General features: G+C 43.8%; 4 protein-coding genes, 1 long non-coding RNA gene, 2 other non-coding genes and 2 pseudogenes across 12 annotated transcripts in view; 3 read left to right on the top strand and 6 right to left on the bottom strand.

Moving 5' to 3' along the window:
- The first annotated feature begins 22,269 nt into the window (after nucleotides 1–22,269).
- On the top strand, nucleotides 22,270–29,857 carry Odaph (odontogenesis associated phosphoprotein). The gene is made up of 2 exons (XM_032916049.1): nucleotides 22,270–22,489; nucleotides 29,302–29,857. The coding sequence occupies exons 1-2, from the start codon at nucleotides 22,426–22,428 to the stop codon at nucleotides 29,625–29,627; spliced, it is 390 nt and encodes a 129-aa protein (XP_032771940.1). The 5' UTR covers nucleotides 22,270–22,425; the 3' UTR covers nucleotides 29,628–29,857.
- A 12,232-nt stretch (nucleotides 29,858–42,089) lies between these two features.
- Nucleotides 42,090–76,762, bottom strand: Cdkl2 (cyclin dependent kinase like 2). Of its 6 annotated transcripts, none has more exons than XM_032916030.1 (13): nucleotides 76,617–76,762; nucleotides 72,948–73,146; nucleotides 69,148–69,342; nucleotides 65,235–65,413; nucleotides 64,725–64,837; nucleotides 61,253–61,398; nucleotides 57,508–57,596; nucleotides 53,709–53,838; nucleotides 51,825–52,120; nucleotides 51,222–51,315; nucleotides 49,603–49,726; nucleotides 49,370–49,476; nucleotides 42,090–42,197 (listed from the first exon to the last, which is right to left on the bottom strand). In XM_032916030.1, exons 2-13 carry the CDS (start codon nucleotides 73,113–73,115, stop codon nucleotides 42,132–42,134), a joined length of 1,707 nt encoding a protein of 568 aa, XP_032771921.1. In that variant the 5' UTR covers nucleotides 73,116–73,146; nucleotides 76,617–76,762; the 3' UTR covers nucleotides 42,090–42,131. The 6 variants fall into 6 exon arrangements, with proteins under 6 accessions (XP_032771921.1, XP_032771917.1, XP_032771920.1 ...); XM_032916026.1 differs by having other exon boundaries at nucleotides 76,597–76,756; XM_032916029.1 differs by having other exon boundaries at nucleotides 76,593–76,756.
- Nucleotides 62,748–63,778, bottom strand: LOC116912121 (ribosome biogenesis protein NSA2 homolog). Its single transcript, XM_032916031.1, has one exon. The coding sequence runs from the start codon at nucleotides 63,689–63,691 to the stop codon at nucleotides 62,909–62,911; it is 783 nt and encodes a 260-aa protein (XP_032771922.1). The 5' UTR covers nucleotides 63,692–63,778; the 3' UTR covers nucleotides 62,748–62,908.
- LOC116912122 lies at nucleotides 63,869–64,508 on the bottom strand (annotated as a pseudogene).
- An 8,099-nt stretch (nucleotides 76,763–84,861) lies between the features above and the next one.
- G3bp2 (G3BP stress granule assembly factor 2) lies at nucleotides 84,862–115,380 on the bottom strand. Its single transcript, XM_032916493.1, has 12 exons — nucleotides 115,029–115,380; nucleotides 105,089–105,207; nucleotides 101,887–101,968; nucleotides 100,264–100,437; nucleotides 98,549–98,639; nucleotides 97,840–97,942; nucleotides 96,682–96,862; nucleotides 95,631–95,729; nucleotides 90,511–90,613; nucleotides 88,979–89,107; nucleotides 88,083–88,201; nucleotides 84,862–87,755 (listed from the first exon to the last, which is right to left on the bottom strand). The coding sequence occupies exons 2-12, from the start codon at nucleotides 105,181–105,183 to the stop codon at nucleotides 87,483–87,485; spliced, it is 1,449 nt and encodes a 482-aa protein (XP_032772384.1). The 5' UTR covers nucleotides 105,184–105,207; nucleotides 115,029–115,380; the 3' UTR covers nucleotides 84,862–87,482.
- Nucleotides 88,775–88,901, bottom strand: LOC116912967. The gene has a single exon (XR_004389533.1).
- Nucleotides 115,381–132,778: 17,398 nt separating the features above from the next.
- On the top strand, nucleotides 132,779–133,185 carry LOC116912647 (annotated as a pseudogene).
- Nucleotides 133,186–134,658: 1,473 nt separating this feature from the next.
- Nucleotides 134,659–134,763, top strand: LOC116913014. The gene has a single exon (XR_004389567.1). It is a non-coding gene; the product is annotated as a small nucleolar RNA U13 (small nucleolar RNA).
- Nucleotides 134,764–139,703: 4,940 nt separating this feature from the next.
- The window catches only part of LOC116912426, a 28,392-nt gene continuing 23,916 nt past the window's right edge, over nucleotides 139,704–144,179 (bottom strand). Inside the window, exon 2 of the long non-coding RNA XR_004389460.1 lies at nucleotides 139,704–140,362. This is a non-coding gene — a long non-coding RNA (uncharacterized LOC116912426). The remainder of the gene's footprint in view (nucleotides 140,363–144,179) is intronic.

Consider the following 144,179-nt stretch of genomic DNA (forward strand, 5'->3'; position numbering starts at 1 on the left):
TCCAGTGGCAGTAATTAATTGCTTAGAGAAATGGACATTCAAAAGAGCTGCTTTGAAACTTCTTACCAAATAGACAAAAGTCTTAGCTATTTACCAATTGAGCCAATATTAAAAATTAACTGAAGTTAAGAATCATAAATACTGTACATTAGAATAAAAAGTATTGGCCAGAGTCCCACCCCATGCTGAGCACAGGTCTGTGACTGAACCTTACTCAGAGACCTGTGCATAGTCACTAGAATATGAGTAGCAATTGTTTAATCGTTTTATTAAATCTTATTTTGTAACTGTTTCATATTATATCATGCTGATATGGTCAGTTGAAGATTTTTTGTTTAAATTGTTTAGTTTTCATGTGTGTTTAATCGCCTGCCTGTCATTTCATTTCCTTATAATGTATAATGTCAGTGGGTACTCTAACAGGAAGTGTTGGTGGGTTCTAAACCCCCAGCCTCTGGGTGAGTGCGGACATTAAAGTTGGTGATGGGTGACTGACAGGAAAGACTCCCCTCCCCTGGCTGCCTGTGACAGAGCAAGCCTGCAAGACTCTCTAGAGGGAGGGTCCAGATTCTCCCCATTACAGTGGCACGGGTCACTCAGCTGCTCAAGTCTCTGTCCTGTCTTTCACTGTGTCTAGTATCACTGAGAAGTTGGTAACTCACTACCCTTCTGGAGCAGAGTTACCAATAGAAGTCAGACTTAAAGTATAGCGTCCCTCCCACCTGCCACCTGAATGCCTAACACAGCCCCTACCTCAGTCCTCCGCTCAGAGTGCAGCCTAGGTCTCCCAGGGAAGAATAAAGTAAAGCTAAGCTACGTGGTGATGTGAATGCCTTTGATCCCAGTACTCCAGGGACTACAGCCACAGGAAGGTAGAGATAAAGGACAGCCAGGGCTACACAGAGAAATCTTGTCTTGAATAAAAAAAAAATGATGATGATGGTGGTGGTGGTGTCGGTGATGATGATGATGATGGTGGTGGTGGTGTCAGTGATGATGAGGATGATGATGATGACGACGTAAGCTAAATCATGGCCTATCTAGAAGTCCTCAGGCAACCAAAGCTGACCCAAGAGCTCTAGTTTCTAAACCTAACAGGTCTCTGGACCCCAAAACACTCTTGATTTCCAAAGAAGGTACGAAGGAGTCGATGTGGCATTTTCTTCCATATCAAGTTTAAATTTCTGAAAATAAACTTTGTTGCTAAAGGTAGCTATAATTATACATCTTTAATTTCAGAAAAGATGAAAATGTATTAAATACGGTTTTAGTTTTTAAAAGTAAAATTCTTAACAGAAATAATTGAGGAATGAAAGCTATTATTTATTTGAAAAATAAAAATTTTGTCTAATAATGTGTTGTGGTTTTTCATACCTCGCTTCAACAACATAACATGCTCTGGGAAAAATAAAAAGCACACATATCAGCCTGACTTTAAGCACAGTGTGAACCGACTTGCTATCTGGTATCTCTTAAAACTGGCAGCTCTTCGTGTCCCCAGTATTTGGGAAAGAACAGTGTTGCTAGATGTGAAAACCACCACCTTTGAACCCAGAAGAATGGCAGGCATTGTGCTTCCTGCCTCACAGCAGAGCATGCAAATGTAACAGCTTGTCTTTCACTTCAGGGATGTCCTGGCATGCCCCAGATTACCATGTCCTGAGTCTGACACACTTTTGTCCCACCCTTTATAGCACTTGCATTTCATGGATGCCTTGAAGAGAGCTCACTAGGTGCTTTGTTATAAAGGATGTGTCTTTAACTATGTGTTCGTGGCAGAGGGAATGCACAGGAGTGCAGGTGTCCATAGATCAAGAAGAGGGCGCTGGAGTCCCGAGAACGGAAGTTACAGGCACTTGTGAGCTGTCTCATTCCGGGAGAGCCGTATGTGCTCTTATCCACTACGCCGTATCTCAGCTTTCTCTTAAGGACTTTTTTGAGGTGTGGCTCACTATGTGGCCCATGCTGGCCTAGAACATGTGACTTTCCTGCCTCAGCCTTCTGAGTGCTAAGATTATGGGCATGCACTAGCATGTTACGTTTATATTTCTAGTGTATCTCATTGGATTCACCGCATCCGTATTTTTAATTTTGTTTAGAATGTACAGTGCAAGTCTTTTCATTATAACAGAAGCAGCAGTATCAGTAGCCTCCTTTTCTTCCGCCAACCTGAAGCGTGGGGCTGTGTCGGGTAAAGTATACCTATGTGACTAGGCCCCAATGAAACCTTGGATGCTTGAATTGCTTCCCTGCTCTGCAGTATTTCCTGTCCTGCTGTCACGGTTTGATTCCATGGGTTGTGCATCGTGTATGACGACATCAAGGAAGGACTTGCAAGCTTCCGATTCCTCCCAAGTTCCTGTCATGTGTATTTTTCTCCTTGCTGACTGTGCTTTTTGTCCTGCTTTTTTTCCTGTAATGGCTGCAAGGACAACTACATGCTGAGGTCTGTGAATCTTTCTAGTGAGTCACCAAACCTAGGGTTACCTGTGGAGACTTCAACCCAGGTGTTCCTCTGGAACTGTCTCTCGTAGTCTGGATAAAGGAAACTGGAGGAGAAGAGGAATAATAGACAGTACAACTATCCAGTCCGGCGATAATGTGTTCTCTCCTCTGGTACTGCTAGTCAGATGGCCTCTCAGACTTTTTAAAATGTCTTTCTTTGTTTTTAAGATTTATTATTTTATAAATATGAGTACACTGTAGCTGTCTTCAGACACACCAGAAGAGGGCATCAGATCCCATTACAGATGGTTGTGAGCCACCATGCGGTTGCTGGGATTTGAACTCAGGACCTCTGCAAGAGCAGTCAGTGCTCTTAACCACTGAGCCATCTCTCCGGCCCCAAGGCTATACTTCTTTATGCATTTTTTATGTATTCATGGAGTGTGTGTGTGAACACATGTCACAGCATGCATGTAGAGACTTTTGAGTCTGTTTTTTTTTTTTTCCCTTTCACAGAAGCTCTAGGGGTCAAACTCAGGCTGTCGTGCATGGCCGCAAGCATCCTTACTCTTTAAGCCCCTTATTTCTTAATTTGATTGCTACAAAAAGGTTCTTTGTTTTTCCTGTGTCCTATGATCATCAGAGGAATCCTCTCTAAACTTCATGCATCAATTACAATAAACACGAGTGGGCTGAAGCCAAGTGCAGTGGGGTGCACCTCATGCTGGCTGGTCTTATGTCAGCTAGGCACGGGCTAGTCATCTGAATGGAGAGAACCGCCACTGAGAAAATGCCTCCATATTGAGCTGTAGGCAGGCAAACTTGTAGGGCATTTTCTTAATTCGTGACTGATGTGGGAAGGCCCAGATGATTGTGTAAGGGTGGAGGTGGTACCCCTGAGCTGGTGGTCCTGGCTTCTACAGGAAAGCAGACTGAGCAAGCCTGAGCAGCACGCCTCCATGCATTAGCTCCTGCCTCCAGGCTAACTCTGATTTGAGCTCCCCCCATGGACTGTGATTCAGGATATGTAAGCCAAAAAACCCTTTCCTTCCCAAGTTGCTTTTGGTCATGGTGTTTCATCATAGCAAGATTTTTATTTTTTTTTTCTTTTTTTCGGAGCTGGGGACTGAACCCAGGGCCTTGCGCTTGCTAGGCAAGCGCTCTACCACTGAGCTAAATCCCCAACCCCAAGATTTTTTAACCCAAACTAAGACACACCCGAAGTCTCAGCTGTTCAGAAGGTTGAGACAGGCATTTCCCTTGTGCTCTCTAGAGTTCAAAGGCCAGCCTGGAACAAGACAGAACTGTCTCAAAAATAAATAAATCCCTAAGTGGTCTGAACTTCCTACTTAAATTAGAAGGCAGAGATTGTCAGATATGCCTTAAACGCAAATATCCATTTGTATGCTGAGTATGGGAACCACTTTATACAAATACAAAGAGGTTAAGGAACAACATATAAAAGGAAACACATTACGGAGAGTCTGTGGGGAACTAGGAGAGGAAAAAATGATCCAATGACACTGTGAAAATAATTTTTTCAATAGGTACACCATATTAACACCAATAAAACAAATTTGGAAAGGCAGACTTAAAAGCAAAGCATATAACTGGGAATAATAAGGTTCATAATAAGTCAAAACGTAACAGTCCTAGTATTCATGTACCCAATAACAAGGCTTCAAACCCAAAAAGGAAAGATTCAGAACTTCACAGAGACGTGGATAAATAGATACAAGAATTGTCCCCATGTGTGGAAAAAGCAGGAGTGGATGAAGTCCTGGAGGGAGAAGGGACCATGATCTCAAAGTCCCAGGGTTCACCAAAATCAGTGGGGACCCTGGGAGACAAAATAATGCTTCCACAAAACTACCCACATCCTAATCTCCAGAGCTTGTGAATACCATGTGCTCTTTTCAAGGCCAAAGGGACCCATTGTGGTTTGCCCTGAAGTTATCTGTGTTTTGATGTTAATTCCACTGTCCCAAGGACAGCTGCCTATTCTCTACTCAGGAATCAGGTGACTTCACCAGAACCTTCTCCCCGTGGAATTTGTAAAGTACAGGTGAGGGGCAGGTACAGGATAGAAGGAGGCCTGTCATTGGAGGAGAAGGAAGGGTGGGTGGGAGAGAAGTTTGAAGGGAGAGGAGGAGACTGGAACAGAAAGGAGAGAGGAGAGGGAGAGAGAGAAGCCGTGGCAGGACAATGGAGGCTGACGTTAGGATTCCACGCTGTACCTTTACAGGTTGTTACAAATGTTCTTAAGGGATGGATGGTACCGGGCTTTGTATGTTTAGGTGGGCAATTATATCTTACCAATTGGGTCAAAGATTATTGTGTTATTGTGTTGTGTTCTTTTATGTGACGGTTTGAGTGTAGGAAAGTGTTATTTATAAGTACACTGTCACTGTCTTCAGATACACCAGAAGAGGGCATCAGATCTCATTACAGATGGTTGTGAGCCACCATGTGGTTGCTGGGAATTGAACTCAGGACCTCTGGAAGAGCAGCCAGTGCTCTTAATCACTGAGCCATCTCTCCAGCCCAGAGTTTTATAATTCATGATTTCTCATCACTGCATTAATTTGATGAGTAACAATCAATAGAGTCATACTAAATTTGAGTGCTGGGGTCTCAATCATTTGACATATTCTCAGCAACATAGCATTTATCCACTAATAGTTACTGTAATATCATAGATACCGTATTAACAGTCCATAGCTATTGTAAAGGATACAAAGATGCTAAGATGAAATCCATAATCTATAAGGACACAGAGGTACCTAACACAAATACAGATGAGCAAGGACTGGCAAAGTTGAGGATGCTAAAACTAATGGAGTCTCGGAATTCAAAGAAAAAGAAGAAGAGGAGGAGGAAGAGGAGTGTGCCAATGTTGGCATTTTTTTTCTTTTCTTTTTTTTCGAGCTGGGGACCAAACCCAGGGCCTTGCGCTTGCTAAAACAGCGCTCTCACCCATGAGCTAAATCCCCAACCCCAATGTTGGCAATTTAAAGTTCACATTCTCATCAAAAAAAGCGGAAACCATTTGGTTTTACAGGTAAACCAAAAATCATGGATTCAAAATCCTGGGCAAGCCTACCACTTTATTACATAGATAGATAGATAGATAGATATAGATAGATAGATAATGATATGATAGATGAATAGATAGATGGATGGATGGATGGATGGATGGATGGATGGATGGATGGATGGATGGATGGATGGATGGGTGGGGATGGGTGGGTGGGTGGGTGGGTGTGGATGGATAGATAGATAGATAGATAGATAGATAGATAGATAGATAGATAGATAGATAGATAGATAGATCACATTTATGGTGTTGAGTTTCTCTGGGCATCTACAAAACAGACGATACAAGAGAAAGCTGTGTAAAGCCCAAACCATACAATACATTTTTCATGTAATGTTTTTCTCTTTTAAATTCTATCTCAGGGACTAGAGAGATGGCTCAGTGGTGAAGAGCACTGACTGCTCTTCCAGAGGCCCTGAGTTCAAGTCCCAGCTACCACATGGTGGCTCACAACCGTCTGAAATGAGATCAGATGCCCTCTTTTGGTGTGTCTGAAGACAGCGACAGTGTACTCACATACATGAAATAAATAAATCTTTTTTTTTTTTAAAGTTCTATCTCAGAAACATTGGGAAAGGGTCAGAACAAAAGAAAAAACAGCAAGAGGAGGAAACATATGCAGGGGCTGATAGCAGCATTGAGAGGTGAGAGCAGTCTTCAGAAACGTCATCAGAGAGATTGTACCTTAAACACAGCTTCCCTTTCTTGTAGCAAGTAAAAGTGAGCAAGGAATGTGGTCTCACTTAAAGAGAATCTCTTTTAAAGATTTATTTATTTTAAGTCTGACTGTAGAAGTGGGCATCAGATCTCATTACAGACGGTTGTGAGCCACCATGTGGTTGCTGGGAATTGAACTCAGGATCTCTGGAAAAACATCCAGTGCTCTTAACCACTGAGCCATCTCTCCAGCCTGAGAGTTATTATTTTATTTTTATGGAGAATCTCTTCTTCATCCTCCCACCCCAACTATCACATGCCGTTTAATTTATTTTGGATATAATTACTTCACTCATCCAATCTTATAAAACATAAATGCTGCTCAAAATGTGGCGCACAGACTGGCTTTCAAGTGAACTCTCACCAGAATGTAGATCGATTACGTCATGAAGAGCGGTTCAGTCACTGATGGATCATCTCGTGAATGGAGCAGTGTATAAATTGTCATTCTGGAAGAAGCGCCTTATCTCATTCTGAAATTGTCACAGCCCATAGTCTGGCTCCTTGGAGCACTCAAGAGTACTGAGTCACTTACTAAACAATCTTTGACCAACCAGACCTGTGGTTTGTGGTCAGTTGACAGCAGAGGAGTTCCCGACAGATCTGTGTCAGAGAACTCCCACAGATCCTTGTGGCCGACCATATGCACTTGAAAGGTGACATCACATCTGACTCAGCAGATTAAGGCCCTGTGCTTCATAAGCCAGGGTACTTTTATTAAAAAAAAAAAGGATGAGGTATATAGACTATACACAATGCCAACCACAGAAATCCATAATGAATACCTTGCAGAGACAGGCATAGAAATAAAATATACTCAACACACCGTTCAATGAAAATGAAGCCTACTTGTGACTATTTCAAAAGTAGATTTTTCTTAGTGCTATGAAGTGCTGCTGGGCTACCCAGCTGGAATGGCACAGTATAAGCCTCTCCCTAAATACACCTAGCTACCAGATCTTAACTCTCCGGTCTGCAACCATGAATTTAGTAAACCTCTTCTTTATGAAATTATCCAGTTCCGGGCATTCCGTTACAGTAACAGAAAACAGACTGAGAAAAGCATCCTAGAAACTAAAATCTAAACCATTTTATCTGTGAAGAAATGGGAGCTACTTGTCATCATTCCCTTCACTATGACCCCAGGGTGTGGCATCCAAGTCCTGAATTACAATTTCCAGTGACACCTGGGAATTTCAAGGAGCCTTCCCAAAGCTCTACCGGCTTAACTATTGAGATTTTTTTTTAAAAAACCAATGTCTGTGTGGGCGCGGCCATAGGTTTTACTTATCCTGTCTGTAACGAGTCACCTAACAGAACCCAACTCCCATGGAGAACGTTCAAACACAGCTTTTAGCCTGCTCAATGTCTTAGATGATCCAAAACAGGACCATAAAGTCTCAGTCATTGACAAGCATTGTCTGCTCTTACTCTGAGAGCCAATCACCATTTTGAAAACCTTTATGGGGTTGGGGATTTAGCTCAGTGGTAGAATGCTTGCCTAGCAAGCGCAAGGCCCTGGGTTCGGTCCCCAGCCCTGAAGGAAAAAAAAAAAAAAGAAAGAAAAGAAAAGAAAACCTTTATGTTTCTGCCCTTCCTGTCGTTCTGTCGTTCCCATCAGACGTCCATGTTCAAGAAGAAGTGCTTGTTTGAGAGAGATTTAATTTTCAGTCGAAATGACAGCTAACAGTTACAAGATGTCAATCTCTAATCCAACCTATCTACTCACTCACCTCACAGTAACCCTGTCAGATGGGGCCCGCCACCGCTCATTCAGATTCTATCGCTGAGACAATTGAACAGGATAAAACAGTAACCTGCCCCAGGCCTCACAGCGGGCAGAACAAAAACAACAAGAAAAATCTCATTCTTGTCAGCTCTGATCTACAATGTCCTATAGGCCAAACTTCATCCATTCCATTCAGAAACTCCTGAAGGGTCACTGTGAGAAGAGCTGTGTTGTCATCCTGGTGTGAGGAGGAGGAAAGCCCACAGTTACTCATTACCACAATCTGGATCTGTCTGAGCACTGGGTGATGTCACCTCACCACCTTACAGGCCAGGCAAGCATGCTTGTTTCTCCTACACGGTGTCTGTCTCCTGCCGTAGCTTCTCTGAGCACTCTGAAGGAATTCACAGAGTGATAAAATACCCACGATCTAAAAATACAGAAATACAAGACAGTCCAGCACCAGGACCTAGTATCCCTTCATTTGGTAACCAAGCAGCGCTCCTTTTCCATGTCTCCTGATGACTCCCAGCCCAAAGGCAAAAGGTGTGCTTCCTTTCCAGTCACTCACACAAAATACCAAGACTCTGTTTTGTGGTACTAAGGACTGAGCCCAGAGTCTTCTGCATGTTAGCCAAGCACTCTGCCACTGAGCTACACCCCAGTTTGTGTGTGTGCGTGTGTGTGTGTGTGTGTGTGTGTGTGTGTGTGTGTGTTTTAATTTTGAGACAGAGTCTCACTAAGTTGCCCAGGCTAGCCTTGAATTTATCCTGTAGCCTACACTAAGCCTGAACTTAAGATCCTCCTGTCTCAGCCTCCCGCGTAGCTGGTATTACATGCTCCTGCCAACAGGTCCGACTTTAGGACAATTTTTTTCCTGCCCTGGACTTGGCTTGAGTCTGGCACCTCAACTCCTCTGGCCACTAAAAATACTATGCTACGACTAGCGAGCATAGGTTACTCCAGAACTGTAGAGCCGGAAGAACAGGGAAACGATGCTTTCACACAAGGAGCCATGCGCTGGGCTGGGCAAACACAGGCGATGGCAGCGGAGGTACGAGCAGAGGTTTCCTGAGAGCCAGTGTGGGACCACTGCAGAGAGAAGGATCTTCGTTAGGAAACCTCTCCATGTACATTTTCTCCTCCAAATTAGAACAGCCGAAAGCATACCTGGGCCCAGCATAAGTACACAGAGTCATGTTATCACTGTAGTCGACCCAGACGTTAAGTGATATTCCTGATCTCATAGCAGAGCAGCTCTCCAACCCACCTCGGACCAAATTCACTCACGTTTGTGTGTTGATAGGCCCATGCTTTCAGTCTAGACAACCGCAGAGTGCTAGCCATGTGTAAACCATCAGGGGTCTCCTCCATGCTAGTTTCATGCTAGTTTCCTTAGAAGGTAAATCTTGAAAGAATGTCTCACCAGGCTACTTTTTATCATCATTGTCGACGTCATCGTCGTCGTCATCATCACTTTGGGGTTTTTTTTGGTTTTGTTTTTTTGTTTTGTTTTGTTTTGTTTTGTTTTGTTTTTTTGAGACAGTCTTATTATGTAACCCTGGCTGTCCTGAAACTCAAAACTATGCCTGCTTCTGCCGCCATAACTAGCTTACCCAGTCTCCCTGTGGAGGGTTATTCTGCCCGGTGAGGTAGGGCTTCGGTGCTTTTGACATTTCCCAGACAGAATTAAACAGATGTTTTACAGCATAACTTTTTTAAAGTGTATCATCATAGCTGAGCGATGGTGGCACACACCTTTCATCCCAGAACTCAGGAGGCAGAGGCAGCACAAGCTTTTGTGATCTCTCTGAGTTCCAGGCCAACCTGATCTACAGAGTGAATTCCAGGACAGCCAGGTCTACACAGAGAAACCCTGTCTCAAAGAACAAGCAAGTAAAACAGTGTATAATTATAAGGTTCCAAATAAAAAATAGTAATGTGCTCATCACCTACTATTAAATAGTTATGAAACATGGGTAATCTTTTTCCATCTAGAGCTCTGCCCCGCTCCCCTTTTTTGGCCATTTTGAAGCAAATCTCAGGTAGCATATACTCTATACATACATGTACTCTGTACATATTTGTATCTCTTTTTTTTTTTAAAGATATTTATTTATTTATTTAATGTATATATGAGTACACTGTGGCTGTCTTCAGATACACCAGAAGAGGGCATCAGATCCCATTACAGATGGTTGCGAGCCACCATGTGGTTGCTGGGAATTGAACTCAGGACCTCTGGGAGAGTAGTCAGTGCTCTTAACCACTGAGCCATCTCTACAGCCCCCCATACATGTATCTCTTAAAGGTAGAATCCTGCTTTGTTTCCTTTTAAGAATGCTGGGGTCTGGGAATTGCCACACAAACCACTCAGACACTGATCTCAGTCAGCTAGGGGTGGTTTATTGAATACCACACCCCAAGACTGATCGATTGGATACAATTCAGGCTTGGGAACTGAACCGTGACCCTGAGTTAAGGTCCTACAGGGCTTTTTAAGCTTGAGATCTACAAACACCTGTGCAAGTTATTCCACCAATCAGGATTTAAGGATAGAAAATTTCCTTAGGAATATGTCTTTGTTGTACATTTATCCTGCTCCCATTGGTTGGGGTATTCAACTGTAGCAGGGACTAATAGTCATGTCTTAACTTGCCGACCAGGATGCCAGTTACCCATGTACATGTTTCTTTCTTCCAACCAGGATGTCAGTTCCCAGGGAGGGAGGTCTTGGGAACTTAAACTTCACTTGACCACTACTCAAAATCAAAGTCTTATTCCAAATCGTTTCTTATATTGGTACGGGTGACTCTCTTATGTTGTGGTCCATCCCAGGGGCAGCTTATAGACACAAATACAATAAAAGCTTGTACAAAAGTGCAGGAAGTGTGGTTGGTTCAGGTCCTAGCTTCTTGTGGGTAACTCTACTAAACACATCTACTGACTTTCATCATGATACTTTTCTAATGGCACAGAACATAACAGAATATGTAATCAATTTTGACATTAACAAGTTTCCTAATAACAGCAGAGACATGTGAGAAAGTTTCCTTAAAATGGCAGGCGAGGAAGGTAACCATTACCAAGGCCTTAAGATTCCATCTATGTCTTCATATTTTACCCAAGCCTTAACACGCAATAAGCCATATATTATCACCACATTAAAAACTAGGTAGCAGTAGTCTCTTAACATCATCGAGCATCCAGTGTTCATGTTTCCCAGTTGGCTTCATTTTTTTTTTTTTTAACCAGAAATTGTTTGAAACAGACCCCAAATGAAGCCATGCATTGTAACTGGTCAATGAAACTTCTCGTGCCGTTCACTCTGTGGCTTCTGTTCTAGTTTCATTCCTGTTGCTGTGACAAAATATTCTGACCGAAAGAAACTTAGGGGACACAGAGTTTATCTAATGTACAATTCTGGATTGTAGTCCATCGTGGCAGAGGAGTCATGGTTGGAACTCAAGGCAGCTGGTCGCATCCCATTCAAGAGCAGAGAGAATTGCATTCATGCTCACTTGCTTTCCTGCCCTCAGCTCCACCCCGCCACTCTTACACTTTTCAGGACCCAAGAAATGACACTGCTCCCAGCAAGCTGTGTCATCCCATACCAATGAACTTAGTGAGACCATCTACCACGGTCATGCCTACAGTCCTACCCCAAAGTAGACAATTCCTCCCCGACTGTCTTAGAGTGTTATTCCTATGACGAGACACCATGACCTCTCATAAAGGAAAACATTTCATTAGGGCTGGCTTACAGGTTCAGAGGCCTATTAGCATCATAGCGGGAAGCATGGTGGTGTGCAGGCAGAGGTGGTGCTGAAGGAGCCAAGGGTTCTACATCTTGATCTGCAGGCAGCAGCAGAGAGAGAGCCAGTGAGCCTGTCTTGAGCATCTGTACCTCAAAGCCCATGCCCATGACACACTTCCTTCAACCAGGCCACACCTCCTAATGTCACTCCCACTGAAACCCCCTACCCACGGCAGCCATTCTTCTTCAAACCACCGCCCTGACCCTCACTTCCCAGGTGATTCTAGGTTCTGTCAAGTTGACACTTAAAGCTGGCCACACAGGGTCCTTTCTCATAAAAACAAGTCAACAAATCTTTGTGGCCTAGTTACAAGGACGAGTTTAAAGGATACTTTGGTGGGCCTTTAATCCAAATTGAGAGCCAGTGTATCAAAGGAACCAAGCAGGATGATGAAAGGCCAGAACTGTGGAGTCAAATTGCTTGAGTTTGTTACACTCTCTGTGCCTCCATTTTTTCATCTTTAAAATGGGGGTGACAACTACACTTACCTCAGTGAGACATTTAATAAAGAAGGGGCTTTGTGCATGTCGAATGCTTAGACTACAGTAAACAAAACAGAGATGAGAAAACAGAGATAACGGGACTGACTGGCCCAAGGTCTCACAGGTAACAGGTGACATGGCCTGAGCTAGAACCTTGATGTATCCCATTGGTTTAATACTTAATGGTCAGGTTGTTATTGCCATTCTCTTGTTAGATCTCTGAGGTGACTTCGGGAAGTTTCTACAGTCCTCAGTCTCTCACTCTGCAGAATGGGAGAACTGGAGTTGTAGCAAAGATGACCATCTGAAAGCCAGGAATTAAGTGCTCCATTTTTAACACAACCTAATGCTTGTCTTTCTTTTTTTTTTTTTCCCCGGAGCTGGGGACCAAACCCAGGGCCTTGCGCTTCCTAGGCAAGCGCTCTACCACTGAGCTAAATCCCCAACCCCTGAGCTTGTCTTTCTACTCTGGCAGCTTCACCTGCTAGTCTGTCCATCGTACCATGTCAGCTATGTAGGCAGTTTGTTCAGTAAACAAAAGTAATCACCTGTTTATTTGCTGCTATGTGCAGAACTGGAGAGTTCTTGTCATTAAACAATTGAGACGGGCACCATCTGTTCCCAGACCTGGAATCTTGTGACGATGATGAAGTGGCCACCAGCATGCTAGCGCCCATCACCCCCTTGGTCAATCATGGGCTCCTAGATCAGCTCACATCACAAATAAAGTCACCTCTTTCGCCTCAACACCTTGTCTCTCGATTTCATTGGCCTGTAGAGCCAAGTAACTCTTCGTAACAGCTGCAGGGGATGAGGCCCTGACAGGCCTTCTAGGGAAGTCAGAGCTTCCGTCAGCACCAACCACAGGGCCTCTATATCCCCTCAAAGACCATCGCTCCAGCCATGCCAGCGCCTCCTCACCTTGACTCACAGGTATCCACCACTCCCATGCTCCCTGGCACCACCGTCCTGATCTCACAGCAGCTTCTAGCATTACTCACCAGGCCCTGATCTTGGTGCAGGGTGGGTCACCTTTGCAGCTCTACAGAGTGGGCCTCTCTGCAGGGTGAAGTAGATCTGTCCTCAGAGGATCTGAGTCCTCAAAGGCCCCCAAAGCTACAGGAGGACAGAGCAGTTAGGTCCTTCTGAACATCTCCCACCCGACCCCACCAACGTTCTAGAGTCCATCTCAATTCATGTTCATCTTGGGTATCAACAATAAACTACATGTCCCAGAGCGGTGGTTCAGTGGGCAAAGACACTTGCCATCCAGCCTGACTACCAGAGTCTGATTCGAGAATCCACATGGCAGAACAAGGGAATAATTCCCACAAGTTGCCTTCTAACCTCCACACAGTCAAATGCTTTTACACACACACACACACACACACACACACACACACACACACACACACACACACACACACATAGATAGATAGATAGATAGATAGATAGATAGATAGATAGATAGATAGATAGATGATAGATAGAAAAACATTTTAAGATTTTATTTTTAACAATTTTAATTATATGTATATATGTACGTTGGTGTGGGGGTATGTGTGTATGAATATAGGTACCCATAGAGCACAAAAACAATGTTGGATTCCCTGAGGTACAGAAGGTCGTGAGCTACCTGATAAAAGTGCTAGGAATAGAGCCCAGGTCCTCTGCAAGAGCACTGTGCACTCTCAACCCCTGAGCCATCTCACCAGCCCCATAAAAAAAATAAATAAATAAAGCTAAATAATCCTGTCAATTAAAAAACAAACAACCTGTTCACCAAATCCATGTGATAGTCAAACCAAGTGTCTTCAGGAATCTTTTGAGTTTCTCGAAATTCCAAACACATTTTTAAACTACCAGGGGAGAGGGAGAGAGTGAGAGGGGTGAAACAAGGAATTCACTGTGAGGTTCTCCCCAGAATGCAAGCCTGACCTCCTTGGAAGGGTGTGTACCCAAGGGGGATAGAGACAGCTTACGCCCTCACCCAATTCCTCTGAGGAAAGTGTGAGTTGTCCCTGACATGATGTCGCTGGCAAAGAAGCACGTGGTGGTAGCCTTTCTTATCCATAAATATCAGGTTTTATTTAGGAGCAAGTGATTTATCAAGCTCCTTCCTGTGTGCCTGCATATATTATATTATCGAGCTGTCACGTTATGTGAGCTCACTGAGACGCTGGCTCCACGGGAGTTATCCACCTGCTTCACACCCAAACATGTTTGTTTCTAAATGTGCTCTGAGGTCTGGAGATGGGCTGCCCTGCCTCACCTGTCCTAAGTAGGAGAAGATCAGAAAACAACAGAAAGTTAAACCTGGTGTCCTTGAGGGCCAGCAGAAGGTGAGCTATTTCCAATGGGTCTTAATAATATTTATCCCATAATATTGTGCCTACTGTGAGAAAGAAAAACTGCAAGTTTGGCCAAATCTTACTTGAGAACTCTAGCTGACAGCCTCGACTTCCTCTGTGAATTTTTGCTGGATGTTTCTAAGTCTCTGATTGCTGGGTTTTTTAAAACAAACAAACAAACAAACAAACCTAAAATATCAAAACTCAGAAGCCTCATCTGGGAACACTCTGTGTTGCCCCAGACTGTCGCTACTGGGAAACTCCAGCTGACTGCCTTAAAGTGAAGTCCCCAGTCAGTTTCTACTGGATTCTCTTTCTCTGTCTCTCTCTGTCTCTCTCTGTCTCTCTCTGTCTCTTTCGGTCCTCTCTCTCTCTCTCTCTCTCTCTCTCTCTCTCTCTCTCTGTGTGTGTGTGTGTGTGTGTGTGTGTGTTATTTAATAAACTAACTCATTCAAAATTAAAAATATTGTTATTGTAAATTATTCTCTGGACCAAGCAAAATCGTACCTATCCACTTAGCCTCAGAAACAGCATATATATACATGAACATAGAGGAACTGTACTATGTATGTTAGAGAACCAATAAAACATATATGTTAGGAAGTCTTAGTTTTAAGAAGTCACCTCATAAAATTTTAAGAGCATCTTGCGTGTAATAATTTTTTTAAAAAAACCCGCACTGTTGCTGGCTGTGCTCTGGCCCTGGCCATCTCCCTGCCCCCATAGCTAACCCCAGGCGTAGTCTGCCCAACTTCTCATGGCTCATGTGCCTTGGAACCTGCTCGCATCCTCCCATCCATCTGACCCCTGTGACTAACTGTCACAAATCCCCATAACGCAGTAAAATCAAAACTCTAGAGGCTTGTAATTTATTGTCAGATTTATATCAGTAAATTCTCAATCCACAAAATGCCCACACAAAGAACTCAGAACTGAAGTGATATCGATAGAAGCTGCCCACTTAGATTGGACAAACTGCCCACCTAGATTGGACAAACTGCCCTATATTATTCTATGCTCTTCTATGATATTCATAGCTACCAGTGGCTGTTTCAAGCCACATGGATCTGGTTCATCTTTTTCCTCCATCTTCTCTTGTCCCTCTGTCCTCTCTGTCCCATCTGTAAAACTCTCAGCCCGCCTTCTTTTTCTACTACCCAATCACAGGCCTTGCCTTATCTTTTGCCTGCCCTCACCTGCGTATAGACAGCCATCCACAAGAGCTGACAAGGTTGGAGTCCACAGGATAGTCTGGGAAGACTGGAGATCCAGAGAAAAGCCTGCAAAACAGTCATCATCTAAGGCAAATGCCCTCAGAAGAAGCCCCTCCCAATCAGAGAAGACCAGGCTTTTATTCTATGTAGACCTTCCACTGAGTGGAGGCCCACTCTCCTGGGGAAAGGCAAGCCTGTGTCACTCAGTCCACAGATTTGTGTAAACCTCATTCAAAGCATCCTTGTAATTTTTTTCAAAGTCTACTTTTAACGTAGATTCTTAAATGCTTTAACCTCCTTTCTAGCCCACCATCCACTAGACGTAGTGGGGAAAAAAAGTATACAGGGAAGTGGACTGTTTAGTAATGGTTCTTTGGAGCAGATTCCATCTGGGTTGTCTGGAAATCGGCAGTTCAGTTCACAGGTCAGCAGCAGCAGCTCCATCCACTCGCAAGCACTTGACAAATTTTCCAGTTTGGTAGAGTCCGGATAGCAGCAGTGGTGACACAACATAGCAGTGACAGCCAAGCCTCAGCCTCAGCACAAGTCAGCAGAAGGGACCTGGAGGGACACCAGGAGAAGTTCTTGGCTGTGCCTCTCTCAGCAAATTGAAGATCAGCAAAGAGTAGAGACCAACAAGCATTGCACAGATCTATAAGCAAGCAAGCCCAACCTCCCGCACAGTCCATTGGGCCTATTTATACCCACTCCAAACAGCATGTGTCCTCCATGGGTCTTGCCTCAGCACCTGTGTCTGCCTTAGCTGACATCATTCTGTCAATCAGCCCAGGTCTGAGAAAGCAGCAAGAAGCCTAGGAACAGCACCACAAGGTTTTGGTGCATTTCTCTCTCAACAAATGCAGCTCAATTACACAAAATAAGGTAGACCAATACATTCATTCATGTTGTTAGCAGGGGGAATGGGGGATGGGATCGAGGGCTTGTGAAGGAGAAACTGGGAAGGGGGATAACATTTGAAATGTAAATAAAATAACAAATAAAAAAATAAAGAATCCTTTATCACATGTCCTTTCATGTGTTTGCTCTAGCAGAACATTTTCTCCTGTGTCTCCTTCAGTGCAATGTTCCTTCAGGAGTCTGCCTTAGCCTTTTCACCTGGATCCACTTGTTTGCCCCAGCAAAACACCATCCAACACAACTGACTTTCCAAAGAACCCTTAAGTTTCCACTTCACATCCTCACAGTGACACCCCCAAACCATAGTTGATTACGTATCCAAACACTAAGACCCAGTCAAAATACATAAGACTAGCCATAACAGGGTGTGAGTAAGAGGAGAAAAGAGGTACAAAAATCCCCCTTGGCCAGATCTGACACACAGGACCCAACAGAGCACTGAAGACCCATACAGGACCCAACAGAGCACTGAAGACCCCCACACAGGACCCAACAGAGCACTGAAGACCCCCACACAGCTCCCAACAGAGCACTGAAGACCCCCACACAGGACCCAACAGAGCACTGAAGACCCACACAGCTCCCAACAGAGCACTGAAGACCCCCACACAGGACCCAACAGAGCACTGAAGACCCCCACACAGGACCCAACAGAGCACTGAAGACCCCCACACAGCTCCCAACAGAGCACTGAAGACCCACACACACGACCCAACAGAGCACTGAAGACCCCACACAGGGCCCAACAGAGCACTGAAGACCCCCACACAGCTCCCAACAGAGCACTGAAGACCCTCACACAGGGCCCAACAGAGCACTGAAGACCCCACACAGGACCCAACAGAGCACTGAAGCCCCCCACACCGGACCCTCACACAGGACCCAACAGTGCACTGAAGACCCCCACACAGGACCCAACAGAGCACTGAAGACCCCCACACAGGGCCCAACAGAGCACTGAAGACCCCCACACAGGACCCAACAGAGCACTGAAGACCCCCACACAGGACCCAACAGAGCACTGAAGACCCCCACACAGGACCCAACAGAGCACTGAAGACCCCCACACAGGACCCAACAGAGCACTGAAGACCCCCACACAGGACCCAACAGAGCACTGAAGACCCCCACACAGGGCCCAACAGAGCACTGAAGACCCTCACACAGGACCCAACAGAGCACTGAAGACCCCCACACAGGGCCCAACAGAGCACTGAAGACCCTCACACAGGACCCAACAGAGCACTGAAGACCCCACACAGGACCCAACAGAGCACAGAAGCCCCCCACACAGGACCCAACAGAGCACTGAAGCCCCTCACAGAGCTCCCAACAGAGCACAAAACACCCTCACACAGCTCCCAACAGAGCACTGAAGACCCCCACAGGACCCAACAGAGCACTGAAGACCCTCACACAGGACCCAACAGAGCACTGAAGACCCCCACACAGGACCCAACAGAGCACTGAAGACCCCCACACAGGGCCCAACAGAGCACTGAAGACCCTCACACAGGACCCAACAGAGCACTGAAGACCCCCACACAGGACCCAACAGAGCACTGAAGACCCCCACACAGCTCCCAACAGAGCACTGAAGACCCCCACACAGGACCCAACAGAGCACTGAAGACCCTTACACAGGACCCAACAGAGCACTGAAGACCCCCACACAGGACCCAACAGAGCACTGAAGACCCCCACACAGCTCCCAACAGAGCACTGAAGACCCCCACACAGAGCCCAACAGAGCCTGAAGACCCAACAGAGCACTGAAGACCCCACACAGGACCCAACAGAGCACTGAAGACCCCCACACAGGACCCAACAGAGCACTGAAGACCCCCACACAGCTCCCAACAGAGCACTGAAGACCCCCACACAGGACCCAACAGAGCACTGAAGACCCTCACACAGCTCCCAACAGAGCACTGAAGACCCTCACACAGGACCCAACAGAGCACCCAACAACAGAGCACTGAAGACCCCCACACAGCACCCAACAGAGCACTGAAGACCCCCACAGGACCCAACAGAGCACTGAAGACCCCCACACAGGGCTCAACAGAGCACTGAAGACCCCCACACAGGACCCAACAGAGCACTGAAGACCCCCACACAGCTCTCAACAGAGCACTGAAGACCCCCACACAGGACCCAACAGAGCACTGAAGACCCCCACACAGCTCCTCCACTGCTACCACCCTTTGGAGTGAGCATTGTTTCCACTAAAGACTGTTGTAGTTGCTTGTTATAACCAGACCATCTTGCCTCCAATCACCTGCTTTCCAGTTAGTAGCCAGAGTTACCTTTTTAACATAGAAGTAGGATCATGTTCCATCTCTCTGTGAAACCCTCCAGTCAATCCCTCTTTTACCCAATAGAGCAAGCCAGGCTCCCAGGCCTCCCTTACCTCTCCCTGATGACTCTATCCTGCCCAGCTACAGTAGCATCCATGCTGGCAGATAGTATGTGCAACCCTACTCCTGCTCCAGAGCCTTTACACTGGCTGTACCATCTGTCCAAGCATCCACATACATGACATGGAATCAAAATTCCAACCTCCCCATATTCCTTACATTGAACACTATCATTCTTTAGTAGCACATATTATAGAACATTTTAACATACTATAGCATGCTAAATACTTTATTCCTGTGTTATTTTACCACACTGGGTTATAAACTTTGGGGCAAGTATTTTTGTTCATATTCTGATCCTTTGGAACAGTGTCTGGCATGTAACATGGTAGCCTTTATTTGCAGTTAATTATTCAAGAGGCAGAATTATGGCTTGAGCCCATAAGTTCAAGGCCAGCCTGACCAAGGTAGTGAGACACTATTGCTCCAAAACAAAAATTGTTCTAGAACGTTGTCAAGGACTAAAATCAAGCCCCAGGAATTTACCACTTTCTCGTTTGTGTCCATCGCTCTAGGTTGACACTCTTTAAAGCCCAAGACTGTGAATAATTCTGTTCTCCTTAAAATGCTGATAGGACCACTGGTCAGAACAGTCTTTTGCGTGATTGGATGTTTTGGCAAATACAAGCTCCTGAGAGAACACATTCTGAATTGAAGATATGATAATTTAATAGAAAAAGAAAGAAACACAAGCACGCCCTTCACAGACTAGCACAATAGTTTGAGCTTTGTGCCAACGCCTCTCTCTATTCACTGTTCTCTGAGGGAGGTACTTACGACAGTTCAGGTTTCGAATGTCCCTAAATGCCCTTGTGTTAAAGAGCCTTGGTCTCCAGCCTGGCGCATCACTGACGGTAGTGGAACCTCTACCAGATGAAGACTGGTAGATGGAAGTTAGGTCACTGGGATGGTGCCCTTAAAGGGAATGCTGGGACCCTTAGCCCTTCCCCCTTGCCTTCCTGGTCACCATGAGATGAGCAGCTCGTGCCCCTACAATAATGATCTCACCAGAGTCCAAAAGCAGCAGAAATAGCTGACCAAGGACAAGAACTTCTAAACTATGAGCCAAAATAAATCTTTCTACCTTATAAATTGATTTTCAAGTATCTCATCCCAGTGACAGAACGCCAACTAATACAAATGCCACTTCAACCATCATGCCTCTGAACTGATAAAAGTACATATTGTTTTGCTTGAGACAGCAGGCCCAAACTATGTTGCTTAGGCTAGTCTAGAACTCATAGGCTCAAGCCTTCCTTCCACCTCAGCCTCTCAAATACTTGCAATAACAGGCTACTGCCACCATGCTGGCTAGAACCGATAATCAAATGGCAAGTGAGAAAAGAAAATTATATTAGGTTTGGGTTTTTTTTTTTCCTAACAAGAACCAGACTCTTAATACCCGTGACCACTTCCTATTACTCTCTGCAACTGAAAGAATCTTTTCAGGAGACTCGCCAAGCACAGATGTGTCAGGCTGTGGTGATTCGAATAAGAGTGGCCCCCATATGCTCATAAATTTGTATAGTTAGTCACCAGGGAGTAGAACTATTTAAAAGGATTAAAAGGATTAGGGAGAGTGGCCTTGTTGGAGGAAGTGTGTCACTGGGGGTGAGCTTTGAGGTTTCAAAAGCCCATGTGGAGCCCAGACATCTCTGCCTATCGACCAGTATGTAGTTCTCAGGTTCAGCTCCAGGGTCTACCTGCACACTGGCATACTTCCTGCCATGGTGGTAACGGAATAATCCTCTAAAACTATAAGCCAGCCCCCATTTAATGTTTTCTCTTGTAAGAGCTGCCTTAGTCTTAGTGTCTCTTCCCAGCAATGTAACAGTGACCAAGACACATGTTCATCTTACAAGCAAGTTGGTGACTTAGGCGAAGGTCTAGAAAGTAGGCTTACTAAGTTATGTTCCAAGCTTCTTCGCTTTTGTTTAAACAATGACCACAGTGGCCACAAGGAAAGACACTCTTCTAATCATGGCCCTTCCCTCATGGGCAGACACAGAGCAGAGCTAACAGCAGCCTTTTCAAACACCTGATCAGGAAATCTCTGTCCTCATGATTTGCTCCAGAAAGTCAAGCTATACAGTGAGGAGCTAAGGTAGTTCTTTTTTTTTTTTTTAAATATTTTATTTATTTATTATATATGAGTACATTGTAGCTGTCTTCAGACACACCAGAAGAGGGCATCAGATCTCATTACAGATGGTTGTGAGCCACCATGTGGTTGCTGGGATTTGAACTCAGGACCTCTGGAAGAGCAGGCAGTGCTCTTAACCACTGAGCCATCTCTCCAGCCCAAGGTAGTTCTTTTTGTGGGGGGTTTGAGTGACAATGGCTCTAATAGGCCCATATATTTGAATGTTTGATTTGAAGTTGGTAGAACTATTTGGGAAGAATTAGGAGGTGTGGCCTTGTTGGAGGAGGTGTGTCATTAAGGGTGGGGCTTTGAAGATTCAAACGCCCACACCACTTCACATTGTGTCTCTCTCTCCCTGTCTCAGGCCTGTGGAGGCCCCAGCACCATGACTGACTCTCTGCTACCATGCTTGCCCACCATGGTGGTCGTGGGCTCATCATCTGAAACTGTCAGCCCAAATAAACTCTTACTTTTAGAACAGTGGTTCTCAACCTTTGGATTGCGACCACCTTTAGGGGTTAAAAGACCCTTTCACAGGGGTCGCATATCAGATATCCTGCATATTTACGTGAGGATTCACAACAGTGGCAAAATTGCAGTTATGAAGCAGCAATGAAATAGTTACATTTGGGGGTCACCACATGAGGAGCTGCATTAGAGCCGCAGCATTAGGAAGGATGAGAACCACTGTTCTATAAGGTTAGAGCGCTTTGTCACAGCAGTAGAATAGTAACCAAGATACGTTCCCTTGCAGCGGGAGAGCCATGGGTACAAGTGAAGAAAAGGCAGTGAGGAGAAAAAGGCAGTGAGGTGGGGAGTGTTTGGAACTGACAGGACAGCGAAGGTAAGGTGGCTCTGTTCAGTCCAGAACGAAGAGAGGTGCATGACGTTTACCTGGCATTACCAGAAGCTTCAGGCTGACGAAGACTGTCTGGTATTTCCTTGAGAGTTTCTTACTCTCCCACCACAGGTCCAGGTGGTTGTGGTCCACTATGCAAATGCAAATTGTCTGACTCAGGCTGCTGGCTACTCGCTCAGTCTCCTTTAAAGCAGCCTTGGGTCCAGAGCAGTGAGAGCTCAGGGCAGAAGCCATGGCTCCTGGTTTCCACTTCTCCTGGTTACTGGTTAGCTGGCTGGTGGTAACTACGGCGAAAGGTAAGCGTCTGAGTTTTTACCTACTGTGTGTGTGTGTTATATAACTAATACCACACAGAAGAGCAAATGTGGCTTCCATGGTTACGGATTTCCACAGATTGGAAATGTTTACGTTTGCCCCCATCCGCCTGTGTGAATGAAATGAAAGGCTGGGTTTGCTCGCCTGGAGGCTTAGCGTTAGCTCTGTGATTTCAGGTTATACTTGAGCATTACCCATGATTCTGCATTGGTGCGGGGCTGGAGAGGACCACTGAGCTGTATGCAAACGCCTCCCATTAAAAGCACTACACCAGTGCTCTTGCTGTTACCATGGTTATCGAGCTAACAGCGTTAACTCGGAATTGCGATGCTGTCCGCTTCCTTCCGTCCCCAGCAGCCAGCTGTCCATGCTCAGTCTGTTTATTGAATCCTACCTGATGGGCTGAGTCTTGGCCCTACCAAGGTGAGCAGATTTCCAGAGGCTGAGGGAGAACCTCGCTCCTTTTCTCTTCTTCTCCCCACCACTGACCCTGCAGATGCTCTGAGCCTTAACATCGGATTCCAAGTCCCTACCCAAGGGAAGATGTAAAAGATCGGAGAGAAGGAAAGAGAGCCTGGGGGCCCTGGACCTAGCATTTGTTTCCACAGTTGACCTTAATTGCAGAACTAGACGCTGTTGAGTGAGGAGGGAACCAGAGTCAGACAGAGCCTCTCACCCCTCACATGCCCTGACCTAGGGAAGCTTTTCAAGGGGTTCAAGGAGACTCCATTCATCCTCCAGCGTTTTCCCTGCAGTCCTCACACAGTGTTTGAGACAGAATGAAGACAGGGAGAGGCATCAGAACCTGTTGTTAGATACCAAGAGACCCCCTAACCCAGCACAAAATACAGCCATCACAGGGCCACAGCTCCCAAGTTTCTAAGGCGAGGTTATGAAAATCTGCTGAAAGAGCGTCTACCTTCTTTCCAGTTTATGGGGCGCATGTGGTCACAGGGCAAATTTTGTTGCCATTTCATTTTGTCCTCTCAAGGCTTTGAAAATAGTTAAATAGGTTATAATGAGATTAGAGATTTTGATTATTTATATCTAGAAATATCCTTTGAGGCCCGGACACGGTGGTGCTTTGATCCTGGCACTAAGAAGCAGAAGCAGAAAGATATCTGTGAGTTCAGGGCCAGCCTAGTCTACGTAGCAAGTTCCAGGATGGACAGCCAGGGTTACATAGTGAGACAATGTCCCCCCTAGAAAAAACAGATAAAAATGTCGTTTGAAATGTGAGATTTGGTCTCTGAGCTTGGCAGCACAGGATCTAGGTCATCCCTCATTTCTACTTGTCCTGGGACTGACTGCCAACAGGATCACATGTGTCCCTATGCCCCTTCCCCTCCATGGCAACCATTGCTCCTTTCCTGCCTCACTCCTGTTCTGCAATTCCGCTTCTAGGAACAGCATTTGAGTGCGACTGTGATGTGACATTTACCAGTCTTTCTGGAGACCTGTTGTTGTGAAGTAGATTGTTTCCCTCTCTCACATCTTTATCGTCACAGCAATCTGTCCTTCACCGCCAGTGTTCGTTCCGCTCCTCTCTGTGTTGCACATCTGTCTGTCTGTGGTCTCTTTCCAGTCCCCGGGGGCAGGCACTGTGTGTTTGTCATCACGGCATTTAATTCAGCCCCTGACATGGGATGTGCACACCGGTGAACCAACATATAACATCCTGAAAGGGGGGGCTAGGGACCACTTTCCAGGCTCTAAACTCTTTATCTTTGAAGTGATGGATTCGACAAAAATAGCCAATCGTTTTCTGAGCCCACAGAATGAATTAGGTTATAGCTATTATGAGTCAGTTAACCACAGCGTTGGTTAAAGTCTGAATGGGAGTGGGAATTCTAAGACTCCAGGCGCTCAGTAAGGAAGAATGGCAGGCATAGACCCAAGCTCGCTGCTCTAAAACTCACTACAGCTCCCTACAGAACAGCTCTTGACTGCCCAAAAAACCGCAGAGTACAGGTAATTATAAAAAGATCTTCTCGTCATTGCCTCTTTTTTAAAAGAACGAGCTAGTTTGGGGGTATGTTATAAACTTCACGTCTAGACTATAATAAGCCCATTTAAAATTGATATCCAAACTTCAAACAATATTTTGGCCTGTGTTATACAATACTATAATTTTAAATATAAATTATTATTTAAAACATTCTAAGACAGGAATTAAATTCTTGCTGAGTACCACAAAAACACCAAGAACAACAACCAGGGTCTGCCTAGTCATTCAGTGACACAAAAAGTACTCAAGGATAATACTGCCGTCCAGGGAGTGATCCAGGAGCTGAGGACATCGGCAGTGGCCAACAGAGTCAATAATCCCTCATCATAGAGTCCCTAGACTTATAGAAATGATGTGCTCTAGTCCTATCCTTACCTTGACGCACAGGTCATATATAAAATAAAAACAGATAAACCTAAGAAATGAAGCTTGTGCTGCTAAAAGTCCTGCTACAACATTCACAGCCATAGCAATTAACAATAATGATCACTAACTCACTAAATGTGTACTGTGCAGAGGGAAACTTCCAGAACCATTTGTATCTTATTTTGCATCACTTCACAAGCCCATTGGATGGGCCATATTATTCTTGCAAATGAGGAAAAAGACCTTAGGGTTGAGGTGATATGCCCATAGTCACAATATTAGAAGCAGAACTCAGGGGTCCTGCCTCTGGAACATCACGTTGCCCTGCCTCTCCAGCTATTTTTTAAGTCAACACATGTGACCTACTTTGGTCTTATTAAGTTTTCAGGATGCCCGACTTTGATGTACAGTGCCTTTGCTGGTATGTCAGTGTGTGACGTATGGGAAATATGTGCTAATCTTTGCAATTATGGAAATGGGGCTTTCTCTCCGTCAATTTAATTCTTCCACGGGCACTGGAGTAGGGGAGTGTATACGATGGTGTGGTGGGTATTTCAGGAATGGTGACAGCATGGCTAAGTCGAGGCTGCTATGGAAGCCTCGCAAGTGGCCATCACCCAGCATCCAGGGAGGGAAGATCTCCCTAAGGAGGTCTGACTTGGGGACCACATGAGAGATCCAGGGTAAGAAGTAGGAAACGGAACTCTAGGCATCGGGAGCCAAAATTTAAATCCAGAAATATTAAGGACTTTTGCCAGATTAGCATTTTGGGGTAGTGGGGACATCACTGTTTAATTGTTTGAACGGGCACATAGTTTGCATCCCTCTTTAACAAAAGAAGAACCTAAAACGTTATTGGCAGACTGCCCTAGTTTTCACTCTGAAATGCAACATTGGGTAATCTTGGAGAGGTAGAATTCTTCAAATAAATCAAGATGGGAATTTTCAAGGCAGTCAGAGGAGAAAACAAAGGTAACGACATCAGGAAGTGGGTAGAAAGACAGTTGGGTGGGGTCGGCTGAGTGAGGGGAAGAAATCAGAAAGCATTGGTTCACATGGATTGGCTTGCCTCTGTAACATGTGACAGATTGCCAAACCAACCCCTAAGACTCCTACACTAAATTTTTACTTTACATGTAGGGTTTTGCCTGCACACCACCTATATGCCCGGTGCCCAAGAGGACTAGAAGAGGGTGTTAGATCCCCTGGAACTGGATTGATAGTTGTTGGACACTGTGTGTGTGTGTTGGGAATTGAACCTGAGTCCTCCAGATGAGTAGCCAGAGCCCCAGCCACGGATCTTACATTTTAGAACACTTGTGTTTCTAAGTCGTAACCCAATGTCATCATCATGGCGATTGGCTTGCTGGGATAATATCAAAACATATGTATATGGTCTTGTTTACTGTCCTGAGTGGGTGGTATAGGTAAGCTGTTTGTGGATTCCCAGAAGAGAGCACTAAGCTAAATAGCTCGTCCTGGTAGAAAAGCTGCTACATGCTCTAGCACCAACCACTATGGGACTTAGAAATCAGCCTCAGCAAAGTTTAGAACAGAGGCAGAAGGAACACCCATTCAGAGCCTGCCCCACATGTGGCCCATACATATACAGCCACCAAACTAGATAAGATGGATGAAGCAAAGAACTGCAGGCCGACAGGAACCGGATGTAGATCTCTCCTGAGAGACACAGCCAGAATACAGCAAATACAGAGGCAAATGCCAGCAGCAAACCACTGAACTGAGAACGGGACCCCCGTTGAAGGAATCAGAGAAAGGACTGGAAGAGCTTGAAGGGGCTCGAGACCCCATATGAACAACAATGCTAACCAACCAGAGCTTCCAGGGACTAAGCCACTACCCAAAGACTATACATGGACTGACCCTGGACTCTAACCTCATAGGTAGCAATGAATATCCTAGTAAGAGCACCAGTGGAAGGGAAGCCCTGGGTCCTGCTAAGACTGAACCCCCAGTGAACGTGATTGTTGGGGGGGGGTGGTAATGGGGGGGAGGATGGGAGGGAACCCCATATAGAAGGGGAGGAGGAGGGGCTAGGGGGATGTTGGCCCAGAAACTGGGAAGGGGAATAACAATTGAAATGTAAATAAGAAATACTCAAGTTAATAAAGATGGGGAAAAAAGAAAAGAAATCAGCCTCAGGCATCAAGAAATAAGATGAACCTAGGCAGCAGGTGGCGGTTGGTATGTTTATAAAGCGGGATAGTTCACCGGATGGCAGAGGCCTTGCTGAGCCTGTTCTGATAGTCAGCTGTCAGGATGGGACTTCTCAGCAAGGCTAACTTCTCTCCTAGTGGCTAGATTCTGGATGTGTAAAGTTTCCAAGTGAGGAAAGTTAGGAATTTATCAGAAAGAATGAATGCTGCGGGATTTAGTCATCTTCTACAAGTTGATGTTTCTTGACCTAATATTCAGTAGCCTGGATCGGTGTGGGAAAAATAGTTGCCCTTATAAAATGATTAACTTACGAGTATGACATTGTCTACAACTGCATACAGGCCTGATCACACCCACCCTTCTACCTTCTCTTACCAAACCCCACTATGAACGACCAACCCCTCCCAGATGCTCCCACAAATCTCCACCCCGCTTTCACGACTTTTGTTTTTGCTTTGTGCTTGTTTTGCCGGATTTAACCAAGGCCGTGGTGGACATGGGTGTGAAGGTCTCTACATCCCTATACACCTGTGAAGGTGGTTCCATCCCTGGAGACAATGACTTCCTCTCCAGCAGCCACTGACCAGGGCAATCTGACTAATTATACTAGCTCAATCAGAGAGTGCTAGATTCAGTAAGAGATCCTGCCTCAATAAATAAGGTACAGACAGATCAAGGCGTCGAGATACCCAACACCAATCTCTGGTCTCCACACGCGTGCTTACATAGTCACGCACGTACATGCACACATAGAAGGTGGCATGCATATACATACCATCTGGAGGAGGAGGAGGAAGAGAGCTGCTTACCACAGCATTACATGGAGAACGACCTCTCCATCAGAATTCAACTCGCCAAAAAAGTCACACATCAGCCACTGTCCCATAGCTCTTACTAACATCTCCCATGTGTCTTCATAGTAATTCCCAAGTAAGAATCTAATTCCTCAGTGACTAGCTAGTGCCCGTGTTGAGTGTCTATCAACAGTGCAATCCGACATAGCCAGGTGTCCAAAGCTGACATTTCTAAGAACTGCGAATTAAAAAGGAACTAAGGTCTCTGGCAGTTAGATAATCATACCCGGTGTAGCCAAGAGATTTAAGTCAACTGTCCAGGGAGGGGAAGACCTATGGTTTTGCTTGTTTGGTTGGTTGGTTTAGGTTGGGTTTGAGTTTGGTTTTGAACTCACCAGAACTCTCAGCTTCCTGGAGGATGTCCACGTTTCCACCATTCGCATCTGCCCAGTCTTCTCGTGTCTAGATTGATATGTTCTAGGTCAAAGACCTCTGCACAGCAGAACTTCACTTTTACAAGACCAACTCAGTTGGGTGACTCAGGCACGGGAAGAACTGACCCTTGGCTACGTCCAAACTTCTTCTCAAAACCAAGATGTGTGCACTGGCCTTCAGCATTATTTTCTTTTTTTCTTATTTTCTTAATAGTGAATAAATTCTGTTTGTTTCAGTGATTCTTAAATCATTTATGAAAATGCCCCTCAGCCTTAAAGGCTTCACCACATATGGCATGCACACATATGTGTATGTGTGTTACATATGTCCAATCTACTCAATGAGTACTGAGGTCAAGGTGTAGAACATTGCTAAAGATTTTCTCCGTTAATTCCTCCACAACATCACGTCGCGCTGACCCTCCATCTGATTTTTTTTCTTTTTTTCAGAGCTGGGGACCGAACTCAGGGCCTTGAGCTCGCTAAGCAAATGCTCTACCACTGAGCTAAATCCCCAACCCCTCTGATTTATTTTTTAACCTTCGCTCCATTTTGCTTATTCATGAGCTTCATATAAACGGATTTGTACAATGTATCCTCCTTGTGTCTGATTTCCTTTGTTTATTATAGCATGGATTTGTCTGGGTTTCTAGGTATTGGTTATTTTTGTTTTTCATTCCTTGGAACTATATCATTGTACTAATAACGAATATCGTGGTTTATTTAGCTATTCTCCTATTGGTGGGTATCTGGACTGTTCAGGCTTCTGTGACCGTGCTTGAACTAGTATTTTTTGATAAATATGTATTTATTTGATTTGGATCAGTTCCCCAGGCAGAAACGTAGATCATTAGCCATGTCCGTGCGTCATCTCCTTGGACTACTGAAGTTCAGTCATGCTTGGAAACGTCTCTGTTTTATTCTTATCTCTCTCCGACCCTTACCCTGAGGGATTGAACTCATTTGCTTCTGTTGCTAGGCCCATTTCCTTACCTACATTCTCATTCCCACAGGACAAGATGTAATGACCCCTCCTGGTGGCTCACAGAATAACGTGAACCCTACGGACTGCCAGATCATCACCCTCACCCCTCCTCCCACCACGAGGAATCAGCTAACAAGGGCCCAGCCTGTCACAAGGACACCCACGTTTTATTTTCCACCAAGGAGGCCCGGCTTCTACCCCAGGTTCCCTAACATACCTTTCTTCCCTCCAAACAACCGTCGCTTCCAGCTCTGGCCTGTCTACCCACCACGAGGTAGACTGATTCCTTGGAGATTCTTCCTTGGAAGAAGGCAGCTCCAAAGCAGCTCATCTGAGGAGAGCCTGGAGACATGAGCGACCCAAATGTGCTAAAGGGAAAGGATCAACACTACTGGAAAATTGTTTGTCTCTCTCTCCAACCTAAAATCACTGCCTTACAAGATTAAGTATCCTCAGTGACAGTGACTAGATTTTTTTTTATTTTTGGTCAACAATGAGGAGCTTGGATTACACATTTTTACTTACAAAATCTGGCGGTAACGGCATCAGTCTTATTCCACAGGATATTAGTGCAAACATAGTCTTTCAATTGGCTGTTCTAATCATTTCTATCCGTACTTACACATCAGCAGTATTAATTAACCCCCACTTCCAAATTACAGTGAAGGACATTTTAACGAGCCCATTACGGGCCAAATGCAGCCATTAATGGCACTCGTTGTGCTCAGTGGGAATCTTAGTGAGCAGATGGATCGACAGAGAACTTTGGAAGAGACTATAAAGATGAGAGCAGAAAGCCGCCTAGAGAAACTGGCCCTCGGTAATGCTCGACCTGTGCGTCGAAGCATCCAACATCCTAATCTACGTTTGATATTATTATTTGCTCATATTAATTTGACAAACACGTCACTGTTCCTCCTGTAATTTTCACATAGACACACAGCTTTAAAATTACCCGGACGTTAGTTGACTACAGCTCCACTATGGGTGCCCTGTGCTCTCGGGCGAAGGAGAAACAAGGCCTTGTCTGTTTGGTCTCTCTACAAAGCCCTATCTCTTGCGTTTGCCACTCACTTGCTGTGAAATGGGAACCTGGGTTCTGTGCACATGGCCAGTGACGTCTACTCGTTCTCAAGAATTACGTGCAAATGCTGCCTGCCGACGTCGCTGAGACAAAGAAAGGAAGAGAAATCAGAATAACACAAATGCATGACAATTCTGGGAATGGACAGCCAGGAAAAGAAGACAGATTGTCATGATTGCCTGTTTGTTCCCCCGTGTCAAACGATAAAGGAAAAAATTAAGTCATTGTAGCCGGTAGTGTAAGAACAAATACTTCCTTCAAATTTAGAGGCTTAAACGAAAGCCTATTTGAATCCTGAAAATATATTTTGAAATGAACGTTACACATTCTCTGTTCGTTTGGGGGGAAAAGACCACGCTTGGGCAAACACGAAGAAAGATAAAGATTTGGGTTTTAATCTCATTTCTCACAGCACCCCTATGTGCTTGGCAGTCTCACAGAACCACACTGTCTCAAGACAACCCTAGGTTTGATGGGGGCATTTTCTTTCCAAACATTAGAAAACTATTAAAAAATATTTAATAGTTCTGGGCCTGTGAGAAATGCCCTCGAAGGTCACAAGCTTGGTGACTTAAGTTTGAACACACAGAACTCACAGAAGGTAGCAGAGAGAACCAGCTACACCGTTGACTTCTGACCTCCTCACTCACACCGTGGCACACGTGCCTCCCCCACCCCCAATGGAGGCCTCTCACACATACTAATAAATACAAGTTTACGATTTAAGTCTAGCCCCTTACAAGGCCGTGATAGGTGGTGTGTAAACCTCAGATCACACAGTAATGGTGGACGGCAGGTTTGGTGTACCAGTCACTGTGTCTTGTGGAAGCTGGCTAATTCTTCAGGGTTTCACGGGAACTTTTTAGATCACTTGAGATAACACCGTCCCACTCCCTGTACCGGGTAAAGATGCCTCTAGGCTAGCACACACTTCAATGAAAACATTGAGCTTTTGTGACGTAAACACACTTCCATCATTCCTCCGGAGTCATAAATTTTGCTTCTAAAATATGGTGACTCCTGACAAGTGTGTTGAGACACGGGGGCCTTCAGCTCCCAATGCCTCCCAGGGAACTCGCTTCTCCAGGCCGTTCCGCTGTGCGTTCCTTTTAACATGCCGCTGGTTTTGAAGCAAAGGGGTCTCTCAGAGAGATAGGATCATTAGGATCACTCTTTAGTGTATTTTTGGCTTTGAGGTGTAAATGACCAGGTAAGCATAAAGCTCTAATTATGTCCCATACAGATAAGCTCGATTTAATCCTACAACGAACTCAAAATGAAGAACGTCCTCAAAATTAGCATCTTCAAAAATGCTGACGCCATGAAAGGAGAGGGTTAAAAGATGAACGTGCCATGCCGGGTAATGTAGTGTGTGATGCCTGGTGGATCCTGAAATGGGAAGGCTGGGGGGAGGGGATAGCCATAAATCACTCAGACGACTGGCAAACTTAGAATATGAACAATGTGTTCGGTAATGCTGTTATACCAGTTACGTTTCTGAATGTGCAATTCTGGAAGAGAATATCATGTTCTTAGAAAAGAGACTCTGGTGCATTGGATGGAGAATGAGAGTCTAAATTTAAAAATTCAATCTCAGATTATTCAAGGGAAAAATGGACTTGATAGATGAACAATAGGTAGGTGGGTAGGTGGGTGGGTGGGTGGGCAGCTGGGTAGCTGGGTAGCTGTTTGGGTAGGTAAGTGGGTAGGTGGGTAGGTAGGTGGGTGGGTAGGTAGGTAGGTGGGTAGGTAGGTAGGTAGGTAGGTAGGTAGGTAGGTAGGTGGGTGGGTGGGTGGGTGGGTGGGTAGGTAGGTGGGTAGGTGGGTGGGTGGGTAGGTAGGTAGGTGGGTGGTAGGGGTAGGGGGTGGGTGGGTGGGTGGGTGGGTAGGTTAGGTGGGAGGGTGGGTGGGTGGGTGGGTGGGTGAGTGGGTGGGTGGGTGGGTGGGTGGGTGGGTGGTGGGTGGGCGGGTAAGTGGGTGGGTGGGTGGCAGGGTAGCTGGGTAATAACAATGCTTTTACAATTGATATGCCTGAAAGTAAAGGCCATATAGAAATTCTTGCTATTCTTTTATAGTGTGACATCATTTCAAAATGATAATTTAGAAGGGTTCTTAAAAGCAACTTGGGCTGGAGAGATGGCTCAATGGTTAAGAGTACTGGCTGCGGGGGTTGGGGCTTTAGCTCAGCGGTAGAGCGCTTGCCCAGCAAGCGCAAGGCCCTGGGTTCGGTCCCCAGCTCCAAAAAAAAGAAAAAAAAAAAAAAAGAGTACTGACTGCTCTTACAGAGGTCTTCAGTTCAAATCCCAGCAACCACACCGGAAGAGGGCATCAGCTCCCATTACAGATGGTTTCGAGCCACCATGTGGTTGCTGGGAGTTGAACTCAGGTCCTCTGGAAGAGCAGTCAGTGCTCTTTAAACTGCTAAGCCATCTCTCCAGCCTACACTGCCAACTTCTTAATGATTCCCACATTGGTTGTAAGAGCTCTGAGCATCTAGACCAGTAGTTCTGAACCTTCCTAAAGGCACAACCCTTCAATGCAGCTCCTTGTGTTGTGGTGACCCCTAAGCACAAGATTGTTTCTACTTCACATCTGTAATTTTGCTACTGTTGTGTCATAAATGTTTGAAATACAAAATATCTCATATGCAACCCCTGTGAAAAGGTCACATGACCCCGCAAATGGGTCACGACCCACAGGTGGAGAACAGTAGGGGGCGTGAGATCATATCCACCCATAGCCACCAAGAACAGCCAGGCCCTTGGGTTGCATTTGAGCTCCATTGTTCGAGATGAACAGTAGACATGGGGGAAATGTCTTGAGACGTGGGAACCTCTGACTCTAACAGAGCTGCTTGGGGGACAAGAGGACAAAAGATGGCACAGAATTGAGGGGAGAGGACTAACTCCATCTCCTCACAGAAGTCATTCTTGCTTGTACCCTTCCTAGTCAAAATACAGCAATAGTTACAGCTGGGAAACTGCCCAGTCTCTCGCTGGACACTGGCTTCATCACAAAGCGAGAAGCCACCTCAGAAGGGAGGAAGAAAGATATTGTAGGCTGCAGGGACCAATAAGAGATAGGCATCTAGGGGTTGGGGATTTGGCTCAGTGGTAGAGTGCTTGCCTAGCAAGCGCAAGGCCCTGGGTTCAGTTCCCAGCTCCAAAAAAAAAGAATAGAAAAAAAAAAAAAGAGAGAGAGAGAGAGATAGGCATCTAGGCTGGAGAGAGAATGTGAAGTCTGCAACCATCTGCTACTAAATAACTGATTTGTGACACACTGAAGCCATACACAGACAGAGAGAGAGAGAGAGAGAGAGAGAGAGAGAGAGAGAGAGAGAGAGAGACAGAGACAGAGACAGAGACAGAGACAGAGACGCAGAAACAGAGAAGACAGAAAGACAGTGACAGTGACAGAGAGAGACAGCGTGTGTGTGTGTGTGTGTGTGTGTGCATGTGTGTGTGTTTTCAGGGGTACATATATACAACACACGTTCGGATGTCACAGAACAGGACTGAGTTCTCTCCTCCCATTGGGTCACAGGAATCCAATTCAGCTGCCAGGCTTGGTGGCAGGCCCTTACCTTTCGAGCCATCTGATGGCCACCTCAGCTACTTACTCTGCTCTTAACCACTGAGCCATCTCTCCAGCCCATCAATGGAGTTTTGTTTTTTGTTTTTTGTTTTTTTTTTTAATTTCTACACTATAAAGGAAATCAGTGTATGCACACTAATTATAGTGGTAACTTTTGTTGATAAAATAAGCATTGGATACTCCATTGACCAGCAGAAGTCCCCTAACATAGTCTTCGTGTGCACCAATATCATCTCCCTTCCCTGACAGGTGTGGAGCCACACGCCTTTGATCCCAGTGCCTGGGAGGCAGAGGCAGGAAGATCTCTGTGAGTCCGGATCAGTTGCTTCTGGAAAACAATTTCTAGCCAGCCAGGGCTACATAGTCTCTGCCTAAAAGGGAAGGAAAGGAAGGAAAAGGAAGGAAGGAAGGAAGGAAGGAAGGAAGGAAGGAAGGAAGGAAGGAAGCCTTTCCTCACTAAGGCAGATTTGAAATATGATGGTGGTGGTGGTGTTTTGCTTGTGTTTTGCTCACGCTCTCTCTCTCTCTCTCTCTCTCTCTCTCTCTCTCTCTCTCTCTCTCTGTGTGTGTGTGTGTGTGTGTGTGTGTGTGTGTGTGTGTGTGTGTGTGTGTATGTTATTGTTGTTGTTTGCTTTGAGACAGGGTCTCACTATGTACCTTGGCTGGCCTGGTACTGGATTTGTAAACCAGGCTGGGCTGGAAAGCAGAGATCCCTCTCTAGCTTCTGCACGTTGGAGTGTACCACTGCACCCACCTCATACATCTGACTAAGGACCTGTAAATAGAGAAACACACACGTCAATCAGAAAGTGCCTAGCTAACTTTCAACACTGGAGTATTAGTGTGTGCATGGATTAAAATGCAATAACTAAATGCTCAGTGGTAGAGCATTGCCTAGCAACCGCCAAGGCCCTGGGTTCAGTCCCCAGCTCCGAAAAAAAAGAAAAAGAAAAAAAAAAAAAACTCTGGACAACTCCTGGACACAAGAAGAATGCAGTCAGTTATTCGTTAAACAAATGCATCTTTAAACTTTGACATTCAGCTCTATTAGGCTTTTCATCAGTTTATATATTATCTGGCCAAGCCTCAAGTCTCCCCGCAGAAAACAAAGAACATCTGTTGAGAGAAAGGGAAGACACACACATTCCTTCCAAGTAAAAGCGTTAGCAATCGCTGACGGGTGCTTTCAACCTTTGCAGAGACTTAAACCTCTCTCCGCTCCAGTGTGGATTCCGTTTCCCCTTCGGTGCTTTTAGAGAAGAAGCTGGAATGGTAGCTAGAGACAAAGACGCCTGTGTCTAATTAGTACACATTACAGTTTTTCAGGCTTTCCCTAGCAGCGTTCATCACTTAAAAAAATTGGGGCGGGGTGGGGACTGGAGAGATGGCTTTTCGTTCATACAGAGGACTAGGGTTCAATTCCCAGCAGCATGTGGTGACTGACAACTGTCTATAGCTCCAGTCTCAGCGGATCTAATGCCCTCTTCTGGGCTCTGTGGGCGCCAGGCATGAATATGGTGCACACACACACACATGAGGCACAACACCCGTAAGCATAAACTAAAAATAAATATGTCTTAAAACTCGGGAGTCCAATCTTCTTTGCAAAACCCCTCTTCAAGGCCAGGTCAAGACATATGCCTATGGGCAAGGAGTGTGGCTCAGTAGCGTTCTTCCCAGAGGAATCAGGACCTCCAAGAGTCAGTGCACAAAAGACAGTCATTCACTGCATAGTCTGCATATAAGAAACACTTTAGGGGTTGGGGATTTAGCTCAGCGGTAGAGCGCTTGCCTAGCAAGCGCAAGGCCCTGGGTTCAGTCCCCAGCTCCGAAAAAAAGAAAAAAAAAAAAGAACACTTTAATTTGGGAAATGTCTCTCACAACTTCCTTCACTCAAAGAACCGGACAATGTTCTACTTAGAACAGGAGCAGCTGTTGCGAACACAGCAGTAGAAATACGTTCTAACCATGGTTTAAAACCCTCCAGTCTCCCTATTACCAACACGTCCCTCTTTTTCTACCCCCACCCCCACTCAGTTTTCATCAGTGTCTTGTTTTTCAGACTTCTGTTTTGGGACGTGGACTAAGGACTTATATTCTTAGGCATAACTTAGATGCTAGTTTCCTCTAAAACAAACAAACTTCCGCTGTGCATTTTTAAAATTGAGGATCTGTTTCAATGGACAGATGACAGCTGCATCTGCTAGCTGCCTTCAAGGCTGAGGCTGCGTTGTGTAGACTGGCACAATCCAGGGAGAGAGCCATGGCCAACGTGGATTCTCTTTCCAATGTGCATTCAGGGTTAGGTTCCCAGCACCTCTAACTCCAGCTGAAGAGGATCTGATGCCCCTCACGTCCATGAGTGCCTACACACATTTACATACCCCCACACAGTCTCACACACATGTACATACACACACGATTAAATCTAATACAAAATAGAAAATGACCTTTTTTTTTTTTTTTTTTTTTTTTTTTGCATGGGCAAAGTGGAACAAACACTAGCATTCATATAAGATTCCTGACAAATCGTAACATTTCCTCCCTTGGGATGGATATGGCTTATGTGAGTGGGGCTTTACTGCCACCTCCTGGAATAGGCTTCGGCAGAACCCAGCTGTCCAATCCGAGCCAATTGCAGTAATTAGCTTCTGCCTGACCCAGCAGCAGTGACATCATTCCTTCAATGCAGCATGACGTCATCCTTCAGCCCATAAGTGCTTAGTGCTCATCCTATTTTCTGCCCAAGACCCAAGAGAGGGACTGGGCCCTGTCCCCTTTCTTTCTTCTGACTAAAGTGCATTTCTCAGTATTAATTTTCCACCCATAACATAATCTGATATAGTCATATTATATTTAGGTATTACCTGCATTTGATGTTTCCTTTTATTTTTAGGGGTAGGAAAAATATCTCAGAGAAAAAAATCCCTAATATTCTAGCACAAATATGCATTGCTCTCTTCTTTTTCAAAATTTTTATATATTTAACTCATAAGAATTTAAATAGCCACTGGACATACAGAAAAAAATTTAAAGATATAAAAATACTGCTAACATCAGCAATGGCCAAGAAAGTATAAATCAAAGAGACCAAATTGATTAAAATAAAATTTACTAACATATAATAAATTATTATGCTATATTATATAATTATAAATTATTATATAATAAAGAAAATATATTAATCTTAGCTAGGGGTGGGAGAGAAGGTCCAGTGGTAAGGAGCACTGACTGTTCTCATAGACCTGGTTTAGTTACCAGCACCCACACGTCAGCTCACCACAGGCACCAGACACACGTATGTGTGCAGACATCCATACACATAAAATTAGGATAATTTTAAAATAACAAAAACAATAATATGTGATGCAAGAAGAAGTATTTTCCTAGTGAGAGTAAGAATGTAATTTGGTTGTCTTTTTGGAGGAAAATTTGGCAGAATCACTCAAAATTAAAATGAAACTTTTAACATGGTTTTACTGTGTCATCTAGGCTGACCTTGAACTCACGGAACTCTCCTGCGAACCTTTTGTAGCTTCAAACTCCTGACTTCTGGGACCACCATGACTGTTCCTCCAACATCTACCCTGGCCTTCACCACTTTGTAAAGGCTAAGCCATTCTGTAGACATGTTGCTAGCACAACCCACTTCGGAAATCCTATTTCCTTTCATTTCTGATAATTAAGGGAAGAGAATTTAGCAGAAAATCAATATAGAAGCCATTGAGTGAAGCTTTGCTCAATGACTCAGGAACCTTCTCATTCTTCCTTTACAAGTGGCTAAGGAAGCAAGTAATACCAGGAGTCTATGCACCAAAAGCTCATATAAGCTATTAAAACTTACTTATTGTGTATGGGCATTTTGCCAGCAGAGGGCAGCAAATCCACTGAAACTAGAGTTATAGACGATTGTGAGCCCAGGTGTGGGTGCTGGAAATTTAACCCAGGTTTTCTGGGAAATCAGCTAATCTTGTAGCCATTGAGCCATCTCTCTAGCCTCAGCTCTATTATCTAAATAAATGTTTTATAAATTATTTTCTGCTGTAATCATAACCATAATTTATGTCACAAACACCAATTGGCTTCCTTATCAATAATAAATTCTTTAAACTGTCTAAACCTATTTACATAGAGAGTACGAATGGTATTTCTGCCTTCAGTTACATTCTTATTGCTCTAGTAGAGAAACACATTAACATGCTCTGGTTCCTAACCTTGAGGGACAAAGAAAAATCTCCACAGCAGTGACCCTACCATACTCTTGTCTACTGAGTGGAGGCCTCACCCTGGGCTACAGATGGGAAAATATGGTGGTGAGATAATGTTTTCATTCCGCTGATCCTGTCTTGTTAACTGAGATAGCTCTCCCAGAATTTTATTGGAACTTTTTTCTCACTTCTACAAGAAATGATCTTGCGTGCCAAAGTAAATAATAAAAGAATTAGAGAAGTCTCCAAAATGGGGGAGACAATTTTTCATGAGAACCAAAGTAAAACGATATTTTTGTTTTAAAGAGAGTTTACAGTGGGTAATGTATCAGGAGTCTGAACTAATGTTATACCGAGAGGAGCTGAGGTAAGGCATTTCTTAGAGGAGCGCATTAAGCAGCAGATACACTGAGGCTTAGTTACATTCTCAAGTTACTTCATGTTTGAAGCTAAGAAAAGGGAGAAAACTTCATACAATTAAAAAGAAATGTGGGAACAAACTTTTTATACAAGTAGAAGAGTTAAGGGTTTCTTTCTAAGGTAAACACTCAACAAAAACAATAGCAGAAAATAGTTGAATTCACTAGATAAACCTAAACACTGTGACGGGGCTCCGGTGGCCTCTGCTTCCCTGCTCCCTGGTTGCAGGAGGCGGCCTTAAAAACAATTCAAGCACATTTTTCAGTCTAGTCTGACCAACAGCTTAACACAGATCCAGCCAAATATGGTACTCAGACTAAAGACGAGCAGAACTGAGAGTCATGTGAGAAAATGTTTCCATGCTCCCTCTTCAGTGGGAAGCCTGACGTTCTAACACACACACACAACCCAGGCTCTAACCTGGGCTGGGTCTCTCATACTTTTGCCAGACAGTTGTTATAAAACATTATTTTGTTACAGTACTGTATATATATATATATATATATATATATATATATATATATCAACAACTGTATAAGAAAAATTAACTTGCCACCCTGTCCAGAATCTCTACAAAAAGGAGGGAAAAAACTATTTCAATCTTACTTATTAACACCATACACTGGTATGTATATTATTTCTAATCTTAGTATAAATTAAAACCACTTATCATGCTTGGTTAGATAATATTTATTAAACACAGGTGAGCACAGCAGCCCATCATCTCCCAAAAGTACAGAAACTGGTTTCACACGAGCATGTCTGCGTACATCACATTCTTGGAGGAAGAGACTGACCACCCGTGCACTGAAAAGAGAATATGTCGGTTTAGTACCTCCAGACTTCGTTGGAGCAGTGTTTACTTCTTTAGTTCCACACCAAGGTCTAACAAAATATGATCTTCAGATATCAGTAAGGACTCAAGAAATGATTTTTAAAGTCTTAATTGTAAAGTTCATAACATGTCTTAATAGGCCAAAGATACCAAACTTAAGGATACAAATCATAAGGGAGCTGAGGCAGACCCCCGTTGTCAGGCCGATATCCTCACACTGGCCTTGACGTGAGAACAGCCTGAAATTAACTGGGTGCTGCTTAGTTTCAGGTACTGTCTCCTCCCTATGCTGCTGGCTGTGCAATGTTTTTCAAAATAACAATTAATAGTGGTATTTTAGTAGAGGGCCTATTACTACTGACATAGTGAGTTTTATCAGCATGTTAGTCTTACTAACCTAGGAAAACCCTTGGTCAGAGGCTTAAAATACAGCTTTTAAATAAAAAACATTTATTCGCCTATTACCAGCAGATTTTTTTATGTTGGAACCCTTTATTTTGCCTCATCCTGAATGTCTACTCGTAGTGTCCAGATTAGGATTTCATTTTTAAGTCCCCCAAGGGAAGAAGAACTCTTGTTCAAGTCTTAGGCTAAGTTGTAGCCAACAGCTTTAAATAAAAAGGTTCCGGGGTTGGGGATTTAGCTCAGTGGTAGAGCTCTTGCCTAGGAAGCGCAAGGCCCTGGGTTCGGTCCCCAGCTCCGGAAAAAAAAAAAAAAAAAGGTTCCATTCGTTGGTTAATGCAAAACCACCATGCAAATTCAGGCCCCTGAACAACTGTTTTCTCAAATGATAAGTGGGAGCATAGCTGAGAGCCCGGACACTAAGACCTGGAATCCAAATGGTCCAATCCTCCCACCTAAGAGGTGGTGAAGCTGTACATCAGAGAACGTATGTGGAATACACGTAAATGACCTTCTGCCTTGGGACAAGGCTTCTGGGTAAGGCTAAGCATTTGAGGTGAGAGGGCAATCAACTGCTGTGGGTTGTCCACTGCCAACTTCAAACTACCAGAGACAAGGGTGGACTCCACCAAAGCCTCTAAAAGCCTCTTTGGTGGGGTGATTCAGTGCTTACTACCTTAGCCTGGAGAGACAGACAGACAATCAGGCAGTTCTGCCTGCCCCCACCTCTCCATATATATATTATACCTTTTCCCTCAAGGAGAAGCTCAGTTCTTCACTTACAGGTGTGCCCACAAACCCCTACCACTTCCATCATGTCCTTTCACGAAGAACATTAGCACCAGAACCTCTCAACATGGAAGACTACCAACATCACCGTCATTAGTAACAAAAGTTGCAATAGCACAGTTCTTAGATCAGTAGAGGCCAGTCAATTAACAATGACAGAAAACAAAGACAGCTCAACCATAGTCTCGCACCACTCACGCCTAGAAGCAAGCTTTTAAAATGTGTTCTTATAGTTAAGGTAAAGGAAACTTTTATCTCACAGATCCTAGCTTCTTTTCATTTTCTTCAACTGTAAACACTTATATAGATAATACAAAGTTCAATGCATAAAATCATGACCTTTTATAATGATTCTCTCCTTTTTTACTGACTTTTAATCTCAGATAACTTTAAATACACAATCTACTAATATCAAATACACATTCATGTAACAAGAACCATGTCACTATCGTTCCATGGATATATCTTGAAATAGCATCATAGGTTGGAAAGGTGAAGGGGCACTTGTTCAATCTTCCTTTGAGGTCTTTGGAAGTCTGCCTTCCCTTCTTCTGCAAAGCCTTTCTTAGAAAGCGTAGGTTTCCAGAAGGAAACAGTCAAACCGCAGATCTCCTCTGGGGCATCAGTGCTCTCGTGCAAGAGGACGTCATCTCAAGTGCTGGCAGCATCTAAAGGCAGGGTGCACACCAACACTTTATCAGGACCTTTCTGGAAGCTAACTGTACATCACTTACTTTCTCATACTGAGTATGTTGGGAAAACTTGCAGATGCTATGTAATCTAAGAAACTATATTTTAAAGGCAATTTTTAGATAATTCCAATCTAAGCAGTCGTGTGCAGCATAGCGCCTCATCTTATGATCTAAGTTTTGCAGTGCCTACAGCTTTAGAGCTCATGAGACTTGACTGTCCATAGTTCACACGAGCTGACTCACGCCCTGAGTCGTAGAGACCTTTCCTGGGGCCTTGCTGGGGCTGTGTAAATGAAGGCTCGCAACTACACTTTGGTCACCTGAAAGTCAAGTTAGCTTTGATGCCACAGGTGTTTAAAATATTTTGTTGAAATTAATAAATCAATTGCAATGACAGTTACAAGCACATGGAACTTTCTCACCACCATATTCTACACAGAATTAATGAGGTACGGAATAAGAAATGTTTAGCTTAAGGTCCCAGCAGATTATTACTAAAGTAAGTTGAGTGGGACGGGGCACTAAAGCGTCAGTGCTTACGAAGCGAGTACTGTTTATTAGAGTAGATTTTGGTTCTGGGACAGAAATGGGCAGGCAGTCACTGAGGGGATCTTGCTCTGCAAACCCACAGGGAAAGACAGACCCTGGAGACAGACATGCGCTCTCCTGCAGGAGGCTTGCCCCTGGTCCTCTAAGCACGACAGCACTTCTTTGCCGGCAGCGGCCCTCACGGACTCACTGGAGAGTGTTTTCACTAGAGAGTGTTTCTCAGAGACCTTACACAGCTTTAAGTGTGAAGAGTGAGACCTACCCTGTTGAGGATTAAAATGGGTCTCAGTGCTGGTGCTCCACTCGAGGCAAGTCAGCCTCGGACTCATCTGACAGGGGTGATCCTGCTCCCTATAAATTAATAAACAGCATTACAGGTATGCAGCAGCTGTAAACTCCTGCTCCACAAGAACTCGACTGTGTGTAGCCTCACGTGCTTAGGATTAGCTATTTGTAGTTGAAGTTGCTTTCATGAAGAAGGATGAAGAGGCCCTATTCATATACTTACATAATGGTATGTGTTTGGTTGCTTGGGGACAGAGTTTACTGTAGCCAGGAATGGCCTCAAGATCGCTGTCTAGCCAAGAATGACCTTGAACTCTTGATCCTTCTGCCTCCAATCCCCAAGTGCAGGAATGACAGGTACACCCACACCCCTGGTCTATAAACGTTAAGAGAATTGTTAGAGGTGGGAGAGATAGCTTAGTAGTTCAGAGTAATTGTTGGATTCAACTCCCAGCACCCACATAGTGGCTGACAACATCTTTAACTCTGGTTCACCTTCATGGGCTCTGACCTCCTCTTCTGACAGCACAGGCATATGATACACAGGCTGACAGAATGTTCAGATATATGAAATAAAATAAACATATATTTTTAAAAGACACTTTAGAGCCTAATATCGCAGGACTAGAGAGGGTGAAAGATAAGATTTTGAGTTCAAGGACAGCCTAAGCTACCAACTCCCACCAAAACAAACAAAACAAAACCCACAAACAAGAAAGAGACACTCTGATCTGCCATGGCCACACTACAACCAATCTCTCCTACTCACCTCAAAACAAAACCAAAATCTGTTGGAGCCTAAGCCGTTATAAGTGTTACACAAAGTAGAGGAAAGTGTATTTAAAATAAATGGCTGGAACACAGGCGCGGAGGCTTAAGAAGGTAACTAAACGTTCTAAGTGAGGGAGCTGTGAAACGCTACGGTCTGATGGATGGGTTAGCAGCAGAGAGGAGCACTGAGAACTCAGGTGGTGACACTCTTACCAGCATGAAGAGCTGAGTTTAGTGCCCGGATTTACATAGAAAAAAGCTGGGCATCACAGCACCTGCTTATGATAATCTCAGCAGTGGAGATGCTGACACGCACGGAGAGCTGTGATTGGCTGGCTGAGCAGCCTAGCCCAGTCCGTACGTTCCAGGTGAGCAAGAGAATCCGTCTTAGAAAACAAAGTGGACAGACCCTGAGATGATAACACAGACAGACAAATATATCGGAGGGGATGGATTAAGGAGAATAGGAGAATGACTGATACTTCCAAGAAGTCTAGGACACATTCAAGAGCCAAACTAAGAATTTACAGTACAGAAGAAGGAACAGAGGTAAAGTTGAATGAAACAGATTATTTAGTCACGTTATCATGGAGGGGTGGGGGAGAGTGGCTACTGCACAAAAAAGAAAAAGGAAAGAAAACTTCCCAAGTTTACAGAAAGGAGTAGGCTTCCAGACACAAGAGGCATATACAACTGCAAACAGACATATCCAGAGAGGACACCCTCCATGACACATTACAGTGAGGATGCCAAGTGTCATAATACAAGGTCTAGACAGAAGCTGAAAAGCAGCACAACAAAATGCCAACTCAGAGACAGAGGCAGGAATCGAGGACCAGCCTAGGCCTGCACCAGCAACCGTAAGAGCCACTGGAATAGGGACTAAAACATCTCCAGCTTTGAAACAACCGTGGCCGAGAGCGCTGTGCCCTGCAAACTGTCCTCCAGCAGGATGGGGACATCAGGGCGGTTTAAAGGAAGAAACCCGGGCAGCTCATGGAAGTCACAACAGCAGGGCAGAAGGTCTCCTTGTCAAGGTGGGACTTGACAAGGAGAAAGGCAAAACATACCCTAACCACAGATAAACAAACTAGACGGAGGAAGGAAATGACATTGTCCAATGCCGCAACGGAGCAAGTCCTCCGGACTAGCATGGTAGTAGGCAAAGATGTGCCAATAATCCAGCCAAACAGAGCATCACCTACTACAGCCACAGCAAATAGAAAACCCCTTCCCACAACACCCCAAGTCCGAACAGCCTCAGATCACCACTAAAATGATAGAAACTAAGGGGGGCCTCGTAGGAAAAACAAGAGCTATCTATGTGCTGCCTCGAAAACCACACTTAACCCACAAACAACCCAAAGACTTAATATCAAAGGACAGAAAACAAACGACCAAGCACAAGTAAAATGAAACAAGTCAACACAGCTACTCTTGTATCATACAAAGTGAATTCCAAACGGAGCTAATTGAAAAAGATAAAAGGGACACTACCTATTAATAAAAAGGACAATTCATCAAAACATAAAGCAAAATAAAATTGGAAATAGCTTTAAAATAAAATTGAAAAAAATCTTTTAAAATAAGGTCAAAAGTATGCTTGTATAGATGTATAATGAATACATGATTCAACCCAATATCACAAGGAAATTAAAATCTTAATAAAGCAAAAAGTTATAATCTAAAAAAAAAAATCTTTATGTTCCATATATTAGAGTTCTTAACTTCATAAAACAAACACTAAAAACATAAATAACCACATAAGCCCTGACACAATGAGAGTGAAGTACTTCAATAAGTAAAGACATTTTAGAGCTAAAGTAAACTGTGGATGAACTAGACTTAACAAAATATAAAGAGAATATTCCACCCAACCGTACATGGAAAGTTCTCCAAAACTGGTCACATCAAAGCATACAAATCAAGTCTCAACAAACTAAACAACAAAAAACTGTAATTACTTATTCCTATCACACCATAATGCCATAACTAGACATCAGTGGTAAGAGAAATCAACTACAGAGACCACAGAAGTGCTTGGAAATGAAACAGTACACTTTGAATGGATAGTATGCCATGTGAGAAATCTGACAGAAGGCTTTAAACTCTTAGGAGACAACCAATAATGGAATCACCTCCCATCAGAACCTCTGGGGTGCAGCCAAGGCTCCGCAGAGGTCAGCTTATGGGAAAACCTAAGAGACAGATACCAAAGCAACTCGTGGTGCGCCCTGAGGCTCTCAGGAAAGAAGCAGTTGATCCTGAACAGAGCACAGCACAAGAACTAATCAAGATTAGGGAAAAATCAATGAGTCTGATGTTAAAAAAAAATACACAAACACAACCCAAGAGTTGATGCTTTGAAAAAGTTAAGGACATAGACAAACTGACAAAGCTTAGCTAATCTGACATAGAGGGAGAGAAGAGATAACGATTAGTAAAATTATAGATACCAAACAGTGCCATGACACAAACTCCAGTAAAGCTCAGAACATCACTAGAAATTACAGTGAAAACCTGCACTCTGAAAAGCTGGATAACCTGGAAGAAATACAAGGATTTCAAGAGCATATCATGTACCAAAATTAAGCCCTAGGCAATGAGATTGAAGCTGTCATTGAAAGCCCCTCCTTGAAGACAAGCCCAGGACCAGGTGGATTCACTACTAAAGACGATCAAGCTTCCAAGGAACCCCCATATCAGTTCTTAACTCGTTCCCTAAAATAAAACGTGAAGGAACACTGCCAGCTAGGTAAACACCACACACACACACACACACACACACACACACAGTAGTGTGGAGTAGGGAGGGAAGGAACGACAGACCTACTTCCTCAATGAACACGGATGCAAACATTGTTAAGAAAATACTTGCAGACTGAATTCAGGCATGGTGGTACAGACCTTTAAACTCAGCATTCAGGAGGCAGAATGTAGATCAAGGCTAGTCTGATCTACATTAGCAAGTTCCAGGACCCCCAAAACAAAAAAAACAAAAAAAAAAAAAAAAAAACAAAGAGGAGAAGGAGGAAAAGGAAGATCAGATATTATGACTAAGTACATGCAATCCCAAAATCAAAGTTGATTCATACATAAACTCCAAAGACAAAAATCATATAGTTATTTCAGTCGAAGCTCAAAAGCATCATGCCTTCATTGGAGAAATTCTGGAGACTTTAGAAATAGCTGGAACATACCTCAAAATGAATGCTTCATACAACAAACCTTTAGCTAACTGTCCTAGTCAGCATTCTGTTGCTGTAAGAGACACCATGACCACAGCAACGCCTACGAAGGAAAACAAGGCTTGCTTAGAGTTTCGGAGGCTTAGTCTACTAACAGCATGGGGGGATGCATGGTGACACACAGGCAGACACAGTGATGGAGGAGATGAGAGCTCTATCTGGATCCTGGCTGCAAAAGAGAGAGAGCCACTCGGCCTGGCTTGGGCTTTTGAGATCTCAAAGCCCACCCCCACTGACACATTTCCCCATCAAGGTCAAACCTACTCCACCAAGGCCACGGTTCCTAATATCACATTCAAATACATGAGCCCATGTGGGCCATTCTTATTCAAACTACCATACCATTATGTCGAATGAGAAAAACTCAGAGCATTTCCTCTCAAATCAGGGCCAAGGATTTCCTCTCTTCTCTCTCTTCTCTGATACAGTGCTCAAAATCTGAGCTAGAGCAATAAGACAAGATAAGGACATCCAGGGAAGAAGTCAAACCATTCCTACTGGCAGATGACAAGATTCTTTATTTACGAGACCGATTGCGTCTACTGGAAAATCCTCAGCCATAGTAAACACCGCCATAAAGTTGCAGCATAAAAATCAATGCAAACAAAAGTAGCTCTCATTTATACCGAGTTACTGCCCAAGAAAGAAATTAGGAAAAACATTCCAGCCAAAATAACTCCTGAGAAAAGTTAAGTATTTAAGAACATATCTAACCAAAGAAGAAAAAGACCTTTTATGATTAAAGGTTTTTTTCAGGAGACTGAAAAAAAAATCACAGAAAATACTAGACAATGAAAAATATGTCACGTTCCTGGATAGGTAGAATTAATACTGTGAAAATGTCTATACAACCAATAGAATTATACAAACTAATAGACAGAATTACAGTAATACCTATCAAAATTCCCATGCTGGTGTATTCAGAGTCTTAGAGAAAACACCCAGAATGTGTGTGACACCACAGAGGATCAGGGTAGGCTAAGTGCTAAGGAGACGAGCACTACTGGAGGTCACAGCAGCACACTCTACTGCAGGGACAAAGCCAGCAGGCACTAGAAAAGGGCAGACAGGTAGGCCAATGGAATCAGGAGGGACCCAAAATACAATGACAGAGCTGTGCCCACTTAATTTTTGACAAAGAAGAAAAAAACTCCTTCAGGAAAAGCCTATTCAGTAAATAGTGCTGGCAAAGTAGATTTCTAAGTGCAAAAGAATTAAATTAGCTTTATATCTTTTACATTGCACCGAACACAATTCAAAATGAACCAGAGACTTTAATTTAAAGTCTGAGGCTTAGAAAAGAGAAAAGGGATACCCTTCAAGATATTTGGGTAGGCCAGACCGTTACAAACAGAACACCCACAGCACAGGAACTAACCCCAGTAGGAGGAGCCGGGAGTGGGAGAAAGTATATTTCTAAACAGCAAAGGGGACAGAGCTAACAGACAGGCCACAGGATAGGAGAGAAGGGTCCACACTTCAGACAAGAGGCTAGTATCTAGAATTCACAAAGAATTACAAAAATTAAATGCCGAGGAAATAAAACTGCCAATCAACTTACACATGGGCAAATGAAATGGGTTCTACAGCTTCTGAAAAGAGAAATACCAATGGGCAGTAACTATTTTTCAAAGTGTTCAATATCCCTAGCTGTACTGGCTGGTTCTGTGTGTCAACTTGACACAAGCTGGAGTTATCACAGGAAAGGAGCCTCAGTTGAGGAAATGCCTCCATGAGACCCAGCTGTAAGAGGGGAGAAGCCAGCCCATTGTGAGTGGTGCCGTCCCTGGGCTGGCGGTCTTAGATTCTATAAGAGAGCAAGCTGAGCAAGCCAGGGGAAGCAACATCCCTCCATGGCCTCTGCATCAGCTCCTGCTTCCTGACCTGCTCCAGTCCTGACTTCTCTTGGTGATGAACAGCTGTGTGCAAGTAAGCTGAATAAACCCTTTCCTCCCTAACTTGTTTCTTGGTCATGATTGTGCAGGAATAGAAACCCTGACTAAAAAACTAGCCATTAGAAAAATACGAATTAAAACTGCTTGAGATACCACTGCATGCTGGTCAGGAGGGCCATCATCCACAAATCTGACAACAGATGGAGGGAGAAGGTGGGGACAAAGGCATCCTTATTCTCTGAAAACTAATACAGCCATTGCAAGAAGGAATTTGGTGACTTCTCAAACAATTAAATGTTGGGCCCTATGGCCCTGCGTCGTCTTCTCCTGAATATCCAAACTCTACTCCAGAGATCTTGCACTCCGTGGTTACTGCTGCTTCACTCACCAAAGCAAAACACTAGAATCAGCCTAGCTGTGTGAGTGTGGCGTGTGTGTGTGTGTGTGTGTGTGTGTGTGTGTGTGTGTGTGTGTGTGTGTGTGTGTGTGAATATATACATTACCCAGCTCTAAAGAGAGTTGTATAATTTGCAGGAGAATGATGGGTGGGGATGGACCTGGAATGTGTAATACTAAATAAAGTCATACAATCTTAGAAAAAACCATGTTCTCTCTCATATGCAGACTCTATCCAAAAGAACATGTGTGCATGTAAACACATGTAGATGCCAGTATAGATAACATGAAGGACAGAGGGGACGAAAGGCTGAGTGCAGGGCAAGGGAGGCCTGATGCAGGTGGTGAGCGCGAGCTAAGACAGACGCACAACTGATTCTTCTTCCAGTTCCCGCATGATTTTTGATAAGTGCACGAAATATACTCAATACTTAAATATAAAATTTAATGTGAACTCCACAGCTTCCATTCTTAATGATAATTCTGTTTACAAGTTCACTGAGTTATACAGACTTTTGATATGGTTAATTTTGTTATGTGTTGTTTTTACTTATTTGCAACTTTTTTGTAATAAAATTTATAAAAATGTTAAAGATAAAGGCCCCATCAAAAGCTAAAACTTAAAGAATGAATTATTTCAGGTGAGAAGTTTTGTGATAAATGTGTAATAAAGTTGTATGTGTAATGAACTTATAAACAAAATCGATCCCATATGAGACCTACCAAAGAGCACATTCCCCCTGAAGCAACATCAGATCTGAACGAGACCTGAGCTGCACCTGTGAAGAGCATCCCTGCACCTGAGCTGCACCTGTGAAGAGCATCCCTGCACCTGAGCCACACCTGTGAAGAGCATTCCTGCACCTGAGGCGCACCTGTGAAGAGCAACTCTGCACCTGAGCTGCACCTGTGACGAGCACCTCCATACCTGGTGTGATGCAACACTGGATGCATGCAGGTCAATGGCAGCCAGAGAGGGAATTCGAGATTCTGAAAGACATTTGTTCTCTTTCTTTATTAGCCTAGAATTTCGAGCTAGATAAAAATAATCAAAAACATAATGAAAAATTAGGAACTGTTAGTTTTCCACATTTGTAAGTACTTATTATACATGAGTGAACTGTTACTTAACTTAGAAAGAGTAGAAGCACACAAACCTACCTATGCCTTCTAAAGCTCTCAGTTCAGGAAGATGGTTATAGTTTAGTTCAGGCAATCGCACGTCGACTTTGGGATATTCCTTCCTTTTCTTGTTTGCCTGAAGAAGGTACTTTTCCCCTGAGACCTGATTACCAAAAGGACCGACACGCATACATTAGCTGTAAGGTGAGCCGGGCTTTCAGCCTCTTGTAAATACTATGCTCACGTGCCATTTCAAGGGCTGGAATAATAATACCTTAAGGACATGACTGACACAGAAAAGTTTCACCCATTAACTTATCAAATTTATCAAACTTGCTAACAAGTAGGGAATCTAGTTGTTCTCTAGTTTCTTTCCCCCTAAGCCAATCTCCAGGGGAAGCCACAACAAGCCTAGGCAGCTGAAGAGGACATGGCATCCTGGCTCTTGCGCCAGAGGGGTCAGCCTCAGACCAGCGCCCGGGTTTTCAGCTATCAGCTGATGCTCTTTACTGTAATTGTGACCCATTGGTCTTCTACACACGATCCCACTCCCAGGTTTACTGTCCTTTTAGGTTCTTGGTGCCAGCTTTTGATACTTATACTCCCAGGCCCCCTCAGGCAGCTTTAACAGCCTAAATGAACCTTGTGGTAAGTGATGGGATGGCTCAGCAAGGACAGCAGAAGCCCAAACTGCTGAGCGGAAGTTACCCTCCCCTGCTAGACGACAGACCTGCCCATCACTTACAGAGGCCATCGGCTATCTACAGTGGGAGAAACACGGTAAGGAGAGGGTTACACAGCGATGGAGGATGAGGTGCCGTATTAAAACGAGTTCAATGTGAAAGAAGACCTCAAGGTCCCTTGTGGACTAAAGAGGACACAGTGCATCTGCTGGGCTGTCTAGGGAAGAAAGTGCTAAAGCAGGCCAGACGGTGAGTGTCAAAGCCCAGAGGCCAGGAAGGGGATCTGACCTTCACATAAAGTAAAAAGGGAATCGACAGTTGGAACAGATGGAGGAAAACAGACATGGAGCACAGAGATTTAATACCTCTCAGGATTCTGGCCCTTCCACAGAGAACAGAGGCCAAGTGAACGTTTTAACTGGGATAAGAGGTGACTATGTGGTGTGGTCTTAGCCCAGCCTTCTGTAGGCACTGCTGAGAGCAATGCCCCTCCCCATGCTGTCTCTAAACCACACGCATGCTCTTATCCTAAATATGCCATTGTGTCTTTACCCTGCTGACCTACTAGACCATCAACTTCGAAAAGATTGAATTGATTGATTTGTGTTTTATATACAACAGAACGATCATGTGTAAGTGATTTTACAAAATACTTTCCCTAAGAAGCTAGTGAGACAGTCAGACAAGGTGTTGTCTCGTTTACTCTTTAACAAGAACTGAACTGCAAGTATTGGGTTAAGAAAATTTATTATGCTGCCACAAAATAAATGATGGCGTTGTGAGAGAATCTTTCAACCAGACTTAGAAAATTTATTTGGAAATTTCAAATTACGACTCTGACAAGTGAGGAGGGCACTGTGTAACTCAGGTTTCACTCTCTGTCTCCAAGTAAAGCTTAACTCTTCGCGCCCATGCTTACGAGCGGTCTAGAGGCGGCGAGTGCTTGCTCTTTCGTGGCAGAGGGCAGTTACTTACGGATGTGCTCACATTCATATTATAAATCCCTGATGGAGAAGGCTGGCTTGGTTTAACAAAAGGATTACAGTATTTCTTAGTTTTCTCGTCCACTCTGTAACAAAAATTTTAAGTTAGAATAATTAATAATTATTTTCAAACACAAAGTCAGTGACGTGCTAAATGATAGGCGGTTTAATCAGAACATAGTGTGTATTCTCAAGTACACAGTGCACGGAAATCTGGTGCGACATTCAACCATTTGTCACATCACTGGGGAGGCTTCCTGCGCAAGGGAGCTTCTGTGTGCCGCTAAGTGCTCCCCACCACTCCGTGCAGCAGCAGGTACTCACGACGAATTACCCCTTTCATTAGACGGACGGCCTTTCATGTTATTAAACTGAACTGCTGTAGCTTCTCTTCATTGCAAACAGCAGTAAAAGGCCTTCTTAGAACTCAGGAATTCTTTTTTTCTTTTTCTTTTTTTGGAAAATAACTTCGCATCACGAAGGTCAAAACTATTTAAAAAGCTATTTTATAAGTAGAAATTGCACCCAGAATTTTGACAGTGAAACAATGTGAACAAATTAACAAGCATTTCTCTGTCTCCTTTCCCATTCATACCTGTAATTCTGAACTCCAGGAATAGTCCCCATTGCAGCGTTGATACCAGGAGCAACTGCAGAAAGATTGTGTGTGAGGGGAGGAATCGCTGTGCTTGGATTCCTTGGGTGATCAATGGTGACATTGCTGCAATCTCTGAGGCTTGTGGAAGACAAGCCTTTGTGGCTTGTCCCGTTGTCATGGAGACAGCTGCCATTTGAAGCTCTAGTTCCTTTTTCAGTTTTCTCGACATCGATTTTTGACCCCTTTACTTTTAACACTTTAGAATCCTTAGTTTTGGGATCAGCATTGGTATCCTGACCATTAATAAAGATGTTAACAAGTTAATGATCTGACAATAAACTTTACATCCTATTCTACCTATGTAATTAAAATTAAATCAACACTCTTATTCAAATAGTTATTGTGAAAATGCAAGAAGACTGTATGTGACAAAAAACAACTTGATAGAAGACAAACAGACAGAAGGTGTGTCTGTATCTGTGGGTCTGCATTTCCGTTGGGGAGTAAAGTAGGAATTCAGAGGGATTGCTGCTTTTGTTCTCACATATTCAGAGTCAGCAAACATAAAAGTGAAAAGTTCCTTTGGTTCACTTGACAGCAGTGGAAACATTATCAAGAGCATATCCGGAGGAACTCAGCAGGAAAGTAAACTGTTAACTAAATATCAGAAGCGCAAGTTTAAATTGTTATTAAAACTCTAAAGGTAGTATCTTTATTTTCTATTATTAAGGAAGAAAAATAGACTAAGTTGCATGTGTTTGCTCCCGTGTGTGTGTGTGTGTGTGTGTGTGTGTGTGTGTGTGTGTGTGTGTGTATGCGCGTGTGTTTATGTGTGTACATGGAGAGAGATGCCCAGTATTCTTGGATGAGAGTGTGGAACTGAAATTCTTGTTGAAGCTGCATCTGTACCACACAGATTTTGTGGACTGGGTGAGACCTGTGACTATAGAGTGATGGATGTAGGTCCACAGCCAAGATTATCTTGGATTATCTTACTCCCTTTAATAGCCACGTACATCCTGCATCTCAAGACTGCTCAGTAAACTGAGGCTGTACGGATAAGCATAGCGGGCATCTGGCTTCTACCAACCCCAAAGCTGAAGACTGTGAGATAACAGCTGTAACACAAGAGGTGTCCGCTCTGCTCCAGCCCAGCTCCTAACACCTACCAGTGTGCTTAGTGAGTGATGTGACTCACGACCTCCTTCATTCTGTGGCTACAAAGATCTTACAGCAAAACATGTCATGCATGGTTACTCATCCCTGGCCCAGCATACAGCATCTCCTTATGTCCTTCAAGTCATTATTTTATGTAAGGTGATTCTCTGAGCAACACTATTGCACCTTCTAGAACCTACTGAGCATTTAAAATGTAATGTGTTTTTTTAAGTTAGTATCTGTAGGAAAGACACTATCTTTTTGTTTATTTAGGTATTTTTTGCAACCAAGTTGAAAGTTATCAATTTACTAAGTATTTTAAAACTTTAAAATCTTCACTATTGAGCTGGAGAGACTGCTCAGTGGTTAAGAACACTCGCTCTGGGGGTTGGGGATTTAGCTCAGTGGTAGAGTGCTTGCCTAGGAAGCGCAAGGCCCTGGGTTCGGCTGGGGGGGGGGTACAACACTCACTCTGTAGAGGACTTCTGTAGAGGACTGGCTTTGATTGCCAGCACCCACATGGTGGCTCACAGACCATATGAGATTTCAGTTTTACAGGATCCAAGGCCCTCTTCTGACCTTCACAGGACCCAAGCCTGTATGTGGTTCATATACACAGGTTAAATGCTCATATATAAAACAAAATTAATAAATCTAATTTAAAAAAATTTAAATCTTCATCATTTTCCTTCGCAGATTTAAACTTAAAGCTTAAATATTTACCTGTACCACAAGTGTTTTTCTTTCTTCACCTAAGGCATCATCTTTTTCTTTCTTTCTGATTTGAAACTTTTTAGGTAAAGAATTATTCCTGGCATCTTTCTCTATTTTTAACTGCAATTCTTGAGAAAACCTATATAAAAGTATATTTCTCAGTTAAAATAAAATTAATGAGAAGATAAACCTAGGAAAAAACTCAAGATAATTATTTAAAATTCAGTGTTAAACTAATCCATTTTACTTCAAATGAGAAAAATCCCATCCCAGATGAATACCTCCTGAAAGCTGGCCTGTAGGCCTTCCTTCCGGTGGAGAGCCTGAGGAGCAGCACAAGAAATGTCTGCGCCGCCCTGCACACCGGCCTGGTGAACAATGGAGGGTGAATCTCACCAAGCACTGAACCAAACCATGCTGGCAGCCCCGTGCTCCTCACTGCCACGCATTCACTGTGTGTGGGGGGAGTGCTCACTCATTCACTGTGTGTGTGTGGGGGTGCTCACTCATTCACTGTGTGTGTGTGGGGGGGTGCTCACACATTCACTGTGTGTGTGTGGGGGGTGCTCACTCATTCACTGTGTGTGTGTGTGGGGGTGCTCACACATTCACTGTGTGTGTGGGGGTGCTCACTCATTCACTGTGTGTGTGTGTGGGGGGTGCTCACACATTCACTGTGTGTGTGGGGGTGTTCACTCATTCACTGTGTGTGTGTGGGGGCTCACACATTCACTGTGTGTGTGGGGGGGTGTTCACCATTCACTGTGTGTGTGTGGGGGGGGTGCTCACACATTCACTGTGTGTGTGGGGGGGTGCTCACTCATTCACTGTGTGTGTGGGGGGGGTGCTCACACATTCACTCTGTGTGTGTGGGGGTGTGCTCACTCATTCACTGTGTGTGTGTGTGTGGGGGTGCTCACTCATTCACTGTGTGTGTGTGGGGGGTGCTCACTCATTCACTGTGTGTGTGTAGGGGGTGCTCACACATTCACTGTGTGTGTGGGGGGGGGGCTCACTCATTCACTGTGTGTGTGGGGGGTGCTCACTCATTCACTGTGTGTGTGGGGGGCTCACTCATTCACTGTGTGTGTGTGGGGGGGTGCTCACTCATTCACTGTGTGTGTGTGGGGGTGCTCACACATTCACTGTGTGTGTGTGTGGGGGGTGCTCACTCATTCACTGTGTGTGTGTGGGGGGTGCTCACACATTCACTGTGTGTGTGGGGGGGTGTTCACTCATTCACTGTGTGTGTGTGTGGGGGGTGCTCACACATTCACTGTGGGGGGGGGTGTTCACCATTCACTGTGTGTGGGGGGGGTGCTCACACATTCACTGTGTGTGTGTGGGGGGGGTGCTCACACATTCACTCTGTGTGTGTGGGGGGGGTGTGCTCACTCATTCACTGTGTGTGTGTGTGTGTGGGGGTGCTCACTCATTCACTGTGTGTGTGGGGGTGTTCACTCATTCACTGTGTGTGGGGGGCTCACTCATTCACTGTGTGTGTGTGGGGGGGGGTGCTCACTCATTCACTGTGTGTGTGTGGGGGGCTCACTCATTCACTGTGTGTGTGTGGGGGGGGTGCTCACTCATTCACTGTGTGGGTGGGGGGGTGCTCACTCATTCACTGTGTGTGGGGGGGGGAGTTCACTCTTTCACTGTGTGTGGGGGGCTCACTCATTCACTGTGTGTGTGTGGGGGGGTGCTCACACATTCACTGTGTGTGGGGGTGCTCCCATATTCACTGTGTGTGGGGGGTGCTCACACATTCACTGTGTGTGTGGGGGGGGTGCTCCCATATTCACTGTGTGTGGGGGGGGGTGCTCACATTCACTGTGTGTGGGGGTGCTCCCATATTCACTGTGTGTGTGGGGGGTGCTCACACATTCACTGTGTGTGTGGGGGGGTGCTCCCATATTCACTGTGTGTGTGGGGGGTGTCCCATATTCACTGTGTGTGGGGGGGGTGCTCACACATTCACTGGGGGGGTGCTCACACATTCACTGGGGGGGTGCTCACATTCACTGTTGTGGGGAGGCCACTTAAGGATGCTCAGAGTGAAGCAGTAAAAGGGTCCATTTCATTAAAGCTAAAATAAGACCTTGCACAGCATTTCTCTTCAGCTTACATGACAAGACGACAAGAACCACAGGCTGTACTGGTTGTCTTAAGGGAAACACTCAAATGGTGGCCCAACACAAGTGAAGCCACACACATTTTTCACTTGAACGACTAACAGAAAAAAAATGCTAATTCAGATAGGAATGTGCCAGACATTCTACTTTGAAAATAAACAAGGTGAGCTACTCATTACAAGGAAATCAACTGAAAATATTTCTGTAAATAATAAAATTCAAATTTTCATGTAAAAAAATACAATTCAGTTAACATGGGATCTTAGAGGTCTTTCAATAGTTCAAAGGTTTTCTGGTAAAATGGAGCATAATTTTTTATATTATATAAAAAACTACACTTTCAAGGTCCACACAGTTCAACAGTACCAATATGTTTCAAACAGTGAGAGTATATCATAAAAGCGTGCACAGATAAGACATCAGGTCAGAAGATGAGACAAAAATAGATTTTAATGCAACAGAAAAAGCCAAGTTCATTCGATGACACCGCTCAGATTTCACACTGCAACCAGTCTTTTAGAAACTCCTAGAAGTACTGGAGAGAGGCTTCAGCAGTAAGAGTTCTAGCTGCTTTCCAGGGAGCCCACACTAGATTGCCAGCAGCCTCCAGGCAGAAACAACCGTCTACACCTCCATCTCCACAACATCCAACACAATCGTCCAGCCTCTGTGAGCACACGCAGGCACACACACACACACACACGCAGGCACACACAGTCATGCACACACACACACGCACACACGCACACACGCACACGCACAAATTCAACATAAAGAACACAAACTTTAAATAAAGGAGCTACTACAGCTAAGCATGGTGTCATCCACCTGTAAATCCCAGCACTCACAGGTCAAGGAGGGGAGGCATAGGCTACCTAGCGAGTTTCACATCAGCCAAGTAGGATGCAAGATCCTGCCCTGAATAACAAAACAAAGAGAAAAAAGGAAAGAAAGGAGGAACAGAGGGGAAAAAGATAGAAGGCAGAAATGACAACTGCCAAGTTCTGGTATACTATCAAAGTTTGACCTAGAATCAAGGAATACTAAATTACCTCAAAGACTATTACACACACACACACACACACACACACACACGCACACACACACACACGCACACGCACACACAAACAAAAATAACATACAAAGTTCACAAGTTAATATGAAATCAAATGTAAGAATGCAGATGTCTTGTGTTAAGCTAGATTGTTTAAGAGATCTGCAGAGTGATGAGCGTCAGGACCGGAGAGACAGCTCAGCAGTTATGAATGCATGCTGCTCTCGCAGAAGTTCTGAGTCTCCCAGCTCCATGTCGGGAGGCCCAGCATTACCTCTAACTCTTCTGACCCAAGAGAACCTTCATTTGTGTGCACATACATGAATTCAGACATACATGGACACACACAGGCAGCGACAGGAAAGGGCAACTGCACAGACGCAGCAACGCCACAGAGATTAGGGACCTGACTGAACAGTGGGTGTCACCACATGAAGACAGAAGAGTCTGCTTCATGAAATCCAGCAGTTCCCGTCTAGTACACATAGGAACCACCTGGGGACTGCGTTACTGCCAAGGCTGACATCCTGCAAAAGGAGTAATGACAAATAAGACTGTGACTGTGGAGCCTGCCCTTTGACCCTGGTCCCTACAGCCTGCAGAGCTCAGGCCAGCACTGTACCTCTCAGCAAATCCATCCATTTGAAAGAAGTCATGGTGTAGAAGGTCAGCGCAGAAGGGCCTTTTGTCTGGATCAATGTGCAAGCATTTCTGAAAAATTAAGAACACACAAAAGTCTTCCTCAGGAACAGCTGTCTACATTAGGTTTCTTCCTCACAGAATAAGGCACAGATTATGATAGTGGCCACCAGAGGTTTCTATGTCCCCAAAACAGACCCAGCAGGCATTCAGTATCGACAGATGCAAATAAATGCACAAATTACTAAGAAGCGGTCTTTCCAAGAAAAAAAAAATTGATTCTGGCCTCTAACTCTGTCTATACAAAATACAGGCAGCAGAACAAGTCAGACTCCACCATAGGGGTTGTTATACAACACAAACTGGTTCCTTCAACAGAGTGCAGGGTTTAAACAAAGAAGATTGAGTAAGTACGAGAACAACTGTCAGCTGTGGTAGTACATCTTGTTTTCCCAACATTTGGGAGACTGGGGAATGGGCTATAGGTTCAAGGCCAGCCTGAGTAATACAACAACACCTTCTTCCAAAAACACAAAAACATAAAACAAAACAAACAAAAACAACATAAACCAATGGCAACTTAGAGATTTTCCTATTTTTAGTTTTTAAAAAATTACATTCATTGCTCCGTTTCTGTGTGTAGGTGGGTGTGTATCTTGTGTGCATGCACACGAGGCACAGTGCACTTGTGGACGTCAGAGGACCCTGCAGCGTTGGTCTTCTCCTTTCACCATGTAGGTCCCAGGGACTGAACTCAGGTCAGCCTGAGCCATCTATAGATTGTCTTTACATCTGTGGTGGTTTGAATACACTTACCCATGGGGAGTGACTGTTAGGAGATGTGGCCTCGCTAGAGGAAGTGTGTCAGTGTAGAGGCCTCCAAGTGCTCAAGCCCTTGTCTGCCTGCAGAGGACAGTCTCCACCTGGCTGCCTTTGGAGCAAGATGCAGATCTGTCCGCTCCTGCAGCACCATGTCTGGCTGCCATTCTTCCTGCATGGTGATTATGGACTAAGTCTCTGAAGCTGTGAGTCAGCCCCCATTAAATATTTGCCTTTATAATAGAGTTGCGTTGGTCATGGTGTCGCTTTACAGCAATGAAACCCTAACCAAGACAATATCCTAATTTAAATTATCAAAGAAATGATAGCAGGACATGGTGGTGCATGCCTTTAGTTCAGCACTCACTGCTAATACTGGCACTTGGAAGATTTGCTTCTTTAGATTTACATGTTTATGTATGTGAGTACACTGTAGCTGTCTTCACCAGAGGAGAGCATTAGATCATATTACATATTTTTATGACCCCCCATATGGTTGCTGGCATTGAACTCAGAGCCTGTGGAAGAGCAGCCAGTGCTCTTAACCCCTTAGCCACCTCTCCAGCCCCTGATGCCCGCACTCGGATTGGAGCAGGTGGCTCTCTATGAGACTGAGGCCAGCCTGGTCTGTACAGTGAGTTACATGCCAGTCAAAGCTACATAGTAAGACTTTTTTGTTTTGTTTTGTTTTGTTTTGTTTTGTTTTGTTTTGTTTTGTTTTCAAGATAGGGCTTCTCTGTGTAGCCCTGGCTGTCCTGGAGCTCACACTGTAGACCAGGCTGGCCTCGAACTCAGAGGTCCACCTGCCTCTGCCTCCGGAGTGCTGGGTGGTGTGTGTGCCACCACCTCCCAGCTAAAGCCTTGTATTGAGAGAAAGAAAGGAAGGGAGGGGAGGGAGAAGGGGAGGGAGGGGAGGGAAGGGAGGAGGGAGGGAGGAGGGGAGGGAGGAGGGAGGGAGGGGAGGGAGGGGAGGGAGGAAGGGGAGGGAGGGAGGGAGGAGGGGAGGGAGGGAGGGAAAAGGAGGGAGGCTGAAGAAATAGAAAAAAACTTTTAATCTTTTAGAGGATTAAATGGGAAAAAAGACAGGCATTATCCTATAAACTTACTATAACTCATCGTTATCTCCGAGTGTGTCTGTGGTGTGTGGAGGCCCAACACTGATGTGCAGTGTTCTTTTTTTTCTTTTTTCTTTTTTTCGGAGCTGGAGACCAAACCCAGGGCCTTGCGCTTGCTAGGCAAGCGCTCTACCACTGAGCTAAGTCCCCAGCCCTTCTTTTTTTTTTTTATCACTCTGCACCTTGCATCTTTGAGATAGTCTCTCACTGAATCTGGAGCTCACCAACTGGGCTAGGCCATAGGGATCTCCTTGTCTCCCCAGCCCTCAACTCCCTGACCCCTGCACTGCTTGGAGATTACAGACATGCCCAGTGTCTTAGTTTCCTTCACTGTTTCTGTGATTAAAAAGCCAAAAACCAAAAACAAAAAACCAGTTTAAGGGAAAGGGTCCTTATTTTAGCTCATAATTCAAGATGCAGTCTATCATGAAGAAGTCAAGGCAACAGGAGCTTGAAGCGGCCATGGGGAGTGGCACTGTTAGGAGATGTCGCACACGCACAGTTAGAAGTAACAAATGCTAGCTTGAGTTGCTTTTTCCACTCTTATGACCCAGGACCCCTGCCCAGGGAATCATGGCACCCACAGTGGGCGAGCGGGTCTTTTTACCTCAAGTAATGTAGTCACCCTAGACATGCTAAGGGACCCTCCTCCCAGATGATTCCAGACGTCTCCAGTTTGGCAGCTCCAACCAGCACCCCGGCTTTTATGCGAGGTATGGCACACACTTTGCTGACAGCCATCTTTCTAGCCCCTATCTAAACTTTTCTAGTGAGTTAAAGACAGAGAAATCATCAAGTAAATGCTTGCATGAGCCTTGCACTTTAAGGATACTGTTTTGCAGTCCCTGAGCAATTAGTAACAATGACGTTCTGAACTAACAACCTTAAAGGGTCAACTCTCAGAGACAACTTAATGCAGTAGAAATCCCCAAGAGCTTCCTAAATTAGATACAAATAAAAGCAACAGTAATTTGTAAATTAGCTTTGACAAATCCAATGTCTAAGCAAAATATGTCAGGATAATAGCACTAATTATGAGCCTACAAACTTATGCCCTACATATTAATTTTCCTAATTATTTACATTTATTTCTCTTATTTTAGTTTTCATTTCCATATAAAACACAGTTTTTATGTTTTTAAATAAGAATGTTTTCAAACTTAGAGTATATTAGAAATGTTCTCTGAAATTTTAAGACAGATGAAAATTTCAGACTCTGCAAGCTTGAGCCTACACAAAGAACTATAAGCATCTAAGGAACATGGAGAGCCAGAGAAACAGTTTTCCCCAAGGAAGAGCACATCAACTGGTTAGTCAATACCAAATGGTGAGCCTTAGAACAACATGAGTAGACTATACAGACTGATCAGGCTATATTTAGAAATCATATATATATATATATATACATATATACACACACACACACACACACACACACACACACATGCATATGATAGCAATAATGGAAAGAGATGCCGAAGAGAAAGAGAGCAAGGAAGATTCAGAGGGAAAGGGAAGGGAGAAATGATATATTATGATAATAATCTCAAAAATAAAGGAAGGAGAGTTAAGGCTTTTATTCTGAAGTATCTCTAGCAACGTAACAAATTATTTAAACCTTTTCTTAGTGTACAAAATTTAAAAACACCAGAGGAAATTGTTGACCTGAAAGATAAGTTGGAAAGCAGGAAGGGAGAGATACAGAGAGGAGAGAGACGGAGTGAGAGACGTACATGAACCAAGTCTCTATCATACAAATTCCCCACCACAGAGAGGAAGGGAAGGTACAGTTACCTTTGCTAAACTGATCACGACTTCAGGGAGCTTCGGATAGCGGCTCTCCAGAGGCTCTGCTTCTATGTCTTTGATCTCAGGCAACCTTACTCCAGCAAACACAGGATTTTTATAAAATAGCTCCTGGTGTCTTGGGATTAAATTACCTAGGAGGAGAGCACAGTGCAGATGCTTGTCAGTACAGATGAGAGAAATGGTGGAGAGAGAGGTGGTGGAGAGGAAAGGGTGAAAACAGCCAGCGCAGCATAAGATTCTGTCAGCAAAATAACCGGAGACAAACCTGTCGACACAGTGGCACTTGGAAGTCTTTACAGTGTCTTGACACAGGACAGCACAGGGAGAGGAACACTGATTTTGAAACATTCATCTAAAAAAGTAAATACAGCTATAAGCAGAATTAATTGTGAAGACATGACAGGTGAAAGGTATCTTGTGCCACTCTAGATGAAGTACTACAACTCCCACCAGTAAAATGTTCCATTCTGCCCCAAAGCAAAGAAGATACAGCTACACGGACAAATCTACTTTAGGTAAGTCTTCCTCCAAATAAGAATTTCATTTTTGCTCAACAGATTGTATACCTATATCTAAGTTTAGATTTGAGCATTTTAACCTTTATCTCAATTTTAATACCTATTATATCATGATCTGTATAAATGAAAAAGTTAAATTTTACAAACGTTTTATTATACTAAAACTATAAATAAGTACAATACTGATGAAATAGTGAAAAGATTAATATATGCATCAGTACAGATGAAATCTGTTTCTCCCTCTTCCTTATGATACAAGTCATATAAAAATTCTACCACAAGAAATCATATACTTCATAAATTCTTAAACTCAAAAACTTAAAATGAAATAAATATTATCCCAAGTGCCCTCCTATTTTTCCATTTTAAAGTCTATCTTAGAAAGTGAATTACATAATCTAACAAATGTAAGCCTCAGAGTCCAGCTTTAGAATTTTATCCAAAGCACTAAGAACAAAAGGCAAGATCTGGTTAGCTAGGCATGGTGAAGCACATCTGTGCTCACAAACACGGTGATGCCAGAGCATCTGTATCACATCTGTGGTCACAGGTGTGGTGATGACAGCCATGGTCACAGCCTTTGGGAGGCTGATGCAGTCAAGACTTAGAGGCTTAGGCAGAAGGAGAGAGAGTTTGAGGACACCTTGTGGTACACAGTAAGACTCTTGTCTCAGAAAACATAAGAAAAACCTAAAATTCAAATGCAAGGCAACATTAAGCTATCTTGTCTTTTTCTCGTCTTCTCCTGGAGATGAAGATGAGGATAAAGAGGAGGGCTGGATCTCACCAAATGCTCACCGGCCCAGGGGAAAAGTGATGAGGACATCTTTGTTGTTGAGGGGATGGAGGTGAGAATGGTTCAGAACCAGGCTCCAGGTTACTAGGATTTTCTGACTTACTCTGAGTTCTCACTACACTGCCTTGTTATGACTTTTGCCACATTTTATTTTTTTTTACCTGTAAAATTGGGCAGTGTTTTGTTTTCCTTTACAATTTAATAAATACTTCTTGATGACTGCACATGGAGTAAGGCTGATTGGTAGTTCAGAAAGATCACAGCGATGGTGTTTTCCTGACACTGTAGTCTCCCATAGTGAGTGGAATGACTTGTATGATGTCACTGTCAAACCAGCAAGACTGCATTTATGCACCCATCATTTTCAGGATTGTTGGTAACTTGAGCATACTTTCCCCAAATGACCTTGCCTCCTTGTGTCACAAGGCCCAGCTCGCTTACATTCACTTCAATGACTGTCCCTTTGGTGATCACACCCAGGGTTGTATATAATGGGGAGGAGGGATTCTTTTTCACACCGAGTATAGGCAGGCAAAAGGTAGCTTTCAGCTCAGGGTGTGTGACATGGGCTTTTTTGAAACGTAGACCCATTGGCCTAATGAACCTTTCATATTTAGGTGGTTTTCTTGTAAAACCATCACCAACAAAGCAGACTTTTGTAACCATTCTCTTCCGTGCCTTCTTTTTTCTTTTTCCTGTTCGAATAACTTTCAATACTTCTGTTTCTCCTTGGGCACGATTTTTGGGTAGAGGGACCTCCCATTTTCCCGCCTTTTCTTTCCGCTTCTGCTTAATCATGTTGGAAAGTACTTTTGCTCTTGACTGCCCCTCTCTGTCCAGCAGGTAGGCAGGGACTGCTCCCTGTGGAGTCTTCTCGTCATCCTTCTGCTTGGTGTTTCTCTTCTCATGCATCTTAATGGTCTTTTTCATTTGTATTTTCTCGGCATGGCGCTGTTTATGGTAGAGCTTAGCCTTCAGGCCGATCATTTTTTTTGCTTTCTTTGAACGTTCATGGGCCTCCCCACCTTCTTTCTTTCTCTTTTTCTCATGGTAGTCCAAACGGTATCCATATCGTTTGCGGTGCAATTCAATATATTCATTTTGTGGCATGATGACAGCCGCGAGGCAGCGGTCCTCGACCTCCTGAGCTCTAAAAACTTCTTAATCCCAGCGTTATCACTGGCCCACGAGCCTGCTTCACTCCGCCACATTTTAAAATCAGCAGTGACTTTGAGCAACTTCAAGGTAGCTGACTGCATGCTAATATAACATTTGTTAATAGCATTTTTTAATTTTCCTTCCATTAGATTTATAATTTTACTTATCTTCAACAACCACTTCCTTCTCTCTTACACTGATCAGCCTTTCTAGAGGGTCAGTGTGTGTGTGTGTGTGTGTGTGTGTGTGTGTGTGTGTGTGTGTGTGTATCATGTGTGCATGTATGTGTGTACATATGTACATGTGGATATGTGTATGTGTTCGGTTTGTGCATATGTGTGTGTGTGTTTCCTTTTTTTCCCCCAGGCAACTTTTTACTTCATGAGTTTGTCACTCTCTCATTGGTTCACTAGTCCCACAATGAGAAAGGACTCAGCCACCCACAATAATGTTATTAATAGGAATGTGGATCTGTTTCACAAAGAAGCCAGTGACTCCCATGATAGCAAACCCCGTGGCTGTGGCCATGGCGATCTTTTGGAATTCTTTTCTATTAGGTTTGGTGCATCTTTTTTTTTTTTTTTTTGGTTCTTTTTTTCGGAGCTGGGGACCGAACCCAGGGCCTTGCGCTTCCAAGGCAAGCGCTCTAACCACTGAGCTAAATCCCCAACCCACATCTTTTAACCATAAGGAGAATTACAAAGATTAGCCGAATTGAGTCATTTACAAACTGCCGACCTGGCTCGACAAACTACATTACCTGATCCATGTTTGTGGGATGGTGGTCAAAGAGGGTTGAGATATGTACCTTAGGAGAGAACTGAGCCCAAAGAACTGGAAACCGGCTCATGTGTGTTTCCTATTTGCTCCCTACCTTCACCTAAAATAAGCATTATCTTTAATATGTGAGCAACTTAAACAACAACAGACACACACACAGGGGAAGAAAACCTGTAAAATTTAAAGCACAGATGTATAATCTTACCTAAACATGTCATAATATGATGTAGCTGATCAATATCGGATTCTCCTGGAAATAGTGGTTGCCCCATAAGCATCTCAATGACCAGACAACCAATGGCCCAGATATCAACAGCCCTGCAAACGAAAAGTTACGTGATGAAAGGCATGGCCTCCTGACCTCTGCCCTGGGCCTGCATCTTCTTGGTACTTCACCAGGTTGTCAGTTTTGGTTTTGAAAGGCATGGTAGTAGGTCTTGTCACTTGAAGGTACTTCTAGCCTTCTATTTTAATAAGTGAGATTTCCAGAAACTTCAACCATGAGATATCAAAGAAGAAAGATTGTGAAAAGCCTTACAGGAACTGTAAACCTTCTAAAGAATTTTCAAGGAGAAAGCACTGAGGGTCAGTAGAACTCACTTAGTAACCAGCACTGAACCCAGGCCTTCCTTTCAGTGTTAAGCGGATCATTTATGACAAACACATGCCACTTTCAAAGCGCCGGTGTCCACGCCCGGTCATTCCTGACTCTTACTTGCCGTACTTGACATCACCGACCAGCAGTTCTGGAGCTCTGTACCACCGGGTGGCCACATAGTCAGTGTAAACCTCCCCAGGAGCCGCCAATGTCCGTGCGAATCCAAAGTCACATAATTTTACAACGCCAGACTGTGAGACTAATATATTCTCGGGTTTTATATCTCTGTGTATGATCTAAGACAAAAAGAATCCATAGAGCATAAGATGTTAAATAAAAAATAATTTATTGGGGTACTTGCCACAAGCAGTACCATAATACAACACATAGAACATTGTTCCAGGGCTTGAGAACACTCACGTCTTAAGCTTCGTTAAACTAGCAAAGATCCTGAGTGAAGCTCGCTATCGTTAACCAACAGACAACTCTCAGTCCCTCACTACTGTCAAGATCGGAAACAAACTGCTGAAAACTAAGACAGTCAAGGAAAACTCATAGAGGAGGTGAGCTCTGCGCTAGGGTTTAATGCACGCCCACGTCAGCAGACACTTGGCCGTGTGTGTGTTGGACACCATATAAACTATCTTACATACTCTATAACACGGTACCACACGACGACCCTGAGACTTGCAGAGGGCTGGAATGAGGCTAACTGGTACAAGTTGGAGGAGAGAAAGGGATAGAGAGTCCAGTATCCCGGATCGTCCAAGCCAAACCAATTACACCCTGAAGTGGGCTGACACAAGCTCACATAGCTTGAGAGCTTGCAGAGATTAGAGAAGAGTGATTACTCTTCTGACAGGAAGCTGGAATCTGGCTTACTCTTAGGAGGATGTTTTATGGTCCATACATGGCAGTTTTAAGTTATTAGTGTTCAAACTCCGTACATTTTTTCAAGTTATCTATTTTTACTTTCTTTGCATTGGTGTTTTGCCTTACATTAGATGTAAACATTAGATGTCTATATAAGGTGTCAGATCCCCTGCAACTGGAGATGCAGACAGCTGTGAGCTGCCATGTGGGTGCTGGGAAATAAACTCTGGTCCTCTGGAAGGGCAGCCAGTGCTCTTAACTGCTCTGCTGAGCCATCTCTCCAGCCCAAAATCAGTACATTTTAATGAAAACAACTCGACCAAAACTGTCCCAGAATTTTGGGATTCATTAAAACAAGTTTAATTAGAAAAAAAACAAACAAAATCAAACATTTTGCATAGATACAGAAATGCTCAGAACACAAAAGCCGTCAATATTAAAATCCCACACTTTGAAGGCAGACTGGATAGTTAAATATGGGCTGATCATTCCTAAGGGAATGAAAATAAAGGGAAAGAGAAGTGTATGTGAGCAGAATACACTGGAATGTTCTTCAACACAAAGCCAGCCACTGATGGCCAGGTGGTGCTGGTGCACACCTCTAATGCCAGCACTCAGCGGGCAGAGGTAGGCGGATCTCTGAATTGAAGGACAGCCTGGTCTAAAGAGTTAGTTCCAGGATAGTCAAGTCTACACAGAGAAACCCTGTCTTGGAAAAAACAAAACAAACCAACAAGAGAAAGAAAACAAACAAAGCCAACACTACGGCCATATACTGATTTCATTCATAATCCTACCCTTAGCACAGAGACGAAGAGTCTAGCCACCCGTAATTAAGCATTTCAGCCTCACTGGTAAGAAACTGTCTTTTCTGAGACTACAAGTACGTGTTTTCCCCTGCCCTTTCCTCCCTCCCACCCTTCCATTATATTCTTCCTTGTTCTTTCAAATTTAGGACCCCCTTTCTATTGATAGTTGTTATATATTTCTAAGTACAGCCTGCTTAGTCTCTATCATGTTCCTCGTACGGTTTGGGGTTTGTCTGTCTGTCTGTCTGTTTTGGATTCACAATGAACGTGAAATGTGTGTGGCAGCTAGTAGTGACTGTCGAGGGATTTAGAATCACCTAGGAAATACATCTTTGGCTGAGACTGTAAGGTCAGTTTCAGAGACACCTAACTGGAGTGAGACCTACCCTGAACGTGGGGGGCTCCATCCCATGGGCTGTGGCCCTGGACTGAATAAAAGGAAGAAATCATGCTGAGCACAGGTTCCTTTCTCTGTGGCCTGACTGCATGCAGCGTGCTCTGCTGCCCCACATGCTGGCCGTCATGGCTTCCCTGCTACCATGCACTGTGATCTCAAACTGCGAGCCAGAATCCACCTGTCCCTCGTGAAGTTGCTGAGGTCATTATGTCATGTCACAGCAGTAAGAAAGATTACCAAGATGCTAGCACCTCACACTGACCCAGTTTTCCACATGGTCAAAATTATTATTATACATTATGCAGTCTGTTCCTGTGGCAATCTTATCTGATTTAGTAAGCTGGCATCCAGTTTCCTGAGCTTGATTAATGGTAGTCTTTGTGATAAAAACAATGTCAAACTGGATTTCTCAAACATCAGTTTTCTGAGACTGGATCATTGCTTCAGGGGCCTCACCGAAAAAGTCAATGTTCCCCTAGGTTTGAGCCAAACTAGATGTCTCTACAGAATAATTTATATCTGTACACACAGATATAGTCACCGGAGCTATATACTGCACCATAACAACGTGGCGGGAGGGGACAATAAGGCCATGAAAACTGAAGAGGGATAGTGGGAAAAGTGCAAACACCCGAGCGTTTAGGTGGTGGCACACACTTCTCCTCTTACTGATGGCTGTTTATGCTTCTGAGTGAGTGTGTGTCGTGTGTGAGTGCTACCAGTGACATCTCCTGAAGCTGGATACCGGGTAGTTTTGAGCCACCAGGTGTGAGTGCCAGAAACCCAACACAGGTTCTTGGGAAGATTCGTGAGGCCATCTCTGTAGCCCCTACTTAGGTTTCTGTTGACAGAGTCTCACACGTAGCTGGCTTCAGGTTGCCACTCAGCCCAGGATGGCTTCTGTTGCTTGGGAGGTAGCCCAAGGACTGAGATGCCTGCCGTGCGCCTCCACACTTGGCTGTTGTGCTGAGGAGCAGCCGGGGCTGTGCACAGGAGGCAAGCACTATCCGCAGATTACCTGCAGCTTTCAAACTACATGCCACTATCGCTCCTGATGACTGCATCACAAGAGGGGGTCACAGAAAGTATTTTGTAAAACTGGCCAAGTGTATATTGAGTTGTTCGTTATGCCTTGAGGGTGCTGCTTTTCCTGGAGGTGCTTTTCTATAGTGTTCAAAAGACAAAACTAACAAACACTGTTGATACAGGCTAGATGAGGAGAGCAGAGGTTTTCACACTCTCATACTCTACAAGTAGGCAAAAACAAAAAACAAAAAAACAAAAACAAACAAACAAAACACAAGTCAGAAAAATACAGACTCCTTTGTATACATATTTATCAAAACTCATTACTTCAAAATTGACAAATCAGAAAATGTTATGTTAAAAAGAACAAAAAATAATCAAGGGACAAATATTTAAGTCCAGTTTAAAGGGAAGTACTTAGTGTTTTAGTATTCAGGGGTGGGGGAGCTGGAGAGATGGCTCAGTGGGTAAAGGCACTTGCCACCAAGCATAAAAATCTAAGTCCAATCCCCAGGCCTTACGTGGTAGAGGGAACTGACTCCTGCAAGTTATACTTTAACATGTGCACTGTGACCTGGGCACACATGCAATCAGTCAACTGATGTACAGAAAGGGCACTGATGTTTGCAACTCACTTTAAAATATGGAAGTACTAGAGATTAATAAGTTAATGGACAAACCCAGATTATAAAACTTAGTGCCCACACTTGTAAAATAAGACCAGGAAACTCTTAAGTGTGTAATACAGCTAATGAGAATAGCTATTGTGTACCTCTCAACTTTCCATTATGACATGTGGAAATTAGCAATACCAAATTTAATTTCTTATGTTACTGAAATAAATATCTCATTAAACTAAGTCACATCTTAACTTATATACATACAGTAAAGGATTGGCAAAATAAGCATCATACCTAATACTTACATTGTGACTATGGCAAAATCCAATTCCATTAATGATCTGAAACAAATACTTTTGAACTACTTGATAGTCTAGTCCATTTGGGAAGAGTTTCAAGTCATCAAGAATCGTATGGTCAACAAATTCAAAGACTAAGTACCAACGCTTCTTTTTCTTACACACTTCCAACAGGTTCACCAAATTTTCATGCCGCAGTTGCTGTTATTAAAAATATATAGAATAATTTTAGATCAAGTTATGAGAATTAGCTATCATTTAAAAGGTATTAGTGTAAGAAAAACATATAAACAAAACGCATAAACAATGCTCATTGTAAAAGTATGCTCAAATTCAAGAATAACAGTCAAAAGAGCATGTTGTTCCTTCTCCTCTCAGAGAGCACAATAAAGCTGGTTCTTAAAATTACAAAGCAGACGGCACTCAGGACTAACAAGGAAAGGCAGGCCGAGTAAAGCCACACAGAGACGCTTGCTAAAAGAATCTATCAGACAAAATAAAGAATTTCATTAGGAAAAACTCAAAAAGTACAAATTGAGAGAAATTGAGACTAACAGATTCAATCCTACAGTCAGCCCTAGGATAGAAAGAAATGATCACAAACCATAACGGATTTCTGGTCCCCAACAAACTCCTGTCCACCTCCCACTGAACCTCTTACTAATGGATGCTCCAAAAGTACCACCTTACCATAAAATTTAAAACATTCAAGGGGCTGAGGGTGCAGCTCAGTAAGAGAGGCCTGGCCTAGCGTGAGCGAGGCCCTGGGTTCATCTAGCACGAAAGAGGAAGGGAGGGAAGGAAGGACAGACAGGAGGGGGTGATTATCCCGAAGTCTGTTCAACGATGCTGTACATATGAAAAGAGTAGGACAAACGGCAGGTTGACGCTCCCCAAATATAAAACAGTATAAAAGGAAGAAATCGAGATTATGTGACCCAATAACTGTGCTTAATCAAATTGTATTTAAGTAAAAAAAAGGGGGGAAACAATTTTGAACATGGGAAATTTATCAATTTCATATAGGAACAAACCTTATTGAAATATGGGCATCAAAGCTATGAAACAGAAAGTGCACATTTTGGTTTATTTTTTATTTTTTTGAGACAGTCTCTCTAGTATAGTATAGTATAGTATAGTATAGTATAGTATAGTATAGTATAGTATAGTATAGTATAGTATAGGTCTGGCTATCCTGGGACTCAATTCAAAGACCAGGCTGGCCTCAAACTCAGAGAACTCCATCTGCTTCTGCCTCTGCCTCTGCCTCTGAAATGCTGGCATCAAAAACATGTGCTACCATATCTGGCTATAAATCTTTATTTTTCAAAGTCCAGTAAGACAGACAGCTAGCTTCTCATGGAACACTGAGAGACAGGAGAAGAGTGGAATCAAATTTTGAACATAATGTAATGAACTCTAATAATTCTGTTTTCTGTGGATATAGTCTGTTAAAAACAAAAGTATTTTTTCAGACTGACAAAAATGAGGAGCATTCCTTGCTAACATAATATGCTTTAAAGAAAATAAAAGATTCACTTCTTTACTTTCAGTTTTCTTTTTAGGCAGAAATCCAAGTAGCCTCAATCCTCTTGGATCAGCCTCCCGTGGGATTATACGTGTAAGCTACCCTGACTGGCTAAAGAATTTGTTTTAAAGCAAGACAACTGAGAGCAGGGAAGCAGCCGAGAGACAGAGGAAACACAGAAGAGTGATGCAAAAGATAGATCTTAAATATATCCCAGCATGCCGACTGCAAACATTTAACAGTGCAGACAACCAGACTCCACGAAGGCAATAACACCCATCTCTAGTAAGGGGAGGGACGAGACAGAGGGGTGAGCACTGTCACAGGCCCCAGACCTTGCACGGCTAATCCCCTAGGGCAAGTGCCATGTAGGCTGTAAGACTCAGCGTGGTGCGTGTGGACAGCACCGTCTGCCAAAACTAAAACGAAGGCCTGATCCAAGCAAGTCCACAGTTAGAGGAAACTGTCTTACTACTACACGTGCTTCTGTGGCTTCTGCTTCTGTGGCTTCTGCAGTTCTGCTTCTGGCTGTTCTTGTTAACTGAATTATGTCAACTCAGGACATGTTCTTTGTGCTTAAAAGCTCACCTGAGAAAGGCTCAGGGCTGCGCTGGGCTCCTGAACACTCAGTGTAGATGCTGGCTGGCTAACAAAGACTTTCTGTTGGCTTCAACTCATGTCTTCTCTGGAGAATACCCACAGAAAGTACAGCTAAAATGTCTAAGAGTCTACACTGCAAAAGCAGCGATTTGGGGTATTAGTAAGTTAAGTAACTTTACTGTGATTTTAAAAGACTGGAAAACAAATAAATGATAAAAAAGAATTGGAGAGACGACAGAAGTCAACAGGAAACTAACAAAGAGAGTCACAGTACTGTGTGTTCTGTGGAGAATGACTGGTTTAGAATGAGTGGGTGTATTAAGGATACAGCAAGTCAAAATAAAGGAAGGAATCATCAGAAGGCAGGCAATGGGGAGCAAGACATCTTCAAATGAGGTGCTTACAACATCCAGCAGAAACTGACTGCGGAAACCCAGTTAAGGCAGCCAGCTGGAGTTCCCAGTTGAGAGTTCTGGAAAGGCAGAAGGTCCCTCTTCAGTGATGCTTCCAAGTAAACAGCCAACAGCACATAGACTGCAGAGCACCATCAAAGAATGTATTTATAGCGCCCAGCAGAAGGGGCTGGGGAAGTCCTAACGGCATCCCAGCTGGAGTCCCTCACTCGAAGTCCTAGGCAGAGAACTCTCTCACCATGGGTGAGCTTCTGGCTTCTCACTCCCTCCATGGGGAGTTTTATACCATGGGAGAACCCTGTGTTGAAAAGGTCTATATCCTAAGCTCTTCTCCAGGGTGAAAGGTTAACACCCATCCTGTTATAGAACCAAGAGGCCAGCATGAACAGGGGTTTTAGAGGACACTCAGGATAAGCATGAGTCTGTGAAGGGTGTGTGGGCCTCCTCATTCTCACACTCCACATTCAACAAGGACAACAGAGATGACGATGCGGGAAGCTCTATAGTGCGAAACACTAAACACGACTGATGACACAGACACCAGCTCTCTGTTCATAAGGCATACACAGAGGTTAATAGACAAACAAGATTAAAAGGTAACTGGATGCTTATAAAATGCTCAAACAACCATGTTGACGTGAAAGTATACATTAATAAGACCAAAAGTGGGGCTGGAGAGAGGGTTTCTCAATGTACCGCTGGCTGGCATGGAAGTTGCTATGCAGACCAGGCTGGCTTCCAGCTTGAGAGACCCACTTGCCTCTGTTCCCCTAGAGCTGTGTCTACAGACATCCACACCAAGCCCGGATCTTCTTATAACGAGACAAATATAAAAACATGGTCTAGGGGAACAGCTAATCCACAAAGCGCAAGTTCCAGAACCCACAGGAAAAGCCAGGTATGAGATCGTGTGGGGGCAGGGAAAGGCATCAAGACTGGGGCTCACTGGCAAGCCAGTCTACTCTACTTAGCAAGTCCCTGGGTGGCCAGCACATGAGTAGTAACGCTAAGTTTGTCCTCTGGCCTCTACATGTACATGTGCACTCCCATCTGCACGTGTGTGCACGCATGTGAGCATGCATACACATATACCACATATACTCACACAATATACTGTCACACATACATACATGCACACATACCACACACACAAGCGTATACATACACATAATCACACACACACACACCACAGTAATGTTTTCCTTCAAATGCAACAGTCTTGAACAAGAAGCGACTTCCCTTTTCAGCTCAATGCATGCTCTTACCTTTAGTAACTTGATTTCTCGCATAGCAATCTTCTTAACCATTTTATCATCATCGCTTTCTAAGAACTTCTTAATGGCCACAATTCTTCCACTGTCTTTGTTCCTACACTTCATCACCATTCCGTAACTGCCCTCACCAACCAATCCTAGGTTCTCATACTTTTCCATTTTGCTTCAAAACCAGTAGGAATTTTTCTTGCTGTGGAAACCAAAGCACGGCATTAACAGCGCTGAGTGTGTCCATTCCCTCCACTCTCCCAGACAACTCGCTCTTGTGAGACTGTTTCCCTTGTCAGCGGTCACTGCGTTCACTACAATCTACGATGACACAATTCCTTACCATTCCCACAGGAAGCTATGCTTTCAAAATGTGTATACAATATAAAAATAGACAATGCACTGGACTGTGATAGTGCATGCCATTAATCCCAACGCTCGCAAGGCAGAGGCAGAAACATCTCTGTGAGTCCCATGCCAGTCTGGTCTATGGAGCAAGTTCCAGGACAGCCAGAGCTACACAGAGAAAACCTATCTCAAAAAATAACGCAAACAAACGAAAAGGCATTAGTGCTCTTCCAGAGGACCTGGGTTCAGTTCCCCGCACACCCACAGTGGGTCACAATCGTCTGCTGCTCCAGTTTCAGGGGACCCAACCTCCACTTCTGGGCACATGCATCAGGGACAGGCATGTATATATATATAGTGCACACAGGTATGTGCACAGAATACACTCATACAAATAGAATACAAATAAACAAATCTACCGGCCATGGTGGCACATACCTTTTATCTTAGCACCCAGGGGGCAGAGGCAGGTAGATCTCTGAGTTTGAGGCCAGCCTGCTCTACATAGTGAGTTCCAAGACAGCTGAGGCTGTGTAGAGAGAACCTGTCATGAACACAGAACAAAAAATAAATAAATAAACCTACCTTAGAAAAAATTTATACTAGATTCAAAATGTCCAAGTTGGAAGAATTTATGTACTTTCAACTTAATTGTAAAAAGTTATCATGACATAACCACTGGATTAATACTGAATTTTTAGTAGATTTTTCTCATCATGCTGATTCAATTATTATATTAAACTTGAATCACTTAAATCTCACTGACAGGGTTCTTTCCCATCTAGATATAAGGCATTTTCTGAATAAAGTCTATTATAAATGGATCTTATGGGGCTGGAGAGACGGCTCAGTGGTTAAGAGCACTGGCTGCTCTTCCAGAGGTCCTGAGTTCAAATCCCAGCAACCACATGGTGGCTCACAACCATCTGTAAAGAGATCTGATGCCCTCTTCTGGTGTGTCTGAAGACAGCTACAGTGTACTTATATATAATAAATGAATAAATCTTTAAAAAAGATAAATGGATCTTATTTTATCAATAATTGACAAAAACCCAGCAACAGGTGTTTTATATTGTATAGTTTAATGCAGAAAAAAATTATTTTAGGGCTGGGTATGTGGTTAGTGGTAAAGTGTGTGCTTAGCATGAGTTTCAGTCCTAGACCACACGTATTCATATTCTCACACACACACACACACACACCATACCTATGTATATACACACACACACCATACCTATGTATACACACACACCAATGCATATATACACACACACCATACCTATGTATAAATACACACACGCGCGCACACACACATATATATATGCCACCATGCCCAGCATAAATTTTATTTATTTTTTTAAGCTGACTTTTGAATTTAAATTCCAGCAGCCATGAATAAAAAAAAATATATTGCACTAGAGCCTCCTTTGGTTTCAACAGGGGTTTAGGAGGGCTTAAACATTAGGTACATTTATATTTTTAAAAATATTAGTTTATATTCAAATGATGACTCATAGTTGAATTTTTAAGAGCCTGACCATATAAAAAACTTATCACAAACTCGTGGAAGGAAAAAAACACTTCTTTCCTCTCTCTTAATATTGAGTATGGCGGCCATATAAAGCTAATGTGTTCCCACACTGTAAAAAGTGTTTTCTAGAATCATAGCAAAGGAGGAAAAACAAACAAAAATAACCATTCTTTTTATTCTAAAAATTATTATAATCCAAAGTATATATTACATTTTCAATATCTGGCCTGTGTGTGTGTCTGTCTGTCTGTGTATGTGTCTGTCTGTCTGTGCACACTAACCCAGGGCCTCTGACAGATGCTCTTCCTACCATGGAAGTGCACTGTCTGGCAGCCATGATTTGCATAGTATAAATGTAGATTGCATAGAAAAGCAAAGATGGATGGGGAGAACAGAAGAATCCTATTTTATTGCCAGTTTGGATATAAGATTCTACTAAAACCTATTTACAGTGCCACAGATAATACTGACTTCCCATACAAATCACATTTTAACTTCTTTTTACCTTTAATTACTTTTTAATAAAAAGTTTACATTTGGAAAAACCTTCAGTGTGATTCCAACTAGCTTAGTTTTTAACCTTCCCTTGAATATACATTATAAAGGAGTAAGCTTTAGGCTAGTAAAAATACTATAAATGGTTGGAAGCTATAGTCTGGATCGTTTTAAACATATTGTAATTGGCATCTTAGATATTTGAAGATGCAAGATGAACCAAATAAAAAATGGCCTTAATCATGTCTACAAAGTTGTGAAAGGTATCATAACCTAGTATTATACAAGTGAACCAATCCAAATTTATTTCCCAACCAACATGCGGACACACTACATAGAGCATACCTGCTTATTCAAGTGGGCCTGTCTAAAATATCTTAAGAGTATCATGGCCTAAAATATGCTTTGTTTCTTCAGTTACTCAAAACCCTCTTGCCTTCTCACTCTTAAATCTATGAATATCACGTGGCATACAAAAAAGAAGTCTGGTACGATGGCACTATACTAATTTATGCTACACAAGCATACTGTTCAAATACTACCAATTTTCTTTGGTTAAAATCAGACTGAAATCGCTCATAGATAAAAGAACGAGATAACAGGGCTTTTTAAAGTATTATACTTACTATTTCTTCCAAACCCTTCACATGGAAAGAGCCAAAGGTTTTCAACTTGGAAACAAATTTGAGGTGATATGCATCTCGCTAGCAGATCTAAAAAGATGCTGACTAGCAAACTAGCAATCCCAGTATTGGGATTTCCTCTGCGGACGCAGTTACTGGTCCTAGGTGAAGCAAGCAGGGAGGCAGATTGGCTTCTGCCCTCCGCAAGCTCACACTTCCGAGGACTGCCGGCCGCATGCTGCCGTCGTCAAGGCAACGACCTCACTCGGTCCCCAGCCATAGGCAGTCTCCAGAGAGAGAGGGGAAGGGCCCGAGTCAGAATGCGTCTGTGACAGGCACGGACACTAACACCTGTCACGGCCAAGAGCTGCAGAGAAACGAACTGGGAAAAGAGAACACCGCCTGCCAAAAGCCCTCCGGTCGCTCATCTCCCGGAAGCAGCACCTCGTCAAGTAGCCCTGGGCGAAGGCGTTGGCCAGCTGCAAGGGGCGGCTCTCACCCGCCCGGGCCTGCCCCGCCTACGCCGGAGCCTCCCTGATCCTGATTGGCTGAGGCCTGTCGTCAGGCGTTATGATTGGCTCCGTGCCACCCCGCCCCGCCCCTTCACCTGGAGCCCACAGGTTCGATCAGCTGACGCCCGCGTCTCCACACCTACAGTCTTAAGTTTGTAGAGACCTGTCCGTCGGTGCCAGGAGACCTCAGCTCTCAGGGGAACGCAGATCGCTCGCGTGGTCACGAGGAGAGCCAAGGTGACGGTTCTGTGGGACTGAGGAGACTGTGAGATTTCCCAGCTTGCCCGCCCGCGGCGCGGCGGGGCGCGGGCCCCACCCGGGGAGGTTCCGCCCAGCCGCGATTCCTCGTTTCCTTTCGGTTCCGGGCGGTGGACCGGAAGAGCCTAGTAGGTTATTTAGCCGAAATAGGTTGAATGGGTATCTGTTGACAGACCTGACAGGAACGCCAGCCTGGTAGGGGAAGATTTGGGGTAGAGCCCAGAGAGGATATGACAGCAAGAAAGGTGCTGGAATGGGTGCTGACTGCAAGTGAAGCAAGCTGGAGCTTAAAACTTGTCTTATGTTTGAAGACTAGATGAGCCATGACTGGGCAAGATCGGAAGACCATTACCAAGCATATGCTGACGTCGTAAAAGAAGTCGGGAAATGGAGTCTCCCGGGTTATTAAGGGACTGAGATCGTAAAGCCAAATATTTTTTTACTTGTACTCACAATAGCCACACAATTTTTAGTCATATTTAGTTCCTAAAATAGCTCGATCCAGGGAAGCAATAAAATAATAAAATAAAAGTTGATAACAGACATGTGTATCCTAGCCAGCACCCAGGGGTCATTCTTGCATACTGAGGTGTAAGAGCAATTGTTTTATAATCTCTTAGTTTCCTTCTGCATTAATCTCCCAGTGCTCAGTTACCTTTATTCACCAAACTGCTTAAAATCTAGTTCCCGAACCTATAATTTTGAGAACCACCTCAGGAAACAGGGTATGGGGTTTTTTTGTTTGTTGTTGTTTTGGACAACCCAAGATGTGAGTTATAATGTACCAATGAGCTGTGACCACGCTGAAGATAATTCCCACGGCTTCTCTCTAGATTGTGTGAGTATGCTTGGTGCCCACAGAAGCCAAAAGAGGGCGTCAAGACCCCCTGGAACTAGTTCCAGCTGGTTTCTGAGTTGCTATGGGTGTGCTGGGACTCAAACTTGGGTCCTCAGGAAGAGTGACAGGTGCGCTTAGCCGCTGAGCCATCTCTCCAGCCCTTCATGTGAACTTTTATGGCACAAACTGGGGTTTGTTAAGGCAAGAAACTCATATTTTTTATTTTATTTTTGCAGATTTACAAAAATAAACAGTTGAGGGGCCCTCAAAAAGGCCTTGACACTGGAATGGCCCATTGGTATCCATGGGAACTGAAAGGACAAAGGCTAAAATTGGTGAGCAGGTGTTGCTTGAGAAAACATTTAAAAGTTGGAAGTAACCGTAAAGGAAATAGAAGGGATTCAAGAAGTCCCAAGTCCCCTTAGGAACTAGGAGGGTAGTCCAGTGGTGGAGTGCTTGCTTACACTGCACAAAGCCCTGGGTCCCATACCAGACAGTTTATAAAATGAAGCGGATGGTGTGGCACAGCCCTGTAACCTCAGACCTTGGAGGTGGAGAGAGGAGTACCACAAATTCAAGATCCCTTTCAGCTACAAATCAAATTCAGGGCCAGCCTGGGCTACATGAGACACCATCAAGAAAGGAAGAGGAGGGAAGACTGTACATCCTGTCATCCAGTTACTGAAGAGGAGATAGAAGATATAGAACAACTGGGATTGTTGCTTTCTTCATGAACCATAGGATAACCGGCAGAGAAAAATGGTAGCGAAGGAGGCAGCAACACTTCGAGAAATACCAAGTGCAAGGGTTTATTAGGCAAGAAGATTCAAGGGGGCTGGAGAGATAGCTCAGCGGTTAAGAGCACTGACTGCTCTTCCAGAGGTTGAGTTTGGTTCCCAGCAACCACATGGTGGCTCACAATCATCTGTAATGTGATCCGATGCCCTCTTTTGGTGTACTGAAGACAGCTACCGTGTATTCACATAAAGAAAATAAATACATCTTTAAAAAAAGAATTCAAGGAGAGAACCACGCACATTAGCTAGCCTAGATCTTTAGTAAATTTCATTTTTTTTTTCTATGAAACCATACTGGTCAGCCTAGCATAAGAGTGAAAACTTTAATCCCTGGAAAGCATCTCTCTGAGTTCAAGGCCAACCTAGACTACACTGCAGGTTCCAACCCAGCCAGAGTTATATATTGAGACCCTCGCCACAAACAAAACAACAAAAGTACTGGTCAGACCCAGGCTCAAGAAGTTGTAAGCTTAAACTCCCTTAGGTAGGTAGTTACGATAAGTTTCACTTCACTACGAACAGAATAAACCCAGTGTGCTGACTGAACGTGAGTCTATGGTGAAAACTGACCTTGTTTCATACAAGTTGCCAAGTTCAAGGGCAAAAATGGAGAAAATGAGGAAGGTAATGCCCGATGATTAAGCACGGGAGGCAAGGAACCCAGAATGCTGGGAGAGCCTGGTACCCAGCTAAGCACATGGACAAGTTACAATGGTTCTTAAAATTAGAGATCACCAGGATAAATGGAAAATGTTCTAAGGAAAACACTGGAAATGCCCGAGGTGGACCCAGCAGCCCTCCAGGCACAACAACAAAGCAAAGCTGTAAATAGGCTAAGGAATATAACAATTCCACTTCTCCATACACACCAAGAGCAGTGACGCCAAGTATCACCCAGAAGCTTCCATTCAGATGCTGGTAGCTGTGCTGTTGACAGCAGCCAAGTGGAAACCCAAGTGTCCATTAGAGTTTAGCTCTAGCATTTTCATTCAGTACAACAGTAGCTCTCAACCTGTGGACTGTGACCACCCCCCGCCCCCCAGTGGCCGAATATCAGACCTGTAAGTCAGATATTTACTTACGATTAATAACAGCAAAATTAGTTGTGAAGTAGCAACAAAATATTTTTATGGTTGGGGTCAATATGAGGAGCTATAGTAAAGGGTCGCAGCATTAAGAAAGTTGAGAACCAGTAGATTAGAGGTGCTTTGGAAAAGGAAATGACCACTAATGGTATAGGGTTTCTTTTGGGAGGTGATGGAAGATATTCTGGAATTAGATAATAGTGATGGTTATATAGCATTGTAAAATCTACAAGAACACTTTTAGCAAGGTGTAGCCAGTGAGATGGCTTAACAGGTAAAAGTGCTTGCCACCAAGCGTAAAAACTTAAGATTGATGGCTGGGATCCACAGTGTGGGAGAAGAGAAGCCAAAAGCTGTCTTCTGATGTGTAAATCTCGTGCGTGAGCACACATGCCCTCCCCCCAACACACACATACACAATTCTTAAAGTGATTGTAAGGCGTGTAAATTATCTCTTTAAAAAAAACTGCAAGGGCTGGAGAGATGGCTTAGTGGTTAAGAGCACTGACTACTCTTCCAGAGGTCCTGAGTTCAAATCCCAGCAAGCACATGGTGGCTCACAACCATCTGTAATGAGATCTGATGCCCTCTTCTGATGTGTCTGAAGACGCTACAGTGTACTTATATATAATAAATAAATCTTAAAAAAAAAAAAAAAACAAACTGCGGGGTTGGGGATTTAGCTCAGTGGTAGAGCGCTTGCCTAGCAAGCGCAAGGCCCTGGGTTCGGTCCCCAGCTCCGAAAAAAAGAAAAAGAAAAAAAAAACTGCAAAACTAAAACTCACCCATCTCCCTAGAAATCCCCTTTTCAGTGAACTTATAAATCTTAAGCTTACAGTAGACCTATTTTCCTCATACTGACAGTCATCTCTATTAAACTATTTCATGACCATTATTGCTATACACTTGTCATCAAAGGCCAGTATGTACCAGTCAATTCTTGCCTCCCTATATTTGCCCCCAACCTCTTCAGCTTTTGGCATCATCTCAAGTAATAAAGTGAACGACGGGCTCCTAAAATCTTGACAAGTACATTGTACAGCATGTAACTATGAATGCAATACACCACTACATTTAAAAAATGGGGGCTAATGTGTAATGAGTGCAAGGCTCTGGTTTTTAATCCAATAAGAGGGGAAGCAAAACCAAAATGGACTGGCTGGTTTTGGAGTTCTGAAAGAGTCAATTCTGTTCTCAATCTAGACCAATTTCGTTTATTAAAAACTTAAGAGCTAGGTATTGTAGCACATACCTTTAATCCCAGCACCTGCAGAGGCAGATAGGCTTCAAGTTCCAAGCTAGCCTGGTCTACATAGCCAGTTCTAGGACAGCCCGGGCTATATTGACTGTGTCTCAAGAGGGGTGTGAGAGCCAAGTCTACATATTGAGATCAGAGGTCTCAACCCACTCCCACACCAAAGGCGGTTAGACTTGGAGGTGGAAGATACAGCATACCACTTGTTCCAAGTTCCACTTAACTCCTATTTTGCTCTCCGTCACTAAGGTATTGACAATAGTGCCACCTTGAGAATTTGTATGTCCTCAAATACAAACGTTGCCTTCTACTTGATTTCTTCTCACACTGGTAACATGCCTCAGGCATATTGCTCCCTTTAATTCTCTGTAGCCTCTATAGTATTCTGAAGCAATTTTTCAGAAAAAGGAGCTGGACAGATGATTCGGCATTTAAGTACACCGCCTGCTCTTCCAGAGGATCTCGGTTTGATTCTCAGAAGGGGTTCACAATGGCCTGTAAGTCCAGTTCTGGACTACACTAGTTGTACACTGACATACACACAAGTAAAACACCCATCCCCATATATACTTATCAAGTTCAGGAGTCTGTATTAATCAGTTCCCTTTGTTACCCCAGTCTTAGGCTTTATCTATATCACCTCATGGAGATGACTCTTACCAAGCCACTATCTGCATGCTGCCACTCATCTGTGGTGCATAACTGCTGCTGACAATAAACTGCCCTTTTCCTGGCCCTACAGATGGCTTACTTCTTGCTGCCAATGAATCTTGGTATAGCCATGAAGACCTCTATGGACCCAGTCCTAGCCCATAAAAATCAAGATCCCTCATGTACTACTTCCTGTTTAGATAGCTAAAAGTAATTTCGAAGCTAGCATACACTTAAAACTGTAGACTCTGCCTTCTAACTGTTCCTAAATGACCCAATGGGCCAGAGAAGCAGCTACTGCATTTCTTTTTTTTTTTTTTTGGTTCTTTTTTTTCGGAGCTGGGGACCGAACCCAGGGCCTTGCGCTTCCTAGGCAAGCGCTTTACCACTGAGCTAAATCCCCAACCCTAGCTACTGCATTTCTACTCTAACACTCTTACCTGAACCACTAGACACTTTAGGGTCTAATTTTACAAGCTGGCCTGTCAGTAACTCACATTTGCTATTCTGATTCCTAAGCAGCATTTGTTAACTACCTGTACTTTCCGTGACACCAGTCCTTGCCATATTTGGTGTCCCAATATTCTCTGCATGCAGCCTGTATTTCAATTGGGAATCCATCTAAGAGCTTAGTAGTCAGCCTCCTCTGTACTCCTAGGTGATCTCATCTCATCCAAAGGATTCCAAGCTCCACTCAGCAGAGCCTTAGTTGGGTGTAATGATTCACACAGACCCAGGAGTAGATATGGCCCATGAATAGAAGGCCAGCCTGATCTACATAGCACGTTTCAGACCAGTTAGGGCAACACTGTGAGACTACCTTACCAACAAATAACACATTTGACTGACACCTCATCATGAATATCCAAACTGGCCTATGAAACATCCATGTTGTTTTCCCATTTGGAACACTCTTCTTTCTAGATTTTCTCAAGGAAATTGTTTGATCTCAAATGTGCCTCACTTCATTAACCCCCACCCACCCTGGGATATAATAGATCCGATTATGGTCTCTCCCATTCTATTCCATATAAAACCATGTATTCTAGGGTAAACTAGTCAAGGCTAATCCTCTCCACAACACAAACTAACTGTACTCCTCATAGTGTTGCTGTCGGAAATAGCCACTGGCTGCTCCAAGTACTTTGGCACATACTGTTTGTGCCAGCTTTAACACGACATGCCAAGTCATTCCTGATAGCAAGCAAATCAATACTTAGATTTTCCCTTCAAAAAGCCACAATTTTTGTTACCACACTAGACAAGGGATTGTTTTAATTTCGAGCCTCTCCAAGATATAGTTCATTTCTTAGGTCAAAACTTAACAGGCTCGTGAGATTAAAAAAGGCCTAAGACACAAAAGTCCTTCCTGAAGTCTCTCACCTCACAGGATGTTAACAGCTTCTGGATTCTGTTCCAAGTCTCTACATGACCTCTTTACTCGGGTGCTTCCTAAATATATGTAGGTTTGTCCAAGCACATGACAGCCAGGGCTAGCTAACATGACCCACTCAAAGAGGACTCAGGTCACAGACGTACTTGGCAAACACTTGATAAACATTTTTCAATGACTTAAGTTCACTAGAACAATGACTCCAAATAATCAAGAAAAACAAAACCAGATGCCACGGTAATAGGACCCTTGCGGCATTATCAAACACTTTGGATCATTTGTTTCCTAACACAATCGTGGCAATACATGCAGGAAAAGGGGATTTCCCTATCAATGCCTACGAGATCAATCTCCTCAGAGTTTCAGCTCTCTGTTTAAAAGTAGAGAAGCATCTCATTGATCATGGATTAATAAAACATGCCATCCAAAACTAGGTGATTTAGTTAGGATGGACTCCTGGGAGTTAATCAGAACATGGACAGATTTGGCAACCTGAGACACAATGGAGCATAACAGGAAAATGCTCAGTGGAGATGGGACTCTAAGCTGAGAGGCTGATTAGATGATATTCGTTATTAGAACAATATCGAATACAATAAAGTACAAAAAGGTTCATTACCTAATATTTCCAAGGAAACGTGGAAAATATATATATACATATATACACATATACATATACATACATATACATATATATATATATAAATAAAATAAAAGCTGGGCAGTAGTGTTGGCACGAACACATCTTTAATTCCAGCACTTGGGAGGCAGAGGTAGGCAGATCTGAGTTCTACAGAATTCTTGGACAACCAAGCTTACACAGAGGGAATCTTAGAAAATGTAATTTTATTTTAAAAGATATGCTTGACACAGGCAACAGTATGGAGGGCTTACTATACTGACCAAACCCTAAGGCAGGAAATCAGCCCAGAAGGCGACATTTGTGGGCAGTTACTGATGCAGTCTGTGGCGCTGCACCCAGCTACTAATGAAATCAAAGGAAGACCCCCTTAATGGTGTGACATCAGAATGGAAAACCGAGTAGTCACAAAAGTACTCTAAGGAGTGACCAGCTTAATCCAAACTCTAGAGAACTCACATAGTTAATGCATCAATATTTTCCAAGTATTGGCAATGCCAAAACTAGACTTTTATAACTTGGAAGGATACTAAACATAACAGATTCATGTTCACAATAAAAAGATTTGGAGATTCTAGCCGTTTTCCTTTGTCAAAGGCAACTAGGAATCATTAATTTAGAAACATTATTTTCTGAGTTAGGGGTTTTGAGAGCAGGTGGGTCAAAGTGTTTCAGCCAACCCCTAAAACACACAGTAGGTGAGGCTGCCTCCACCTCCCCAGTGCCAAGATTAGCAGCTGTGTGCCACCCTATCTCATTTTAAGTAATTATTTTCCAGGAAAACATAATGGAATCTTGTCAGAAGTATTATGAACAGAGCGGTTTCTTTTTTGAGGAGGGGGTTCTTTTTAAAAATCTTTGTTGATCAAAGAATTTCCTAAGCCAAGTTGAGTATATTGCACAAAAGTACTTGCCTAGCAAGAAAAATTAGGTACCAGCCAGGCCATGTGTCATACACATCTGCATGCTGCCAGCAGCCCCTGCATTTGGGAGGCCAAGGCAATAGGGTCAACTGGACGCCATAACTCTGAGACAGACGAGAGCAGCTTGATTAAAGCCTCCAGATCCTGCTGCAAAATTAAAAATTCCAGTCCAAATAACTTGTTCCTGCAAATTCCTGCCTATTTTCAAGACCGTCTATAGATATTTTTAGATTATTACAACTTACTTCTGCACATGTTCAGTACTTAATGTAGCCCAGGCTGGCATCTGGCTGTGTATGAGCCAGAACTCCAGATCCTTCTGCCTCTAACCCTCCCAATGTCAGGGTAGCTGGGTCTTCCCTCCCAACAGCTATTTTCTTTTATTTCTATACTAGGTACCAAGACCAGTACTAGACTGCCCAGCACTGACAATGTTCAGTATTTTGCTTTTTTTATATACCTTAACAAGAAGCAGCTGATTTGAGCTGTATCATTCAGGCCGTTATGAAATGCAACTGTGAGAAAGCATTTGGGAAAATATAACTTCAGATTAAATTAGGGACATAGATAAATGCTGCAGACATCAGTAGTTTATTGTTTTAGTCCAAACACATTCAAAATGGAAACTCAAAAAGAATACTTTCCACCTGAAACAATTAAACTAGATTCTACCAGCATATAATGCTTAACACATTACAAAATAAAGATGGTAATCCGCTTTCCTCTATACCTACTAAAGCCAAGATGGTAAAGCCAATTTGGTTGCAATAGTGTCATAAGGATAGAATATTACCATCAAAATAAAATCAAATCAGCAAAAACAGTAATGGTAGATGAGTACTTTTTAGTATTTCACTGAAAAGGGGACAAATGTTAAAGGTCCACAGTACTGCAGGTGAGCAGCCACCACGTAAACTTCTCCATGTGATGCTCTGTCTTGTTTGTGGTATGGAAAGGCTGAAGCTGAATGGCTCTTAGCTCCAATTCTGTTACACTTCACATCTGTCTTTTGTTGCCACAACAGAGTGTGTGTGTGTGTGTGTGTGTGTGTGTGTGTGTGTGTGTGTGTGTGTGTGTGTGTGTGTAGGTTACAGGGCAATATCTTGGATTGGAATATATATGCTTGTGCAGATGTTGCTGTGTGTAAATATTTACACACACATACACACACATACACAATAGGGAGGAATAATAACAAAAGAAAATTACACCTGGGGGCAAACCACTGACAAGAAAGCCACTTATTTCAAAGTAGTTTGGATAAAAGCTTCAAAACTACAAAGTAATTCTCTAGTACGAACTTCAAGTACTGTACATTAGAAAGTGTAAAACTGTTTCAAACAAACAAAAAACTTTAGCCTTCCAAAATGGAAACTACAAAAATCTGTGTCCACAAAATATATGCAATAGTGCAAGACATTTCCTCAAACATGGAAGACCTCATTCTTAGGGAAAAAAGTAAATTTTACCCATATTGCCCAGTTGACAAAAACCAATAATTCAATAACCAGCAAACAGTCCCAAAGTTCAGAACCAATCTGCTCCCATGCCAAGTGTGTTGTTTTCACTAAGGTAGAATGGAGAAGTCTTCCATGTTAACAAGCAGCTTTAAGTGGTCACACTTGTTTACTCCGCTTCTTGCTTGAAACACCAGAAAGCTGATACATACTGATTGTTCCAACCGTAAAACCAGGTAACTTGCCATTCTTGTGGTTCACTGGAACCTGCTATAAAGACAGACAATAATCCAGCAGCTAGAAACTTTGCTCACAGAATTGTTTAAAGATTCATGTAAAAATAAAAAGATGTCCTCCCAGACTAAAATTCAGGAGCCATTTGGGTGCTGACATCAGTTCAAGAATTGTGCAAAATGAGTGACAGTTCCCGTCCCCCAACCTTAAGAGCTGCCATTCTTCCCTCTGAAAATTGCAGTATCCTCACTCAGGTTCACATGCCATTTTTGGGAATCTGACTGCTTCTAAAATGTCACAAAATGTCCACCAAGTTGTTTCCAAGAACCAAGTGATTATGTTTTAGTAGTTCACACTGGAGCAAAAGAAAAGTCAATTAGAGACTCAACTGACTTCTCCCTTCAAACACACACGACTCCCTCCCACATAGAACACAGAAGATGTTAACTGAACAAGATAAAGAATAAGCATCCATTTTACTGATTTTAAAGATACTGCAATTTTTATATATCAATGATTTTCTTCAACGTTTGCAGCTGTGTGGCTTTGCAGCACAGCAATTCATAAACCACACTGTACAGAATCACCAGCAAGACTGGAATGATGTTATAGAAGGCACCATCATGCTTATTACATTACCAGAGAACAAAATACAGGAAAGACAGTTTCCACTGTACACAGCTTAAAGAAAGGAAAGGGGAGGAGTGTGTTGAGCAGCCATCCATCCCTGTACTCAAGAGGGCAGGTAGAAAACTGACAAAACGGAGCTACTAAACCTGGTCTAGTACTTAAGACCACAGCTTTTGAAGTTCTCGTTTTTGTTATTTCGTTCATAACTAAAGGACTTCCTTCTGGAATATTTGCAGTCTTGTTAAGGTTTGTGTGCACACGCTGGTCACAGCAAGCAGATAGAATGCCCTCATCATTTCACAAACTATTCTCTACTGGAAAAGAAGATCAACTTTTTATTTCCCTGTTGCCTCCTGGTGCAGATTTCAATGTTAATGACTTCAGAGTACCCGACAGTGCATTCTGATGAATACGTAACAAGTTTCTGTTTGTGTTGGGGGTTGGAGGAGCCAAGAAAAAGGCAAGATTCTCCAATTGCACAAATTGCACTATTTGTGTTTCCAACATTAATAGCAGAAACAGTTAACACTTAAACAAAATGTGCAGCAGAGGATTTTTTTTAAACTCAAATGACCTGAACTCAGTGGGCATGTCCTTTTTTTAAAAGTTCATTTTGTTGTAGACAGTTTAAGATATGGTCATCTCTCAGTCCTTAATTCTCCAAGTCTAGCTTTATAAATTAACAATATGAATCCTGTTGTGAAATTGGGGAAATAATGTCCACCTCAATTTAACTGATAACCAAAAGATGCTTTTCACATCAAAGAAATGATCAAAAAGGCTGTGTCACATTCCAAAGCCAAACCTAACAAGAACGCAAACACGATGAGTTAGGTGCCACTGCCAAAACTTGGCCAACAGGGGGACTTCAACGACGCTGTCCTGTGAAGCGGCCTTCCATTTGCCCGGTTCCTCTTCCAGAACCAAGTTTCTGTGTCATGCCACCTCGTGGAGGGGGCCCTCTTCCGTCACGATCACGCATCATTCCACCACCCACAATTCCACGCGGACCACCAGGACCCCGATCATTGCGCCTGATATCCCTGCGGTCATCACCACCACCTCGGGTCTCTCGTTCTCTGGCAGCTCTTGTCTTTTTCTCTTCCACGTTTAAACGAACTTCTCCTCGAAACATAATTGGCTTTAAAACAGAAAAATGAATGAATTTAAAACAGAACATGAATGGTTACACAAAAATAGATATGAATTTGCATACATAAGAAAACCTTTTAAATAAGAAACTTTAACACAAGTCTTAATATAAACTTTAGTCCTTTTCAACTGAGCAAACGAAGAATGATCCATACAGCAGACTGTAATACTATCTTCTTATTCTTTGCATAAATACCATTTCACAATTAACTATTTTTAGCTTTACCATAAAAAGGATTTTCTATGGTTTTAAATGTTTCAATTCATCCTATAAACAACAAAAAAGGGAAAATTTTATGCCCCTTAAATCACTTACTTTTGCAATTAAGATTCTCTGAACTGGTTCAGAGTCATCAAAAACCACAAAACCAAAATTTGGAAGCTTTCCCCCAACACCCTTGGTATTGATGCGAAGTTCCACAACGTTTCCAAAACCTGTGAAAATATACATTACAACCAAGGGTTAAATATTTTAACAAAACATCCTAGTGACTTTAACTGTTCAGAACAAGCAACTGTCACGTTTCTGATCCATCTGAAAACAAACAGGGCAAAGCTGCTATGCAGGATGGTTGCTACAGGACATTTGCTCGGGAGGGCCACCACCTCATACCCCTCACAACCTTAGCAGATGCTTGTCTCCACGAGAAAAACAAAAACCCTGCCTGCCAAATTTTGGAAAGACAAACATTTTCCCCACCCCGTTTTACCAGTGGAGTCCTCGAGTATGAAATGTAAGACTGTTTCTTCCAGCCAGTTAGTTCTCTTTCCTCAGCTCCTGAACCTGACCAAACACTGGGAACTGTGATATCGTTATCATTTCTTCCCTTCTGATCAATTAAAGTGAGACTGAAAGCAGGTAAGATATAATCTGAAGGTAAGTAATTTAGAAAGCTGGGTTTTATTATGACAAAAAGGCTCTTTCTTCCTTTAGGGCTTTATTTAAATTCACTAACATTTTGTTTAAAGGGAAACCTTCATGTTACAAGTTATGTCAGATGGTAGGGTTGTTGTACTGAAAACCGTGGAGTCCTGTGTCCACTTGGACAGGACACCCCCAACCAGTCCAGATTCTCTTGCTCACGGAGGGCAGGTCAGGACCACAAGAGGAGGAGGACTGAGCCCTGGTGAGCAGCTATGTTTCTCTAATGTAGGGCATAACCATCAAACTTCAACTTAAAGTAGAACATGAATGCAAACTAAACCACTTACTCATAAAGAATTCTTTCAGTTCATTTTCATCAATATCATGAGGCAAGTTTCCAACAAAAAGCTGGTGACTGTCCGGATAACGAATTATTCTCCGGTTGTCAGAGTCATTCTGTTCTGTATCTCCTCTGCCTAAAACAGGAAGAAAGGAAACACTAGAGCCTACAACAGCACGTAAAAACAGTACAAAGAAATGAACTAGAAAGGAAATTCCTATTGGTGCCAGGCACAGTGGTACATGCCCTAAGGCCCAACACCAGTCAAGAGGATCTCTTTAGTTCCAGACCAGCCAGGCCTATACAGTGAGACCTTGTCTTAAATAAACAAAAGCAAATGAGAAAGAAAAAACCAATACTAAAACTCCTGTGCTGGCTTAGTAAAGCAGAAGTACTCCCTGAAGGTGATGTGTAATAGGTGGACAGAGAGCACAGCTGGACAGATCCTGACTAGACTTGCAGACTATGGATAAGACTGTGAATGACTAGTACTCAAAGGACAGTTATTACCCTGTAACCAGGGCCACAACAGACTTTCAGTTAGTAAGGAATACTCCTCCTAAATCCCTCCTTAGTGTTTTAAAATAAAACACATTTCATCAATACTAACTGTACCAGCATTTCCTTTCTTAGGCCTCTTTCCTCCCAAAGTACTATGGAAGGTAACAGTCTTACTTAATCCTCTCATACCATAGCAAGTCACAGAAGACAGACACTACAGCAGATAGCGTCATTGACACCGACATGGCTTAAGAAGGAGCAGCTCAGACTTAAGGATGCCATCCTAGATCATGGCAATCAGTACCAAAGCTGAGACATGCCACCCACTGCCTGGAACCTCGGAATGCACTACTTTTATTTACAGAATTACAGTTCTAAATTGGAGGCATAGTAGTGTATGTATATATATATATATATATATCCCTCTTGCATCCAAAGCATTCTCTCTTTTTAAAAGGTTTATTTGTCCAATTTAAACATGTATGGTGTTCTGCATGTGTCTGTGTGCCACCCACATACCTACTGCTGGCAGGGCAGAAGAGGGCACTACACCTCCAGGACTGGAGCTACAGACAACTCCGACCACCATGTGGGTGCTAGGAACCTGAGCCCTCTGGAGGAGCAACTGCTGCACCGGTCCCGAACCCCGAAAAGTTCTCCTAAATCCCTACAGCATTCAACAATGGTCCTCACTGCACCTTAGCTAGCAATGCACTTATGAGAAGTTGGTGCAGCTCAGGAGGTATCAGTGTGAGACAAGAGTGTACAGTGAGCTAGATGGGTACTAAGAGCTCAGCTTACCATTCTTAAATGCACCAACAGTCAGCAAATGATAAAAGGGCACATTTTATCAAACCACACTTCCACAGAGCTCAGCAAACCCTCTCCTCAGCTGTTTGTTAGCCTAGGTTATCTTAGCAGCATAACCCTAAGTAATCTGATCTCCACACAGATCTGTGTATGAAACCCAGTACAGTTTCCTTTAAAGCTTAGTCTTTCCCAACTGTCCAATAAAGCCCATAAGTAAGGTGAGCTTACCTGGCCTTGGTCCTCGAGGAGGAAAACCAGGTCGCTCTCGAGGTCGCTGTTCCCGTACACGTGGTGGCTGAGACTGAACTTCTGGTTTAGCATCAACCCTTGGCTAAAATATAATGGAAAAACTATTAAAAATTTTACTATAAAGAAGTAACTTCTACCGGAGAAAAGCCAATCAAAGCAACTATTAGCAAGTCACTAGCAAGGATAATGATATTAAGCTTATGATGTTTCTATAGAACTTCCTATATGTGTGAAAATACTTTTTAAAAGATATTCTGTACCAAGCTAGGACTGTAGGGTAGATCTTAATTTTCTTACTCAATACTATATAATTCACACTAAGCTGCTTTTACACAATAACACTCTTTAAAATTAAAATTATACTCACAATGAAACAGGTAAGTTATTGCTACAAAAATCACAAAATGCAAGATGAGCAACTCCATATACATACAGAGAACAAAGTTAAAAAGCTTTCTCATCTTATGAAGACAAGAATAAAGACACACAATTCCTCAGTAAATCCTAGTGTGCTGCTTTCCGAAATCACCAGTGCTCAGTAACATCTCCTAGCCCATCCCACCATCTTGAAACCAATATTTTAATAGTTCAAACAATAACGCTTTTATATGGTGGCCAAGTGTCTGAAATCCCTGCACTCAGAAGGCTGAGGCAGGAGGATCTTAAATTTGAAGCCAGCTTGAAACAGTAAGACCACATCTCAAAAATTAAGCGACAAGAGTTTCCATAAATATCTCAAATAGTCCAAGAAGCTCTTTAAGAAAGGATTGAAGAACTGTCTTCCTTAACTGGGTGGGAATGACAGGACTGACCAGTCTGTCAACTGCTGACGTAAGTACACTCAAGGATTTTGTGAACAAAAATGCCGGAGTCCACACCTCTCATTCATTTCCCCTCATACAACAGCATTTTCAGAATTCTCAACCTCTGTGGGCTTTCTACTTGCTCAAGGAAAAGACAAAACTAAATGAATCATCAAAAGATGTTCCTTGCAAGCATTCAACAGACTATGGGCATCCCAAACTAAAAGCTTGTACTTTAATCTTTAAGGACCTTGCTCTAAGCAATATTCTTTTATTATATAATTGGAATGTTATAATTTACAAGGATAAATCTAAAAATAAAAGTTGCAGCCACTGTAACTCTATTAACATTAAGTAATTTAAAAAAGATTTACTTATTTCTTACAACCTGTTTTTTTGTTGTTGTTGTTGTTTTTTGTCCCTAAGTAGACTATTTTCCCAAGATGAATCTATTCACAGGTCCTGGAATCTGCCTATTTACAATGTTAATTTTGCTGGGTGTGGTAGTGCATACCTTAGATCTCATCACTTAAGAGGCAGAGGCAAGTTCAAAGGCCAGCCTAATCTACATAGTGAAAAGATTCACTTTTTGCTATAAAGCCTATCTAGCTATCTTGGTTTGGGTGTTTGAGAGGTGGCAATCCTTAAGAGAATTGGGTTCTTTTTTTTTTTTTTTTTTTTTTGCATTGGTATTTTGCTTGCGTGTATGTCTTCTTATGTGTCTGTGTGAGGGTGCCAGATCCACTGGAACTGGAGTTACAGACAGTTGGGCACTCCCACATGAGTGCTGGGTCCTCAGAAGAGCAGCCAGTGCTCCTAACCACTGAGCCATCTCTCCAGACTGAGCCCAAGGGGATCTTAAACTTGGGATGCTACTACTGTTACTTCTCCCCGATACTGGGACTGCAGGTGTGCACTACTGAAAAAACCAAGCTTTGTGCTTGAACATATGTTCAGCAGTTACTGACCGGTTCAGAGTATCATATACCTGACAATGAGGTTAACTGCTGTCTGTGAATATACAGTAAAATAGTATTAACAATCTAAAATAGTATATATTTATATTTATAAAGGCATATCACTGTAACTATATGCTTACTCCACTAAAGGAGTCTGTCTCAAAAGCAGAACTTGAAGTTTCTATTATCAATTTGAATTGAAAAATAGATGTACTTTACTCAAATTTTAGTGTCTTATTGGAAATTAATAAAAAATAGCAATTGTGAGTAGTGTACGGTGGTCCAGCCTTTGCTCTCATCATCCAGGAGACTAGAGAGGCAGGGAAGAGCACTTGCTGCTTTGAAGACAGTTCCCAGCGTGCACATGGGTCCTAAACGCCTCTGCAACTCTAGTCCAGGGTACCTGAGGCTTATTCCAGCCCCTACAGGGACATGCTGCACAGATACATGTGCAGGCAAAACCACCCATGCTCATAAAATAAAAACAAATCTTTTTGGAAAAAATACACCTTACATTTAGAATTTTCAGGAAAAAAAATAGAACATGCAATCTAAATATTATCAAAGAACTTGAGGCTCTGACCTTAACACATTTCAAAACTTATTACAAAAATAAATTCTCCAAACAATTTATCTTATAAATAATTTGTACACTGATTTGGTAACTCTGACTTTGGAAGTAGACAAGAGTGTCAAGTGCATAAGAACAAAAAGCAAAGAATCGTTCCTTTTATTAGGAAACAAATGTCAGCTAAGCCAGCTATGCCTTCTCCCTCTTTTTACCCACCAACTAAAACGAGGAATCCCTAAGAGATGAAGTGCTAACAGCCTACTATCTCTTTCCATTAAGGCTTTCGCTTTAACTTCATGTGACCAAAAACATGGTCTTCCAGCACATCCTACAAAAGAATGTCAAACAAAATATAGAATAAAAATGGTCAAAGCACATCAAAAGGCATCTCTACAACAGGTCCTTCAACTGAGTGGAAGCTCAAGAGAACCAGTCAGATCCAGCAGAGACTTCACTTACCTACTTTTACCTCAGTGCCTACCAATACCTAAGGCAGATTTAACTTTCTTTTACCAAATGATCTATTTAAAACAAAAGGAAAAGAATACTGTTCAAAAGTATCGAAATAAGTTGAAGGTTACTAAACCAAATGAAAATATCACAAATTTATTCTACACATAGCACAAAGACATCAGGATAGTCTTAAAGCTTATGTTTTATTATTTTCAATTATGTGTGTGTGTGTACCTATGTGTGGGCATGTGCGCATGAGAACACAGAGGCCAGAGGCACCAGGTCCCCTGGAAGTGGAGTTATAGGCTGTTCTAAGTCACCTGACACGGGTGCTGGGAACCTTAACTCAGGTCCTTGGTATGTGCTCTGAACTACTGAGCCCCTTAAAGTTTAATTTTATAACATTTTTTAATGAAGGAGAAATAAAATAACAATGACTCAAATGTATAAGATGCCTAAGAGTTTAGAATCTAGTAAATTTTTTTTTTCTTTTTTCTTTTTTTCCGGAGCTGGGGACCGAACCCAGGACCTTGCACTTGCTAGGCAAGTGCTCTACCGCTGAGCTAAATCCCCAACCCTGTAGAATCTAGTAAATTTAAGACATAGCTTAAAAAATAAAATAAAGATATACCTTAAATACTAAATACCTTAAATTGTTATGAATATAGAGACCTAATATCCTCCATGAGACACTAAAGAAAAAAATGTATGCATTTAGAACCACATGTAGTGTGATGTGCACCTACATAAATTCAAAAGCCAGGCTATATTTCAGCTGTGTAAACATGGGTAAGTTACGCTAGAGTCTAGTTCTCCTATCTCTAAAGTGGGAATGAATGTTAACACCTCATGCGGGGTGGCTATAAAGACTCAGTAAGAAATAAGTGTAGACTTTCTATCTCAGCACTAGGGAGGCAGAGGCACATGGGTCTGACTTCAAGGCTGGCAAGAGCTGGACAATGAAAACCTGTGCCCACCTCCACCCCCAAAGAGAAATGTGAAAGTAACACACTGACCATTAGGCTAGGCAAGTAGAAGGAATCTATTACTGGACCTCTTACAGTAGACGCTGAGCTGCGGCCATGACTTAGCAGTTAGTGAAGAGCACTAGCAGCCCTTCCAGCAGACAAGGGGGTTCCTCCTCTGCACCTACACAGCAGCTCACAGCCATCTGCATCTCCAGTCCCAAGGGACCAGCACTCTTCAGACCTGAGGGCACTACCTGCACCAGGTGCACATGAACGCACACGGGTAACACAAACTCCAAGTTAGAATTCTGAAGTGTCACCAAATCTCTGAACTAACAACTCAAAAGGCTCCACATGTGAACCCGACAGAAATAAAGATCTCAAGTCCCAAGTCACTCTACCTTCTCCAGATTGGTTTGAAAAGCACAAATCATCGGGTTGAACTTTGACTGTGATCAAATACAACCACATTTAAGTATTTAACCAGCATAAACCACCACCACCACCAACACACAGGAATTATGGTACCATGGACATGTGGAGAAACATCGAGGACAAGATTATTACTGGTTACTTTTAAAACCTCAATGTCTTAATGTTAGAGCATCTAAAAATGTATATTAATAACCATCTTAAGTATAAATTTTATAGGAAAATGAAGTTCTACTCAAAATGTATGGGGGAAACTGGATACTTATATATGCCAATAAACTTAATTCAAATTTAATCTACCCTATCTACCAAGCATCATAAATAGTGTCGTATTTTCACAGTTTTGGAAAGCTCTGAAATGGGTAAGATGACGAACAGACAAAAAGCAGAATACTGAAATGATCTGTTAAGGTGAACACTACAGTCATAAGTTGGTACAGGCTTCAATCAAATTGTGTCAAACACTCACAGACCGAGTTTAGGCAATGTAAATATATATAATATATATTACAAAATATATATCATATATATACACACACACACATATATATCAAGGTTTCTATTTCTTTAAAACAGTGATTTAAAAAAAAAGTCATTCTATTTTATGCCTTTCCAAATTTCTTGCCTGAAATACTCTTGGCTAAGTTGTAAAATTTTCAAGGAATTTGTGTAAAGAAGCCTTTAAAATGACACCATGTTAGTAAACCAACTTAACTGTACTGCGCACACCCGAATCCCAACACCACCTCTGCAGATTGAGAGAGACTTGGCATTTAACGTGGGTGCGCTGACATTTAATACATTTTTGAATGTTTAATCCGTAGTTCTGGTTGACTCGCTTAAAAATGTATAAAAAGTAAGCAATTGGCAAATGTAACAAGGATACAATCCAATGTGTTCACAGATCGGTTACCTGTGAGACTGGTGCTTTAACATGGGGTGGAATTCCAGAGGAGGAAACAGTACCACTAGGAGGCAGGTTTTTACTGGTCACTGAAGCCCAGGAGAAAGCCTGCAGGAAATGCAACAAACCTAGACTACTAATCATGGAAAACCACCAACATTCCTATAGGGAAACTTCCAATATTTAATCTGTTTTCATTTCTAATCTGTTTCTTTATTGAAGGACTTCCTAATAGAAAGGCACACACACACATGCCAGTCTGTGTGCCAACTTTCAAAATCTCATTATGCAAGATACGACTGTTTTGTCTCAACTGCTAAAACCACACCAAGTTCCTACATAAGCAAGTGGCAAACCACTGTCAGCTAAACATGCTATAAACTCTGAAGCAGAGAACTGACCTGCCCTCTTTGGGGAAGACATGACGTGAGGGTGGTGTTGCGGAGAAGCATGGGAAGAGCCGAGCACTGAGTACTGTTGGAGACTTAGCAGACATTACAGAGTGAACAAGGACTCCTGCACTACTCTGCTCTCACTGCCCACATCTACCTTAGCCATCTACCTGACAGAGATAGAGAAGTTTACATGCTACACTATGGGTGCCACACGTCTGTACAAGAGAATTAGTAGCGTGAGGAAACTGATCCCATTTCTATCACAAACAGGTGTCTCTCACAGATCAACTTCAGGTGGGACACCGCATGACTCCTGGAGCCTCAGAAGAGATGAGCAACTGAAAACCTCACACATGGACTTGATTATTTCATGTAAGTCATTCAACACTGCATACAGACAAGAGGAATCTTAGGTTATAAATCTCACTCTTCAGAATATTTTTGGGGTAGAGAGAAACCATGAGATCTCCCCGAACAACAGAAACTCCAGCCGCTTTCATATACGTAGCATAGCTTACTACCTCATGTTCATAAGTATAGCCTACTATTTCATGGACGTAAGTACAGCTCACTATTTCAGACAACAGAACCAAAACCATGCTTTATTAATGGCACCAAGTATGAAAACATGAGGTCCCAGATCGGAAAAGTTCCTTTGATCTCACCTTTGGTGGTTCTTGAGGCAGAGAAGCAGGCTCAGCGGGAGGAGGGGTGGCGGGCTTCTCCTCCAGCTCTTCCAAGTGTTTTTCCTCCGCTTGTGGTTTCAGTTCTTCAGTCTTTGTTTCAGACTCCGGCTCAGGTTCCGGTTCATGAGAGGATTCTTCCAAAGGCTCCTCTATGCCATTGCTAGAATGAAACGTCTCCGTCACTAGGTAGTCAAAGGAAATAAAACTTTCTTTCCAAACCACACCGTGACTAGGTATGCTCCTGTTGGCAACTTGTTCTGCACTTGTAAGAAAGTATTCTCCGGTCATACATATGTGGGGTTAGGAATGGATGAACAGGAAGTCCTGCCTGCCCTGCATACGCCAGAGCTCACCTCTCGTCTACACCCATCCTTTTTGTTTGTTTTGTTGTTTGAGACAGGATTTTATTATGTCTCCTTGGCTGGCCTGAAACTCACTATGGAGATCACACAGGCCTCAGACTCAGTGAAGTGCTAGGAATAGAATGCACCGTCACATCTGGCTCCGTCAATCTTTAAAAATGGGTTTTATTACTCTTGCACATAGGGTGTGTTTTGTTTACATGGATGCCTGTGCACCACGCGTGTATACTGCCACAAGAGGGTGTAGGAGTCTCATGGCTAGGGGTACAGGCAGCCATGTGGCACTGGGGATCAGCTGGTGCTCGTAACTGTGCCATCCCTACAGCCAAACCTCATCGTTTTAAATCTAAATGGTGACAAGGTTTACTCCAGTGTTACATATATAACCTGTGTTTATAACCATGTGTGTAGGGTCAGGCCTTGGGCATTCATCTCCTTCCACTTTACATCAGGAAGAAAACTTAGGACACCAGGCTTGCAGGTGAGCATGGGCCGAGACACTTCTCTGCCATGTTAAAATAAAATTTTACAGAAATAAATTCAGTGTACTGTCCTAAACAGCCTGCACTGTCAACCGCAGCTTCAACACAAACCATCGTAAGTAACCAAATACTGGCCGAAAAACAAAAAAACAGGTTTTAACAAAATCCAGGGGCTGAGGGCGTGGTTTGGTGGCAATGTGCATAATTTAACAGGCATGAAACACCTAGAATGAGCTACAGTTAGGTCACTAAGGCCAACGTAACGCAGCCCTGCAACTGCTAGCTAGTCTTACGTCACAGGGTGGGCTTCATAGTAAGCGCTGCTAGCATTCTCTTGCACAGGCTCAGGAGACGGCTGCCTGTCTTCTTGTTCCTCTTCCACTTCATCTTCTGACTCTGACAACACATGACACACCACATCTTTTTAAAAGAGGCTCTAACATATATACTGTAGTATGTTTAAGGGTTTGCTAGTTTAAAATGTCAGCAGACTTACAAAGGCAGTCATTCACTGAAATATTCCCTGTTCCCCACAAACTAAAGAGAACAAGCAAGAAAAATGATTATTATACTCTATTTTAACAAGATGTATTAGTAAAGAAAGGAAAAACAAAGAAGCTAAAAAAACCCCATTATTTGGTTTTGCTGTCCTATTTAAGCGTGGTAATGAAAAAACTGGTATTCTTCTTAGTACAGCCACAACTTGGGTGACAAAGACAGAAATGAGTGAGTTCTAGGCTACTCATCTCATTTTGATAAAAGCGTCTGTGTCCCCAAGACATGTCCAGAGTGTGCACCAAACTCTAGTAGTCTATACAAACACCCTACGTTTGACTTTTACATAATTCATGTACACACACAGTTATACTACCCCTAACAAAAATTTAAAGGGGGAAAGAGAATTTCAGGTCAAATAAACAGCAAATTCCCCAAAGTTTCATACTTACAGAAATGGCAAAGACAGACCATTGAGAGAACCTTTCCCCTTCTAGTTAAGCTCACCTTCATCAAGTTCTGGTTCGGAATCTCCAAATACTTCATCCTCATAACGAAACATATCATTGTGAACATAAAATTTATTTGGAACAGATCCCTACAGGAAAACAACATACAAGTATTCCATGAATACCCATAAATAGAAGTGCCCACAATATCCTCCAACAACTGTAAACATCCATGGTAAGTCACACAATCTCACATGCAATCTATATCACGATGCTAACTCAGAGAAGACAAACATCACCAAATGACTGTTATAAAATATGGTAGCACAAAAAAAAAAAAGGGGGGGGGGGTGCTGGAGAGATGGTTCTGTGGTTAAGAGCACAGGCTGCTCTTCCAGAGGTCCTGAGTTTAAGTCCCAGCAACCACATGGTGGCTCACAACCATATGTAGTGGGATCCAATGCCCTCTTCTGGAGTGTCTGAAGACAGGGACAATGTACTCGTACATAAAATTTTAAAAAATGTGGGGGCCAATGCCTGTAATCCCATCTCTTCCAAGTCAGAGAGAGCCACAGATCAAGCTATAGGAAGACTGTGTTAAAAAATAAAATCCATAATACACACACATGAAAATGTCAAAAGCCCAGCATCATGAATGAGTAGACACTAGTGATTAAAACTAAAAATTAAAAATAAAAATTAATTTCTGCCCAACTAATAAATTAACTTTATTAATTAAAGTTAATTTTCTTGCCATAATGACCTTCTGCATTGCAATCGGAGCTTCGACATTAGTTTATAGTAACTCAGCCATTTCTCTTATTCAAGGGGCTGAGACTCTAGATCAATACTTTTATAATTATATAATACTGCACTCTTTTATTATATATAGCTGATCACAGATGAAGTTTAATAAGGACTGATTGCTTGAGTAATGCATAGTTTGATTGCTTCTTCAGAGCTGCGCTTAATGAAAATATATGGCCACTAATCTTACTGACGTAATATGCCCCACTGTAATGACCATCATAGTAAAAACTTACCAAAATGACTTTTAAAAAAATAAAATTGGGGATTGGGGATTTGGCTCAGTGGTAGAGCGCTTACCTAGGAAGCGCAAGGTCCTGGGTTCGGTCCCCAGCCCCGGAAAAAAAAATAAAAATAAAAAAATAAATAAAATTAAATTATTATGATTTAAAAACTTCTAAAAATTGAGTTAAAGTTTTTTTCACTTTTTCAAAACCTTTTTAAAATACAGTTTAATATTTCAAAGACCATGTGGGTTATTTTCCTGTCTTATGATCCTGGGAATCAAACTCAGAGCTTTCTACACACAGCCATGTGCTCTACCACATCGAGCCAATCTTTTCCTTCTGTATTTATCATCCAGGTCCAGAGGCCCTGACACTCTTCCTCGTCTATGGCCATCAGACACATCCATACAAGCAAGTAAAACACTCAAGCACATAACTAAGAAACAACAGTAAACGCTGGGGAGGCGACTCAGCAGGTGCGCTGCTCTCACAGGACAGGGTTTGATTTTGAGCACCCATGAAGGAACTGTCTCTGGCACCAGTCCCAAGACATCCGAAGATGTAGGTGTACACAACAGTGTAGACATAAAGGCAGAACACCCAGGAAAGTAAATAAAACTCAAATATCAATGAATTTAAAAAACAGGCAAATCCAAAGCCTGTAGGAAGAAACCTAGCATCCAATAAACTATTAACGAATAACTCCTATAAACACAAAGCAAACGAAGTGAACACTTACTTCAGGAGCCAGAACAAAGGTCTGCATAAACTTCCTCTCAGGCTGGCCACTGTTCGACAGCAAGCCCATGACCTGTACCACTACACCGTCACTCAAGGTCGCATGAGCGTCCACATGACGGATTTTGGTATGACATTCACTGAAGTTCAGAGATAACACTTTGTGGTGTATATCCTTTACAGGGGAAAAGGGTAAAATAAATTTCTCATGTTACCACATTAACTGCACATTATTGTGTGCACATTTCCTCACAACCCAAAAAGAGTTAACTACTTGCCACTTTTGCATTGATTAGAATTCAGACCAGAAACTATGTATTACCACAGACTCCTGTAACTACTATCCTCTCTATACAAGAAATCCGAATGCATGTTGATGCTGTGTTGCAGTCTGGGTGTTATGCAGCTCTCCCCTTCATTCCTCTGCTTATCTCAGTTGATAGAGCTTGCGATTTAATCTCAGGGTTTCGGGTTTGAGCCCCATTGGGGGCCAGATGTACAAGTACCTTTTATGTAATTGCAGTCTTACTACCACTGTCTGCTAACCTAGGCCTCATGCTGGAAGCGTCTAGCCTCTGTACAAGCTAATCTAGGCCTACAACGTTCTCAGTCTCTGAGACTTGCTGCTGAATAAGCTCATCCCCATTCCTGGTTTTTCTGAGCTCTGGCTGGTTGGTTCAACTCAGCCGTTCTGGCTCTAAGCTGACTGACTCAATCTGCCTTCTCTCTCTCAGCCTCTCCTGAATGCTCTGCTTGGCCTCACACTAACTCTGGCAATCTGTTCTGATCTTCTGTCTCCTTCTCATTCCCTGGCTCATTCTGTCTTTACCTGTGTCTAGCTTGTTCTCTCTCCAACCTGTTTCTGGAAAACTGTTCTGGTAAAATGGCTTTCTTTCTCTCTGCACTGCCCTTTAAGTAGCTTCCCTTTCCTCTCTCTTCTCGTTGGGCAGATCCTATCCTGTCAGCTCTTTCTGATTCATCACTTTGACTGCCACTCAATTACACATCATTTCAAACTTGGGTGCTTCCTTCTACAGACTAAGCTTACCTTCATTGTTTGGGATGAAAGTTCTGTGCTAAGGACATGTCTGTATTGCAACCAGGAATTAAGAGTGTGCGCTAAGGCTAAGCCACGCCATAACTACAAACTTTTTTTCCAGTAACTAACAGTCTTGGGGTTCACAGCGATCAAATGTCCTGCAACAGGACCAGATGACCATTCTCATAAACTGTTACCAACTGCCTTTGACCTCACACCTAATTTTACTTTATGATGTTTACTTTATTATGTTGATATTTTTTTATATTTTTTATATTTTTATATTTTTCTTCCTGTTTGCTAAGGACCAAGCCTGGAGTCCAGCTGAATCCCCAAATCCTACAACATCCTCTCTTCCCATCAAGATCAGTTATTTCACACATTCCTGTAATATGCAAAATACACTTTCTCAACTATGTGTATAAAGCATTCCGAGCTCTCCTTTTAAATACATCCTAATACAAATGCAGTTCTACTAAAACTCTTTATAGCAAAAGATCATACCAAAGACACCTACTGAAAGGCATTTTTTTAAAAGCCATCTTAATTCAGAGACATTTTGAAAATAGGTAATTTGTGACTTACATTTTGGCCATAAACTGCTTCCTGGGGCTTTCCACTGGCATCCACTCCACCATGAACATAGGAGGAATTCCTGCCATAAAACCTGCGAAACGGCCACAAGTAAAAATATCACCACCGACACGTCAAGAAGGTTTAGGATCTAGCCATTAGAGCTCTGCTAACAAACAGGTTAGGGGTCCTTAGTCATAAACATGGATGTGACCACTCCCCACAGAGTTGCTGTAAGGGTTAAATGAGTCAATGCCCACAGACTCCTTCCTCAGCATATCCATGTCACAAGGCAGATGCCCAATCAGCTACCCTCAAATCTGGATCAATCTTTTCTTATCGCCTCATTTAAAACTGAAAGAGTAAGTCCAAGTGCATCCTAAATACACTTAGTGCTCTAGTACTTAGTGATCAATTACCTTCTTCTCATAAAAACTCACTGTCCAGACTTATCTGAAAATCCTACGTCCCATTAATACTCTCTTCAGTGACCTCCAAGTGTTACTAACTCCACAGCTTACAGCTTACAAATAACTGAATTAATTCAAAGACCAGTGAAAGTCTACAATCATCTCGACATTGGCTTTCCCTTTGAATGCTAAGTAACTCATAAGGTGTTCTTCAGCACTACCGAGCAGGGAGAAGAAAGGAAGAATCCGTCCAATAGTTAAACATGTCATTATTTTCAGTGACATATACTGATTCTTTTAATCCTAACAACTTCATAAAATAGTGCTATTATCTAAGTGTGTACACAATCCACATAACCAGCTCACACCGTCTGACATGTCACTTCAGCTCCAGGGGGAACCCAATTCCTTCAGCCTCCTCAGATGCCCGCACACATGTGCATGCCTACACACCACACCACACCACACCACACCACACCACACCACACCACACCACACCACACACACACACACACACACACACACACTTAAATCTTCAGGGGCTGAAGAGATGGCTCAGTGGTTAAGAGCACTGACTGCTCTTCCAGAGGTCCTGAGTTCAAATCCCAGCAACCACATGGTGGCTCACAACCATCTGTAATGAAGTCAGATGCCCTCTTATGGTGTGTCTGAAGACAGCTACAGTGCACTTATAGATAATAAACAGAATTTTTTAAAAAAACTTCATAAAACCTAAGAAATAATCAGACCTTAGATATGACAACTGGTCAAGGAACTTACTCTAAGAATATAAGTAAGGTACATAAAAAGGGCTATCTAAGAAGAAAAGTATTAAAAATTTTATTGAGTTTTTAGATTTCTTGCCTGTATCTATGTAGTGCACCTTGTATGCCTTTTCAGGATCCTATGAGACTGAGTTACAGATGGTTTTGAGTTGAAACGTGGGTGTTGGAATCAAACTCAAGCCTCTCCAAGACCAACAAATACTTTTTACTTACTGCTGACTCATCTTCCAACCCCTTGGTGAAAAATTTAAAAGCATCAAAACTTATTAGGAGTAGAAGAGAGGGGTTGGGGATTTAGCTCAGTGGTAGAGCGTTTGCCTAGCAAGCGCAAGGCCCTGGGTTCAGTCCTCAGCTCCAGGGGGAAAAAAAAAGTAGAAGAGAGGAAAACATAGTTAAATAAGCTGGATCTAAAATGGAAGCTGTACCATCTTAAGATTCTTTACAATTATTTTATGGCTATTCATGTACAGATGTGTTTGTGTGGAGATCAGAGCATGTTCCAGGTCATAAGTCTTTCCCACTGTGTCATGTTGCTGACCTCAAAGCTATACTATTAGTAATATAGTTATATTATTATAGTTAGTTGAAAACCTTACTTATTGTTAGCCAGGTGGTGATTCCCAGCACTCACGAGACAGTTCAAGAACTCTGAGACTAAGGCCAGCCTGGTCTATACAGGACAGCCAGGGCTACCCAGAGAAACACAGAAGGCTGTCAGTTGTCAAATACGAGAAATACAGAATTAAAGTGCCTACATTAAGACCAGCATAAAGTTTACATGGGGAAAAATCATCTCCAGAAAGGAAACCCAGAAAACAGTAAACACAAACCTTTCCTAAATACAGAAATACAGAACTTAACATGTCAAACAGTATGCCTACAAAATCTAATTCCAGAAAGCTTACCCAAGACCTACATAGAGTCAGTAATAGCCTCTCTGAGGGAAGTAACAAAGGACAGACAGCAGCTTCAAAGACTCATCTTTCAAGAGTCTCACTTACCCTCCACTTCCTCAAGGACTGCTTCCACCCAGAATAGGACTTAGCAAGAACTGCCCACCATACACTGCATCCCAGCCTCTGGATTAAGCTTATGGATGTCCAACTCTCACCAAGATAGTGAACAAGCTACTAATAGCATCTGGCAAGTAATACTGCTTCTCAGATGAGAGCACAGATCCTTCACAGATGTGTAGTTCTAACACTATGAGAACTTGAAAAGACCAGTTTAAGTCATTGATTTCTTTCTTATTTTATTTTTTTTAATATTTATTCATTTATTATATATAAGTACACTGCAGCTGTCTTCAGATACACCAGAAGAGGGCATCGGATCTCTTTACAGATGGTTGTGAGTCACCATGTGGTTGCTGGGAATTGAACTCAGGACCTCTGGAAGAGCAGTCAGTGCTCTTATAACTGCTGAGCCATCTCTCCAGCCCTCTTTTTTATTTTTTAAGGTATCTTTTTTTTTTTTTAAAGATTTATTTCATGTATGTGAGTACACTGTTGTCACCAGAAGAGGGCATCAGATCCCATTACAGATGTTTGTGAGCCACCATGTGGTTGCTGGGATTTGAACTCGGGACCTCTGGAAGAGCAGTCAGTGCTCTTAACCACTGAGCCATTTCATCAGCCCAAGCCACTGATTTCTTTTTTTTTTTTTTTTTTTTTTTTTTTCCCCTGGGGACCGAACCTAGGACCTTGCGCTCGCCAGGCAAGCGCTCTACCGCTGAGCTAAATCCCCAACCCCAAGTCACTGATTTCTAATCACACTCACTCTAACCTTGTAGTGAGTCAAGCTCCACATTAGAATAATGAAACACAAAATACTAAGGAGTGTGTGTGAGTGTGTGTGTGTGAGTGTGAGTGTGTGTGTAACCAAATGTGTTATGGTACTATGTGATGTGATATGACATGTTGTTCCTGTTTGCAAAGAAACTATCAACATATTAACATAATAGATCAGACAGTAAGCGTGGCTATACCCAGTGAATACGAAGTAATGTCTGAATTTTACCTGTGCAGATACTCGGGAGCTTTATTCAGCAAAGTATAATATTGCCTCACAAACTCCCGCCCCACAAGCAGCGGACTGGGCTTCTCCATAACCATTTCTTTGCTGCACAATGTCAAATGCTGGAGGAGAAAACACAAGAAACATAGCTTTTAAGTCATCTTTGTAAAATAACCACAAAACAAATCATCTTAGATATATAACTGAGAATAAAGTAAATTAACACCATTTATTAAAATGTATCACAGTAGAGAAATAAATTTCTAGCCTAGGAGACGGTACAGCAGTTAAGAGCCTATTCTAACAGAGCACCCACATCAAGGAACACAGCCATGTAACTCCAGTTCCAAGGGTCTGTCTGCTTGTCTCTTCTTGGCGTCTCCTTGGGCACCAGGCATACACATAGTACACAGAGACATGTGCAAACAAAACACCCATATACATTAAATAAAAATGGAAAATCAGCTTAGTTAAGTACAACTTACTACTTATACACATAGCCCTCAGAACAGCCTAATTACAGCCAACATAAAGAATAAGGAACAGCAGGCTATACAGATGACTCCTAACTGCCTGGAACTCCGGCTCCAGAGCATCTGACCTCTAACCCCAAGGTACCCATGCGCATATCACACACACACACACACAAATACACGATTAAAAATATATCTTGGAGGTTGGGGATTTAGCTCAGTAGTAGAGCGCTTGCCTAGGAAGCGCAAGGCCCTGGGTTCAGTCCCCAGCTCCGGAAAAAAAAAAAAAAACCAAAAAATATATCTTGGGGCTGGAGAGATGGCTCAGTGGTTACGAGCACTGACTGCTCTTCCAGAGGTCCTGAGTCAGATGCCCTCTTCTGGTGTGTCTGAAGACAGCTACAGTGTACTCATATAATAAATGAATAAATAAATCTTTAAAGAATATATATATATATATATCTTGGAATGGCAGCAGCTAAAAAGCACTTCTTGCTCTTGCAGAAGACAGCTCCCAGAAGCTCCAGGGTGGTTCACGACTGTGTTCTAAGAAACCAGACACCCTATTCCGACCTCCACAGGCACTAGGCAAACAAGTGGTACACACACACACACACACACACACACACACACACACTCTCTCTCTCTCTCTCTCGCGCGCGCGCGCGCGCGCGCTCTCGCTCTCTCGCTCTCTCTGACGAGGAGGAAATGGAGAGGGTCAGTGGAATGGCTCAGGAGATAGAGGCATCTGCCTGATCTGAGCTTAATTCCTCAGTCCATTGGTGGAGACAATGGACTTTCATAGTTTGTCTTCTGACCTCCACACTTCTATGTACACACAAAGATTTTTGAAAGTCCCAAACCCTACTTTTTTTTTTAGTACATCTACACTAATCAGTAGCGTAGTATAAGTCCAAGAAACAGCCCTTGGTTCAATCTCCAGTACCAAAAGATGTGTATAAACCAACAGACACAAACGCTTGCATGTGCACACACATGCACTCACTCGCACACACACAAGCACATTTTGTCTTAAAAGGATGTGACTACTTTTATTCATGCGCACGTGTGTGCCCAAAGCAACCAGAAGAGGGCATCATGTTCAAGCCCTGGACTGTGGATCAAAGGCACTGTGAATCATCCTATGTGAATAGCAACGTGGGGCCCAATCCAAACCTCTTTTCTTAAAAATACTCCAGGGAGGAACAAAACAAAACTCAAACACACATCTTAGTGTGTGTGTATCCATCAGGCAAATCAAAATGCTACCTGAACTCCTATTTTAACGATTTTCAATACAGGTTTTCTTTAAATAGCAAAGACATCCACAGTCACCCTAATACAATGTGGCGGGCACTTCACTGTCAGGAGGCGCTAAGGTGAAGCGCAGGGGTTAAGTGCTGCTTTGGAATCGCAGTTTCCTGTCCTTCTGCTTAGCTGTTCCTTCCTCTGGAACTGTCCTTCTAGACTTGAATTTTATATGGTGTCTCACTTAAAAAAAAAAGTCACGAAGCAGATGCAAACAGCACACTACAAGTGCCACTATCTTCCTCAAACACAACGTTTCAGAGGCTGACAACCCTAAGCAGAGAGACTCAGGTGCTACACTTAAGCCATGGTGCTGCGCTGACAAACAGGTGAAATGTGAGACTGGCCCCAAGCTCTACCCACACTGCGAGCCAACACACCAGTGCTCTCTCACGTGCACGTGTGAGAAAACATGTCCGCAGACAAACTCAGGGCCGCTCGCCAGACACTGTCCTCTTTCTTAAAAGACAGTCTCCATTGGCCTGGAACTTACCAAATGTTAGGCTGTCTTCTGAGTGGTATAACATTATGCACTCAAAAATATGAAAAATAGAAAATTTTCCAGTGTAGACAAGAACATCCTCTTTATCAAGAATTACAATTGTGAACATTGCTATCTAAGAATCGTAGCTTCAAAAAGAGGATGTGAGCCAAGCTTAGCGGCCCAGGCCTCAAGATGAAGCAGTGCGAGTCTGAGGCAAAAGAATCACTGCAGGCCAACCTGGAATACGGGATGAAGCGGTGTGCTTTTAGGTTTATTTTACACACACACACACACACACACACACACACACACACACAGTGTTTTGCTCGCATGTACATCTGTGCACCACGTGCAGGCCTGAAGGTCGGAGGAGGACATGGGATCCGAAGGAACTGAGGTTACAGACAGTCGTGATTATTATGTGGATGCTGGAATTGAACGCAGAAAGTGCTCTTAACTTCTGAGCCATCTCTCTGAAGCCCTGAAGCTTTGGGTTTTTTTTATTTTTTCCAAATTTTATTTATTTAATGTATGAGTGCTCTGCTGCATATACATCTGCCAGCCAGAAGAGGGCATCGGATCCCCCTATAAATAGCTGGGAGCCACCATGTGGGTGCTGGGAATTGAACTCAGGTCCTCTGGAGAGCAGCCAGGGCTCTTAACCGCTGAGCCATCTCTGCAGCCCTGAACTTTTGTTATCAACACTATGTTATAAAATCTAATGGGAGACCAGAAAATGACTGCCGCACGAAGGCAGGTCAACGGCAAGCAGCTGGAAGGCTTCTTCCATCACCATCACTGCCACTAGGAACCGATCTGTTCTCTGTGCTAGATTCTCACAAGATGAACAAATCTACGGCCATTAGCCTTACCGTGCACATCAAAGTTACTATGTCACAGTTACTTTTTAAATTTTCATTCCTTTCTGGTAACGATCTAACAGGCATGCTAACAGTTCGAAAATAGGGTTCTAGGGACTGGAGAGATGGCTCGACAGTTAACAGCAGGGCTGCTTTTCCAGTATACTTGGGGTGTGGTTGATTCCCAGCATTCACCTGGCAGGTCCAGTTTCAGGAGATCCAAGGCCTCCTTGAGCACTAGGCATAGATGTGGTGGCACAGATACGCAAGCAAAACACCCTTACACATACATTTAAGCAAAGCTAGCCTGCCAGGAGGATGGCACACCTAATACTAGCACCAGGAGTTTGAGGCCTGCCTGATCTATAGAGTGAGTGTCATAAGAAAAGAGGAAAAGAAATGAAAAGTATGAAAGCGGGGCTGGAGAGATGGCTCAGCGGTTAAGAGCACTGACTGCTCTTCCAGAGGTCAGATCCCAGCACCCACATGGTAGCTCACGACTATCTGTAAAGGGATCTGATGCCGCGCGCGCGCGTGTGTGTGTGTGTGTGTGTGTGTGTGTGTGTGTGTGTGTGTATGCATGTATATATATAATCTTTTTTAAAAAGTAAAAAAAAAGTACCAGGGATTTCAGTCAGTCTGCCTAATCTGAGGTCCTGGACTTCCACCAGATCATTGAGATGAAAATTCACTCAACATTACTGGTTTTGACAACTAGAGGTCCACTCTAGTCAAGACGGCCTTGAATTCACAGCAATCTTTCTGCCCAGGACTCCTGAACACTGGTATTAAATAAATATACTATGCCTGGCATAACATCACTAAGCTAAAAATTGCTCACTTTCAATATGCCCACATTAGTAAGAACAATATAATTCTAATGGCTAGAGTCTGGTTATACTAAAAATATTACTAAGTCAGGGTAAGCTAGGGAAGTTAGATGGGGAACAAAAGCAGGGAAATCTAGAAAAAGAACAGAGACTGGACAAATGGCTTGGTGGTTAAGAACTTCACAGGCCACTCTTCAATAGACCTGTTTTCTATTCCCAGCACCTACATGGCAGCTCAAAACCATGTCTAACTCCAGTTCCTGCAGATCTGAAGCCACCTGCTGGCCTCTGCAGGCACCAGGAATGCATGTGGTACAGACTTGCATGCAGGTTAAAACTCCAAACATAAAAAGGAAAGGCTCTGGGGCCAGGAGCTGTATGTAGTCAGCAAAAATGTGCTTCCACAGCTGACCAGTTCTGGTCCAAGTCCCAACATCAGCACTGAGAGAAAAGCTCATGATACAGATCCTAAAGAGCAGCCAAACTTCACTGTCATCCAATGATAAACCATGAACCTGGTGATGTCTCAGACTTAAGTCCCCAATACTGCTAAAGGCCACAGAGCCTTTAAACAAGACACTGAAAAAACCAGAACAAAACTTAAAATTAAATTATGGTTTTCTTAATGGAAAGGCAATGTATATGATGAGCAAAAGAATGAAATTAATTTCAAAGAGCCACCAAATAGTAAACTTAATAGACCACATTACAATAGAAGAGATTGGGTTATCCAAAGCAAAATAATTTTAATCTCATAGTTTATCTTAAATGGCCTCTCCCCATGTTCATACTAAGGACACTGCTCTATCACTAGTGATAAAATGGCTCTTCAGAAAAATCAAATTTAACTGCAAATACCTGACCATAATTACCAATGCAACTGTTTCAAGGTTTCAAATTTCAGAACATTCCTGCTTTTCAGACTGGAGATGTTCAAGCCTATGCATTTTCAAACAAAGGGACCTTTGATATTGCTATTCATTCATTCTTTTTTTCTTTCTGTCTCTCTCTCTCTCTCTCTCTCTCTCTCTCTCTCTCTCTCTCTCTCTCTCTCTCTCTCTGTGTCATGTAGTGCAAAATCACCTTAGGTTTCTGCTCCTCCTGCCTTCAGTGCCTCAGAAGCAAATTACAATGTGACATCACTACAGGGAGTTTATGGAGCACAGGGGATCAAACCCAGGGCTTGCATGTTTTAAGCAAGAACTCTGCCAACAGAGCTATATCCTCAGTACCCTTTAGTCTTTATAAACCTCACTTGGAAGGGTATACGTATCACTTTACACATGGAGAGTTCTAACAGCAGACTGTAGCCTCTTTAGCAGAATCTGTTTTCAAAGGATACCCATGCGCAGCCCCAGCTCAGCTCAGCTCAGCTCCGGGACATGATGCTTCCTCCACCACCACCACCACCACCACCACCACCACCACCACCACCACCACCACCACCACCACCACCCCCACCCCCACCAACCCCACCACCACCACCTCTCCAGGCTCTGGCTAGGGCCAAAGTCCATTCTCACAGACCCAAAGAGACTAGATCCCATTTTAGAATGCTAGCTCCATTTTAACACTGTAACCATATCCAAAGCTCCCAAAGGTCTTTGTTTAAAGTGACTTTAATGACCACAATACTATCTATCCACTCGATTTTAGGACAAGGAACAGATTTGTTGTATCAACCTTGGATCCAAGAACCACAGTGATAAATTGAATGAGGTTATAGATAAGGCAACTATAGGGTAAGAGGCAAGTTCTGAAGTACAGAAGCTGAACATGACCACCACTGGGAAACGAGATGCTGCCCCCACCCTTCTGAAGCAAGGTCTCTCTCTGTAGCCCTGGCTGTCCTGAATTCCCTCTCTAGGACCAGGCTGCCCTCCGCTTCACGACCTCCCCTCCTGCCTCTGCCTCTGGAATGGCAGGCATCTATGTGCAACCATGCCCACCCTTCCCCAACCCCATTATGTTTTAAAGTCTAATGTATCCTGTGTTTCCTTTACCTCCTTCAATAGGGAGGGTCTTTACGTCACTTATAGAAAAGGGAAACTGATACTTAGAATTCAAAAGAGATCAAGGTTCCTCAGCCTGCGCCCCAAGAACAGGAGTCATCAGCATGTTTTCATTACTTACACATCTGCTTTGGGCCAGCTGTGGTGGCATGCGCCTTCCAATTCCAGCACTTGCAAGGCAGAGACAGGTGGATCTGAGTTCAAGGCTAGCCGTGTGTGTGTGTGTGTGTGTGTGTGTGTGTGTGTGTGTGTGTGTGTGTGTGTGTGTGTACTGAGTTCAAGGACAGCTGGGGCTATAGAGAGACCCTGTCTCAAAGGGGGAAGGAGAAGATGTGATGTAGCAGCATAATATGATCATTTTTGTGGACAGAAGACTCTGAAAATTTAGGCTAGCCTGGTCTACATGGTGAGACCCAGGACATCCAAGACTACTACACATAGACAGTCTCAAGAAGTCCAGAAAAAGAAACAAAAAAGGGAAAAAAATTAAAATTTTTGGAAGAATCAAGAATAAAAATTTTAAGAGACTGGGTGTGGTGTCCCACTCCTTGAATCCCAGAACACAGGAGGTAGAGACAAGCCCATTCAAGGTCAGCCTGGTCTAGCTAGAGTTCAGGTTGGTCAGGACCAGAGACCCTTCACCTCAAAAAAAAAAAAAAAGGCAAAGCAAACTACAGGTGGTGAGCAGGTGACATTATTTTTGTGGGCAACAATTTCTTAATGGCGGTCATGTTTAGCTTCTGTATGTCAGAACTTGCCCCATATATTAGGATTCCTTTACCCATAACTTTGTCTATCACTGAGGCTCTTGGATCCAAGGTCGCCACAACAAATCTAATCTCTGGGAATTCAAGACCAGACTGTCTCAAACACCACCACCACCACCAGGCTTTAGGAGCTGGAGAGACTTAAGAGTGCATACTGTTCTTATCAGCCCTGAGTTCTTCCTATCACCCACACTCGGCAGATACCAGCCTGCCTATAAGGCAAGCTCAGGAGACAACACCTCTGACACACACACAGACACACACAGACACACACAGACACACACAGACACACACACACTTGCATGGACATAATTAAAAATAGTAAAATAAGCCCTTAAGAAACTCTACAGTTCAATTTTCATGTTGAGCATGTATCTGTAACACCAGAGCCAAGGAGGCAAAGGCTGTAAATTCCAGGCCAGTCTAGGACACACAGCAAAGCCAGGCTAGCTCCAGCTACACAAAGATCCTGTCCCCAAGAAACCAAATAAATGCAATTAAAAGAAAAAAGATAAGGGGGCGGGGCGCTCAGGGAAGAAATAGCAGGACAGCAACACAAGATAGTAAGGAATGTCCCCAGCGTTAGTACAGTAACAAGACAGATACAATGTCCAGAGATGAGATGATCACAATAAACCAAAGCACAAGCGTTTGGGGAGACACATAGGTGTGTTTACTGGCCATCAAGCACACATCTACCAGTGCAGAAACCAGGTCAGAACTTTCAACTCAGACCCACCCACTTTCTGTTCACAAGCAATCCAACTTGTGCTTCAGTGTAAAATGTTATTAAATGTTAAAAGGAGGGGTTGGGGATTTGGCTCAGTGGTAGAGCGCTTGCCTAGCAAGCGCAAGACCCTGGGTTCGATCCCCAGCTCAAAAAAATAAATAAATAAATAAATAAATAAATGTTAAAAGGATGTCATCTTCATATCTACTCAACATAAAATATAGGAAAAATTAAGGCAACTTAGAAAATAACTAATATAATGTGTAAGGACTTTACAACAAAGAAAAAAACTGCTGTCAAGAATCTAAAGGTACTATGAGTATAAAATTCCAGTTGCTGACACTGAAATTTTGGTATTTTAATCTCTAATACAAATAGAGCTGCCCACATTCCCCTGCTACGAACAATGCCAACAATTTCTTCAAAACCAGAACTTCCCTAATAATCCAACTGCTCAGGTCACTAAGCTAACATTTAGTCTAGATAGTAAATCTGCCCTAGGTTCACAGGCCAAAGGCTGAACAAGATACTGCCTTCATCACCTATCAGCTAATGGTGGCTGAGTCTGGGTACTAGACTGCTGGGTATTACTAGTGCCTTGAACGTGCAATTCAGACTCTTAGCCAAAGTTAACTTACTAAATTACTGAATGACTTCTTCACCTGCTCCTCTGACAGCCACCCATTCCACAAGCACTCTAGTTTACACCCTTGAAGCTTGCTTTCACTGTCACTGATACTGCAATTCTAGTTTTTTGTTTTGTTTGAGTGTGGGTTTTTGGTGTAGCCCTGGCTGTCCTGTACCTCACTCTGTAGTCTACAGATCCGCCTGCCTCTGCCTCCCAAGCACTGAGAATAAAACCGTGCATCCATGCCCACCAATATTTCAATTCTGAATACTCAATAAACTAAACCACCACCGAATTAAACCAGTAGGACACACATTTTGAAGTCGTTCTCACTATAGATTTTTCCTCACAAAATAATTTGCATACAACTGAGATTAGATGGAACACACGACCTAAAACAGTATGAAGGGGCAATATATAACTCAGCCCTAAGGGCCAAACTGACCCAATCTCTTTTGAGTCAGTACCTCACTAAGTAGCCCTGGCTGTCCTGTGAAGTATGTAGACCAGGCTGGCCTCGAACTCAAAAAGTCACCTGCCTCTGACTCCAGAGTGGTGGGACACTGGGTCCAAACCTAAAGACCATAAAGGGATCACTAAATTTGGCAAAGGCAAGTGTTTACTCAAAAAGTTTGGTTCACATGCCTAGGGCTACAATAACTGCCAAATATGGAATTGGGACAAGAAATTACTATCCTCATCTAGAGTGAGTGCATCCTTTTAAACTGCAACTAATAGTTCCCCTGCCTGGGTACTTGGAACAAATGATGGTGTCTAGAATCCAAAAACCAGAAACCTTAAGCTAATCAAAAGCGCAACAATCACACCCGGAGAGAAGGGGGCAATTTTCCTGGTGCACGTGTTTTGTTTTTAAGGAAGCAAAAGGCACCTCCTCAATGTATTTCTTGCTTTGGTTTAAAACTAGTTATATCTTGGGAGTAGAAATTGTGAGCACGATCCTACAGCCCCAAACCAGCACAGGGGCACCTGAAGAAATCTGCCCTTAGAGACACAAGAATACCTCGATCAGATTCCACTAACAAAATCCACACCGTCTAGGGAAACTTACGTTCTTCTCCCCTCATCCTACCCTAAAGAATGATGAGGGTAGAAAAACCCATTCCCAAAGCACTGAAACGTCCTTTTTATTCCTCGGTAACAGGAGATCTTCTGCAGAAAAAGGACGTAGGAGACGCTCGTTACAGTCCCAGTATCCGAACATGTTCCGGATAATCCGGGGGGGCGGGGGAAGGGAAGGAACGCGGAGCACCGGCAACTGGAGCAGCGGCCACCTTCAACCCCGGATTCAGTTTCCGGGCACAGAAATGGTGCCCGGAGGCCGCTACTTTCGCATCTGCGTTGCTTCTGCCTCCGCCGACACGGCCTCCTTCCCCTCCCCCACGGGCGGGGCGACGACCGGGAACTAGGGCCGCAAACGAGCGGAGAAGCCAGGCCGGGTGGGCTTCCGACCCTGAAACCGCCACTGCAGAAGCCCACTGCCCCGCTTCGCGGCTTGGCGCCCGTCGGCGCACTCTGGGAGCTGCGGCGGACAGGATCCCACCCCCGGGCCGCCTCATCCTAGCAATCCCCAGCCCCACCTGTGCCCTCCTCTGCACCACGCGCGCGGGTCATCTTCCTCCCCACGCAGTCTCCCGCTCACCTTGCAAGGAAAGGCCCGGCTTCGCACGCACGCACTCCTGCTGGCGTAGGCAGCCGGCGAGAACAATGTTTCTGCCGCACCAACCCCGACACCAAGCGCACACACCGGACGGTTGCCGCGAGCCGCGGAGCGGAGGGAAATGTCCCCTGCCGACCACCACACCGACCGCCCCTCTCGGCCCCCGTACACACCTCCAACCAACAGCGGCGGCGGGCACGTCGCGCGGAGGTCAGGAGTGTCGCGGGATCGGCCGCAGCAGATTCTCCTCCCTCGAATCAACCCGAGGCTTCGGAATCCAGAGAGCCGCGAGCTCGGGCCTCTCACAGCCACCTCTTCCCGAGAGCCTAGAGCTGCAACGAGCTCCAAGAACACGGACGTCCCGCCCCCTTTGCCGCCGCCCCCTCTTATTGTTTTACCCCTGCGGAAAGGGCTAGGGAACCCCCCAGCACAACGCCAGCCAATCAGGCATCAGTTTGGAGAGCAGGACCCAGCCTTCTCGCGTCCTTCTGCGGAGCACGCGCAGTATGGCGCCGCGCTCGCTCACTCGGGTGTCCGGAAAGCCAGGGAACCGGAACCGGCCTAAAGCCCGGGCGAGAGCCCGCTGATTTGACGTCACAAGGAAGCTGCCTTTCTCTTGCAGTGATGCTGAAGCCTCCCTGTCCTTTCAGGTGGCGCGAACAAAAAAGATGGCTCGCTGCTAAACACTGTCTTTTACAAACGGTTATTCCTGGATGATGAGAGCAAATTTAGCAATGTTCCTGTCTGCAGGTCGCTGCGTTTTAGGAGCATTAAAACGCAGTTTTGAACTCTGCATAGTGAGCTCACCTGTATTGCTTATTAACCTGTTTTAGGAAATGGAGATTTAAAGTCTTTCTAATCAATGTCATCCAACTAGTTTTAAAGGGTGTCGAGCCATGGACTATGGGGAAAATATGACATAAGCTGTATGGATTTGGGTCTTTTGTATGGCCTTGGTGGTTTCATCCTTAAATGGAACTTACTGGAATGTTTACAAACAAAGGCTGAAAGACTTAAAATTTCAAAAAGTGCCACTTATAAATATAGGCCACTGGGGCATAGTTATGACTACACTGCTTCATGAACCTTGATTCATGGAAAAAAGCCTTTGTCCACAAGACATTACTTTGTCACTAATCAATATCAAGATAGCAGAAGACACTGGGAATGAAGATATGAAACGGTGAAAGGGACGGAGGGGCAATTCGAGGGGAATAGAACACATCTGAACCAAGCTTGATGCAGGCTTAAATACATCATCAGTTTTCCCTCACAGTCCTGTAATGGAGATTTCAATGTATTTCCTAAAAGTAAAAAAAAAGGTTTACAAAAGACAGTGTTGATATTTGAGCCTCCAAAATCTACACTGGCTTTACTTTGGATTGCTTAATAATTTTTATATACAAAATATATAGGCAGACCACCACTTATTAAATGACTCTGAGATGGTTTCCCTTAATGCATTACTTATGCAGATTAACTTTTAAGTACACTATTTATAGAGCAGATACTCCACTGGTACTTTATAAAATCACTTATGTCTCACAAAAACCCACTTAAGTAATTACCTATTTGAATGCACTCTTTACAGATGGGGAAAGTAAGACTAACTTATGAGGACTATTTACCGAAGGACATACACCTATTACTCATCTCAGGCGTGGAGCTGCTTACCTATAATCCCAGCACCAGGAAGATCACCACAAGGTCTAGGCCAACCTGTAAAAGGCAGGCTGTAGGTCAGCCAGGGCTACAAAAGGAGACTCAACTATACATGAACAAACAAGGCTTATTCATTTCACTCTAAGCTGTCTGCATCCAGAACCCACACCCTTAACTGTCAACTATAGAATGCTGCTATTGTTGACTGCTAAAATTTCAATTGTTTCCAGTCATATCCAATACTTTTTGGTTTGTTTTGGATATTTCAAGACACAGTTTCTCTGTGTAGCCCTGGCTGTGCTAGAACTCACTCTATAGACCAGGCTGGTCATGTGTGATAGCATGCTGGACTCCATGCAGTGTTTTAGTAAGTATTCTTTATCCTGTAACCTGGAATAAGGATGGACGTTTCTTGAGAATGTGTCTCGGGCCTTGCTGTGCATAAAATCAGATCTGGGTTTGTTAAAACTCCTCTCAGCGTTTGTGACTCTGCGGGGGTGTGCTGAGGTCTGAGAATGTGCACATCCCACAAGTACCAGAGGATTGTTAGTGAGGCTCTGGGAAACCAGTCTACCACCCCTAAGACAGAAGCCGGCAAAAGTCACCAAAGGAACAGCTAGTCTTCTTCAATCCACTGCTTTTACAATCCTTCAAAGCATAAGAAAAATTCTAAGCTTAGCCCCAGGACTATACAAAAGCAGGCCTCAGGCAATCCCTGCCATTAAGACATACCAATTAATGGTTACTTGCTTAAAAAAAAAAAAGACCCAGCTATCTTTTAGTAAATTAACCAATTCCCACAAGCAGCTAGCTTTTTTTATTATTATTATTTCCTAAATGTCTCTAGTCTATTCTCTGAATCCTGTCAGCTTTGCCCAGGGTCAGGCCCGTTCATCTTTCCATGATGAAGTAACTGTCTAGTTAATCTCTCTGCCTTTCAAAATAACCACTGTGAAGCAACCACTGTCCCAATGGACCAAGCAGGGAGGCGTGATATTCCGTCAAGTGGCTCAGGCCAAAACCCAAGTATGACCCTTGACCTCACCCTTTCAGCAGACCACACAGCCAGTTGTCAGTAAGTGTGGGCTCCCTCAACCCTCGTTCACTCTGGATTAAACAAGCACTATTTCTCCTGCTATGGTAGTTAAAGCCTACTGCAAGCCACCACTTTGCTTAAGTCCATAATAGCTCATCCTTCTCACAAAAGCCAAACATTTTGGGTTGTTTGTTCCTTTGTTTGTTTGTGACAGGGTTTCTTTCTCTAGACCTGGACGGTCTCAAACCCAGAGATCCACCCACCTCTGCCTCCTGAGTGCTGGGATCAAAGGCGTGCACCACTGCTGCCTGGCTAAAAGCCTGATCTCTCACAGCTTTAAATCAGATGGCATTCCCCAAACCTCCCAAAGGCAATACTAAACTGTAAGTCCTTACTAAGGCCTACCAGGCCTACCTAATACTATCCTGAACTTGGGGGTTAGGGGGGGGTTGTTTTTGTTTTTTTAAGATTTATTTATTTATTTCATATATGTGGGTACACTTGCTGTCTTCAGACACTCCAGAAGAGGACTTCGGATCCCCATTACAGATGGTCGTGAGCCACCATGTGGTCACTGGGAATTGAACTCAGGACCTTTGGAAGAACAGCCCATGCTCTTAACTGCTGAGTCATCTCTCCAGCCCGATCCTGAACTTGTTAATTCTACCTTCCTCCTTGCCATTTCTCTCATGCCATTCAGCTCTACTAACATTCAGATTAACTTCCCATGGCAAGGCCTCTCTGATATGAGCCTATGTCAAAAGTGTATGAAAAAAAAAGCAAGAGCAAATTGTATCTGGTGATTCCCCACGGGATCCAACATTACTATGCCTTTTTTTTTTTTTTTTTTTCCTTTGTAATTAATCATCTGGCTTAGGGCAGGCTGTACTTAGAGACTGTGGTAATTTGAATGAGAAATGCTCCCCATGGGGTCACCTGGCGGAACTGTCCGAAGAGATTACCGGATGTGCTGTCTTCCTGGAGGGAAGGGCCACTGGGGAGGGCTTTGAGAGTTTATAACCTTGCCTCACTCTACTTTACTGCCTCTGCTTCTGGAAATGTGACCTCTCAGTTTCCTAGTCTTGTCACCTTGCCCACTGTCATGCCTCCCTACCATGATGGACTCTGATCCCCAGGAACCATAAGCCAAAATAAACTCCTTCCATAGCTTGCACGTGGTCATATTTTTGACAGAGCAACAGAAACGTAACTAGCACTGACACATGTATGTACTTCTTATACCTACCACAGTGCTTCCTTTGGGGAACCTAATTTATCTTTTAAAGGAGGGTGGGGTCTGAGCTAAGACTGATAAGGAAAAGGGAAAGTTGAGAACTATGTAGCTAAGACTGGTTTGGTGATACATCACTGTAATGCCAGCACTCAGAAGGATGAGGGAAGACGACCATGAGTTGAAGTCCAGCCTGGAGAGACCATGTATTAAAAAAAAAAAAAAATTAAACCACAGTGGCTGGAGAGATGGCTCAGTGGTTAAGAGTATCAGCTGCCGTTCAAAGGACCAGGATTTGATTCACAGCATCCAAACCATGGCTTACCCAACCATCTGTATTTACAGTTCTAGAGGATCCAAAGCCTCTTCTAGCTTCCATGAAAAATGCAATATATGGGGTGTGTTTACATGCAGGCAAAATACTAATATTCATTTTTAAAAGGTCTTTAAGGGGTTGGGGATTTAGCCAGGGGGGAAGGCGCTTGCCAAGGAAGCGCAAGGCCCTGGGTTCGGTCCCCAGCCCCGGAAAAAAAAATCCAAAAAAAAAAAAAAAAAAAAAGGTCTTTAAAAAAAACTACCCCTCCCCCAAAACTTACATAGCTAGCTAGCACTCGCCAATTAATGCATATTCGAGAGAAGTCTAGGGAAGGGTACTCTGGGAACTTTAGTCTGGGTAACACAGATAGCACTGAGAAGGGAGAACAGAAGTTTGGCGAGCGTTGTTCAGAATGCTTTCTTAATCCATATAAAGAAATATAACATATATGCTACTTCTTTCAAAAGTTCCCTGATCTGCTGGCAGCCTGTGGCCACTGAATCTTTTTTTTTTTTTTTCCGGAGCTGGGGACCGAACCCAGGGCCTTGCGCTTCCTAGGCAAGCGCTCTACCACTGAGCTAAATCCCCAACCCCAGTGGTCACTGAATCTTAAGAAGCACAACATCGGGGTTGGGGATTTAGCTCAGTGGTCAAGTGCTTGCCGAGCAAGCGCAAGGCCCTGGGTTTGGTCCCCAGCTCCGAAAAAAAAAAAAAGAAAAAAAAAAAAAAAAGAAGAAGCACAACATCGTCATTCCTTACCCTACTCCAGCTCAGCTCATTGGCTATCACAGAGTAGGATTTTCCCATTGTGGGCCTCTCCGGGGAAACTCTGCAAGGGGCCTGGTCTTACCTACTCTGCAACGCTGCATGTCTGCTACCAAACAGAAAATCCAAATAACCAATGGGGCTAGGAGAGAGTTCAGTAGCAGGGCACCTACCTTGCTATATACAAGGTTTTGGATTTGATCCTCCCATTATATTGTATTACACACACACACACACACACACACACACACACACACACACACACACGCATGCAAGACTTTTTTCTTTTCTTTTCTTTTCTTTTTTGGAAGGAAGGAATGAATTCATCGTAGCTTCTAACCAAAATGCCCAAAGATACTTGTTTTAGGATGGATGCTTTCAGACAGAAAGAGAGAGCCAGAGAGATAGAATAATCAGTGAATAAACAAATGTTGATACTATTTGGCAGATAGAAATGAATATGTCTAAAAAGTAAATACATACATATAAATAATAACAACTACATTTTCGAATAATACAAGTGTATGAGAAAGAAGGAGTAACAGGATCATGTTTATTTCCTTTAATCAAATAGGTTGGCCATTGCTTTCTATTAGTACATAAATACACTTCATTTTTTTTTCCCAATGGCTAGGCAGGTTATCTTAGGCAATCAAATTGGAAAATTAATTAATTAATCAATAAGTCCTAAGTAGGAAAATTAGGATATAACCAAAATAAAGACAAGCTGAATATTTGAACATTCTTGCCACACATGTAAATCATGGAACTAATCAAACTTAATGAGAAACCAAGAAGCAAATCTAATTGATAAGATATGATAAAAACACAGTCATCCATATAAAAAGGTGTCTAGTTTTCGGGGGGCGGGAAAGGACATAGTGAAACCTATGGGAGAGCTTTCCTCTGACACAGCCCCAAGCCTTTACCTGTGAACCAAAAGCATCCACCCTACAGATGTCCTTGGGCACTTAGTTCAGTTATTGCCCAGCCCAGATGTTCTATATTTCAAAGCAGTTATTTCACTTCTGGGTATTTATATACCATAAAGTTCATCCGGACGGTATTCTAAGCATCTATTATAATTTGTAATTTTACAAGTTGAGGCAGGGATGGAAAGATGGCTGGGCTGGAGAGATGGCTCAGCGGTTAAGAGCACCGACTGCTCTTCCAGAGGTCCTGAGTTCAAATCCCAGCAACCACATGGTGGCTCACAACCATCTGTAACAAGATCCGATGCACTCTTCTGGTGTGTCTGAAGACAGTGACAGTGTACTCGTCATAAATAAAATGAATAAAAAAAATCTAAAAAAAAAAAAAAAAAAAAAAAAAACTTTAAAAAAAAGAAAAAGAAAAATTTGAGGCAATACGGGTCTGAAGAAATGACTCAAAGGTTAACACTTATTAGTAGTTAAGAGCAAACAGTGCTCTTTGGTACCCGGCACTCATATCAGACAGCTCATAAACCTCCCCGTGATTCCAGTTTCAGGGGATCTGAGACCCTCTTTTGTTTTCCACACATATGGCATACTCTCATACAGGTATGAGTGGACGGACAGACTCCCTCCCTCTCTCTCTCTCTCTCTCTCTCTCTCTCTCTCTCTCTCACACACACACACACACACACACACACACACACACACACACACTCTGCTCTTCCTGAGAACCTGAATACTGTTACCTGCACCCACATGTTAGATCACAACAATCTTCAGTAAGTTCCAGATTTGACATTTCTGGCCGCTTTAGCACCACATGCACAGAGTATATCTACATATGACCCAGCAAAATAGTCATACATAGAAAATAAAAATGCCATTCAAGTTTAGGCATCTGACATATTAGGACACATATACGCAACACATGCATCTAAGGCTCTAAATTTAAATATTTAAGAACGCTTTGTGACTTTTTTTTTTGTTTCAATCTCAAATCCAGTATGTTTGAGATAATTTTTTTTCTTTTTAGTTTTGATTTTTTTAAAGACAGGACCCCACATAGCCTAGGCTGGTCCCAGCCTGTTCTGCAACCGAGGCTAGCCTGCACCCTCTTTCCCCAGTCTCCGGAACGTGGGGATTGCAGACCTGGAACACCTGCCTGGCCATATATCTCAAATTGAAATTATGATAGTCAATTTCCTTATATTTTTGGTTGTGAGCCTAGCCTTTAATGGCTGAGCCATCTCTCTAGCGCAATAGTCAGTTTTTGGTTCTTTTTTTTTTTTCCTTTTTTTTCTTTTTTTTCTTTTTTTCGGGGCTGGGGACCGAACCCAGGGCCTTGCGCTTCCTAGGCAAGCGCTCTACCACTGAGCTAAATCCCCAACCGGCAATAGTCAGTTTTTATTAAGTAGAAACACAGCTCAAGTCTTAATGTCCTGGCTTAATGTTTTACCTGAACCTTCCCGCAGTTCCTCATGCTACTCTCTAGACATGACTTTTTTTTTCTTTTTTTCGGAGCTGGGGACCGAACCCAGGGCCTTGTGGTTGCTAGGCAAGCACCCTACCACTGAGCTAAATCCCCAACCCTCATGCTACTCTCGAATCAAACAGAACACCATCTTTGTACCCAAAGCAAAGAGAAACGGTCATTTGCCATTCTCAGAGCTCTGACACTCTCTGATGGTAAATGTTTATACCATCTAACTCCATACACCAAACCGAACTACCAGATCATATAAGCGGTGAGACCCAACCAAGTGAGAATAAGGAGAACCAAATAAAACTATCTGTAGATGTTGATAAAGAAAAGAAACAGACTCGCCCTCTGAAACTATGAGCGAGCCCCCGATTAAGTGTTCTGTTTGTTTTTGTCCTTTTAAGTTGTGTTGGTCATGGTGTCTCTTCATGGCATTAGAACACTAAGGCAGGTGCCATCCCATTTTAGCTCATGAACGGGTCATACAGTTGGCAGTGTAAGAAAAGATACCCACGATACAGAGGGGTAGGTACCTCTGAGTAAAGACACGGCTCCAAACCAGGTGGGCCTGGGCCAGAGTCTGATCCCAGGGCCCACATTCAAAGTAGAGAATGGACTTCTACAGGCTGCCCTCTGACCTCCACACGTGCGTGGGCACGGTGGCGTGCTCTTACACGTGTGCACACGTGCACACGTAAACGTAATAGTAGCCAAAGACAACGATAATAAACATAAAAATATAAAATGTATAAATATAAAACGTAAAAAATGACAAATATAACAAATATTAACAAAATAAAAAATAACGAAAAGTCTTAAATCAAATCCTGTCCCCGTGCCATGCCTCAGCTGATAAAGTGACAAACTTCCAGTCTTTGAGCAAGTATTCCTTATTGAAAAGAAAATTGCTAGATTATTTCGGGGCTTTCCTTTGGTGTAGCTGGCTTCCTTACAAAGTCTTAAAGTCATGGGGAAGCACTCCTTTGAGAGGAAAAGAGGAGAAGCCTACAATGGCGTGAAGAGGGGATCTGATGAGGACTCCTTCCTGCTGTCTTATCATCCAGTGCTGAGGCTGGGCTGAAAGGTCTTTTCCTCCCCATTTCATTGCTATGTATGAAACATGTCACTCATCTAGAAAAATACATATAAAATGTATGCTACAAAACCACTTTATACCTGCTTCAGCTTTTAGAGACAGTCATAACCAAAAATCAACCCACAAAGGATTGGATTACAAGACTGTCAAATAATTCATCTGGATTGAGTTCTAACAGAGTCTACGCAGGACTCAGGAAGCTATGGTGACAAGTTGCCGGGAGTTGCCTGCAGTCCAGGGGGAAATGCCTGGTGCTTATCTTCCTCGGGTAGAATTTGTCAGACAAGAGGACCCTGGACATTACTGGGCTGCAGGTGTGACTCATCTTCTGTGCCATGTTTGTACAGTATAAAATGTCTCAACTGTATCTGGCTCTCCTCTCTCTCTCACCGTGCACTGCAGTGACCTCGTCAGGAGATACTTTGTTTATTGGGAATGCGCATCTCTCTTTGGGAGTGGGATTCTGACCGTTCCTTAATCAGGCCCTAGGGATTAGGTCAGTGTCCGGGAGAACTGCTGAGCCAGGGTTCTCCCAGAGAGGTGGGAGACGGCCTTGGAGAAGTCAGAGCTGAAGAACTGATTCCCAGTGAAATGCAGAAGTGTGAATTACATGATCAGGTCTGTTCGCTTCTCTAGCCATTTAGGGTAGGTGTGAAGATCACTTGTAGTGTTTAGCATGGCTCCTGATGAGGTGAGATATATATATATGATTCCCCTGGGATAAAACAAGGTAAGGTGGACATGATTCGTGTCTCCTAGGACTCAAGAGGCTGAGGCAAAGGGACCGTTTGAACCCAGCTCAAGGGTACCCTGGGTACAAAGCAAGAGTCTTGGCAGGGAGCACAAAGGAAAGGAGACTTAGGAGAAAGAACCATTGTCAGGGGACCCCCCAACAGTGCTGCATAAAGTCAGAATGGCTGTCCTGGGTCTCCCAGCCCCCACAAGCCTCCTCCTTATCTCTTTTTGCCTCAGTTTTGGGAGCAGAGCAGAGAAACCACGGTGTGCATCTCTTACTCATCTCTTTCGGTAACTAGTCCGTAAAACTGCTTGAGACAGTGAGAAACATGCATGAAAACCCCAGGGCATCCATCAGTGGGCAGGATGCTTCAAAGACAGTGGACTGACCGTGAAGACATTTCTGACTGGAAAAAAACACCACTACACAGAGATTAGCCACCCGTCCATTCGGTGACAGCACAGGTTTCTACCTCCAGGCTAGCTTAAAGAGGAACACAGCCAAGCAGACCTTGTTCAGGGTCAGTGTTGGCCTTATATCCCATCTATGTGTTTCCAGGGTAACTGCTTCCTTATTGTCTGGGAGCTGAGCTGGGCTGGGGTTTCACGGCAGCAGAACACTCATCCCGGCAGAAGCACAGAGGAGTTTAGGTTAAGGCAGGCACCTCCCTCTGAATCAAGAGGTGTCCTATCTTTTGCAGCCGGTAAGCCTGGCTTTCTAAAAGGTCTGCAGGCAGCCACCCCGTGACCTCTGCCTTACTGACCCACCTACCTCACTGTATATGGCTTGGCACCCGCTCAGAACTGACAGGAACACTCTCCGCTATCTAGCCAGGCTTTCGTGACCCGGTGAGGCCTCACCCTAGTTCAAGAAACGTGACCCCAAATTACCCGCTCTCCGCATGCTGACTTGCAAAGGGAAACAGAACCGAAAGTAACTAATTGTTTCCTATCTGGATAAAGGCTGTGGGCAAAGGCGAAGGTGTTAGAAGCAAAGGTTTGCGCGGTTTTGCTTTCCCCTCTAATAACAAAAGGTTGCATAGAATCTAAAAACGGCTTTCAGTACGTTAAATAAATGAATAATTTAAAAAAAAAAAAGGAGGTGGAGCTTTTTGACAAGATGTAGAGAGATTTGAGATGGCTCAGAAGGCCAGGTGCCTTCTGACGTCGACCTGAGTCTGACCCTGGAACCCACATAAAGGTGGGAGGAGGAAATGGACACCACAGAGTTCCCCTCTGACTTCAACACGCTTGCTGCAGCATTGGCCTTTCTCTCATAAATAAGCCAGTATTAATAAAGACAGATCTATGTAATTTAAGTAAATTGTTTTTCTTTAAACCAAACGGCTTCAACCCTAGGTCTATGCATATATTTGAGAAGTTTGTAAAGATCGCAAACTTTTAAAAAAAAAAAAGACTCATTTATTTTATGTATATGAGTACACTGTAGCTGTCTTCAGATACACCAGAAGAGGGGATCAGATCCCATGGTCATGAACCACCATGTGGTCGCTGGGATTTGAACTCAGGACCTCCGGAAGAGCTGTCAGTGCTCTTAACCACTGAGCCATCTCTCCAGCCCAATCACAAACATTTTGCTTATACATTTGAGTGTCTTTCTTTTTTCTCTGAGAGGGCACATATTTCATTGACTTCTAAAACACATCTATAACCCTAAAAGGTTATGATCTGCATCGGGCATGTGGCTCAGTCAGGAGCATACTCGTCTAGTTCAGGAGGCCAGGAGTTTGATCCCAGCGCGCCATACACAGGGGACTACAGCGCTGCAGTAGACATGTAGAGCAGCACTGTATCCGGAGCACAGTAGCACATGCCTGCAGCCCTGGGGGCGGTGAGGGTGAGGGCATCAGAAGCTCGGGCATCAGGGGTTGGGGATTTAGCTCAGTGAATAGAGCGCTTGCCTAGGAAGCACAAGGCCCTGGGTTCGGTCCCCAGCTCCAGGGAAAAAAAAAAAACTCGGGCATCCTTAGCTGCACAGCAAGGCTGAGACCAGCATGAGGTCAGGTGGTTGTGGACAAGACAGTGCATGGTTTTCAGACAGTCCTCGAAGGGAAATGCATTTCTTTGAGGAAATCTAAGAAACCCATTTTTTTTTTTTTAAAAATGAAAGTAAGCATGATAAACAGAAAAAGAAAACCCAGGGTTGGGGATATAGCTCAGTAGCAGAATGCTAGCCCGGTATGAGCAAGACCCTGGTTCAATCCCTACCCTGGTCAGTCACGGGGGGGGGGGGCCCTCTAATGTAGCACACACATACATGGGTATTCCATCTGCCTGTGCTTAAGGACCACGAAAGTTTGATAAAATCTTTATCTAAATTGCTTCTCTCTACTAATAGTCTAAAAAGATGAAGTACCTCGCACGAAGCTGCCTGTTTTCCATCAACGATTATTCAACCAAACCTAAAGATTGGGAAGGAGGCAATAATATACATTGAGCACAGCCCCTCCCGCACGATTTTTTTTTTTTTTTTTGAGACAGTATCTCACGATGTAGCCCTCAACATCAATGGTCTAGAATCCGCTATATAAAGTGGGCTAGCCTCAAACTCACAGAGATCCACCTGCCTCTGCCTCCCAAGTGCTGGGTTTAGAGGAGTGTACTACTTTAATGAGTGTGACTCAACCACAATATTAGGATTTGAAAAATGAATAAACCTTAACGTCATAACTCCAACCTGTAATTGCAGTACTGAGGAGACCAGGACAGAACATTTTGGAGAGTTTGAAGCTAGCGGTCTGGAGAGATGGCTCATCTTACAGATGGCTCTTTAAGAGCACTTGTTGCTCTTACAGAGGACCTGGGCTCAACTCCCAGCACCCACATGGTGGTTTACAACCATCTATACCGTCAGTCACAAGGGACTCTCTTCTGCCTTCTGTCAAGGACGTCAGATATGCACACGGTGCGCACACATACAAGTAGGCCAAACACTCATTCATCTAAAACAAAGTATATCTAAAAATAAAAATATGAAGCCAGCCAGGGATATGTAATTCCAGTCAGCCAGGACTACAGAATAAGATCTCCCTCTCCCTCTCTCTCTCCCTCTCTCTGGTTTGGTTTTGTGAGACAGGGTTTCTCTGTTCTGCCCAGGCTGTCCTGAAACTCACTCTGTAGACCAGGCTGGCCTCGAACTCACAGAGATCTGCTTGCCTCTGCCTTTCGAGAGCTGGGAAAGTCATTGTGTAATCAAATCATATTTATTAATTTCATGTTCTCCAAGAATGTACTTCCTAATGGAAAAATGCATTCAAAGACGGACTCTGATATCACTGTAGCACAACAAAGTTTAAGGCAGATTGGCACACAGTGCGGACTGGGGTTAGAAGTGATTTTATCCAACTCAGGATTGTAGGAGTGATTTTATCAATCTCAGGATTGTAGGAGTGCTGCTTGAGCTGAGGTATTAATGGCCTTGCTTACATTTCTGGATGGATTGCTCTTGTGCTAGACAATCACGCTGTTATTGATCTATATCCCTAGGCCCGTGAGGGGCCTTGCAGGTATAGCAAGACTGAAGCCAGCTAGAAAGTGCAGATCCTCGTGATCTCTGCACAGGCCTAGGCTACAGCAGTGATGAGCTGGTGACCACAGATCAAGCCCAAGTCAGGTCACAATCCCCAATAACACCACCTCTCAGAAAGGACAGGGCGTGTGTAGAAAGAAACGGTTTTCTTTAAGCATCCCTGGTTTCCACATATCACAGAAAAACATTCCATGCATAACTCTACAGAAAGTGATGAACAGGGCTGTGCCTATCCAAGGACAAACTACCTTTCCTCTCTACTCTCCTCTGTAAACTGAGAAATTATATAGCTTTAAGCATTTGAACATTCAAGGACAAACTACCTTTGCTCTCTACTCTCCTCTATAAACTGAGAAACTATATAGCTTTAAGCATTTGAATGCAGGGTCTTAGCAAGGCGGCCATTGCATACACCTTTAATCCCAGACCTCAGGTGGCAGAGGCAGGTCAGGTGGATCTCTGTGAGTTCAAGGTCAGCCTGGTTTACAGAGCGGCTTCCAGGATAGCCAAAGCTACACAGAGAAACCCTGTCTAAAACAAACAAACAAACAAAAAGCAGTGGCTTTGTTTCTCAGAATCTTAAGGGATTCAGAGCAGAAGCTAGGACGACACTCAGTCAGAAGACTGAAGAAGAGGGTGAGCAAAATAGCTCAGCTGGTGACAGCAGTTGTGTGTAAGCCTGGGGACCCAAGTTTGAGCCCCTTTGGAACCCATGTAAGGGTAGAAGGAGAGAACAGACTCCTCAAAGCTGTCCTCCATCCCCCAGATGTTAATTGTGACATGTTGGTGCCCACTGTCACCTCTCCGTCCCTCACCCACCCACACAATAAAAATAAAGTTTAAAAAAAAAAAACCACCGAAGTCTGTAGAAGCGATTGTTGATTCCTGTCCATTTGCTTAGGGAGAATTTTTCCAGCCATGCCTGGTTTGAGGAGAAAGCATCGTTGCTAGTTTGATGGCCACAGAGAAGGGATGTCCATCGAGGAAGCACACTCAAGGTTGTATTTTTTTTTTTTTTTTTTGGTTCTTTTTTTCGGAGCTGGGGACCGAACCCAGGGCCTTGCGCTTCCTAGGCAAGCGCTCTACCACTGAGCTAAATCCCCAACCCCTGTATTTTTTAACATTATGGAGTCTCTGCTGCCATGCGTCTGCTAAGCCGAGATACTCTTAGAGCAGCAGTACGGCCCACGAAGAAAAACCTCCTAGCACGAGAGCTAGACAAGCTCAGTGATTGGCTAAGGGATGACTCCTCATAAAGGGGGAGGGGCCACTCTTTAGAAATGTGGGTTCACCTTAAGCCAGGCGTAAGAGACAGGCAGGATCGTTATTCCTTTAATGCGATATTATACTTTATAGACCCCAAGTTTACACCCCAGCACAGTCCCGCCAAGCTGCCGTGAACAGCCGTGAGCTTTGCCGCGTCCGTCTTCCTCTCTGGGTCAAGTCAGGACTCAGAAACATGGAACTTTACCGGGTTTGGTTTTGGTTTGAGACAGGGTCTCACTATGAAGCTCTGGCTGCCCTGGAAACTATCTCACTGCCTAGGACCCAAGCACACTCTGTGGCATTAGGCCTCCTTCCCCTCCCCCCACCTCCTCCTCCCTGCCGACACTGTGTGTTCCCTGTGTGTCTGACCTCCAAGCAAACGAAACTCAGCCTTTTTCCCTTTTCCATTTTCCTCCCCCAGGCAGTCACCCAGTTTTACAGCTGGCCTGCCCTGGGTTTTGTTTTGTTTTGTTTTTCATTTGAACTGTAATAAAACTGTCCTCAAGCCTCTCTTGAGTCCATTCTTAAATTATTTTATCAATGAGACAATTCCGAGAAGGGACCCTAGTCCCTTTGGTATCAATACTGACCTCATTCCCCTTTCAAGAAGAGCAACTGGGGCTTACTTTGGGGACGAGGGCACAGCGCGAATCCTGTAACACCTGACACTGTCACAGTCTCCCGGATCCCCTGGGCATTCGGAAAGACTAGCCAAGGTCTGACTCACAAAAACCTCCCTTGTACTTTGTCCCCCAGGACAGAGTTACTGGCCCACAGGTAAAATGTGAATGTCTATGGCGTACTGTGCCACATTTAAGAAGCATTCCACTTGGGGGCTGGAGAGAGGGCTCAGTGGTTAAGAGCACTGACTGCTCTTCCGAAAGTCCTGAGTTCAATTCCCAGCAACCACACGGTGGCTCACACCATCTGTAATGGGATCCGATGCCCTCTTCTGGTGTGTCTGAAGACAGTGACAATGTATTCATATAAATAAAGTAAATAAATGTTTAAAAAAAAAAAAAGAAGAAGAAGAAGCATCCCACTTGATTCTTTGAGAATAAGTCCTACAGAAAAAAGAAACAGCCAAGAAATCTGGGAGGGCATTGGATGGCATTTTTGAACATTTGGTGGTAATTACTGATATAAGTAATTCGGGAAGTAGATTCTTCTATTTTCTTGTAGATGTCAGAACCCAACTTCACCTCTAGCTATACATTTAGTGTTAGATATTCTTGGGCTAAAAAAAGAAAACCAAAAAGGTTCACCTACTATACTGGATTTTATGTGTAAAGAAAAAAACCAGGATGAAAATTATTAACACTTCACAAAGACATCACTGAGTTAATCCTAGAAAGACGCGGATGAGCGAGGCGGCCATGGCTGGCTGGGAGCTGGCCATAACCTGTGACTATTAAAAGAATCCTTATGGACTTTACCCTGCTGTCCTCTGAAGAAGTTCAGGATTCATTTGATATGCTTCGTCCTCCATTTTTCCCACCTTTCATTTTAATTGGAATACATTTCTAGTGGAATTAAAAACATCAACAACAACAACGACAACTCCTGACAGCTATGGGTAGGAACGTGGACAACATTTCACGCGGTTGAGGAAAGGCAGCCGGACACAAAAGATGCACTGGGCAGGGTGTGCACCTGTATCCAGGGGCAGAGGCTGGAGGACCTCTGTGTGTTGCAGGCCAGCCTGAGTTCCTGGGGCTATGTGATGAGACCCTGAAGAGAGACAGACACACAGGTGGACAGACAGAAAGACACAGGCGGACTTTATGACCCTGTTGCTGTAAGTGCAAAAGAAGCAGTGGTCTATGACTCTGTGAGTGAGAAAAGCTACTCTGGAAGGAGCTGGGCATCCCTGGGGGCTGGTGAGGTTGGGGTCTTTAGAACTGGATGCTGCTTACCTGGTAGGCTCAGTAAGCCAAGTTTTATTAGCATGTCTGATACTTTTTCTCTGTATATGTTGGAAGCGATGCCCTTGAAACTCTCCATTATTGATGTTATTATTATGGTTAGCGTTAAGTATGACTGGGTTCATGGAAAATCCCCAGCTAGCTGCATAAGACTAATACAAATCTGGTGGTCAGGATGAGTAATGATATGATAAAGTTCTGACCTTGCTGAGAAATACATCTGATGTCAAGATGCCCAATGTGATGACCTATAACCTTTCTGAGAAACCAACATCCTGTTGAGATCAGCTGACCACACGAATACTGTCTCCTTGGCCTGTGTAAATGTTTCCCACTTACCCCCTCCCTCTGTTACCCCTGTTATGGTATAAATTCAGCCTTGGGAAAAAAAATAAAATTGTCGCCTTGATCAGACTCTTGTCTTGGCATCCTTCTTCGCGTCTCTTGTCCCCCATTCTCTTCCAGGTACCCTCAGCGCTGTCATTGACATGTACACATGTTGGACTTCAAAAGAAGTTAAAACTATATAAAAGTAGCCATGGCACCTCCCAGGACCATGGAGGCAGAGAAAGGCGCATCCCTGTGAGTTCCAAATGAGCCCGGGCTATACAGTGAACTCCAGAACAACCAGGCCCACGAAGTAAAACCCTGTCTCCAAAAACCAACCATACCCCAAACAGATGAGCAGAAAACTACATAAAAATCACAAAGATCACCCTGAGTCCTGTATCGGGGAGGCCCATCATCAGAGGCAACTGGCTCAATGGTAGAGTACTGGTCCAGCAAGCAAGGCCCTGGGCTGACCCCTGGGTTCGCAAAAGCAACAATAATGTCATGGGACGATAGGAAAATCTATAAAGATGGAAAGTAGATCTGTGGTGGCTTAGGCTGGGTCGAGCAGGGGCAGCAAGACTGCTCGCTGAAGTAGGTACAGCCTTTGAAAGTTTCTGATTTACTAGTTATTTATTTGTATGTCTGTGCTAGGGATCAAACCTAGGGCCTTATGCATGCTAAGCGAGTGTTCCACCAACTGAGCTCCATCCCCATTGCTGTGGTTGCTGCTGCTCTGTCAACATCATCATTGCCATCAGCAGCAGCAGCACCACCACCATCATCATCACCATCAACATCAGCATCACCACCACCATCATCCTCATCATCAACATCAGCATCACTACCACCACCATCATCACCATCAACATCAGCATCACCACCATCATCATCAACATCAGCATCACCACCACCACCACCATCATCATCCTCATCATCAACATTAGTATCACCACCACCAACACCATCATCATCAACATCAACATCAGCATCACCACAAACACCACCACCAACACCATCATCCTCATCATCAACATCAGCATCACCACCACCACCAACACCAACACCATCATCTTCATCATCAACATCAGCATCACCACCACCACCAACCCCATCAGCAGCAGCAGCATCACCACCATCATCAGCAGCATCATCAACATCAGCATCACCACCACCACCACCATCATCACCATCATCATTTTTTAAAAACGGGTTCTCAGCTGTTCTGAAATTGCTTTGTACATAGACTGGTCTGTCCTTAAACTGGGAGATCCACCTATCTCTGCCTCCCTCCGTACTAGGATTAAAGTTCTGCACCGCCAGGTCTGGCCTGAAGTAACAACAACAACAACAACAACAACAACAACAACAACAAGTTCTAAGAGCCCCTGAACTTCATACTTTTTTTTTTTCTTTTTTTCGGAGCTGGGGACCGAACCCAGGGCCTTGCGGTTGCTAGGCAAGCGCTCTACCACTGAGCTAAATCCCCAACCCCTGAACTTCATACTTTAAGAAAAGCTAAACAAGGCCTCCTGGCTGGGCTCCCTGGCCACCAGAAGCGGCTGAGGGAGAGCAAGAGGGTACGACTGTAGGGTCATGTGGGTACAGGTCAGAGTTAGAGACGCAGGCAAGCTGCTTCCTAGGGCTTTGACGCTGGGTGCTAAGCCAAGCCAGCAGTGGAGGAGTCCAAAGCACCCTGCTGCTGAGTAATGAGGCGTCGCTGCTCGCCTACTCCGGTTATGGGGACACAGAGGCAGGGCCACCGCGGCCATCGCCAGTAACATCTGGGCCACGTACGATAGGAACAGGAACCAAGCATTTAATGAAGACAGTCTCAAATTTATCCTCATGGACTGCACGGAGGACTGGGTAGCCATTACCAGGGTGGCCAACTTTCTGCTATGTATGTGTATCCCAAGGAGACTGTAGGCTTCGGGATGCTCCAAGCCAAGCCCTTGGTGCAGTACCTGGAGGAGCCCCTCACCAGAGTAGCAGCATCATAATCGTGTGCTGGAAGCTGGAGTAGAAGAGGGATGGTGATTGGGAAGAGCCGGGCCCTGGAAATGCCTGGGCTGGGCGGGGATTGCTTTTTTCTAAATAAAATTTCAACTCTTAAAAAAGAAAAGAAAAGGGGTTGGGGATTTAGCTCAGTGGTAGAGCGCTTGCCTAGGAAGCGCAAGGCCCTGGGTTCGGTCCCAGCTCCGAAAAAAAGAACCAGAAAAAAAAAAAAGAAAGAAAAGAAAAGAAAAAAAGAAAGAAAAGCTAAACAAAAGCCAAAAACAACACTGGAGGTTTGACTACAGTATCATCTGGCCCTCCTTGTCCTTGTCCCTGAATGAGCACTAATGTTCCTTGTCACTTCCGACAACCTGGTACAGTGAAATGTCCTGAGTCCCGAGGGCTTCCCAACTTCCCCTGCTACTCTCTGGTCTCTGCGAGCCCTGCTCAGCGGGAATCACACTGGGGATGGGGGTGGGGTCCAAGGGTTCCAGACCTAGGGAGCACAACGAAATCACCTCCCCAACCAATGATACCTGAGTTGCCCTCTACGGATTTTACTCAGTGGGTATGGATTATACACGTACTTGTGAAAGGACGTCCTTTCGAAGAAGCTGCGTCTGCAGGGACCCACTGACTGATTAGAAGTTCCGTGCTACGGAGGATTGGAATGTTACATGTCCAGAGGCTAACTACCTTATCCTGCTACCTTCAGCTCCTAGGAACACCCATTCCTTGCCCACCTACCTCTGTATTGGAACTAACATCCTGTGACTAACAGAGAAAAACCTTTGCAGTCTATTGATGTAGCAGAGCCGCTGGAATCCACCAACCCCCAAACCAAGAATGTCATCAGACCGCATCTTAGGCCTGCAGAAAGCCTCTCTCCCTGCCTCGCTATGACGACCTCTAACGCAGCCGACGCTGTGCTTTAACTGTCCTTGATCAGTGGATTTCTTTGTTCTGTGAAAACTATGAAACTGCTCTTGTGTTGGAACACGGGATTTAGGGATAACCTCGATCTGTGTTCCCAGGGCATGGTCAATCAAAACGGTACCAGAATAAACTCTTTTATTCCCTTAAGATGGGATGGGTGGTTTTGCCCCGACTTGAATCCTAGTATGTGGACAGTCACTGGGGAGATGGATCTGTCTACCTAATGGGAAGGGGAGTGGCTGAGAATGTGAGGCCCACGTGGGCTACCTTGTGAGTTCCAGGGCAGCCTAGGCTACATTGTAAGACCTGTCTTTAAAAATAAACAAACAGGGGCTGGAGAGATGGCTCAGCGGTTAAGAGCACCCGACTACTCTTCCAGAGATCCTGAGTTCAAATCCCAGCAACCACATGGTGGCTCACAACCATCTGTAATGAGATCTGATGCCCTCTTCTGGTGTGTCTGAAGACAGCTACAGTATACTCATAATAAATAAATAAATAAATAAATAAATAAAATAAATAAAATTAAAAATAAACAAACAATCCTTTCGGTTCATAAAGCGTGATGATTGGGTGTTCATGCCGTGTGCGTGATATGTCCCGTCCACTAAACCTTGTTACGACATGGGCATATTACCCGTCTGACGTGAATAAATAAACAAACAAACAAAAACAAAACCCTACTGCTTTCTCTTTTTTCTTTACCTTCAAAACCCAGATATTTGGGGGGAACGGGAGAATGGGAGAATTCTCCCAATCTGGCCTTGAGTTCACCCGACAGTGAGGATGGCCTTGAACTCCTGATCCTCTGGCTTCTGTATCCCGGAAGCTGTTGTCATAGTTACCCAGGTAACGGCAGCGTGTGCGTCTGAATCACTATTTATAAGGCAAGGCTTTTGTGCTGAGTTTCATTGCGTCCGCCTGCAGCTTTGTACCTAACGCTCACCAGGCTCCTTGGCCTGAGTTAGGGAACACCCTGTGCTCAGACGTCCTGCCCTCTGAACATGTCAACAGAAAATGACCCTGCTTTAGGTGACCTCCCAGGTATCCAGACCACCTGCCAACCCATTTTGAGTTCGGCTTCCTCTATTTACTGCCTTTATGGCTACTAAACAAGCAAAACAGCACTTGCCTAGCAAGCGCAAGGTCCTGGGTTCGGTCCCCAGCTCCGAAAAAAAGAAAAGGAAAAAAAACAAAAACAAACAAACAAACAAACAAAAAAAAACAAGCGAAACACACTTCGAAGCAGTCTTGGAATTACAGAAGGAGCGAGCATTTGGACCAAAGAGAGGAAGAGGCCGAGTACTGAAGACAGGACACAGGGGACCCAAACTACTAAGAGAATTCCTAAGATCTGGCTGCAGCCTTCCATGATTTTTTTTTTTTTTTTTTTTACAAAAGAGGTGGGAACCAGACAGCCAGGAGTTAAGACAGTATGTGGCGAGGAAGTCAGAGCGCCCGAGAAATCTGTTGATATTTATGGTAGTGAGTAAGGTTTGAGCCGTGTTTGTTTTGGCTGTAGAGTTGCTAGGACTACGGCAAGCACACACTGAACTGTTCCTCCGTGGCCACCTTTGATGTCTGAAACTCAAATCACCTATTCTCTCTCTCTCTCTCTCTCTCTCTCTCTCTCTCTCTCTCTCTGTGTGTGTGTGTGTGTGTGTGTGTGTGTGTGTGTGTGTGTGTGTGCATATGTGAACACGTATGTGTAGGGGAGCTTGTCGTTTAGGCCAGCCTGGTTGGCTGGTGAGCCCTCAGGATCTGGCTACCTCTGATCCCAGACTCCCACCCCAGGTGCTAAAATTAGAGGGCCATCCCAGCATGCTTGGCTTTTGCTCAGGTACTGACGATCCAAACTCACATCTGTAAAGATTTTTACCTATTGAGCCATGTTCTCTCCTGATCCTCCACCTTGCCTAGTTCCCCAGAGCTGGGGTTCCCGACAGGTACTGCCACGACTGTCTCTATGCCACTGACTCTTAATTAGTCCTGGGGAAAAACTGATCCTGTCATATAACTTCCTCTTCCAAGTAGAAGCCAGCAGCTCACTCACATCTGCGCCTGCCTACAACCCACAACAGCATAGACCGTGGACGGCAAAGGCTCTCGGTGCCCACTGTCTGGGAACCGCAACAGGACCGTCAAAGAGCAGGCTACGTGAGAGGAGGGAGGTTATGTCCTTCCCTGTTTTGCACCCTTGTGTTTAGCAACCAGCATCCAGAGGCCCTGGCAGAAACCAATTCATTCACCAGCCTACGAGCAGTTGTTCCCTGTCGTCAGTCAGTGTTGTCATGGAAGGAGGACTAAGGACACCATCGGGCAGCCTGCTAATTTTATAAATGGAAGCCTTCCGCACAGCTCCCAGTTCACGTACACACCAGGCGGCGTGAAGATAAACTCAGCATTTTCCACACGGCAGGTGCCCAGGCAGACTCGCTTAAGCAGTTAGAAATTGGCAGCTCCTGGTAAAGACAAACTGAAGGGAAGCAGCTTTCCCTCCTCCCCTCCTCCCCTCCTCCTCCTCCCCCCCTCCTCCTCCTCCCCTCCTCCCCCCTCCTCCTCCTCCCCTCCCCTCCTCCTCCTCCTCCTCCTCCCCCCCTCCTCCGGCTGGGAGTGTGGCTTGGTGGGGAACACCTGCTCCAGAGCCTGGGTTCAATCACAAGTATAGCAGGAAGAAAAAGACATTCAGAATTAATTTTTATCTGCTATCACAGGATAAATGAAGACGTGTGTGTGTGTGTGTGTGTGTGTGTGTGTGTGTGTGTGTGTGTGTGTCTCACAAAAATATAGACAACCATTCAGAGAAGGCTGTCTGAGAAAGCACAAGCCGTGGAATGGATGTATTTTGGTAAAATATTGGCAATTGAGCAAGGTTTGCTGGCAAATGTGTCAACATTTGGGAGGTAGGGGCAAAAGGATCAGAAGTTTCGAGGACACCCTGGTCTAGACGCAAAGTTCAAAGCCAGCCTGGAGTACTTGAAACTCTGCCTCAACAATAAGCAAGCAAACAAAATTGTAGCTGAAATTACATCTCTAAAATTTCCTTTGAAATAATAAATGTAGGCGTTTGAGTGAAGATAGCAAACAAAGGAGCCTGGCCTTGGGCCTGTAATTGGAGCTAAATAACAGATTGAGAGCACTCTTACTAGGTTATCTGACTTCTTTTGTTGGGACGGGTCTCATTATCCGGCCCTGGCCGGCCGGTAAATTCACAGTATAGACCAAGCTAGTCTGGAACTCACAGAGACCACGGCTTCTGGTCCTGAAAGCTCTAGGCACAGCAGGTACGCCCGACATTTTCAACAATATGAAACTTTCAATTTTAACGTACTTAGCTCAGCATTTTGTAAACAACAACACAACCCACAAGGGACTGAGAGAAGACAGGCACTCCACTGTACAGCTGCTACAAATCTCATTCATAAAAAGAATTTTCGGGGTTGGGGATTTAGCTCAGTGGTAGAGCGCTTGCCTAGGAAGTGCAAGGCCCTGGGTTCGGTCCCCAGCTCCGAAAAAAAAATCAAAAAAAAAAAAAAAAGAAGAAGAATTTTCATTTGTTTTTTGGTTGGTTGGTGGTTTGTGGTTTTTCAGACAGCCTTTCTCTGCTTAACAGTCCTGGCTGTCCTGGAACTCACTTTGTAGACCTCAAACTCACAGAAATCCCCCTGCCTCTGCCTCCCAAGAAAAAAAAGTTTTGAAAGTCAATTATATAAAAACTTCACTAACTGTGGAAGACAGGAACACACACACACACACACACACACACACACACACACACACACCCTTAAGCTGCACACCTAGAAGTATATTACTTTAACAAAGGAGATGGGGGTTTGCAGACATGGAATTAGAGTCCTATCAGAGGGTGGCAAGTGTGTCAGTGGTTAGCGATGCCTGTGTAATGGTGGAGGAACATAAGGACACTTCGCTGCTGGCCCTGAAGATGGAGGATACAAGCCGAGGAATGCAGGTGGCCTCCCGAAAACTGGCGAAGACAAAGATACAGTCCCCTACAGCTTTCAGAAGGAAGCCACCCTGCTGACCCTTTGACTTTAGCCCAGTGATTATGCCTGAAGGCCAGTAGACTACATTCTGCCTGACCTCACTTGGCACTTAGCTAGTCCAGGATCCCTGAACATCACAACCCTGCAATAGATTTCCTATCGGCTTGCCCCCCTGTTCTCTCTACAGCTAGCTAGTTTCATAGCTTCTGAGCCTTCTCCAGTCACTTCAATGGTCACTTTCTCTGTTCAAAGAAAGGACTTGATCACATGCCCACACACCAGGACCAAAAGAAACCAAGGTAACTCTCCTTCCATTTCTTTTTTTTTTTTTTTTTTTTTTTTTTTTTTTTTTTTTTTCGAGCTGGGGACCGAACTCAGGGCTTTGCGCTTCCTAGGTAAGCGCTCTACCACTGAGCTAAATCCCCAGCCCCCCAAGGTAACTCTCAAATCCTCCCAGTCTCTGCTACCAGCACTTCTGTGCCCACCCCTTGGTCCCACCTGGTACTTCTCAGCAAATCCCACCCTCTCAGCTTCTCCACTTTGCTCTCACAGCAAATCCCACCCTCTCAGCTTCTCCACATTGCTCCCACAGCAAATCCCACCCTCCACTTCTCCACTTTGCTCCCACAGCAAATCCCACCCTCTCAGCTTCTCCACTTTGCTCCCACAGCAAATCCCACCCTCTCAGCTTCTCCACTTTGCTCCCACAGCAAATCCCACCCTCTCAGCTTCTCCACTTTGCTCCTACAGCTCTTCTTCAAACACTGCTATTCCCCTCCTCCCTGGCTTACCCAGCAGCATACAAATGGTACTTTACTAGAACCCAGCCTAAAAACAAGATGTTCCCCACCACATCTCCTCCTCCTTGGACTAATGCTCACAAAGGCTGTGGACAAGTCCAGGGTTCTGTCTCTAACTCCCCTTCAGCCGGGTCAGCGCCCACTTCCAGTTGGCTGTAACTTAACAACCCCAGTGCAGTGGCAGTCGTTTCTGTTATGTAGAGGAGGAAGCGGGATGTAGAGACGTCTGGGCAGCTCAAAACCAAACATTAGTGAGCACTGTCCTCTAACCCCCTGCCGGTTCTATTCCCTGCTTCTGCCCGCCCTTCAAACTTCAGGTACCCTACCTATCGTTGTAAACTAGACTGCCCAGCCTGCCTTTCTTAACATTAAGACATGCATACACTCCTTATAAAATGATCACAAGATCTGAGTCTTACTAGTTTATGTGTGTGGCATACTGATTTTGAAACTAGTACATTTTGGGTTTTCCCCGGCTGGTTCACAGCTCACACTGGCGTATGTTTTCTCCTTACCGTTGTTTCTTAGACAGGGTTCTGTGGATCTTTCCCTTGGCTGAGCACCTGTATTACCATAGTCTATAGCACATTGACACGTTTCTTATTTTCATGGAAGAAATCCGTGCCTGGTATGAAAATGTGGAGCACTGGGGCAAAATTCTATTTACCACAATTACAGAATTATGCCACAGAGCACGACCGCTGGCTGTCAGCACTCTCGCCCCCTTCCAGGTTTTCATACGAGCTCCCAGGAACCCCAGTTGTAACCACAGCAAACACAGGAGATATCTTGAAATTATCTATTAAATATCCGACCGGTCAACATAAACAAAAGCTGCAGTAGCCGAGGACATATTTAATTCCACGTAAGAAACAGAAAGTTAATTTTTCATCATAAAAAGTTATATATATATAACTTAAGAAATATATGTAAATATATATATATCTTAAGAAATATATATATTCTTTTGCACAAAGCAGAAGCAATACTTGTTCTTGGCTGACGTGTAAGAATTAAATTGTGTCACTCCTCGGCCTTGCGAGCCAGGACCAGGTGGAGAATTAAGCAGACGATGTGTGAGGGAAGCAGGGCAGGAGACGCGCAGGGGAGTAACCTGTAAGCAACTGCAAGGGGTGGCCTCAGCTGAGAGGTCTGTAAATGGAGCCTCAGCTCTGGCAAGGACCTTGAACCTGACCTGCCTCCATGCGGAAAGCCTCCCAGCTGCTGTTTCCTTTTGCTCTTCCCCACATCACACAAACCAAAGCTTCCAAACAGAACAGAGCCTGACGCAGCAAATACTTATTGAAGGAAAAGGGAAAAGACTGTGTCTTTTGGTATAAAAGGGGGCGGTGAGGGTGAGAATGTGGCTCAGCAGAAAGGCATCTATCTGCATAGTTTGTGAGAGGTTCGATCCACATCACCACCAGTGAACAGGCTCCTTCCTGTAAAATGAACACAGACACACAACACAGAGAAGTGGCTTCGTAAACAGAAGCACACCAACAATATTAATCTGGCTTACAATCTTTTTTCTTTTTTATTTTAAAGATTTATTTATTTCATGTATGTGAGTACACTGCAGCTGTCTTCAGACACACCAGAAGGGGGCATCGGATCCCATCACAAATGGTTGTGAGCCACCACGTGGTTGCTGGGATTTGAACTCAGGGCCTACTGGAAGAGCACTCGGTGCTCTTAACCACTGAGCCATCTCTCCAGCCCCTGATTTACAATCTTTTTCTTGCTGCTGGGTGGAGGAAAGCTTGCGGAGAGCTTATGACACCCTTGTTCAGCCCCTCGCAGTGTCAAAAAGTAGATATTCTTATACATTTCTCGCCTCTTTAATTTGGTGAGGAAGAAACTTGCTGGGTAAGCATTATTTTATACTTGAAATTCCAGTGTCGTCTCGACCTAGTAGCTAATACCATAATCGCTCTTTTAAAAGTTTGGTTTTAAGGGTTCGTTTGTTTGTTTGTTTGTTTTTTAAATGTACTTTAGTAACTTGATTGATGGCTCCTTGGCTCAAATACAAACACTGATAACCGCATACCGGGGCTTGAGAGACAGCTCAGCAGTGACTGAGGATGTCCTGTTCTTGCGGAGTTGCTGAATTTGGTTCAGCAACCATTCCGCTCTTGACCTCTTCTGGCCTCCACAAGCACCTCCCACAATCACATATGTGGAACACACACATACGGGGATGGGGGGGGAGGAGAGAGAGAGAGAGAGAGAGAGAGAGAGAGAGAGAGAGAGAGACTAATAGTAAATATTTTTAGATGTATAATTTCGGAGCAGAGTTGTGTTCTGCCTCCTTCTCTCCAGTAGAATCATGTACACAAAGGCAGACCTTCAAGAGGTCCGGAATATGACATGGCAGCATTGAAATTATTTCCAGCAAGAGGCATTTCAGTTCCTGAAATCATTCTAAAAGTAGAACCTCCCCAAACTAACTCAATCATTATAAGACAGGGAAGGCTGACTCGGCCAGAGACGAGTCTCCACGGCACATCCCAGCACACTCTCAGAAAGCTGTCCTGAGTCCCTTTACCCGAGCCATTTAAGTCATTTATTTTCCTATAACTACTCCTCTTCCTTTTTCTCCTGTGAGGACGCCTTGAGTTCCTATCAATATGTTAATAAATGTGTGATTACATCACGTCTTTCCTCTTGCTAATCTGCCTTTTGTCCTACTCAGAATTCCCATTCGTAGAACCTAACGGGAAAGACCTAAGATAGGACTTACTTTCTCAACAAACGGACACTACCAGGACATCTTTGCACGCACTGAATTTGGACTCTTCCTCTGAGAGTGAGCCCTGGGTACTATGGTGGGAGCAACATGACTGGTCCAAATGTCCCCGCCCACCCCATACCTGCAATCTGTAAACAGGACTGCCTCGGACAGCAAAGGTATGCCAAGGGACCTAGAAGAAACTTCCAAATACTCCTTCGAAGTGAACTCAGGCTATTACTAGAACGAAAGAAAATTTAAGCACACAAAGAGAGCAGGGCAGCCAGTCTACACGGCGTGCAGGGACCCGATCCGGCATGATTCCTTCCCTGTTCAGAGTAGAAGGATCTTTGGCTACTGCAACCATCGGAACAGAATCCACAGAAGGGAAAAAGACAACACTTTAAGTTCACTTAGGTAAAGGCCATTCCTTAAACCGCCCTGCCTTTCCTGGCCAAACTAAGGGACCCTCAAGAAGGAAGATGAGGGCACCCTCAGACTATTCTGGCTTCCCTGTAGCTTTGGATGGAGAAATAAAGAGCTGACGGGTTTAAACAAATGCACCAATAGGAGTGTTTTGAAGGTTTGCTTGGTCACTGGGCTCCAGACAGTTACTAACCAGTCAGGGGACCTGGAAGCACACGGAGACAACAAGACACCATCTCTGAGTCTCCCTACCACCTACCCTTGCCAACTACACGGCTGCCACTGCGGCTTTCTCCCCAAATCCTTCCCTTCAGGGAGCGTGGCACAAAGGGCCAAGAGCTAAACGAGGTAGGACTGCAACTACACAGAGACCGGTGAGTAGGCGTTGAAAGTGATGGCCAGGGGGTCGGAGGCCACTAAGGACCAACTCTGGGATGGAAGGTGGTCTGGGTGCAGAGAACCGAGACGACCTGCAGTCAGAACATCCAGGGACTGAAAACATCGGGCAAACCAGGCTTAAAACAGGTAACACAAGCTGGCTGTGCTGGCAAACGTCGGTAATTCCAGTACCCTGGGTGTAGAGGCAGGAGGATTGCCAAGAGTAATCTCCAGTTGGTATATCAAGCCGAGGGGCACACACAGATCGAGGAAGGAAGGAAGGAAAGAAGGAAGGAAGGAAGGAAGGAAGGAAGGAAGGAAGGAAGGAAGGAAGGAAGGAAGGGGAAATTTTTAAATCAACAAGAAAAGCCCGATCAATCAAGTTGAGGTGGGAAGAAGTGGGTGGAGTAAGGAAGGGCGGGGCCAGGGAACATTTGGAAGCTCGAAACCCGGGGCTGGAGGGGCTCAGCCCCAGCAGTAAACCACCAACCAGGAGAGTTTCTCTTTGTGTTCCTTCCCACTCCGACTCCCACTGCCACCCCCACATCCCCCACCTGGTATTGTCTCTATTCACTTCTCCACTGAAGGTCATTTCAATTTCTTATTGAGCTTAATTAAAAGACAATTTCAACCTACGTCTTATTCTTTGTGAGACAAGGCTTCCACACACCTCAGGTAAGCCCTTCCCCAGATAATTGTTTCACCTTGACAGAGCAAGTAATCCTCTAAACAACTTCTTTGAAAGCTTTATTTGTCATCTGACCTCCTGGCCTGCCCTAGGAGCTAACCTCTCCTTCAAGTTTAAGGAGAAAATACCCTGAAGGGATAGTTTCCGGCCCCGTCAGAGTCCCAGATTAATTTAATTGCCTGACTTTCCCCTCATTACCAAGTTCCTCCCGGAGGGCGATTTCTCACTTCAGGAGAAAGAACACCCACAAAAAGCCTGTGCTGTACCTTCAGGTTAGGGAAAGTACAGGACCGCAGTTTCCTGTGTAGCGAGGCCAATTAGCAATTCACGCTTTTACCATTTCAATAGGAGCCAGGAATTACAGCCGGAGCAAAAGAAGTCGCCCTCGTACCTCCCTGCAGTTTCCTGTGTATTGTTTGCAGGTTGGCTCTCCCCCCCAGAACAAAGTGCCGGCAAACCTTATTTTAAAAACACAAATAAAGAGCTATGCAGGTCAGAGCAGTCCCTCCTAGAGGGAAGAGCTCACTCCAGGAGTAGCAGCGGAAATGGAGCCCAGGAGACGGTGGGGTGCTGAGGAGGCTGGAGGTTAGGGAGCAGAAACGGAAGGCAAGTCCCTCCGCCGGGTATCCCAGCACACTGGAGGCTCAAGCGGGCTTCCCGAAATTCTAACACCCCTGAGGCTCCAGAGTTTCCCGTCCTCTTTGTTCTGTTTCCTAGCTCAAAGCTAGCTTTTGCTGAACGCAGAGATCCTCCTGCCTCAGTTCAAAGTAAGTTTGAGATGACAAAGAGATCACCACACCTTCAATGTCCGGATAAAGCAAACTTCACTCTGTCTCGAGCGTGTGTGCTGGGAAAAGCAAACACAGGGCCCGGAAGCCTGTTTGGTTTTCCTTCTAACTCAGAGGAGGTGACTTCGAATTTTCCCTATTGGCTGGGGTTCGGGTTTTTACAACTCCAGGCCCTCAAACTCCTAGAATGCCTCAATGGGACTTTTAGTAAACAACCGTTTTACCAGGTTAGAGGGGTGGGGGGTGGG

This window comes from Rattus rattus, chromosome 11 (genome assembly GCF_011064425.1).
Source record: "Rattus rattus isolate New Zealand chromosome 11, Rrattus_CSIRO_v1, whole genome shotgun sequence".
In the NCBI taxonomy this organism is placed as follows: domain Eukaryota; kingdom Metazoa; phylum Chordata; class Mammalia; order Rodentia; family Muridae; genus Rattus; species Rattus rattus.

Bases quoted from the DNA above. Each gene is read 5' to 3' on its own strand.
- LOC116912121 (XM_032916031.1), bottom strand. From the start codon at position 63,691: ATGCCACAAAATGAATATATTGAATTGCACCGCAAACGATATGGATAC.
- Cdkl2 (XM_032916030.1), bottom strand. From the start codon at position 73,115: ATGGAAAAGTATGAGAACCTAGGATTGGTTGGTGAGGGCAGTTACGGA. The intron at 51,316-51,824 runs GTATGAATGGGA...TTTTTGTTACAG, and splicing joins CCTGGAGTTCAGAATTACAG to AGTGGACGAGAAAACTAAGA. The intron at 49,477-49,602 runs GTAGGTTTGTGT...ATTTTTATCTAG, and splicing joins GAGAGCTTTAGAAGGCATAG to CTCGAAATTCTAGGCTAATA.
- G3bp2 (XM_032916493.1), bottom strand. From the start codon at position 105,183: ATGGTTATGGAGAAGCCCAGTCCGCTGCTTGTGGGGCGGGAGTTTGTG. The intron at 97,943-98,548 runs GTGAGCTTAACT...ATGTGTTGTCAG, and splicing joins CGAACCAGAACTTGATGAAG to AGTCAGAAGATGAAGTGGAA. The intron at 95,730-96,681 runs GTGAGATCAAAG...CATTTCCTGCAG, and splicing joins TGCCTCAAGAACCACCAAAG to GCTTTCTCCTGGGCTTCAGT.
- Odaph (XM_032916049.1), top strand. From the start codon at position 22,426: ATGGCTCCTGGTTTCCACTTCTCCTGGTTACTGGTTAGCTGGCTGGTG. The intron at 22,490-29,301 runs GTAAGCGTCTGA...TCATTCCCACAG, and splicing joins GGTGGTAACTACGGCGAAAG to GACAAGATGTAATGACCCCT.